The sequence below is a fragment of the Lotus japonicus genome, chromosome 4, assembly GCF_012489685.1.
Source record: "Lotus japonicus ecotype B-129 chromosome 4, LjGifu_v1.2".
Classification (NCBI taxonomy): domain Eukaryota; kingdom Viridiplantae; phylum Streptophyta; class Magnoliopsida; order Fabales; family Fabaceae; genus Lotus; species Lotus japonicus.
This window is the reverse complement of record NC_080044.1, coordinates 53,730,701-53,872,630: the sequence shown is the minus strand read 5'-3', so window position 1 is coordinate 53,872,630 and position 141,930 is coordinate 53,730,701. Positions and strand designations below refer to the sequence as shown.

The window sequence follows — 141,930 nt, the reverse complement described above, 5'->3', positions numbered from 1 at the left end:
GAAAATCACACAGAAAATCGAACTTCTCAGGATCAAATCGCAATTCATGTGGTCCGGGAATCAAAATCTACCGTTCCCCACAGACAGCGCCAAATGTTCTATCCAGGAACATTGAGATAAGGTATAGTACCTAGAGTGTAAGGAACGTGATGCGAGATTCCTAGAGAGAATGAGAGCGTAACCGCTTTAGAGAGAGAAAGTAATTGAATTTCAATCTTGTTATTTCACAAATGAGCCAAGAGTCATTTACAATTGGTATTCATCCCCTATTTATTGATGTGAAGTTGGGCTTGGCGCCTCTATCCATTCCTAATGGGCCGGTTGGGCCTCTGGGAGGAGGCCCAAGTCCCTGATCTGCTCGTCGCCCTAAGCTGGCGCTCCTGGGGTCTCGCATCAATAATTGTTTTTTTTTTTGAATAGATCATCAATAATTGTTAAACATTTATAACTAATTATTTTTCATGCAACAATCTTAACCTTTAAAAATAAAATCTAGGAGGGAGCTGCAAACAATTTCACCGTGTAGAGCATAGATCTATTTATCCAAGAAAAATATGGTAAGTTGGTTCATGACATTATTACTTACTTTATGATGAATACACATATGCTGCTGACAACACAAAAAATTTAATTAGAAGAATGATTAGTTATCATATGAAAATATTTTCTTCACACCTATTTTACCCCATCTTTATGGTGTATATTGATTATAATATTCTAATATACCCTATTATGATCATTAAACACACAAAATCAATTCTAATATATTTTTTCGATGTAAAAAAAAAATTTCTAACATAAGTTGTATGAATGAAATTCACTTAAATTTGTCATTTTATGATAGATGTTTCCAAACATAAATTACGTAACTTTTATTCACGTTTACAATACTCAATTTTATTAGAATCAATTTTGCAAACGCATGTTGATCCAAACACACTAGAGGAGGTTCATTGATTAACATTAATGCGTTAAAAAAGTAGTTCTGAGAAAATTATGCCCATTTTGCCATGAGAGACATGGCACCGGCACCCAAAAAGACTGCAATGTAAGATTTTAGTTGAAGCTTAATGCTCCCCTGCAACCTTGGACTCATAAAATCAGCAGCAAGCAGGTCAACTAATGCCATGTAGACTAAAAGCCCAGCAGATGATGCATTAAGCAATCCTACAATAATGAGTGCACTTGGGCTGTTCTCTTTGTAGCTTGTGGACATTGCCATTCCTAATGCAATTCCAAATGGGGTTGTCACTGAGAAGAAGAACACAAAGATCGCCTTCTTTGCGAAGTTGTACTCTGCCTGCAGTTTCAGAGACAAATTATTTGAGAGATTGAAGAGCTTTATGGGTATCACAACTTAAACTGAAATGAACTGAGAGTAGAAGCATGTTTTGATTAATTGGTGATTTATCATAATTAATTATGAAATCCAGAAACTTCTTGCAAAGCTTCTCCTCGATCAAAACTGATGTTAGTTCCATAATCAATTGCAAAAATGTTTCCATGCGTGCACTATTTATAATGTGGTGTCACCTGGAGAATGCAGCCACCAAGCCCCATGCCTTCAAACATTTGATGGAAGCACATGGCAGCCACTAGTCCTTTTATTGTGCATGTGTTATTTGAGGCTCCCATGGAAAGTCCAATCACCACTGAATGCACAACAATTCCAAGTTCTAATACCTGCGTTTCCATCATATGTATATATTTTATTAGAATATCAAAGAAAGCATATGTTTATGCTATCTATGATGAAGTGAATTAAAACTCCATCTTTATTGCCCAATTATTCTGATATAAAGCTAATTTTAACATAAAATAAGGGGATGTCTGCAATGTTCAGGCAAAAGCCAATTAGGCATTAGGGCTACATGGGTTGAGTTGGATGAATTTTCAGGCTAATCAGGACCCGAACCGATCAAAACTGTTTGGGTTGGGTTGGGTTGGATTTCGTGAATTTTCACCTAAGAACCCGAACCAACCCAATCCGACAATCTTCGGGTTAGTTTGGATGGATTGATTGGATCGCTATATTAAAATAAAAATAAATGTCAAATATTAAAAATTAAGTACTTCAAGTCTCTAACATGCAATTGCATCATAAATTCATAACTACCGTCTACATACATCTATACAACAACACATTAATTAAACTAGTACTTCAAGTCTTTAAATATAACAAGTAATTTCAGACAAATTAGTCTCAAAGTTTCCTAAAAATCACTCAAATAGTAGGACTTCAAGTCTCCATAAATTACATACCCTACTAGTAGGTTAGGTAAAAATTAAAATTATTAAAAATATATATTAAATAATATATCATTATTATACGATTGGATTTCGGGTTGGGTTGGATGGATTATTATGGAATCCGATATCCGATCCAAAGATGATTGGATCGTAATAAAATCCATCTGATTGACCCGTTTGCCCAATCCAACCCGCATTTTTACCATTGAATCGGATTGGGTTAGATGAATTCATTGGGTTGACCCGGCCATGTGCACCCCTATTAGGCATCCAGATAAAGTTTGATCTATAGCTTACGTGATGGATATATATGGTAAAAATATAATATAAATTTAATAGAAAAATAATGTAAAATTATTCATAATTTAATCCAACAACTTAGGATATCTTTGTATATCGATCAATCCACACCAATATAAGCACATATAATCACTCACATGACAGGATAAAAGATGTCATTGGCATAACATTGAGCTAATACAAACAGACACTTAAGTATTTTAGATAATTAGTTTATTTAAACACTATAACATCATCTAAGACTTTAATATAAAATCATTAGTGAGCTTCAACTTAACCGTTCATATCATTCATTATATCTTTTATTTCTCTACTTTAGTGCGGGTGGAAAAGTAGTGTCAACCAAATATACTTAAAAAAACAATACTTTAAGCTTTTGAAGTAGCAATAAAATTTGGAAAAATACGTTCTTCACACCAATTTCACCTCCACTATTTAGAGAAAGATAAAAATAGAAGAGAGAAGTGAAATATATCATAGGTGATGTGTTAAAAAGAAAAGAAAGATAGAAAAAAGAGTAGGTGAAAAATTAGATATAAAAGGAATTAATAAGGGTGTTGATACATCAAAGTCAATAAGGTTTGACTCACACAAAAATAAGGAGATAAATATAGAAAGAAAAGAAAGAGAAAAAAGAGATATAGTGAGTAATCTGATAAAAGAAAATATAAAAATAAAATGCGGGGAAATTAAATGGAAAACAATGTGAGGTATGAATGAATCAAAATCTACAACATATACTATGTACTATATATGTAGCAAAAGTTTATTTGAAAGTAAAAATGATTCTGGTTCGTAATAGTGATAGACACCTAAACCTATAATTTGACGCGGTTAAACTCTGTAATTTATGGTGATTTTCGACACTAAGAATTCAGGTGTCAATGTTTGCCTGTAATCTGTGATACACGAATCAGGTACAGTCAGTGCTATAAAGAGTTAAAACAATCTTACCGTGGCAACCACACGATAACGCATAAGTTGTGAATCTGTGCGATCTGTCTTGGTTTCTTGATGAAAGTGATGGTGACCATGTGAATGCCCAACATTCACAACAGCACCCATCTCTCGATCTTCTCCACCTTCAACATGGTTCTCTGGAATAACTCCAGATTTATTCCTTCTGGTATAAAAGCTAGTAGCCAAAGAGTCTATCATCATGGTGACTAATGCAGAAAACATGGCAACAAATCCAGAAAATGGAAACTCATGCCATGGTTTCTCTTGCAAGCAATCAGACCAGAGCATGTCAAATGAATCAGGAAGAACATGCACGAACCCGGTCCCGAGAATAATACCAGCGGCGAAGCACTTCACGATTATGAAGAGATTGCTTTCGGGGCTAAAAGCAGGGATTGAACGCGTCAACAAGGGTGAGCACACGCCAATGATGCTAGAAACTAAGATGGTGATGATGGCTATGATTTTAAGAGGCTTAGCCTTTTCCTTGTTGACGCAGCTGTCTGCTTTTTCGGTTGCACAATCAGCTGCAGCTTGGGAAGTGAAAAGAGTGATGAGGATGAAGATGACAGAGATCATCTTGATAAGAGTTACTGAAGTGATGGCCATTTTAGTGAACTATAATGGTCAAAATGCTTAGTGATCTGTTTTGCTCTGTTTTTAGATGGAGGCATTAAGCTTTTTTATATAGACGTTTGCCACTTTGGCTTACATGTTATGAATTATTCCATGATGGATACACATACCAACTACATATGCAAAAAAATATACAAATTAATTATTCCAAAAATTTAAATCATTGAGTAAAGGTATAAGAATTATTATATTTCTACTAATAATGCATATATTCAGTAATAAAACATATGAAGGATTATTCCTGAAAATAAGACATGCACCTATTTATCATGCGCCGAAATTTAACATTTTTTATTAGAAGAAATTGGAGCAGTGGGGATTCAACTCTAGACTTTTAAGTCATAGAAACTTTAATATCATATGCATCAAGAACCAATTATTCCAAAAAAACGTATGCCGTTAAGTAAATGACACATACATTAATAATTATGTTTTTTACAGAAAAGAGAATACAACATTTTACAGATAGATGAAGGAATGATTGTCTCATAAATTTATCGTACATATAAGTACTACGGCAAGATTCACGGATTCTTTTTTTGAAATCGATTTCACGAATTCTTAATACCACAGGAACTTGGGATAATGTTTTTAATTTATGTGAAAATGGATTGAAAGTCAGTGGGCATATCACAAAGAGACAGATGAGAGAACTGAGGAGTTCATGATGCATGCCTTAATTTCTATCATCTGCTATTATAGTATTACGTTTGACTATTTCATAATTTATATCCTTCAATAAAAAACCAGAAGTAAACTGATTGACGTAGGAGCGCTTAATTATCTGCAGACATAAACATTGATTAATGCAAATTGACATCTTCATTCTGTCGTACTTCCGTGAATGTGGAAGGGGACATGAACTTGTACGGCTCTAGCCTCTTACTTGTCCTCTAGCATGCTGTTGTACTTGTATGTGTTTGTGTTGGACCTCACTTTGAAGTAAGATAGGAGCTTGGTGGTTGTTTGGAATATCGATGGTAAAAAAGAAAGACAAAATGGTTAAAAGTGAAATCGTTGAACACTTGAACGAGTGAATTGTTGCTGAACCAGTGTGATGAAAACTGAATTAGTCATAATTAACTTGGTGAAGATTGTTTATTTGGTAGTGGAAAATTTTGAATTTTTTCTTCATTCAACCAAAGTCATGATAAACTGGTCTAGATTATTTTTGGTCCATTTTAATTGGGCTGTTACTTGCATATAAGTATATGATCGATAGACCTGCCCGATCGATCATTGACACAGTTCATGATTGGGCCATCTGGTCCAGCTTGATTTTTTAAGCACTGAGAAAAGCAGACCATTGAGCCGCAAGTGGCTTCTTGAAAACCAATTTAATTATTTTTAACATCATTGTTTTGAGGAAAAAGATATAGTTGTGTTGTTTCTGTGACACTTCATTGAGACACATGACATAGTATCAAGTAAAACACTGGTCATATGAGTTTTCATGTACTATATACTTAACTAAACGATATGTGTCTTAGTTTAAATAGAAACTATATATATTGGTTGATTATGTTGGTCTAGGTTTGTGATAACTTAAGTTATGAAAAGCCATTGTTATTAACATAAATGTTTATTGAGAAATTGCTTGTTAGAGATTAAATTCCAATCAAGTGGAAAATGATATTTGAAAGATATCGAGTTTCGAAAAGATAGTTGATTTCATCCAATCATTTTTTAGTACGGAAAATGATGAATCATTTTCGAAAAGGACTCGTCAACTTTGTTCGATCACTTTTTGAGTACAAAAATGAGAGTTTGACTTAGACCAGTCATTTTCAGGAGGACTCGTCGAATTCTTCCAATAATTTCTAAGTACTTATAACTCCTTAATAAGTGTACCAAATCGTTGCACAGTAATAAAATAAAGATTGTATCTTCAAGGATTGTGGTGTTTGGTATTGATTTAGCTAGTATCCTATTGGTTTATCAACTCCTGGCTCGTCCAATTAGCTAGCCAAGCAAAAGTAAAACTAATAGAGTTAGTGGTTCCAAGACCGCTCTTACTACCATCTCAAAAGTTATTTACAATGATAAAGGTTAAACACATTCATTATCACTCATATCAACTCTATAAGTGTAGGTTTGATCATTCTATAAAACAAGCATTGTTCATTTTCTTACATATTGCTCTTTTAAGATTTTGAGACATTCTCTCCAAACTTGAGTTTTAATACTTTTTGCAAGTACATCTGCAACGCGGATGCATATGTTTCCTTTATTGCACTCCCAGCCTCAATGTGATGAATACTAAAATTTTGAATTCGACCAAGTAAAGAAGAGACCCTCAAGAAGAGAGGGGATCCGAGTGATGGTTTTCGAAGGCCATAGAAGTTATATGAATAATTCAAAGGAGAATGAAAAATGTAACCTTGACAGTTCAAGGTTATACTTAGGAAATTACATAATCATGGTTCAAGAAATCTTTGATATGACAAGAGGACGATCGTGGTTCGAAACTTAAATTCATTAATTGAGACAAGACATTGACATGTGGAGTCATTTGAGGGTGTGTTTGAACAAGCCATGAGCAAAGATCAAGATGCACATTCCAGAAGCACTCACCCACGATCAAGCAATTATGCATGATGGAGATCACGAAACCCATATTCTCGATGGTTGCTGAGTTCGAAAGCATGGGGAGCTAGATCAAGGCGGCGCCAAAGAGTTTGAAAACCAAATGTTTAGTTTGAAATTTCGTAGGGGATGTCAGTTTCACTTAGTTTATTATGTCCATAGGAATAATTGTTAGTTACTTTGTAAATACCACAAATCGCTACAAGAAAAACTCAAATTACTACAAGAAAAATTATAAATCACTACGGTAATGATAATTATCGGCGGTCTTCCAACGATTAACAATCCGTTGCTAAAACACTCGTTAGTTGATAATATTAGCCTACAATTTAAAACACTCATCGGTAATATTTACACTTTGGCCTTCGTTCTATGGAAAATAGATGTTATAGTCACCAAACAACTTAGCTTTTCTTTCAAAACCAATCACTACTACAACAAGCTTTCGAAATCAGTCTGAACGTATAATTTCATTGCTTATAAACCATTATAAAACTTAAGTCCTCACACTTAATGACCTTATCCAAATTTCACATTGCTTTGTACATACATTTGGCTATGTATACAATTATCATGCGTAGACACTAGGTCACAATCACAATTCACAATTAAAAGTGGAGGTATTCCTCTCTCAACTTCCCGTAACTTAAGATAGTAATATCTTTCTGGGAAACAAAAATAGCATTCCTAGCGTCTTCGAATGTGCGTTCTGAGACAGCAGCATATGGCACCAGGTCGGTTTGCACCACATACACATCATTAAACAACACGCGTCACAAGTAGAGGAGAAACAAGACAAAAAAACACATACTCATGCTTCTAGTCTTTGTTTAAGATATGGTGATGACACTGACCAGTGAGTACATGATTCACCATGGCAAAGACTGAAATCAGATAAGTTAGGCCAACTGGGCCAAAGGAAGCTGAATGAGTGGTATTGTCTCGTAACAGTGGTTACTTCATTTGGTTCTACCTAGTTGTGTAAAGTCTGGGATCTAAAAAGAAAAGTGAGGTAACAAACATGAAAATGGCAGGTTAGGTTCAGCTTGGCTTTTTGATGCTATATGTTTCAACTTTATTTCAATTATTTGAAACCTGGAGGATACAGGGGCTCACTCTCTTTGCTTGTCATTCAAAAGGATGTCACCCAAGCTCATTCCAGATGTTTCTTGCCGGTGTATAATTTTTTGTGAAATTATGATATTTACTGCCGACAAGAGACAATAGTTATTAATCTACTCATTGCGGATGCTCGCACTAAACAGCTAGTCATAAAGTATGCTAGTAGACAATAGTTATTAATCTACTCTCTTTGTTCTACCTAGTTATTAATTTTTTTTTTGAAAGTGAAATATATTATTGAAGATAAAGTACCGATGAGAACAACCCTCTCATGAAGTGGGAAAGACCCTGGCAGGCCAATAAGCCAAGCCATCCATACTTTGTTGATTTAGACCTAAAAAATGAGCCTCATTAAAACCTTCCTAAAGAAAACCCAGTGGAAAAAACATAGAGAAGGAAAAAGAGTACTCAATCTCAAGAATCAAACAAAGTACACCAAAAAGACCTCTAGTAAGCTACTACTGCCAAGAAAAGCTATCATATAACAGCCCCCATTACAAGCTATTTCCCACGCCTGAGGCAAGCTGCACATGGACATGATAATGTGCTATCCAATCTGCCCACAACCTAGTTATTAATTTTTTCCAGATGTTTCTCGCGAGTGTATTTTTTTACTCATTGTGGATATCTACACACTAAACAGTAGGGTTGGCAACGGGTCCCGTGTGGGTTCGGGTTTAGTCATTCTTACACCCAAACCCGAACTTAACACACAAACCCGAACCCAAATCCAATGTGGGTACAAAGGTTAAACTCAAACCCAAACCCCTGAGTTTTGGGTTACCCAAACCACTACTAGAAAATATAGATTTAACATCAGAGTTTTTACATCGGGGGATCAAACACTTGATGTGAAAGATAAAGCGGTGGCAATATTAAAATTACAGTGAACTTTAATGAGAGATTTCACATCGGTTGATAATATGTCTGATGTGGAAAGTAATTAGTAAACATTTTTTACAACGGTTGATATAAAAACCGATGTGAAAGTTAAATGCGGTAGCATTTTTGAAATTTTAATAAAGTACTTTTCACATCGGGTATAATACAACCGTGGGGAAAAGTCCCTCACACAACACTGAAAACCCAAACACGCACAAACTCAACCATTCACGAAAAAACCTAAGTTTGCTAAGACTCACTGCTGCTCGTTGCTAAGCCTCGCCCTCGCTCCTGCTCGTGACTCGCCGCCGCTCGTGCTTCTCTCAAAACCTAAGTTTGCTAACACTTGGAGGAAGAAGATGGAAGTCGCTTAATTTGGTGGGGTTTTGCGATTCATACAAGGTAATGTAATTTCCGAAATCGGTTTCCAATTAATTCTGGAATTTGGGCTTACATATTCGGTTTCCCAAATATTCTGCAACAGAGGAGATTAGAAATTGATTTCCATCTTAGGGAAATCGGTTTCCAATTATTACTGGAATTTGATTTTTTTTTGTCTTGTTTGTGCAGTATTACTATGAGCCAGGCACTGGAAGGCAGTTTCGCTCTCTGATAGGTGTTCAGAGACATCTAACAGAAGACAATGTGAGTTCTAATTTCTTGTATGTTTCGTTTGCACTTTGCACAAGCATGCCTCTTTAATCAAGTAGCATATGGAATATAGTGGAATCTGTGAAAGACAATGAACATTACCTAATGCTTATTAAGCACATTGAATTGTTTGGAATTTCATTTTTGGATGAGAAAATAGCTTTTAAAAAAGAGACAGATTCAAATTTAAATCCAGGAATGTAATGTGAGAAAATTTTGCTTATATCAAAGTTATGCTTGTATGATTATGTTATTGAGATTCTATGTTCTGACTCCAAGACCAAAGGTGGTCTTTGGGTATACTAGAACAGAAAGTAGTTCCACTTGACTCAGTAAAGAAAAGTGCTTATCAGAGTTGCATTGTAGTTTCAGAATCACTATAAACACCTTATAAGTTTGCTATTTTCTTCCTTTATAATCTGATGTTTTAGGGAAGTTCGTGCCTTTAGTTGGCAAAGATTGGACACAGCCAGAGTGGCAAGGCTTTCTCGCTAATAAGGTATTTGTATTCCTTTTATATTCACATCTAAATTTATGTCAATTGAGATGAAGTAGGGTTGTCAATGTATGTCCTCATTTGACAAGGAAAATGGCAACAGAGGTGTAACACAATTTCCGATTTGATGTTGCTGCCATTTCATTGTGTTTGTGTTACTGCATCCTCAGTCACAGCACCTGCCCCTTAACTTATCTGTTTACACGACTCTCAAATTAGTGGTTTGAATATGTGATAACTGATGAGAGGTTTTTCAGGTTTTAAGACAGGAAATATAAAATCCAGTTACCAAGTAATGACAAGATATGAGCAGTAGAGTAGAAGCATTGGGGTAATGTGTTGCAATAATGACAAGGTTGCTACTAAAATTTGTATGCAGTAACTTGTTTTCCTTGTAACATAACCTCTTGGTTTTTGATATAGATTACAACATTTGAGTTAAAATTGAAAACTTGGAACAAATGAGTAGACCGTCAAAGAAAATAGTGAGCTTTTGACAAATAAAAAACTGAACTGTTGAACATTTTCTTCTTTTGGATAGAATATAGACACTGGCATTCTATGATTTCAGGCAGAGTTATATCACATCATAATTTATCATCACAGTGCATAAAAAATGGAAGTTCTAAAGGTGAGTTGTTGAGTTGAGGCAGGGGAGGAGTGGCTTGTTTTTTCCCTTTTCCTTTCATGTTGTGCTATGGAATCTAGATATACTTGTTTTTTGTATTTGTACACGGTACTGGCTGATAAGTGATAACTAGTTTCTTGTGATTTTCAGAGCAAGAACCCTCGTCTGCCGCTTTGCCTCAGATTTACACCTTCTTCTTCATGAATTCAGCGAACTCTTCCACCCACTCCAGCTCTGGCGAACTCTTCCAGCCACTGCAGAACTCTTCCATCTTGCTGTAAGTTTATTTTCTAAGGTTGTGTTTAGCTTATCATTTGAAAAATGTTGATGAGTTTGGTTCTAGTGTCAATAATGTTAACTTTGGATCTAGCTTAGCACAATAATTTAATTTAATATCTGTTAATTTTCAGAACGTAGCTATGGATCGTAGTTGGATGAGAGCTAATCGATTAAGTCATGAGTTTAATAATGGAGTGACTGAATTTCTAGAATTTGCTGAAAAAAATCTTCCAAATTGTAGTTGGATGAGAGCTAATCGATTAAGTCATGAGTTCTTCATCAAAATGTCACAAACCTTGTATTTGAACCCATTGTACAAATTGTAGGTATTTAATGATCCAACAACATTAAAAGAAGAAGAGTTGTATGATTTGCGAAACAGTTTGGCAACTTGTTTTCTTGTTGAGTTGTTTAGCTGAAATACTGATCATTTCATTAGTTTGTTTATGCTGGATTGATTGAATTGCTGGGAATTTTGCTGATATGGACAGTAGATTGGTGGAGGGATGATTGAATGGATTCATATGAGGCACTTTTTATGCTGAATTGCGTGGCTCAGAATTTCAAGTGGTAGTGAATCTATTTTTGTTGTATTGGTGGTGGATCATCGCGCAAACAAGGAGACCCGTATTCTTTGACAGCAAGGCATATGGTAGCTTTTTGTTATCTGGAAAGTAGGTCTTGGAGGCTTGGTAAAATTTCGACAGTTTCTTGCCTTTGGATTAGTAGCTTTAGAGTTCTTACTATCTTATTGCTTTAGTAGTTTGATGTGCAAAACTGCAAGTGTACAGTTTCGCCCGGGGTTTTAATTTATCGAACCTCAAGGATTGTGATAGTTTACTTCCTAATGTTACCAAATTCTCGCTGTAAGGACGAAAAGCGAAATTAAAAGAGGGTTTAGTTGGTTGATAGAACGAAGTAACAAGAAAACGTGGAAAAGATAATTACTGATTTGAAATCACTTAGAGAAAAGCGCACCGGGGAATTGATTTCGTTTACCCTTGCTATGTTTCTACCCGCTACAATTATATATGAAATTAGTTAAATCTGTTCGTGGTGCTGAGCCTATATGTTTACTTGCTAATCCCTTAGTCAAGCACCCCTTCTAGTTAATTAGTGATAGCTAATTCCTTAGTACCTAATCCTAATTAACTAGAGATTCAATTTCATGTTCAGGCAAACACAAATAAATTGCTACCCTTATCCCTAAGGCGTAGAGATCCTTATTCAATTTCTTCCTAGATCCCTATCATCTACCAATTTCCCAGTGGAAACGATAGCATGAAACCCTTTCGCGATTGGATTCAATAGAAGTAAAGAAGAAATTCATGAACTAAAATAACCATTCATATATAACTGAAACGTATCAAAACATAGTTTAGAGAAAACTACACCATATCCCCAGTACAAGAGAGGATTAGTTCTTCATAGTCATAGGAAATAATTCAAGAAAAAGGTTGCAAAACATCAAAATTACAATAGAAACCTGTAAGGGATTCTAAAGAACTCAGAGCTCTGCCTCCAAAGGTCTCCCCAAATGTTTCAACGTGAAAAGATTCATAAAATAGGTTAAAAACGCACTTAAATAGAGTCTGGCTGTCATTTCGCGCAAATGCGCGAATTCTGTGAAGGACCTCGCGCAAAATTGGCGCAAAATATTTCAGAAGCTAATTCCTTCGCGTAAATGCGCGAGATGCAAGAGGAAATTGGCGCAAAACTAGCGCAAAGAAATCCAGATTGCTCCAGACTTCGAGATTCTTGGCTCTCTCCCTTGATTTGCTCATTGATTCCACATCTTCTCCTAAAATAACAATAATAATAAAGGAAAATAATTAAAAACCAATAATAGAGATTAACTAGAAGATAGAGTAAGATACCGAATTCAAATAACTTGATTAAATCCTAATGAAATCTATAAAAATAACATAAAAAATATAGAAAAATACTAAAACTAAATGAAAACATTAAAATGCCTGAACTAATCCTAAAATGTCCTAAAATGTTCGAAATATCATAAAAACTATATTAAACTACATGCAAATAAACCAGGAAAATAGCCTTAAATCCCGGGTCATCACACCCCTATACTCAACTGCAGCTTGTCCTCAAGCGGAAACTTAGGAAAGCTTGTCCTCAAGCACAGAATAAATCAATTCCAAATCAATTGTCAGCACTTTTAAAACACAAGATACACATCCAACAAATAAAGATCAATTCATGAGCATACTAGTTAAGAGAAATAAGGAATCAAGTCCAGAGAAAATGAAATCAATAGGACAATGAGACTCAGAGTTCACATCAAAACTCACAAATTTAATCATCAATCATCAATTATTTAGTGCATCTGACAGTACAAACACTATGCTTCGGTTCTGATAATCAATCAAATCAAGATCAGACAGTGTCATGCTATGTAACAAGAAAAAGATTCTCACATGTTGTAACTTGGCTAAGGTGTAACTTTAGGTAGGATAAGAAAATGATAATACAAGTTTACACTCACAGATAGTTAAGTGATCTATTTGTTCTTTCGATTCAGAGCATTCATTTAAAGCACTCAAGGTTCTTTCTCTCTACTCTCCTCTTTTTATTTTGCAAATTTTGCTTTTTTTTTTCATTTTTTTTTTCATTCATTTTTTCCAAGCATTTTGCTTCATTTTCATGCACACTAGGAGAGAGAAGGAACCGACACGCTAATATTCTTTTTTATTTGCTCAATTCACAATTGAGATCACTTAACAACTCATGAATATTTCCAAAGTTAGGGACCAAGAAAATTCACATTTAGGCTCAACTTGGGCAACTAAGGAATAACTGAAACAAAGTCTGAAGGCCATCAAGAATGCCTAATAATCTCTTAACAAATCACAAGCATAACACTATCGAACCGATATGCATGTCAAAGCAGAACCAAGCAAGTGCAAGCAAGTCAGGAATCATCAGAGATCACTCATCACTCAGCAGAAAACAAGGGGTAAAGAGATGAACCCCAGTAAACTCCTATCAACACTATCTATTGAAAACATCACTCAGTCCTAAAATTCACTTACTTCTATCAAAATCATGTCATGTCCAATACATTAGCTGCACATGTGTATCACACTTTCCATAAAAACAAGGCATAGATTCAGAATTGAAATCACTTGAGTAGTCAAATACAAAGGTGAAATGACTACGGGATAAAAGCATATGCAGAACTAGTGTGCAATAAAATGTAAATGCATGATCATGAAATTAAATGAGAGATGAGTGGCTGATTAAAACTCCCTGTACTCAATGCAAAGAGTGATAGCACCAACACTCTGTTAGCTGGGCCCTCTAGCTCATATTAATTCCTGTAAATCACTTAGTCCTTGCAAAAATGAGCACACAAATTAAAAATACCACAATTTTAACTCAAATAACTCATGAGAAAACTAAGACTTAATAGAAAATAGAACCTCAAATTAAAAAGGAAAATCTTTTAATTTTTTTTTTTAAAGAAACGAGATCTGGTGATATTTCTTTTAGAATAAAAACGAGATATGTTACCTTTTTTTATGAGTTTAATTTCTATGTACCGACGGTGTAAAGTTTTTTTACACCGTCAACCAATCAGATTTCAAGGATGTGAGAAAATCTCTCATTTTATTTAATTTCATTAATTGACGTGGCACATCTTTGAAATCTAATTTGTTGACGGTGTAAAAAAACTTTACACCGTCGGTGCATCAAACTTTTTCTCTTTTTGAGTTTAATTTCTATGCACCGACGGTGTAAAGTTTTTTTACACTGTCAACCAATCAGATTTCAAGGATGTGAGAAAAACTTTACACCGTCGGTGCATCAAACTTTTTCTCTTTTTTTATTGATGATATATATATATATATATATATATTATTTATTTAAGAAAATAAAATTTTAAAACAAAACCTGTGCAATTGCCCCCACGAGACCATGGAATTTGCATGAGTTTGGTGCAAAAAATTCCAGAGGGGGATACCTTGATGCACATGCACTGTGGATGAAGGGAATTGCACGAGTTCCGTGCAAAACTTGAAATTTTTTTGTTTTTTTGTTTTTTTTAACTAATAATACTAATAATGAACTCATACTAAAATTAAAAAAATGCACTAAAATAAATAAATAAAACTTACTCTACTACGCTAAATTTCTCTTGGGTTGTCTCCCAAGAAGCACAATTTTATAGTCTTTGTTAGACTTTCCCGGACTCAGAAAACTATCCAGGGTCTATTGCAAATTCGATTAAATCATTTTGATCATGCAAATTTTCACATAAGTTCATCATCACAATGCATTCACTCTCAAAGATCATGGCCAAATAAATCAACTTAAAAAATAAGGAGGCTAAGGAAATTCTTATCAATATATTTCCATGGGTGCGTCTTTCCCTTGCCATATTCACCTTTGATCCATAGGTCATTAAGATATAGGCTTAGACTTTGAGGCTTACCTGAATTAATCATCAATTCATCTCCATGCACAAAATTCTCATTGAAGGTTTCTTTTGGTTCATAGTCAATTAATGCTTCTTACGCTTCACCCATTGTCATGTCTTTTTCTAGTTCTTGACAAATTGTGCGTTCTTCTTCAGAAAATTTTTTCTCTTCTTCCTCAATGGCTTGACGAGAGATATTTTCTTCAACTAACTCTCAATTCTCATTTTCTTCAATTGGTTCCTCCTCACATTGCTCCAAGGAATCACTTTCATGACCAATAGGTGATTCATCATGACTTTGATGACCTGCTCGCGTCCGCAGAATGCAAGATACTTTTTCTCGTAGGACATTGGATTGGGCTATCCATTCGTGTTCTTGTCCATGAGATACACTTTCACGAATACACTTCCAATTAGCATAAAATTCTTTCTCCAACTGCAATATAACACGCCTTTTTTGAGCATATTCTGCTTCAAGTTTAACTCGGACTTTTCTCTCGAACTCCTCCTGGGCATTCATAGCTTCAATCTTAGATTGCAGCTCCGCTTCATACTTAGCCCGGATTCTTGCTTCAAACTCCTCTTGTGTTTCAGTCATGGGGTCCGCTTGATTGTACCTTGCATGCACTAGCAAACAATAGTCAGTAGCACCCACACAAGAGTAATTAAATTAAAAAATAAAAGTCCTAACAATTAGATTCAGATAAAATAGAAAATAAACTAAACACAATCCCCGGCAACGGCGCCAAAAACTTGATGTGCAAAACTACAAGTGTACAGTTTCGCCCGGGGTTTTAATTTATCGAACCTCAAGGATTGTGATAGTTTACTTCCTAATGTTACCAAATTCTCGCTGTAAGGACGAAAAGCGAAATTAAAAGAGGGTTTAGTTGGTTGATAGAACGAAGTAACAAGAAAACGTGGAAAAGATAATTACTGATTTGAAATCACTTAGAGAAAAGCGCACCGGGGAATTGATTTCATTTACCCTTGCTATGTTTCTACCCGCTACAATTATATATGAAATTAGTTAAATCTGTTCCTGGTGCTGAGCCTATATGTTTACTTGCTAATCCCTTAGTCAAGCACCCCTTCTAGTTAATTAGTGATAGCTAATTCCTTAGTACCTAATCCTGATTAACCAGAGATTCAATTTCATGTTCAGGCAAACACAAATAAATTGCTACCCTTATCCCTAAGGCGTAGAGACCCTTATTTAATTTCTTCCTAAATCCCTATCATCTACCAATTTCCCAATTGTGCAAACGATAGCATGAAACCCTTTCGCGATTGGATTCAATAGAAGTAAAGAAGAAATTCATGAATTAAAATAACCATTCATATATAACTGAAGGGAGAACCTAATATGCACCATTTTTAGGTAGTGTAATTTTACACCACATACTTTGACTGGGTATAGCAGGTCAACAAATTATGTTTTTTAAGAAAAAACATCATTAAAAATTTGTCATATATTAAATATCTTTAAAAAAAGATGTGTTGACCTGTTATAGTAGGTTAAAAAATGTGGTCTAAAATTAGACCACTTTAAAAGTGGTCCACGTTAGGGGTCACCATAACTGAAACGTATCAAAACATAGTTTAGAGAAAACTACACCATATCCCCAGTACAAGAGAGGATTAGTTCCTCATAGTCATAGGAAACAATTCAAGAAAAAGGTAGCAAAACATCAAAATTACAATAGAAACCTGTAAGGGATTCTAAAGAACTCAGAGCTCTGCCTCCAAAGGTCTCCCCAAATGTTTCAACGTGAAAAGATTCATAAAATAGGTTAAAAACGCACTTAAATAGAGTCTGGCTGTCATTTCGCGCAAATGCGCGAATTCTGTGAAGGACCTCGCGCAAAATTGGCGCAAAATATTTCAGAAGCTAATTCCTTCGCGTAAATGCGCGAGATGCAAGAGGAAATTGGCGCAAAACTAGCGCAAAGAAATCCAGATTGCTCCAGACTTCGAGATTCTTGGCTCTCTCCCTTGATTTGCTCATTGATTCCACATCTTCTCCTAAAATAACAATAATAATAAAGGAAAATAATTAAAAACCAATAATAGAGATTAACTAGAAGATAGAGTAAGATACCGAATTCAAATAACTTGATTAAATCCTAATGAAATCTATAAAAATAACATAAAAAATATAGAAAAATACTAAAACTAAATGAAAACATTAAAATGCATGAACTAAGCCTAAAGTGTCCTAAAATGTTCGAAATATCATAAAAACTATATTAAACTACATGCAAATAAACCAGGAAAATAGCCTTAAATCCCGGCTCATCATAGTTCGAGACCTTACTACCTTAGTCTTTTCTTTAGCTTAGCTAGTTTATCTTTCTTTCTATTGTAGCTTGTTGTTTTGTTTAGCCATCCTTTGTTTTGGCTACTTTGCAGTTACTTTGTATTTCGGCCTTGGACCGTTTCCTATATTTTATATATATATATTTGGTTTTTTTCAAAAAAATATTTGGCAATGCATGATCAGTTTTATTTGGCAATGCATGATCAATTATTACTTATCAATGAATTACTCGTTTTAAAGAAGATTGGTGATGTAAAATTATTCAGCTCAAATTACTGTAAAAAAACTGGAAAAAAAAAGAAAAAAAAAAAGAGATTTCACCTCGGTTAGAATATAAGCTAATGTAAAATATGTAAAAAAAAAAGAAAAGAATTTACATCGGTTTCGAACATAACCGATGTGAAATGTACATTTCACATCGGTTATTTTCTACCAACCGTTGTGAAAAATAACTTTTGACATCGGTTATATGACGCGCCCGATGTACCCGATGTGAAAAGGTGGGGACATACCACATCGCCTTTGCTTACATCGGTTGATAACCGATGTGAAAAGTACTTTTCGCCCGATGTGAAAAGTACTTTTTGTAGTAGTGAACCCAAAACTCGATGTGAGTACCGAACTCGCAAAAAAATCCAAAAATCCAACTCGGAAACAACTTGTGCATAGAGAACAACATGAACATAAGTAGATTAAACTTCATCATCTTTCAAATACAAAGGAAAAATATAGTTCATGAACATAAGCTTATAAACAACATAATTCATAGATTTATAAACATCGCAATTCTAAATGTCTAATTAAAGAAAACCCTACTTATTAGTAACTTTAATCATATATATATGGGCAATTACATGCATAAGGCTTCGGGTTTAGGTTTGGGTTTGGGTGCAGGTTTAATCAATCCCACACCCGAACCCAAATAGGTTTTCTGATTCGGGTGAAACCCAAACCCAACCCACACTCAAAGAAATTGGGTTTCGCCCGAAATTTCGGGTTGGGTTTGGCTCGGGCCCCGCGGGGGTGAGTTTTTCTACCATCTCTATTAAACAGTTAGTCACGAAGTGTATTTCATTATTATAAGTGAAGATTGAACTCTTAACTTAATGGTTAAGATTTTTTTTTATAAAAAACAAATGAACTGAATAAAAGAAGCACAAGGGATGCTCAAACCCTATTATAAGAGGTGCTTGCTGTGGTACCTTAAGCCAGATTAAGGTGTGGTACCCAAAATTAGTTGATTCGATAATAAAGACTCATGTGCCAGTTAAAATTTTGATTTTGTTCTATCGTAGTAATGCAGCGTTCCATTCTTAGGGACGTAAGATTTGCGAGTTGTGTTTTCTGAGTTTTGTTCATCCATTAACCATATTTATTTTACGCGCATCTCCATCACCATCATTTGTTTCCACCACTCATTCATTTTTCATTAAAAAATTGACTTTCATGAGATAAAGTTAATTGATAAGTAAAGTAAAATTTAAATATGTAGTATTTACCTTGAATAACATGATAATAATCTATTAAATTACTTAATACGAGTATCACATCTAAAAAAATTCAGAATACTACAGAATTTACCATTATTAAGAAGTATTGCGAACAATTAAACAAATACAAAAACAACACAGCTATAAAGGCCCACCACCCAATCTGAGATTCAATGAAATACCCAACGTACAGACTATCAGTATAGATCTGAATTTACAGTTAAGAATTGAAATGTGGTCTATTAGTATTGTTTTGATTTATTAATGCTATATCATAATTAATATGATTATTAATATGATTACTAAAGTCTATTCAAAAACAAATCACAAAACGGTTACTATTGCTAAGTTAGTTAAAGATTGTCCACCAAAAATTCGATATGTCGATGGAGGAATGTAGCTATAAATTCAGATCATTGACCTTTGTAATAAAGAGAATATGTGGTGTGGTGCTTGCTCCTAACAGGTCATACATCACATAACGAATTTTAAGCTTATCAAAAAAAAAAAAACATAACGAATTTTAAGCAGGATAGTACATATTGGCATTTGGCATATGATATGGTCATATGATATGGATACAATTCCAATGAACATGGCAGCGTGTCGATAGAATATTGCCTTACATGTTGTAATCAGAAGAATATGAGATAAGAAGGAGTCGACATATAGCCATAGGTTTAATGATATTTGCGGTCATTATTAAATGGGGATTGTACTTTCAGATCCTAGAGAGACCAAAGGTGAAAAAGGGTGAAATAAACAAACGTGTAAATTGTCATTTCCTAGCGACTTGCTTGACTAATATAATGTGCCCAACTTTTCACAACATTTTTGGAAATTGGAAAGTGAGGTTCCTATAAATTTCCTTGTATATGTCACCAATTTATCATCTTCAATTTCATGTGAATATGTGATGGTATATAGGAGTGGAAATAGAAGGAAGTCTCATTCACACTTCTTTAAAAGCGTATATGGAGCGGTGAAAAAAAGCCAAAAAGAAGAAAAGAGAAAAAAAATAAAATTTGATGAATAATATATAATTAAAAGATGAGAAAGATAAATGGAAGAAGATATTATAAGGAGGTGGAGCCATGGCGCTATGACATTTGATGGTCAGAATATATGGTGATTATGAAGATGCAAAGGAAGAAAAGAACTGACCAAAAGTAATTAAAAAAAATTGATTGTCCAAAATTGATATATAAAACTCGGGTTGTCTAAATGACCCATGAGAAAATTTGGGTTAAATAATCCATCATTCAATCACATTGAAGATAAGTGAGTTAAAATTTCAATATTTTATTTATTAATTTATTTCCAACTCACTTATCTCAAATGTAATTGAATGATGAGTTATTTAACCCAAACTTTTTCATGGGTCATTTAGACAACGCTCATAAAGCTCATGTGAACAGTCTTGATCTGACTAGACATATCAGGAGTCGTTGATTGGTATTACTTTTTTTGTGAATATTTTAAATATTCCTAAAGTTCTAGGAAAATAACATTAAGAAAAATAATTTATGCTCACCCCAACTAGACCTGTCCACATTGGCCCGACCGAATCTGCTCCCGAACAAATTGCGGGCTTTTTTGTCCAAACGGGGTGGGTTGAGTCGGATGGCGGGTTGGGCGGATGACAAAAAATAGTTTAATGTGGTTTGAATCGATTAGTTTCGGTATGGGCTCATTTTCGACTGAACTGACCAACCAACGATGGAAATTAAAAGAAAATCTTGGGCCTAACCCATATTCTATGAGTGCAGCCTTTTACTTAACTTAACTCGGCCATCCTTTTCTCATTCTTCTCCTCTTTCTCATTCACCCTCAAAAACCCCTAGAGTTGCTTCTCCCTCTCTGACTTCTCAATCTCAAGTCTCTATGTCATTTCTTATCTCCCTCTACTCTCACTTCACTTACCCTCCCTACTTCACTTTTGGTCTTCCCATCTCCTTCGTCGCAAAGCCATTCACCAAGCCCAACCCCCACCATCTTCACCAACAACACGATCCTCGCCATTTCAAATTTGTGGAAGCTTTTTCTTTATTATATTTGTGGAAGATTCATGTCCTTATCCTCCCTGTTGCAGATTGGAAGAGCAATCTCATCACAACATAGGATATCTTCTGGCATGCCTCAAATTCCAACACCAAGGGTGAGAGGAAAGACAATGAGGGTGAAAACATTGAGGTGACAAACCTAGAAGCCATAGAGCGCACGACGGAGGAGATCTTCTTGCATGCCTTCTTCCACCGTCGCCAAACATCATGATAATGTTGACGGCGTGGCAAAGCGTTGATTGTGCGACGTAGCACAACTTCCACGAATTTGCGATGAAACTTCATTAGCTCTAAATTTGATGTATAACCCTCTATGGTTGGGATTTGTTATCATTTTTCTTCTTTGGTAGGATTTTGTTAAGATTTTTAGTGTTGTGTTTGCGCTGTATGGAATATGATTATGTTACTTTCATCTTCGTTTTAATTTTTTTTCCGATTATTTTCAGAGGCAAATCGTGCAAACCCACCCGGCAAAATCATCACCCGTCATAACCGAACTCGACTAACCCATAGTTAGAGAACAAGAACAGACTGTGGCAGGCCTAGTCGTTTGACATTTTTCACCCGATGAAACAGACGTTGTCTACCCGAAGCTAACCGTAACCGGCTGATGGACAATCCTAACTCCAACTTCGCTTTCTTCAAAAGAGATATTTTAAAAATAAATTAAAAAATAAGTTAGAAATATGATGAGATAGAATAAAAAAAACAAATAGAATAAAAAGGTAGGTGAAAATTAGTTAGAAGAAAACATAAGTGTGAATGTACCAAAATTGTAATCTTAAATCCAATACTCTCTCATTCTCATTGATTAGTTAAAATCATATGAGATCATCACAACCCATTTTTAATTTAATTTAATGGGACACAATCACACAAATCAATTTTAAGAGATAAATGAGAGACAGTTGAAAAGGGACAGTTGTTAAAGTAAACGTCGGTAACACTTCACTGTTAAGAAACATCCTGTGAGGTGTAGTGTCCGCGTGTGCCTTTTCTTAACGGTGTCACAGTCCTGCTCTCCCTATAAATGCCCAAGAAACTCACCACCACAAGGTTTCAAGTGCCAACAACACTTCCAATACCAAAACTCACAAACCGCAATGGAATCTAAACCCATTAAGCTCCTCTGTAGCTACGGCGGCAAGATCCTCCCCCGCCTCACCGACGGCACGCTCCGCTACTCCGGCGGCCACACCAGAGTCATCACCCACCATTCTTCCACCTCTTTCTCAGGTTCGTTTCTATTCTATTTCGCTTATTCAATTAAATTAATGTTTATTGAGACATATGATGATTGATGCGATTGAAAATAAAAAAAAAATGTAAATGAGATGAAAGAGAAGCGTGAATAAATCATTACTCTATGCAATTTCACCTTCATCTTCTTCGCTAGTTTGAACGATTTACTCATCGAGTGTTCACGTTTTTGCAGAGTTGATGGAGAAGCTTGGTGAATTGTGCGGTTCATCGCCGGTGACACTGAAGTGTCAATTGCCGAAAGGAGACTTGGAGACTTTGATTTCGATCACCAGCGACGAGGATCTGGCTAACATAATTGACGAATACGATCGAGCTTCATCATCGTTGGATAGTCCGCTGAAGATCAGAGCCATTCTCTCGCCGCCGAAGAAATTATCATCTCCTCCTCCGTCTTCTTCGTCGTCCTCCGCCTCCTACTCTCCATCCAGTTCCCCTCATGCCTACTCCCCGCCATCTGCGGCGGCGTATCGGCTCAACCGTTGCTCCCGGGTGCCGCTTGGGTACCCGATCGGTGTCCGGAAAGGTTGTTGGTACACGCGGCACGTAGACGGAAGCCTTGCCGGGAGTCCCCGGTTCTGGGGGGCATCACTGCAATAGTTAGTTACTGCTACTGATATGATACAGCAATAGTTTTTAAGTTGATGATGATGATGATGATGATGAAAAATATGAAAACAAGAATCAAAATGGCATATTAGTGAGCTATGATATATGATTCTTTTCTTTAATTTGTTAAATTTTAGTTTAAGCTTGGGCTTGAGGGTTCTGGCGGTGGTTGAGAGTCCTGTTTTGCTGCTAAGACAGACAATTCGGTGACGTTTATATACAGTGTGCCGCTTTATGTGGTTTTTGTTTTATGTAGAGTGCTCTTACTGGGATTTTACTTTTTATCATGATCTCAAATTCTCAATTCTCATCTCAAAGTGTGTCTGGGTTTTTACTTTTTAGAAATATGGAGCTTCCATTAAATTGAATCAGAGGAATAACATGAATCAAAAACCAGAAAATGATAGTCTCGAGGGATCATCCTCAACCCATACATTGCTACGAACCATAGGTGAAATAATGGCAATTATTCATGGTAATTACTCCTTTCATCCGTTACTATTCTCCCCGAATATTCTTCCTATTAAATTAAATAGTCTTCATGATTTTGAACAAAGTCAATCTTGATTTTGAATTCTACAGGTTAGCATTTAAGCTGCTCCATTAAATGGTCAAATTACAGTCGCAAATAATTGCTTTAATGTTGCTTTGACCACGTGAATATCTTTAGCAATTAATATAATTAATATTGGAGGATGGCCCTTTTATTGTATGGATTGCTCTCGCAGAACAAGGGCCGAAAGAAAGATATCAACAAAATACTCATCTTCTCCTCTTTGCACATTCCAGTCATTCTATTTTATTTTCTGGGCAAATTTTGTGAGTGTTTCATTGCTTTCTGTCTCGAGGGCACGGGTTAGAAAATTAATTGTGTTAACCTTGAGGACAAAGTCAGGTTGAGGGATTTACACCAGTGTCTACCAAAAATTTGCTTCAGGGCAGTGACTGAAGCAAAGTTCTGTTTATTCACCTGTTCGTGATGATGCCACTACTAAATAAAAATAGAAAGGCTGAAGCAAACCTCTTGAAAGATAAGTATCTCTCATGAGCCATGTGGTTGGCGTTGAAACAATTGCTGATTTTTTTTTTTTTGGTTACAGGAGGAAGAGTAACAAAATGACAAAACTTACTAAGAGAATCTAAAAACAAAGAATCATAAACGAAGGAAGGTGGTTGCTTCCAAACTTGAACGGGTGAGCCTTGGCGACAAGCCTCCCGGGCTAGTTTATCAGTCGTGTTATTCTTGGCTCGATCAACCTGGAACAAAGTAACATGTTGCATACTCGCCATAACAGCACGAACCCGACATATCTCCTCCTTGTTCCAGTAGCTTGTAATGTTGGTCCCTTCGTGTAGAGCATGGACAACCCTCAAGCAGTCAGACGAGCACGAGACCTCGTTGTAGCCTATCTCCAGAGCATGACGGAGCCCCAGCTCCATAGCAAGAATCTCTGCAAGAAAGGCCGAGCCAGAAGCATAACTAAACAATTGCTGATTTAAATCAATAATTGATAGACATATACTGGTATAGAATGCAAATATGTAAGGGGTATTTTTTTGTTTTGCTAATAGTGATAAGTTGTTTTATGTAGAATATAGGGAGTGTTGTACTTTTTTTTCTTACCTTGGTTTTTATCCCAATGAGTTTTTTTCAATGAAGGTTTTAATTAAACACACTTTTAGAAGATTTCCTATTCTTGAGGGTGTTGTCCTTTCCATTGAATAAAGTTTCTTTTGTTGTCGAAAATAAATATATAAGTATCTCTCAGCTCCATAAAATTATTTTAGTTCTAACACTGTTGAATTTCCGGTACCGGAGAGAATATAGTGAAGCCAAACATGGTTTCTCTCACTGATACAAACCTGATGAGAAATGTTGTTGATTGGGTCATGGACACAGAGCAACAAAACATGTTTGTGCCAATAAAGAATTTTTTCAAGAATTTGAGGACTTGCGGCAATACATGTTCAGGTTGATCCTTTGGAGGACTTGAATTTTCTGAACTCTTAGTTGGGTCCTAGATTTGTTCTTTGTCTTCTAAAGGAGATTTTCCAGTTGTTAGGAGTTGATGAGTAGTGTCAATCTGAACATCTAGTTCTTTTCGACCCACATTTTCGTCAAGATTGATGAAAGCCGATATTTCTTGGTCCTGATCGTCTTGGCGATTAGAAACATCTTGAGTGCCTTTTTCAGTCTGAAAATAAGGTGTAAGAAGAATTGACTAGTAGGAATGTAAAAGAAATTTACCTATATTTCTTCACTATCACTTTATGAAGAGTTTGATCTTATCACTTATCATTTTTTATGGCTAGTGATAGTACTGGAAGAATTGTGTTTTCAAGCCTGAAACAGGTAAAAAGCCAGGAGTTAAAGATATAAGTAAAAAATGATTAAGTATGAAAAATTTGTCTTACATAACCCTTTTGGGAAGTTTCTGCCAGTGGGAAGATTGGATGGGTTCATCTTCATTTTCTTCTTCATCCTCAGTGGTGCTTGCCTTGGGAGGAATTGTTTGACCTGAAAATTTAGAAATGTAATTCAAATTGGTGCATAAGTAAGTAAGAAACGTTATATACAAAATATATTTGTTTTAAATACCTCGTTGTCTCTTTGTTGAAGGCTTGAGCTACATGATGGAAACAACTTTGGTCATTCTTTTAGTACATTCACCATTGATTAAAGAGCTCAGTACAGAAGTATGATAGCTCGAAGTGGCAAGGTGTAAGACTCGGCTTTTTGTTTAATTATTTCTCAAAGTTGGTGTTGATGATTTTGTAATCTATCAGTGAATCGGAGTAGAATATGCCAACTTCTTTGTGATTAAGTGGAGCTACGAATTGGCTTAAGCCGAATTGCCTTGCCAAGAACTGAGGTTGGTAAGCAAAGATGCGTCTTTCTTTTGGAACAACTCCAGCAAGAAACATGGTTTAGTAAGGAATTCAATCCACATAGCGACTGCATTGAATTGCTCTCCAACTGATTCAGCAGGAAAAAGTTTTCTAAACAATTATGGGCCGCATTTTCAACGGCTAAAAGGAGCAAGTTTCTCTTCGAATTCAGTGAGCTCTAGGAAATAAGAAAAGAATTTCCTTGAAGTTTTCTGAGCATATTTCTTTTCACACTTGGGGGGTAAAGTCATTGACGCAAGGTTCTTCAATCTATTTATATAAAATGGTGTTCTTTGAATCAGAAGCTTGAAGTCTGGATTGAAAAATGGCATTAAACCATAGTTGAAGGAGCCAAACAGGACTAGCGTGATTGAAGCTTTTTCGACCTGTAGGTTCAATATGAAAATATAACAATATGTCTCCTAGAAATTGGTATATACCTCCTAAAAGTAATTTGCTAAGGCAAATCTCTATTCCTTCGTGGAGAAATGTGGATAGATCAACAAGATTGAGAGGAATTTGGAGAAATTTGGTGCAAAAGACAAAACCGACAAGCCAGTTGGTCGAAGATCAGTGATAGCAGCAATGTCGAAAAGTGTGGGGAAATCATACCACAAGGAACATGAAACGAATTGGTTGAACGTTCCTAGAAAAAAAAACAGGCACTTAACAACATTGGGGAATTATAAGACAAGTTAAACCTAGAAAGCTGGATCAGGTTGAAAATGCCTATTCTTTTCCATTGTTCAGATTTTTCAGCTTCTACTCTTTTCAGCCAATCAAGGTATTTTTCCTTATCCACTATGGGGGGGGGGATTTGAATACTCTATTGGGGTCAGAGAGGAATAACAACTCATATTATTTCCTAAAAGCTAAAATAATTTCCTCACGTAAAGGACAAGGGAAGAACTTTGAACAACTAGCATACTGGGCACTGTAATAAGGTCCTAAAAACGCATAAGGTTAATTAGCAACCGTAAAGGGGATAAGTACTTGGGTATGAAAATATAACACTATGTCTCCTATAGATTTGTATAAGCCTCCTAAAAGTAATTTTCGGACGCAAATCTCTATTCCTAGATCAACAAGATTGAGAGGAATTTGGAGAGATTTGGTGCAAAAGACAAACTGGCAAGCCTGTAAAGAAGAAAGGCGGTGTGTTCTTGGTCTGTAACTGGTTCACCATCTCTGCCTTTATACTAAACTATGAAAGATTTGAAAGTTTTAAGGGCATCTTTAAAAGAAATTTTGACAGAATGTTTGGTCACCCCTAGCTTTGAAAGTAGTGCCAATTGGTCGAAGATCAGTGATAGCATCAATGTCGAAAAGTGTGGGGGTAATCATACCATAGGGAACATGAAACGAATTGATTGAACGTTCCCAGAAAAAACAGGCACTTAACAACATTGGGGAATTATAAGACAAGTTAAACCTATAAAGCTGGATTAGGTCGAATATGCCCATTCTTTTCCATTGTTTAAATTTTTCAGCTTCTACTATTTTCAGCCAGTCAAGGTATTTTTCCTTATCCATTATGGAGGGATTTGAAATTTGAATACTCTATTAGGGTCAGAGAGGAAGGACAACTTATATTCTTTCCTAAAAACCAAAATATTTTCCTCACGTAAAAGACAATGGAAGAACTTTGAACAACTAGCATATTGGGCTCTGTCATAAATTCCTAAACATACATAAGATTTATCACCAATGGTAAATGGGATAAGTACCTGGATTTTCCAGATTGTGCTTTTTTCTTCTTCATTCGGAGGCTCTGGAACTTATTGGTGATGCCCTACAATTAGTGTGGCGTCAAGAGTAGCAACGACAAGAACAATGGTATATTGGCTTGAGCTGGAAAAAGCCATGGATGTATGATTAGAATAAGAAAAATCTGAACCAAAGTTGAAATTGATGGCCTTGACCCTAAGTTCAAGGAATTTGTGGAAAGAGAATGTGGTTTAATCAAGGTATTCGGTTCTAGAATGTATGTATTTAAGGAGAACATAAAATTGTTGAAGCTAAGACTCAAGTTCTGGAATAGTGAGCAGTTCGGCGATGGATGTGCTAGACAGGAAACTTGAAGATGTGGGCCTTTTAGTAGCTGAACAAAATTAGAGGAAGATCCGACAGGTCGATTACTAGAAAGCTGCTAGATTCAAAGAGTCCCTATTATATCAAAAGTTGAGATGCAAGTGGACTCAAGTTGAGATTTATCAACCATATGTTGTTCTGAGTATTTTTTTAAATGTCAGTCCCTTCAATTTTCTTTGCAGCTTCAAATGTCAATATTCCGCTGAATGATGCGCAGGTGTCGCAACCCGCATTATTCTGATCCTATGCCGGATTTAAAACACCTTTGTCTAGCCAAGTTATGCCTTCATGAGGCAGAAATGCACCCTAAGAAACTCACAATTATCAATTAAACACAGAATTTCTATTTATAGAAAATTTCACATCAAAATGGCATACCCTGGGTTTTTGTTTGAATGCCAACCGCATAACTTCAAATGAAGTTTGAACATAAAGTGAACCCCTAAATTTTTGACACTCAAAATGTAAACAATCAACCTTATGTTGTTCTGAGTATTGTTTTTTAAAATGTCAGTCCCTTCAATTTTCTCTACAGCTTCAAATGTCAATATTCCACTAAATGATGCGCACGTGTCGCAACCTGCAATATTCTGATCCTGTACCGAATTTAAAACTCCTTTGTCGAGCCAAGTTATGTCTTCATGAGGCGGAAAGGTACCCTAAGAAACTCACAATTATCAATTAAACACATAGTTTCTGTTTATAGAAAATTTCAAAACATCAAAATTGCACACCCTGGGTTTTGTTTGAATGCCAACAACATAACTTCAAATGAAGTTTGAACATGTAGAAAACCTCGAATTCAATGATACTGGAGCACAGAATATAACACATCCTAGAATATCAGGAGTTTAAATATAAAATTTTGTATCAGTCAGATACATTCAAAGCAGTCGTTGTAGTATAGTGGTAAGTACTCCCGCGTGTCACATGAGTGACCTAGGTCAAGAAGGAGACTCGCTCCTTTGTAAACTAGAGGAGATAGTTGAACAACTTGGTTGGACTGGAAACTAATGGCAGATGGGAAGAGGATCCAGTGTTGGTAAAGAGTGAGGCTAAGGACTTCTTTGAGAAGAACTTCATGAAGGACAAAGATATTCCTCCAAGGCTAGATGAGGTCCTGTTTAAACAGAAGGTGGAAAAGGTGAACCTTGTGACAAAGCTTGATCCCCAAGAGGTGAAAGATGTTGTATGGGAATGTGGAAATTTTAAAATGTCCAGGGGTATGATGGTATCAATTTCATATTTATTAGATATTTTTGGTACTTATTTTCTAAGGACATACAAAACCTTCTGGATGAGTTTCATGAACGCGGCAGGTGGCCTAGAGGATGAAATTCATCTTTTATTACTTTGATCCCTAAAATGGATTGCCCCCTTAGACTGGATGATTATATACCAATTTCACTTGGTTGATGTGCTTATAAAATAGTATCAAAGATCCTAGCTAATCGAATAAAAATGGTTCTTCCTTCGATGAATGGTGCAAGTCATTTTGTGTTCCTGGAGGGTAGAGGATGACTTGATAGTGTGGTTGTGGCAAACTAATGGGTCCATGAAGCTCGAAGCAGGAAGAAGAGCTCAATGGTATTTAAAGTAGACTTTGAGAAGACATACGACTCAGTCAGGTGATACTCCCTTTACTACATGATGAATATAATGAATTTTCCGGTAAAGTGGATTTCCTGGATTAAGGGATGTATTGAATCAGCTAGAGTTTCGGAGTTGGTTAACGGTAGTCTAAGCAAGGAGTTCTGTATGGGGAAAGGCATTCGACAGGGAGATCCAATTGCACATTTCCTTTTTTAATAGTAGCAGATGACCTTAATGGGCACTTGAATCTAGAGGTAAGACTTAAGAGGCTCACGAGATATGATTTTGGGAATGCAGATGGTGTGGGGGTGGCTATTCTCCAATTCGTCGATGACACCTTTTTTGTGGGAGAGGCTACAAGACAGAATGCATTCACTTTGAAGAGTATATTGAGGTGCTTTGAGTTAGCATCGGGTTTGAAGGTGAATTTTCAAAAGAGTAAATCGGTGGGGTATGTTGTCGATGATAGCGAACTACAGGTATTGACTACAATCCTAAACTGTAAGTTGATGAGCATTATGTTCTTGCATTTGTGCATTCATATTGAGGGAAATCACCGAAGATTGGAGTTTGGGACTTTATCCTTCGAATCAGGTTGTCTAAATGGAGGAGGAAGACCCTTTCTTACGGGGGTAGAATATGTCTGATTAATAGTACCCTCTCTTCTATTCCCTTATTCTACTTGTCTCTCTTCAAAATTCCTGCATGAGTTTTAAGGGAATGTAATAGAATCCCTTATTCTACTTCCTTTGGGGGGATTGGAAGGCGAACAACAAAAAATTGAATGAGTCAGATGGGATATCGTATGCAAGCCTAAGGACTAGGTTGGACTTCATATTAAGGACTAGGGAGCATTCAATAAAGCCTTACTTGGCAAGTGGAGTTGGAGGTTGATGAAATGGAACCAAAATATCTGGGCTCGGGTGATTGAAGCGAAATACAACATCCAGGATGGTGTAGTAGGAAGGACGTAAACCAAAAATGCCTCTGTGTGGTGGAAATATTCTTAAGATGTGCTATGAAACCCCACGAGGGTGTTGGTTTGACAATGCCTTGACTAGATAGATTGGTGAGGGTAATGAGGTTCTTTTATGGCATGATTTATGGGTTGGGATAGCAACTCTGGAAGTTAAATATCACATGTTATACCAATTGTCAACATGGTGTTAGAGTTATATTAAAGATATAAGGCATTGGGCATTGGATAAGTGGAATTGGTGTCTCAGTTGTAGGAGGGAATTGCGGGAAAGGGAGAGGAAATTTATGGATGACCTATTGAGTGATCTTGATATGATTCCTATTAGGCAGGGTGTCAATGATAATTGGATCTGGTGTGGTAATTCAACTGAAGGTTACTCTATCAGCTCTGCTTATTTCAGGATCAGTGGTTTCGAGAATTCAGACTCTGACCAAGTATTTATAAAACTTTGGCATGTCTTGGCCCCTTCTAATGCTAAGGTGTTTGTGTGGAGAGTTCACTGGGATAGGATCCAAACAAAATCAAGCCTCATCAAAAGGGGTATTGTATTGAGTGGTGATGATGCAAAATGTCCTCTGTGTTTGAATTTTGAGTAATCAGTGGAACATCTCTTCATAACTTGTCAACGTTCGTTTTCCTTGTGGTACTCGTGCTATAACTGGTTGGGAATCGAGACTGTCCAGTCTAACGATAGTAGATGTCATTTCTTGCAACATGTTCATGGAGGTTGGAGCATGAAACAGAAATGAGGTGTGTGAACAATTTGGTTTGCAGTGTTGTGGATGATTTGGATATTGCGTAATAAGATTGTGTTCTGCAATGAGGGTCCAGATTTCTCATGCTACTTGGAACTGGTACAGTGGAGAACCTGAAAGTAGATCAACGCATTAGAGAAGGAATTTATTTGTTCAACCTTTGAATGGATCTTTAACCCCCGTGAGAGTTTGTCTCGACTTAAATGATCATTTGCTTGTGCTAGAGGGGTCGTTCTCATCTCTGTGGGATTATGATGGACATAGTTTGTTCATCGTCCATAAGTTGAAATGATGAATGATATCATGTGCTTACAATTTCCTATTCTGGTCTCACTTTGTTAAGCAATTGATTTTCTGTATTTACATTTATAATCAAAATTCTCTTTGTATTGGGTTCTAGCACCTCTTGTGCTAGCATTTAATACATAATCTCTTAAAAAAAAACAATTAGAAGAGGAAAGGGTTAGCTCTGAGAACGATTTGCAGAGAAGTAGAGAGAAAGACTTCAGTTACTTAGTGAAAGAAATCAAGTAAGAAAGAAACTCCTTTTTATAGGAGAAGAAGGTTGGGGAAAGGGACATTGAGGAGACCGAGAATCTACTTGGGAAAGGTGAGTTTGGTTACATTGATATTATGCATCAATCATTAGAGCATCTCCAATGCTAGTTCTTAATTCTTAGTTCTTAGCACTATTCATGTGGGCCCGTACTGCCACATGTGCTTAAGCAACTCTAAAGCAATTTTGCTCCAACCATGAGTTCTTAGTTCTTAGTTCTTAGTTCTTAGCACTATTCATTTGGTCTCACCAACCATATTATTTATACTTTTTATTTTCATAAAGTAATAAAACAAACTCATAAAGTAATAAAGTAATTTGGATGAAAGAGAAAAAATAATTTTTAATTCTAAGAACTCAAAAAGCAAAACTCCTTATATAAGAACCTAGTTCTTATTTTTAAGAACTAAGAACTCCACGTCATCTCCTCCAATGGTTAAGAACTCATTTCTTAGTTCTTAGCTCAAAAATAAGAACTAAGAACATTGCATTAGAGATGCTCTTATTTATATTAAATTATCTATCAAAGCTATATTCTAGGCACGTGTGTTAGCGCATAGGGACATGTTCTCCATCATTGCATTTAAACGTGTGAAAGTGGAGAAGTGGGAAGGTTATGTAACCACCAAGTGGTTATTGTTTGGTTTGAATTTCAAATTATTTCCTATAATATTTATTTATTTGGGAATAAGAGGAAAATATCATGCCTCTCCAGTTTATGATTTATCGAAGCATAATATTTCGAGTGGCATTTGTTAGCTTGAAATCTTAAGTATTTTTTTTTTTCGACTAACGTAGTTATTGGAAGTTTTGAGTTGATCGAAAGTTCAGTTTTTAGTTTTAGGAGAAAATGAGTCAAGTGTTTGAAGATATTTCAACTTAAGATTGCGACGGTTGAAATTTGAAGATATTTCGACTGAGAGTCTACTTGGGAAAAATGAGTTTGGTTACATTGTGATTGTACATCAATCATTATTTATATTAAATTCTCCATTAAAGCTATATTCTAGGCACGTGTGTCAGCGCATAGGGACATGTTCTCCATCATTGCATTTAAATGTGTGAAAATGGAGAAGTGGGAAGGTTATGTAATCGCCAAGACGCCAAGTGGTTATTGGTTGGTTTGAATTTCAAATTAATTCCTAAAAAATTTATTTATTTGGGAATAAGAGGAAAATATCATGCCTCTCCAGTTTATGATTTGTCGAAGCATAGTATTTTGAGGGGCATCTGTTAGCTTGGAATTTTAAATTTTTTTTAACTAACGTAGTTATTGGAAGTTTTGAGTTGATCGAAAGTTCAGTTTTTTGTTTTAAGAGAAAATCAGTCAAGAGTTTGAAGATATTTCAACTTAAGATTGCGACGGTTGGAATTTTAAGATATTTCGACTAAGGAGATCGAGAGTCTACTTGGAAAAAGTGAGTTTGGTTACATTGGGATTGTGCATCAATCATTATTTATATTGAATTCTCCATCAAAGCTATATTCTAGGCATGTGTGTCAGCGCATATGGGCATGTTCTCCGTCATTGCATTTAAACGTGTGAAAGTGGGGAAGTGGGAAGGTTATGTAACCTTCAAGGGTTTATTGGTTGGTTTGAATTTCAAATTAATTCCTATAAAATTTATTTATATGGGAATAAGAGGAAAATATCAGGCATCTCCAGTGTTAAGTTCAAACGTCTAATCATATAGTTTGTTATGTTTTGTACGATAACAATTTTAAGGGCATAAGTGGTATACTAAAATTTTCATATTTCAGGAACACTTTCATCTATCGTCTATGCCTAAGACGAGCTGTCTAAGTCTATACGTCTTATACAAAACGATAGATCAAGATCGTCTATCAGAAGAAGATTGTTTGAAGAAAGAAGCACTAGAAACTTAGAGAAGAAGTTTCAAGAGAAGAAGAGCACGTGATCTGTCAAAGCTCAAAGTACAACGTTGTCACAATCAAGTTGTCATATTTGCTCTTCAACCGTCTCCGCAATTTCCTCGGTGAATGGTTGGAAATCCACCACTGTCTCCGCCATTCTTCGTTCGCCCTCTCTCTGATCTCGAACCTGGTTGAGTTTAGCAATCTGAGTCTGTAACTGCTAATTGTGATTGCGGAGGCCATTTAGATCCGCCAAGATCTGTTGCAAAACATCGAGAGAAGTATTGTCCGGGATGACATTACTCCTCTCGCCATTTTCCCCAGATCGAGTAACCATCGTGAAAGCTGGAAACCCAGGAAAAGTTTTTTTCGAGGCCCCACGATGGGCGTCTATGTTCCGGTATAGAACTACCAACAAGCTTCAGAGAGAGAGAGAGAACAAGAGAAATGCAAAGTTTGTGTCGAAAAATGTGACCCTTGTCCCTACCAAACGGGTCTTTTATGTATACTTGAGTTTTGACCCGTTTGGATTAGGGGTGTTAATAACCGAACCAATCCAATATAAACCGAAAAACCGATAAAAAAGACTCAAATCCAATCAAATCAAAAACCGAACGGATCCAAAATCGAGAAAACCGAAAGTTTTTATTGGACTGCCCGTGAGGGTATTACGGAGAGGAACGCTAAGGTTTGGTCCAGACATATATATTCGCATTCAAAGTGAGATTCTCTCTATCGGACATAGCTAAAGCAGGCTAATAAAAAAAAAAGATTCTCTCTATCTAACAATCGCAAAAAAAAAAAAAGACTATATTTTGTGAATGGAAATGAATGAATTAATATAACTTTTTGTTTGTCCTTAGTTGATTAGCCCATACAAAAATGCATGACTCATTCCTAATGTCTCGTTTCATTGCATGGTTGTTATACTTTATCGCTCGCACCTACTTAACATCAACGCTATCATATCTTCAAATTTCCATTTTGTTTCACACCTCAACAATCTAACTAACTAATCAATCAACCACCATTCTCACCGGTGATCCATAACCGTAAAACTAACTTCGCCGCCGCACTCACCACCGTTCACCGCCATGGATCCCAACCCAGGAACCTTCCCCATTCTCTCCTACGTCATGTCCCGCCTCCCTTCCTTCAGCCCCAGCACCACCACCACCACCACTTCCACTTCCAATTCCCAATCCGACGTCGAACAACCGCTATCACCACCCTCAGACCCTTCGTCCTCTTCCTCAATCATCGGCCAAATGCCGAATCTGACAGACCCGAAGCTTCTGGCGGCAATGACCCGCGCAATCTCCGACGTCTCGCAGGCCAGAGCCGTCCTGAAACTGATCGGCGAGCGGCCAACCCACGAGGAGGTCGACGACTCCAGGGCCAAACTGGCGGACCTCGACGCCCATCTTTCCCGCCAGATGGAAGAGATCGTCGGCCTCCCCAAGCCGCCCGAGGTAAACGACGACCAATGGCGGGTTCACCTCGCCGAGAGGGAGACGCAGTGCAGGGATTCCGTGGAGAAGGATAGGCGCGTGTTCAAGTCGCTGTTGCAGCTGGAGGAGATGCATGACGCTTACGCGAAGCTTCTCAAGGACGCGGAAAAGCGGCTTGTGAAGATTTACGAGGGCGGCGAGGATGAGAACGACGGCGACAATGATGGTGGCGCTGCGGCGGTGGCTGTGGAAGAGGAACAGGTTGCGGGGATGCTGCAGGAGGCTTGTGGGAAAGGGGTGGAGCATGTGGATCTTTCCGGGCAGCACCTGAGGAAGCTTCCTGAAGCATTTGGCCGCATTATCCCTTCCTTGGTGGTGCTCAATCTCTCCACCAATCAGCTTTCGGTAACCTGATCACTCTACCTGCATTTGATGCGTATGATTAGTTTTTGATTGATTCTATTCATGGTAGATTAATTAAGATTAATTGGTTCTTTTGTTGATTGATTGCGTGTTTGAAAATCCTTCTACAATGGATTCTGAAATCAAAATCAATTTTGGTGAGGAGCTACAGTGATTAGCTTCTCTATGCCAGAATTGATTCTGATGAAGGAAAAACTGATCTAAACATGTTGTTATAAGCTTGATTGATAAGAGATTTATTGGGAATTGTTTTTATGTGATTTATTTGTTTATACATATGAGATCAATTCATTGCTGAATATATAATAGGTGATTCCTGACTCAATAAGTGGATTGCAAAATCTTGAGGAGCTTAATGTGTCTACAAATGTTTTGGAATCACTGCCAGATTCAATTGGCTTGTTACAGAAGTTGAAAATCCTCAATGTCTCTGGAAATAAGCTGAGTGCCCTTCCTGATTCAATCAGTCAGTGCAGGTATGTGCCTGGAAAACTCTTCTATAGAAGAATTCTTAAGAGCAGCACTTTCTATTATTGTCAGTGCTTGTCAATTTGGGGAAAAACTGTGGTTTGACATCCTTATAGAATACTAACATTAGGATTAGTTTAAAGAAGATGGTTAACTTTGTAACTACATCAGAATAGGGAGTCTCATACATGTCTGTTTTGAAACTCAGACTTAAGATTAGTGAAACTATGTAAGTGGGAAAAAATTGTACAATTGCATAACCAGATGAGCAAAGCTGTTTGTGTTTAAAATTTGTTGAGTCTCAACAAAATTCATAGATATCTACATCATTTAAGAATAATTTAATCCTACATCTTGCAAAATATACCTTGAAGGTGTCCAAATATTTGAAATAATATCTTACTGACCATTTCAAACTTATTTTATTTCTGCACATACATCCAAGCTATGAATGATTAAAATATAATTGATGGAACCACCCATGTATTAAATGATCAGGTCTTTGGTGGAGCTAGATGCTAGCTTTAACAGTCTGCAATATTTGCCAACAAACATTGGATTTGAGTTACAGAGTTTAAAGAAGCTCTTGATTCAGCTAAACAAGATACGATCCCTTCCCTCATCTATTTGTGAGATGAAGTCCCTCCGCTATCTGGATGCTCACTTCAATGAGCTACATGGGCTTCCTAATGCCATTGGGAAATTGAGTCATCTTGAAGTTCTTAACCTGAGCAGCAACTTCAGTGATCTTCAAGAACTTCCAGAAACATTTGGTGATCTGAGTAGCCTCAGGGAATTGGATCTCAGCAACAATCAAATTCATGCACTTCCTGATACATTTGGCCGCCTTGATAATTTGACCAAGCTGAACTTGGAGCAGAACCCTCTTGAAGTGCCACCTATGGAGATTGTAAATCATGGTGTCCAAGCCATAAAGTCATTCATGGCCAAGAGGTGGATTGAAATATTGGCAGAGGAAGATAGGAAACACACACAGGAATTTCCAGAAGAAGGGCAGAATGGGTGGCTAACTCGAAGTACCTCCTGGTTAAAGAATGTTTCTGTAAATGTAACTGAGTATCTCGAAACTACCGTTATGTCCCCCAAAGCTCCCAGAACTCCCAGAGATGCTTATCTTAATCAGCAGCTATGAGCCTATGAAGTGGTGATCCATAAAATATTGCGGATTGTGTTGACTCAAAAGATCAGCAACATGGACCATCTGCAACTATTTTCTCTGCAGCTCCCTGCCGCAAATTCTAAGTCATTGATTCTTAGATAGTATCTGGCCCTGCCTCTCCTTTTTTGCTACTTGTTACTGCATATTACCTAACAGATTCTACCTAAAGGAGGGTCGGAGGTAACACAATTTCATTTTTGCTAATAAGTGTGGCAGTTATGTTTACAGGTGATAGGTAAATGAGACAAGATTTAATTACTATTTGTTTTTACTAATTGTTTCCTTCTACCATCGGGTTGTTGTATACAATTTAATTCAAAGTAAGAACTAAGATAGGGATGGCAATGGGTCCAATACCCATTGGGTACCCGCAAAAAATACCCACAATGGGTAGGGTAAAAACCCGTTAGATGGGTATGGGGTTGGGTATGGATAAATACCCGTAAAAATAAATGGGTACGGGTGCGGGTATGGGCACTATAGTACCCAACCCGCCTCATACCCGCACACATATTATACATATACATACACATAATTAGTAGTATATTTTAATAAACTTAAAGTATAACTTTCTAACTTCTTTTAAAAAATATGTAAGTGAAGTCTTAATATTATATATACAGTTCATAATTATTCTCACTTATTTTTAAAATAAATTATTAACCGACAACTTTAGGAGTTTATTAATAATCTAAATTTATAAATTTAAAGCTTCAACTCTCGCTTATTTTTTTAGATAAAATTTATACCTATTCCAATGATTTTACTTCTTAAACATTCGGATGATCGTTTGTATTTTTAATTTATGCTTTTTATTTTATAATAAAATTTATATTTTGATTTTTTAATGAAGAAAGTTAAATTTTCGCTAGCTAAATTGTGGGTAACGGGTACGGGTACGGGCATATAGGTACCCACATGGTACGGAGACGGGCATTCGGGTTGCTACCCACGCGGGCATGGGGACGGGTACGAGTACTTTTTGAAAACGTGGGTATGGGGATGGGTACTTTAGTACCCTACCCGAACTCTACCCATTGCCATTCTTAGTTATTAAGAAGATAAGATGATAACAATGTTTCAGAATTGTGTCCTTCAAAGTAAGAAAATAAGATGATAACAATGTATCAAAATCAGTATTATTGAATGAATGAATTTTACACGGGGAACATACATTTATAGCTAGGTGTAAGAAGCCTCTTATGTTAACTTCAGTGGCGGATCCACCACCAGGCTTGGTGGGTCCATTGCCCTAGCTCAAACAAAAAAAAAAAGAAAATATTTCTTTGGATCACGTAAGTTTTTGGGCCAAAAAAAAAGAAAAAAGACAAAATTTACTAGGTAAGACAAAATTTGGGGACTCAATAATAAATTTGCCCCAGCTTCCCAGATTTTCTGGTTCCGCCACCGGTTAACTTCACTAACAAACTACTCCAACCGCTTATAACTAAACAATTCAATAACTAACATTTAACAACTGTTGACTGCATCATTATGCTGGACAAGGGGGATAACTGTCAACCATTCTCAGCTTGGAGAACAAGGTTTTAAATGGGAGCCTTGTGAAGATTTTAAATTTAACTGTTGGTAATGGCGAATTTTTTGATCATGTATAAGTTTTCGGTAAGTGTATAATTCGCTTATTAGTATTTTTCTGTAGATTTGATTTTAGGTTATTGAAATTGATTTAGTTTTCGTTAAAACCATCATTAATTTATTGACGAGTAGTTGTCGGTGAATGTGAATTCGCAACCTCGGTTTTGGGCGGTATTTCACATTACCGACTGCTCCAACTGTCGGTAACATGGCATCATATTACTGACATGTCTTTGTTTTGGCTTACTGACAAACAAAGTCGTCGCGAAAATGCAATTACTCCAACAAAAAATTCCCTCTCTTTGATTTGTTATTGTTGTATTGAGAGCTATTGTTGCGATAGTTGGACGGGTAGTGGCGCGGACTAGATGAAGTGCACGTGGTTCGAGCATAGTTGGTTGTGGTAATTAGACTGAGTGTGGGTGCCTCTACACACTTGAGATAGTCTTCATGAGAGAGAAACAAGTCATGAAGTTCTCCAAAGGAGAGGGGTTCTCCCGAGCACAGATTGGAGCATCGATCTCCTTGTACGCTGCATCCAACCCAGCCAGGACATATAATGTGATGTCATCATCTTACATGTGCTAGTCAATTACAACCAACTCATCTTTCTTGGCCTTGATGAGTTGTAAGAAAGCACCAATAGATTGGGTGTTGAGGGTTGCGAGTGCAAGATCCTCCTTCAGCTGCATAACACACATTTGAGGCTTTTTGGACACAAATGCAATTTGATCGATCATACCTTGTGTGAGGTTTCAGCCAAGGCCATCATGAGCATAGCTTCGACGGAGAGAAAGCCAAGAAGAATCAAGATTGTCAAGAGCTTCCATGTCTAAAGACCTAAATCAATATCACGGTCGCTCCCCTCTCAAGACCACCCTACGCTAACCACATGATCATAGCAACATACTCATTGCCATCAATGCCCACCAACGAATTCCCCTAGCCCTCTAAGTTACAAATTCCCCTCACCTTTTTGTTTCCCTCTTTAATGGTTTCAATATGCTCTGAGCTATGAACGGAATAGAATTTTGAATTGTATAATTGATATTTTCTATTAATAAAAGTATATATATTTATAGTAGGATTAGCAAATTATTTCCTTAATTAGATTGCACTATTTTAGCTAATAAATAATAAATTACAAAAATATAATCTGTAACTATTAATGAGATTGATGTCGGAAAAAAACTATTAATGAGATATATGATGATACTAAGTGAGATTTGATGCAAATATGTTTCCCGATTTAAAAAGCATTTGATGTAATAAAATTTCCAATTTAATGTTATCAAATCAAATCTTCTTGACCGTCAAAAAAGAAAAATCAAATCTTCTTAAATTTCCTAACAATTCCACAAATTTCTCTCCCTTCCTCAGAGTTTCTTCCATCAAAGATCATGTAATTAACGCGGTTATATACTCCAGATGTTGGACTGCAAGAATCTCAAATTGTAGCAGAAAGATACAATACTAATATTCGATTGGGACCGGAGACCGCATTATACGTTTTATTACCTTTTCCAGCCCTTCATTATAGACACCAATCTTGAGCCGTAGACATCAACACCAATCTTGATCACTCCATGTGCTAGCTGCTGCACATGCCTGCCACCATATAATATACTCCACCACTCACGATATATTAAAAGTATAAGATAGTTGGTAGCATTCTTTCATATATAATCACCAATTTGGTATCATTATTAGTAGTGTCTTCCTCGGCTTCAAAGTTCAAAGTATGAAGAACAAGATTGCCATTATTACAACGTTGTTGGTCGCCGCCTTTGCTGTCCCCTGTTTTGTCTCTCTGTTATCTGATTGGAAAGTTGAAGGGTTGTTCTATTTGGCGGCGGCGGTGCTAATACCTCTTCTTTGCGTGGCCGGCATGATCTTGGCTTTCCGGGCCACCATGGTGACATGGGTCACGGTGTTGGTGCTTCTGGCGTTCGCAGGGAACCGTCGCAAGGTTTTGGTTCAGCGAGGTTGGGGAATTACCATTGATGTGGCATGGTACTTGGCTAGCGTTGTGTTCAGATCACATAAGAGTCTCTTTGCCCTCGCTTGTGCCACCGTCTTCAGCTTTTTGGCGACCTATCGATGAATGAAGTAAGGAGAATGCTTGATTTTACGAAGCAATTGTTCATAGGAAGCAAAACAAAGTGATTTGACTTGTTAATCATCTCTGAAAATTTAGCAATTTCACAACAATTTTTGTATATTTACACTCTTTTTTCGTTAAATTGCTCTTACAATTTCGACTCAGATGTGATAAATGTTTAAAGTAGTGTAGGTCCTTATTAACCACAATTTTCACTTTTTATCATCCTCAATTTTTTCTATTATCTAACAATATCGTATCTTTCCATTCTTTGTCTTCTATTCCTATTTCTAAATATAGAGATAAAATAGGCGTGATTTTCTTCCCCTCCATTTCACAATGTATCATGCAAAAGGTAAATGAATCACTAAAACCATATTTGGTAAGACATTTCAACTAACTAAAAGCTAAAGGTTATTTGATTAGTTTAAAAGTTTATTTAGGTAATGTTTAACCCGATTTATTTTTGACTTTTAAGTTACTTTTAAAAAAAGTTAGGTCAAACACACTTGATTAGGGGTGGCAAAATGGGCTAGGCCCGCTGGGCCAGCCCGTTTGGCCCACCTTTTTTGACGGGTTGGGTTGGGATTTTGAACCCAAATTTAAAAGTAGGTCAACCCAATTCAACCCGTATTTTGGCGGGTTAATGACGAGTTGGGTTGGGTTAGCCCGCCAACCCATTTTTCACTTTTTTTTTTTAATTTTTGATTTTTTTTTCTATTTTTATTCTTTAAGTAGATTATTGTAACGTGCACATGGATTTAACATAATATGATAAACCTAAACTAAAAAAAAAACTATTTTGAAAACTAGTCAATGACCTTCTATGGATTCACCTATATAAGTTGCAGCTCTTATTCGTAGGTTATATTTTGTCTAAAACTTTCATGCCTACACGACATTATATTTTATAATTGTTGGTCGACTATTATTAGCTAAAGTAAACTCTTGTTGATGATTGTAAAACACATTTAGTGATGTTAAGTAATATTAAATGAGTGTGTATCAAAGAAAAATGACATTTATCAATGATTTGATGAAGGTTATTGAAACTTACACTTGATAGTTGCTAGTGAGGTTATAGTTTTACAACTTTTAATAACCATACATGATAAATATTTTTTTGGTATTGCTATTGGTGAGACTTTCTAGTTGAACTCATAACATTTAAAGATAAAGAACAAGTATAATTCTACTTTTTTCATGTGTCAACATATAAAATGTGAAAGATTGCTTAAAATTTCTCATTGCACATCTTTTTTTATTTCACCAAATTTTCTAAGTGGGCTAGCCCGCCAACCCGTTTTCCTGCCAAAATATGGGTTGGGTTGAGACTTTGAACCCAAATACCAAAAGTGGGCTAGCCCAACCCAACCCGCATTTCGGCGGGTTAGTGGCGGGTTGGGCCCAGCCCGGCCCGCCAACCCATATTGCCACCCCTACACTTGATAATAAGCTCTTTTATAGAGAAAATAAAAAAAAGATTTTTTGATATAAAATTAAATGAGGGAGTTTTTTCAAATAAGTTGTAGAAACATCACATCTACCACTACCACAACCACAACCACCACTTCTACCATCACCTCCACCACAACCGTCCGCCACCACCATTGTTGTCACTATCACGACCACCACCACCATTGCAACCACCTTCATTACCACCACCACCATCACATCCATTACTACTGCCACCCTCGACCTCCACCACCACCACCTCTACCATCACCTCCACCACAATCGTTCACCACCACCACAATTGTTCACCATCACCATCGTTGCCACCTCCACGACCATCGTCATCACAACCGCCACCACCTCCATTGCCACCACCACCTCCACCACCATCACCCCCATTGTTCTTCCACCCTCCACCACCATCAGCACATCTACCATCACCATCTCTACCATCACCTCCACCACAATTGTTCACCACCACAATCGTTGCCGCCACTACCACCTTCCACCACCGCCACCACTTCATTACCACCACCACCACCACCTCCCCGCTACCGCCACCTTCCACCACCACCACCATCTCTACCATCACCTCCACCACAATTGTTCACCACAACCATTGTTACCGCCACGACTACCATCACCACCACCGCCACCCCCTCCATTGTCACCAACACCACCACTTTCATTGCAACAACCACCATCACCTCCATTGCTACCACCACCCTCCACCTTCCACCACCACCTCTACCATCAACCTCCACCACAACTTTCACTGCTACCATCGTTGCTATCCGCCACGACCAACGCCACCGCCACCACTGTCGCCTCCGGAACCACCACCACTGTTATTGTTGTCAACTCTTCCTTCATACCCCCACTAACATCACCTCTACAGCACAACCACTGCCATCATCCCCACCACCGTCACCGCAACCACTACCAATAGGTATAACCGACCTCCAACACCAATGCTAGCTGACCCTCTATCATCATGTGCTTCAACCGCCCAATGTTGTGAATTTACTAACTAACATATAGCTTTTAAATTAGAAGTATCTTTTAAGTTAAAAAAATAAAAATAAAAGCTGACAAACAAATTTTACTTTTTTCTAAAAGCTCTTATGTTTCACTTTTAATTTAAAGTAACTTTAAGACAAAAAAAAAAGTCGGACCAAACACTACTAGAGCGTTGGCAATAGAGCTTATTTTAGTAGCTTGTAGTTTTTTTTTATAAGCTACTTGAGGTAATTTTTAGGATTAAATGTGTTTTTGTTCCTTAAAATATAGCTAATGTTGATTTTAGTCATTCAAAAAATATTTCTTAGTTTTTAATCCCTTCAAATATACATTTTATCTTTGTTAGGCATTGTTGTTAAATTTTGCTTACGGAGACTCACAAAATGATGACTCGCTCTTCTTACTTTGTGTTTTTATCTGAATTGACACTGTGAGACTTACTCATTTACACAACTCAATTATTGTTGTTAAGTAGTTTTTCTTACGTTCCTCATGTGTGCAAAGTCTAAGTGGCATTAAATCGTGTTAATGAGTTAGTCAAACTGTGTCAAATCAGGTAAATAAAACACCAAGAAATGTGAGTTATCATTATGTGATTCTTCGTAAGTAAGACTTTGTCAAGGACTAAAGCATGTAACAATGTATATTTCTAAGGATTAAAAACTATGAAATATTTTTCCAGGGATTAAAATTGTTTATTATATATCCAAGGACCAAAAACATGTTTAAGCTTTGAATTTATTCTCTATCCTTATCATTTTACTAAGATTTCATTGGCCTTTTATATTTTAAAAATTACCAAACAATAAATATGATATTCGTCTCTTATGAAATTGTCAACGCTGCACTTGTCTTAAATATTTAATTAGTTTAGGTAAATATAAATTTATTTATTAATTAAAATATAATGTTATCTTATTAATGTAATAAAGATGATATTATATTTTTTAAGTTAAAAATATTTAAAATTATAATCATTTAAAAATGAATTGATATTAATGTGTAAGGAAAGTGTTTTTTAATCTAAATATATTTTTTAGTATTTCATCGCTAATTTTGTCAATTAGGCTTTTTCAATCAACTAACATTTCCACATTCAACTATCTGCTATTAACTAAATAATAAATTTTCAACTAACTTAGCAGCTAGACGTGCCAAATATAGCCTAAGAAGCGCGTACATATTCTTGCAATTTTTAAGATTGTTGAGTAATAAGTAAAAGATTACCAACATGGTAGCTAGGAACACCATCAATCAAAACTTTCAACTCATTAGCATGAATGATGGGAAAAGATGTATATATCTCTTCTATCCCACTGTTTTACATGTCTGTGTTCAAAATGCCGGTGGGGGTTCCGAAGGAATGCAGGAAAATAGTGAGGAACTTTCTTTGGGGAAGCCAAGATGGCGGCCGGAAGGTGGCGTGGGTTAAGTGGGATGTTATTTGCAAGGCTAAAGAGGATGGAGGTCTAGGGGTGAAGGATTGGGGGAGATTCAATACTGCACTTTTGGGAAAATGGAGGTGGAAACTTCTCCATGATTCCCATAGTCTTTGGGCCAGAGCCATAAGAGCCAAGTATGATTTACCTGGGAGAGGTGGTCATGCGGTGATTCTGAGGAAGGCTTCTTCGTGGTGGAAGGACATTCTGAAAGTATGCTTCAGTAATGGGGAGGTATGCTGGTTTGATGCCTCGTGTTGCCGGCAGGTTGGGGAAGGAACTGATATAAAGTTTTGGAGTGAAGCATGGGTTGGGGAGGTTCCTTTTGAGCAGAAATTCTGGAGACTTTGTGGTATTATGACCCAATTGAAATACCGTGTTAGCGATATGGGAACTTGGGTCGGCGAGGTTTGGAATTGGGGTTTTGAGTGGGGGAGAGAATTGCGAGGTAAGGAAGCAGAGGAACTTACTGAATTTCACAGGGTGCTGCAGGGTGTGGCTCTAAGGAGGGGATTTTTGGATAAATGGGTATGGAAGGCTGATATTGCGGGAATGTACTCTGTTAAGTCTGTGTATGAGCTCTTGTCGAAGGATGTCGCTTTGGAAGCGGAATCCCAGCCCTGCTTCGCACAGCTATGGAAAGTCTTTATGCCTTCAAACATCAAAGCATTTGTATGGAGGGTTCTATTGGATCGTATTCAAACTAGACAAGATTTGAAGAGGAGGGGAATTCTGAGCATGGATGAGGATGTGACATGCCCGCTTTGCAACCAGGAGGAGGAATCAATGGATTATTTACTGTTCACATGCGTTTTTTCTTCATCTGTGTGGAATGCATGTTATATGTAAGGACTAGGTTTCTCATTATTTAATAATTATATATATATATATAGTTGGCCTTTTTTTTATAATATATATATATATATATTTTTCACAAGTGCACTTGCACACATAAAATCTTTAAGTGACTACTAGAGTTATATTATACATCAACATCAGAGTTACATACGTCTATCAGAACGTAACCCTTACTACAAAGAGTTACATACATACAACACTCAGGCTAGGTTGTTAGGCTATTTTACGAGGTTAGCTTCTACAACACATACTCATAGGTTGGGTTATGCTATTATACAAAGCTACTAGGGTAACAGTAACATTTATGCAGCTACATTATACATAGGTAGTAGAGTTTATGATAGTACAAGTCAAGGGTCAAAGGTGTCTGTTGGCAGATGGTGGGGAAATAGATCCGCTCACAGAAATAGGGGATGGTGGTAATGGTGGCAGATCCATATAAACACCTGGTGGCATGACAAAAGAAATCATGGCAGGAAGAGTCAGCGGATAGTATGGTAGCTCCATATCAGGTCTGGTGAAGTTGATTCCCACTATTCCATAAAACAAAAATTGACGATTTATTTCATTATAATCTCATACCCCTTCTATGTAGTCAAAGTCTAAGTGCACTCTGATGATCGGGACGTCCATCCTTAAAAAAAGCAGTGTAAGGGTGGGATAAATATACAAGAGATTAATAAGAATTTAGAAAAGAATATTTTACCTTAACGCAATAAATTAAATTATTAGGTAAGTTTAAATTTTACAAGTTATGATGTAATTATGCTATGAGATGCATGATGTGTATGCAAGAAATTTACCTCCGTCCTACTCCAGAATTGTAGTGTACAATGTGTCTCATACCACACTATGCGCTACTAATACTGGACTTCATCTCTTCCTTCTTCAAACTAATGCATGCAATGAATGTGGGCCCAATCACACAAATTTAGGAAGCTTAAGTCACACATCATAATATATCAAACATTAAAGAACAATCTCGTTCCGGAAATTTAGCATTGGAACACATCATCAACTTATATCATTCCAAATATCAAATAATAATATCGTTCCGGAATTCAACATCGGAACCCACTAATATCAAATAAGCTTCCTTACCAATAGACACCTTCAATGATGCATGCTCAATTTTAGTCCTCCTTATTACTTCAAAACACGTATAAAGTATGACTAAAAATTAACCACATATAAATGACATTTAGTATTACTTTTTTACCGTGCTTACCAATACATTTTTGCATTCTGCATTTACCAATCCATTTCACTCCAATTACGAAATGACAGTGTTTTAGGATCTCAAAGATTTTCCTTTATATATAGTCTAATTTATTTTTTTCTTTTCTTTATTAAATTCTTAGTTCGTAACAGTGACATTATTATAATTTCAAATATATATATATATATATATTGAAAATTATGATCACCTACGAACATAGTTTTGTAGTCTAATATACTGTATTCGAATTTTAACTTACTTATATGAAAAAAACTAATCATCAAGCACGTATAATAATGTTGAAATCTTTTAAATTCTACTAGTAACTACAATTAAAGTTCTTCTTATGTAAGTTATTATTATTACTCACATTCTTATTAACTACTTGAAATTTATCCCCCCTTACCTCTCAAAAAACTTGGGCGTGACTTGGATATCCCCTTGAAGCCTCCTCTCCTTGGTACTTCACTACAAGTGAATTTGCTAACACTTTATTAAGAGTATGAAGACTAGTGAAGGTGTGTGTGTTTGAGAAGAAGAGTGGATTGAAGTGTGTGTGGTGTGGAGAAGTGAAGAGGGAGGAGCTATTTATACTTGAGGTCCCTAGGAATGGATGGCTATGATTTAATCTTCATGTGGCACACTTGGAGGGCTAGGATTGCATTATGGGATGGATGATCAAGATGAAGCCAACAAATGACACACTTGGATGGTCAAGATTAATTTCTAGAATCTTGTAGAAAATTTTAAGAATGAAGGGCCATGATTTGGCCATCAAAATGGCCACTTGGATGGCCAAAATTGAGCACAATAATCATGTGCTAAAAAAGAAACTAATAAACTATTCCTATTTATTATTATTATTATTATTATTATTATTATTATTTATATATATATATATAATCCCTACGTATAACTTTCTTTCTAGTTTTTTTTTATATATATATTTATATATGTATATACTTATTAATTTTACTAGTGTAAAAAATTTTCTAATCTAAATAGTAAAATGTGGAATGTTACATTATAGATGGTTGGGGCCTTGTTTGGCTGTACCAAAGGACAGCAAAGGTCATTTTATGCAGCAGGAATTTTTGGGGAGGAATACAAAAAGCAAAAACGCATGTGGTGGGCTAATTGGGGGGGGGGGTAGTGGTTTGGCAATTCTGGTGTCATCGTAATGCTGTGGTGTTTAGGAATGCAGACTCAGATTGCAGTGATATTATTGATAAAGTCCAGGTGAAATCGTGGCAGTGGTTCAATGCTATGCTGACAGATTTCCATTGCTCCCTATTTGAGTGGATCAACACCCCATTGCACTGCATAGGCCATATCACATGATTTGAGGGTGTTTTTTGTACTTACTCCGGAATTGATTGTGTCTTTCTTGGGAGCTTTTTGACTTTAGTCTTTTTTCTTTTCTTCTTCCTTCTTGTATCCTTTTATCTTTGTATTGGGTTTAAAGTACCCCTTGTACTTCTCTTTCAATGTATCATTGCTTTTAAAAAAAAATCAACTAAAATACAAGCTACATCAAAGCGCTTCCCAGCAGCAGAATCATCATCAAGATTCAAGACAAACCAATATTCCCTTGATGCTAGCTACTTGGGAAAAAAGTTCATAGTTCCAAACAACTAGAGGCACCTTCCAAAGCTTCACCCAAACTAAGGACCTTTTAGCCACAATATGGATGGATACGGTTTAACTAAATCAAATTTCTCACTCAAAAATTCTTCCTTTTCTAAGAATTTCAACCATATTCATATGGCTTACAAATTCCAGATCACTTCTTGAGCCCCAAAGGGTTTGAGAGAAATAGAATTCAAACCGCTTTTGTTGAAGAACCCCTGAACCACTGCAATATTCTGTATATCTCTTCTGTTGAACTGGAAGTGCATCACTTTCCTCCTCTAAACTTTAACAGGAGACTTCATAGTTTTCTCCTTCTCCCTCCAAACCATCTCAAAGGTTTGGCATTCCCTTTTGTCCACCAACTAGGCTTCGGGTCCCTGTCTCCCTACTCCCGATTAGTAAAAGCCCCATGGTTATTAAAAGAGGACCTAGCCAACTTCACAATTAAAACATCTTCGTTCATCCTTGATCCATTCAAATTTCCGACTTGCTCCTCTGAAGCATAATATCTCCTTCCTTACCTCCTCTACCTTTGAACGAAAATACTTCCAATTTACACATATTGTATAAAGCACTTTCTGACTTGATCATAGTCAATTTAGTCGCCAAAACCATCGCCAAGCAGAGTGGTGCATTGATTCGCCACCACACATGAGAACTCAACCTTCTAATGTAATTCGAAGACCTCTGAACCTTCACAATGTCGCCCTTCTCCTTCTCCTTCTCTTGGGAAGTGTCTCCATCTTCCTCGCTACCCTTTCAATCTTTAGCATCCAATATATCTATTTTCCCTCTTCTTTTGATACATCAGAAAGATAAATTAAACCCTCAAGGGATTGAACCCTGGACTTCTCACACCCAACTCATATGTCCCCTAGCTCTACCACTTGAGCTATCATTCGGGGACATCTCCCCTCTCCTTATAGGCCTAAAAATTACAATAAGGAAAAAAATTACTTACCCAAATCTTCAAATTCATGTTGGATGTTAGTGCATATTTTTCTCTTGAAATAAATAGTGAACTGAACTACATTAATCAAGAAGAAAGATGTATAGAAGTGTTTTTTAAAAGGTATGTATAGAAGTTAATACATCAATGTGCATAAAAAAAAGAACCCTTGAGGAACTTCCTCCACCAAAACTATCAATATATGTAGAAGTATTTCTATCTAGAAAATCTTCAACGCGTTATCAACATGGTGAACAAAAAAAAAGTTCAACATAATAAAAATAGAAAAAAACAAAGAAAATCACGAACAATAGAAACTAAATAAAATCCACAATCTGATGGCTTCTTCTAACGCTAAAACAATTGAAGACAGTTCATCTCAAAGCAAATCCTATAAGGAAACCAAACTGAGATGACCATCATCCAACAGAAGGCTAAAGCTTCTATTTACGTATTAGATGTGAACACATATTCAATAAACCCTGACCTTGTTGGATCATAAGTTCACTATACATCTATGTTTATATGTGAACACATATTCAATGGTATATGGATAAATATCCATTTCTGGGGGCCCACAGATAACTTTGCAATGAAGTATTACAATTTAGAAAATAAATAAAAAAATAAAGAAAATTTCTTGTTCGCAAAGCCACCAACAGAGTATAAATAAAACACTTCCGCTTGAGGGGAGCTTGTATAGCGGGTACACACTGAAACTACCGACTCTTTCTCCCTCTGATTTCTCATCCAAACAACAACAACAACACCCTTCTCCGATTAGGGTTAGGGTTTCCATCGCTTCCCTTCGTCGTTCGTCGCTTCCGTTCTCAGAGCTATGGAGTCTTCACTCGTGATTAAGGTTTCTCATCTCAATTTCCCTTGTCCCTTCCTATTTTCGTTGATTACTCGGCATCGAATCAGTTTCTATTAGGGTTGCGTGATCTGCTATGTTTGTTTAATCGATTAGGGTTTTGCATGGAAGATATGAAATTAATCGTTCTTGGTTTGTCATTTACTGTGATCAAATTGATTTTCAATTCGTAATTGAAATTTGTTATAACTGTGTGTATCCATTCTATTATCGCCTTTTGCATTTGTGTTTCGATAATCGGAACACGGTGTTGTAATTTAAGCCCCTTCACATGCAGCGAGTATTCAGAAGACGAATGGAACTGAAACCCTAAACAATGCATTTTGTCAAATTTCATCAACAATTATATTGTGTTGCTGTTACTGTATAATTTTTGACATAAAATGGCTTAACATGATTTTGGTTGAGTCTTGATTAGTGGTATTGTAATTTTGTAAGAGTTTTCTCATTGCATTACTTGTTCTTGTACAGGTGAAATATGGTGATACACTTCGGCGGTTTAATGCGCCTGTGGCTGAGAATAATAGGTTGGATCTTAACATGGCTGGGCTGAGGGCCAAGATATGTTCTATTTTCGATTTCGCTGCTGATGCGAAGCTGATTTTGACATACGTTGATGAAGATGGTGACTCGGTGACTCTTGTGGATGATGAGGACTTGCTTGATGTGATGAGGCAGAAATTGAAATTCTTGAAAATTGATGTGAAAATGGTTAATGACAATGTTGGTAATTCAAATTTTGGGTCTAGTGGAAGTTCCACCCCTTTAAGATCTCCTCCTGTCTCAAACCCATTTGCTGGTGGAGATTTTGGTAAAGCTGATGTTTTTGATGCTTTGCCAGAGCCATTACGTGAGGCTCTTTGCTCATCACTTTCAAAAGCTGCCTCTTCAAGTCCAGTGCTGGCTACTCTTGCTGATTCAATTACCAAAATTGGACAGTCTATTCTAAATTCGCATCCCCAGCCTCATGTTGCAACTGGTACAGGCTCAGCAAATAGTGTTCCTGAAGCCTCTGCCACTTCTGAAAAAACTCCTCAGCCTCCACATGTGGCCTCCGCTTCCAATGCAAGTGTCCATGCTAGTTCAAGTGGAAGTGCCACTCCGTTAAGCTCTCCTGTCCCAGTGACTCGTCCTAAAATTGCCCTTAGTATGCAATCACCTAATAGGCAATCTCAACATGACATTTCAAGTCGACTGCGTGTTCTGGCTGACTTACATGCCAAGAACTCTTCTGTGGCCAGTCAACAGGCGAGTGCACTTAATTTGCAAGGTCAAGCTCAAGTGCCTGCTAATCTCGCTGGCTTACTAAACAAGAACTCTTCTATTGCCGGGCAACAGGCGGGGGCTGGTAATGCACTTAATTTGCAAGCTCAAGCTGCAGCTTCAAATCAAGCGCGTGCTAATCTCGTTGACTTATTTACCAAGAACTCTTCTATTGCCCGTAAACTGGCGGGGGCTGGAAATGCAATTAGAGGTGGAGTGGCAGGAGTTGTAGGCCGGCCTTCGTTGTTGGACTTGGCTTCTAGTAGCCTACCTAGACATGTAGCGGTTGTCCCTGGCCCTGCCCCTGCCCCTGTTGATCTCAATACCCACCCATGTTTTCCTTCTTCATCTCATTCAACCAATGTAAATAGTGCACCACTTTCGCCAGCTGGCTGTGGATGTAAAATGTGTACTGATGATAGTTTTGCTGGTAAAGGTGAATGTTGTGGGACATCCACAAGTTCTGGAGCTCCTAGAAACAGCTCAACCCAGACTACTGCGAATTGGTTTGGTCCTCCCATCCAATTTCCATTTTCTGGGACAAATACTTTTCATTCAGGGGCATCTCCTATAGGAAACTGTCCAGTTTCTTCCCTTCCTTCCTTTAAAAGGAGCCATAGTCACAATCAGGCTATGAGGGGTATGTTCCACAAGGGAGTCCGCTGTGATGGCTGTGGAGTCTATCCAATAACTGGGTCTCGTTTCAAATCCAAAGTGTAAGTACTTTATTTTATTTGGATACTAAGAAACAGCATCCAGAGGTATTTGGATCACATTTTCTGTATCTTTTTATGCAGGAAAGAAAATTATGACCTCTGCATCATTTGCTTCAACGAAATGGGTAATAAGGCTGATTATATCAGAATGGACCGTCCTGAATCTGCTTTGGCTGGCCCACGACGCACAAATGAACATACAAAAAAAATTGTAACCTTCTTTGAACACTATCATCTCTTTTCTTCCTTTGTGACTTGACGTGCATTTACACCCTTGTCTTTCATTGTGCAGCAAACTATTCCACCATGTCTTAATAGACGTGCACGGCCAAAGCTAGACAGTCGGTTCATTTTGGATGTTAATATCATAGATGGTACAATGATGGCTCCATCTACTGCATTTACAAAGATCTGGCGTATGCGAAACAATGGCACTTCAGTGTGGCCCAAGGGAACTGAACTTGTTTGGATTGGAGGAGATGAGTTTTGTGATTCTACTGCAGTTAAATTAGAGGTTTGCTAAATATTTGTGTTGTAATGTAATCATTTATTTAAATTCATTAGGCATACTTTGGTTGTTCTTGAATCTGTAGTACACTAGTCAAGCTAGCGCTCCATATAATATTTTGATTAAACATCACAGGCTCCTGAGGATGGCGTACCTGTGGGGAATGAGATTGATATTGCAGTTGATTTTAGAGCACCTCAGTTACCTGGTCGATATATATCACACTGGAGGATGGCATCCCCCTCCGGCCATGAATTTGGCCAGTGTGTTTGGGTCCTTATACAGGTAAAATGAGTGTTTTAGGTTTCCCTCCCTTGCACATTGGGCGTGGACACTCGCATTAATAATAATGGTTTAGTAACATTCTTACTCTCTCTTGCAATATCATACTTGCAGGTTGATGCTTCTGTCATGGACACAACTTCTGATAGCTCTCAAAACCTGAACTTGAATATTCCTCTTGATGTCAGCAGCTCCAAAGGGCCTCAGAGTATAGATATCAATGCTCAACCTATTGAAGATGATGCTTCTTTTCAACAATACAATCCTAGTGCTCCCACTGAACCTGCTGAACCTGTGAATCAAATGGCTGATGTGAATCAAATGGTTGATGAGGAACCAAGGCAGGAGAAGTCAGTAGACGAATTCGCTGAAAATGTAGACGCATTTGTTGACCCTGCTGCCTCACCTCCTGCAACTTCTGCAGTACCTTCATATCTTCCCTATCCGAATGTTGATATTGACATGGCTGAAACAGTGTCCCTGCCTGGTCCTATTCAGCAAACCTCAGCCGCGGATGCCCCGTCTTCATCTATTGGGATTGGTGGAAATAATCCTGTGGAAGAGGCTCTTCTCAAAGAGCTAGATGAAATGGGGTTTAAGCAGGTTGATTTGAACAAAGAGATTTTAAGGAACAATGGCTACAATCTGGAGCAGGCAATAGTTGATCTCTGCGATGAATCTGGATGGGATCCTATCCTTGAAGAGTTAAAGGAGATGGTATATTGTTTCTGCACTGGATTGTTTTTTTATTATTATTTGGTTTGGTTGATGATGTATTTTTTTAATCAATTTGTTTTTATTGTTGGATTGAATGCAGGGTTTCGGAGATGATGACAAAAATAAGAAGCTGCTGATGAAAAACAATGGAAGCATCATGGGTGTTGTTATGGATTTAATAAGCAAGGAGTAGGATTGGTTATAATGTTTATGTTGGTGAAACATGTTCTGAGGATGCAAAATATATTCGCCTAGTACTCTAGATAATTGTCTAATTTCCTTTCTCGATCTTGTATTGATCGATGTTATGTTGGATTTTAATTATGATTCGAAACTGCCTACACTACAATACTACATATATGTACATTATTATGTTTTATATTGCTGCAACGTTGTGGTTTATAAGTTTTGGCCTTATTTTTAATTTAACGTAACAAGCCTTTTTGGCCTTATCATGATATGCATTAGTACTTGAAGAGTTGAGGTACATAAATGAGCTGTTTACAAATCAATGAGTGGAGTCTGACAATAATGTTGAAGAAATTAACATTTGATAGTTCGCGCCACATTCTTGAAACATAATTGAAAGTCCTGAGATGCCTGAATTTTATTGATGGTAAGCAAGAGTGAAGGGCATTGGGCAACAAGTTACAACTGGTTAATAATTTGTCGCTCATTTAGACTTTTTTCTTCTTTAGATTGATGATTTTTCGTAACTGTTCTTCATTTTCTAAATTAATACTACTACCTTCCTCTTTGTCATATTCCTGCATCTAGGCAAATCCCACTTTGTTATTTCTTTATTCCAAAACGTCATTTTAATTGTCTAAAATGAAACAAATCACCAAAGACCTAAAAGCCAAAAAGAAAGAATTTCTGAAATTGGGAAGGCATTTTCTTTGTCTCCACTTGATAATGGAGCCATATTCCCCAAGAGCACTAAAGTCCTTCCAAAGTAACATCCACCATATATTCTCCCAAGTTATTCCTACTCCCGAGTCATATATATGGTTTTGTAAGCACATGGAAAAAATACACAAGCACATGGAAAAAATCCAACAAGCGCATAGACTGACATGTCTCGGCTTCGAGTCCCTATAAATACATTTGCGTTAAATACTTGATAAGAAGAATTTTACTGCCTATAGTGGCTTGCCAACTCGAACAAGATTTGCATCATTGATTAAATATAAAAAAAAAACATTTAAGTAAATTTGGTGGTGGTTGTGGTGAATCCATCCTAGCCTTTTACTTATCAATGTTGTTTGATGCTATTGGTTTAGCAAACCTTAAGAGGGATACACGTCAGTTAAAAGTGCAAACTTTTTGTGGCTATGTCAACCAGATGGAGTTATGCTGAAAGTTGAAAGCATAATATATCAAGGCTATGTCAACCGGTTTTGGGTCAAATCATATCCTGAGTTGTGTTGTGTCTGCTGTGTACCTAAACAACAAGAGTTCCTTATGCCAGTGAGGCGCCTATCACTACAGTTTTTGCTTGTTGCACTCTGGGCCTTTGCTAGAATTCTTTGATGCTCTTGGATGGCATCATGATACTGTTACAAAAATTCGACACGAGAATTTAAATATAATGTGAGACAATCGGATTTAGTATCTGTTTCTTAGGTAGCATTTGGTAGACAGGTGGGAAGGGAACGGAACAGGACACATGGGTTCCGTTCTGTGTTTGTCATGTTTTTAAGATGGAACGGAACGGGACAAAAGGCTCCAGAAACGGGACACTTTGGTTCCCTGGAAAATAGTGGAACGGAAGGGAACAGAACACTCTCTTAAAACTTTTGCATGGTAAAAAATACCCCTAATTTATATTTGAAATTTTATGTATCTAAAAAGTTTAAAATCACTTCTAAAATTGAAAGCACTTATTATATTTGTAGACAAGGTTAAATGAAAATCTACTTTTTTAAAAAAATCGCTTAAAATAAAATCATTTTTTTTCAAAAGTAAAATCACGATTTGTAAGCAATGATAAACGAGCCAATTAGAGTGAGTTTGATTCAAATTATTTTGGAAAAATCACTTCTTAATCAAAAAATCACTTTTAAAATTAAAAAATCACTTTTTAAATCAAAAAACACTTTTTGTGTTTGTTTCAGCTGAAGCTGAAAACAGATTATTTGAAACAGTTACTTTAACTTATCATAAAAATCTATGATAATAGATGAGAGGAGATAAAAAAAAAGTGATTTTAATTACAGTAGTCAAACACGAATCAACTTAATTAAAATAAAATCAATTAATTTTTTAAAAGTAAAACCACTTTTTGTAAGCAATGATAAACGAGTCAATTAGAGTGCGTTTGATTCAACTTATTTTGGAAAAATCACTTTTTAATCAAAAAAATTACTTTTAAAATTAAAAAATCACTTTGAGTTTGTTTCAGCTGAAGCTGAAAACAGATTATTTGAAACAATTACTTTAGTTTATCATGAAAATCACGAATCAACTTATGTTTTTTTCAAAATTTCTAAAAAAAATTATAGTTAAAAATCATTATTTTTTAATCTAAATAAACACACTTAAAATCGCTTAAATAAATAATTAGGTTTCTGCTTTTTTCAATAGCATATTGAAACAACTCAAACAATATATAAGTGATTATTTTAAAGAAATAAGTGATTATTTCATGAAGTAAGCAATAACAAACGGTTTCTATGCAAAATGTTGAATTAAGTTCAATTTGTTTTCCTCAATCAAATATTAAACATGTAGGGTTATATACGTAATTAAAATCATGGTTCTGTTCTAATGACTTTGAGTTACCAAACACAACACAGAGAACATTATTGTCCTGTTCCATCATGTTCTGTCTCGTTCCGTTCTGTTCCATCACCAAACGCTACCTTAAGGTTCATTAGAAATTAATTGGAATTAAAGTTTATAAGGTGAAAATTGCAGAAGGTTTCAAGTGGAATGGAATGGAAAATTTGGCAATAGGAGAAATAGAATGGAAATAGACATAATGTGTTAAATTAAAGGATTTTCTCCATCTCAACACAACTTTGTTTGGCCTAAAGAAAACTGTCTTTCTAATCTGCAGCTGTTTTCAGCTATTCACATGTCTATTATGGTCATATATCAGAATTATGATATATTCTCTTTCTCATTGCATAGACATATATTATTAACTTTCTACTTACTAATTACTATGGTACAAATTAACTCCAACATTTTAATCTGCCTCTTCCTACCCTTTTTCCTCTGTTTTGGCATTTGGCTTACCTTGCCAAGGAACCAGATTCCTTTCCCACAAATGTTGAGAAATGGAATCAAAATTACCCTTTGACTACACATTTTGATTCGACAAAATGCCATAGAATTAGATCCAATCCAATCAATTTGAGCATAAAACAAAGCATGTAAATCTGCCTATAAAGGCCAACTTGTGCTAACAGAAACAATTACCAGTGTGCTTGTGCTTATACCAGAAATTGTGAGCACAAAACCACCAAAAAATGGTACGTTCCCAAGACTACCTCACCCACATTTCAAAAGTGCAGAGGACACCTAGTATTCTCACTGATGTCCCTCGTTACCCAAGTGCTCACCTTGCCTTCAGAAACAAGAAGGTTGTTTATGAGCAGACCACCAGTCTTGAGAATGGGGTTGAAGTTGTCTACGTGGAAAATGAGGATGCTGAAACCAATCAGTACTATCCAATGAAGAACAAGCAGGGTGTCGTTGAATTGCAAAAGTGGAAACCTTTAGGCCTTAACAAGCATATGTCCATGAATCTTGTTAGCTATGCAAGCAATTCAACAATTTGAAATAAAAAATATGTATGAAATAAATGCATGCTTGGCCATTATGTAGTTTGCTCAACCTTGGATTGGTATATTTTTTTTATATATACACTCAATTTTTCCATGTATGAACTATCAATGAAGCATATGCACTTATGCAGAATTACATCTGACTTATTTTAGTAAGTATGCTATGGCCTATTGATTTCTTTTTCAAATTTACCTGTTATGCTTTGTGAGTATCAACATCTCAAACTTCCTTCAAATACCAAAATCAAGCTTAATGCTATTTGATAGAGGGGTTAAAATCTTCTGTATCCAAATACTGTCACATACCACCAAAAAGGTACCTATGTAAGTTAATGATCACCTCACCTATGTTTTTTTAACTTACATGACAAGCCTTAATTGAATTAGGATCCTGCAATCAAAGAAGGGACCGATTGACCGATTGATCTTGATTGGACAACTCTGATTTAAATAGGCTGATTTCATGTGTACAATATCCTCTTTAGATCAGAGCCGTCTCATTAAGAACGAACGATCACGGACCCTGACTTCAGTAAACGCAGCAGAGAATCCGAGTCCACTATTGTTGATGGAACAGGAAAATAAGACAGAAAATTTGCATCCTAGACAGAGAAACAAAGGGCCAGTAAGCCATAATATCAGTTATCATATTGAGTAAAATTAAGCGTTGTTCTTTAATAAAAGATGAAACTCATGTATCATTTTCCTTTGCAATTTTGGAGGCAATAAACCTCCTAGAATGTTTGAGCAGACTCCTGAGGCTATTCTTACTCTCCAGCTTACCCCTTGGTTGTTGGATTCTCGGTGAGCAACACAAAAATTCATCAAATGAATTATCTAAGGCTAATCCTGTTTCTATCCTTCTGGACACAGTCACAAGCTCATAAGGGTCCCAAAGTGATTGCTTGAAATCCCAGTAACTACCATGGCTTGTTGCTGTGACCATGGTTGTTATTGATGATGATGATGATGATGGCTTGTTCAGTGCTTCGAGCTTAAACCTTGAAGGCTTGCCTTTGAAGTTTCCTCGGCGCACGTCGAAAAGTAGATTCTGTGGTGAGTGTAGGGAAAACCAAGACATTTGACTTTCAACTCAGTTTGAATCATGAGTTGAACCATTCTTCATTGGCAAAATTGTAGTTATTTGAACAGAGATGAGATGCATAATGACAAGGAAAATTTCTAGGTATCAAGAAGAAGCGATGCTATTCTCTACTGAAGCAAAGAGGTCACAGATTTCTTTACGCCTCCTTATACGAGAACGGCACTTGGACAGTAGATCTTTGGCCTCAGAGAGTCTATCTTCTCCGATCAAAGATCTAAAAACATGAAGATAGGCTGAATGGGACATGCAACTTTCCTTGCTCCATGCCTTGAGAAATTTTGCAGCATCCTCCACCGTCCCAAACTTCGAAATATACTGCACAACAGGCTGGATGAATGGAGGGTGTTTGTGTTTCCTCATCAAGCAAACCAGATCAAGTGCCTCATCAAACTTCTTGATTCCTAATAGGTTCTCAATTAGTTTCCTATATGTACAATGCCATGGAGATGTATCGTGATAACTAACCATCTCTACAAGCAACTTGTATGCATCCCCTATTTTCTTTTGACAGACAAAACAGTCAACCAGAACGCCTATTGCAGCAGCATCTGGAACGCAGCCCTTTTTAACCATATCACGCAAAAAAACTAATGCCTTATCTACTTCATTGGCAGCACAATGTCCTTGGATCAAGACGGACCAAGTATTGCTGTCAGGGATGCAGCCACAAGATTCCATCTCCTCCAGCACCTTATATGCTTCTTCAAGCCTCCTCATCTTACAAAGTCCAATTACCACTTGACTATAGATGACGTTATCAGGCTCATAGCCGGCATTTCTCATAATCTTAACAAAATTTTCAGCTTCATCAAATCTTCCAGCAGCTGTCAAAGACCTGTGGATTCCATCATAGATTCCCTTGGAGAGAGTATTCCCAGTGGATTCATATTTCTCGCCTACCCTGACAACTAGATCCAAATTTGGTGAATCACTTTCAGAGATGCTGTTTAGAAGTATACTGCAATCTTGAGCTGATGGCTGATATGAACCATCAACCATAAGCTCATAAAGTTTGACCGCATCCTCCAGCATCTTAACGTTTTCAAGCTTCCTTGATATCTTCACGTACATATAAATGTCCAAATCATGACCCAGACTCTTCATCTCCTCAATAACACTCCAAAACTCCTCAATCGATCCAGGCCTCGCAAGAACTCTCGCAACTTCATTGTAAGTCACCGTGCTATGCTCATAACCAGATTGCTCCCCAACCCAATGAAAGAATTTGTAAGCCTTTAAAGGACAAATTCGAAGCTCTTTCAAAACCAGTCCCACAAGATTATCTGACAGTTGAATTTTGAGCTTTGCCAGCTTCTTCTTAACCTCATCACCCCACTCAGACCCCGATATGATCCGAACCACCTTGGTGACAACTCTTTGCATCCCATTTTCGCGAAGCATCCGATCATAGAACTTTTTCAGACCATTTGAATCCTTCCACATCTCTGCCTTCTTAAAACCAGCTAAAATAGGCTTATAAGTCTCTCCATCAAGATAAAACCCTTTTGTCTTCATCATCTTCAGAGTAACCCAAAATTGCTTTATCGTCTCCTTATTCGCCAAAATCGTAACAATTAAGCTAAACACTGAAGAACTAGGCCTAAACCACTCTTTCTCACTAACCCAGTTGAAAAACGACAAAGCTTTTTCTGGGTTTTCATCCAATCGCTTCAAAACGTATAGAACAGTTTCATGGCTCAAAGAGGGGCAACACTTTTCTAACTCGTGCTCTACCCCTTGGGACCAATCGTTGGTGAGAACAAGCTCCAAAATGGAGGTGGGTTTGGAAGAGAAGTAGATTCTATGGTGAGTGTAGGGAAAACGCAAATCGTGGGTGCGACCCAAATGGAGCAGTGGAGTGTAGAGAGAAGAGTGAGTCACCTGGTTCCGAGTTGTGAGGACTCGGGTGGCGAGTGACGAGTGTAGGAATCGGAGGGAAGAGGCTACTGCTATTGCCTTCACGGCGCGGTTCATCGCTGCGAACGGAAACGATGGAGAAGAGGAAAATCGCTGCGCATCGAAGAGGGATTTTGGGAGGGTTTTACGACTGGTTTTGCGGGTATACCACAACCCGACTTGTTGACCCGATCGAATTATTGTGGTAGTTTCATGCCCAATTCATCAACAAATTTAACTACTTTTAAATTTTTAATGGTAGAGTGTTTTTTATTTATGGAATTGACCATCTTCAATGCAAGGTTCTTAGTTCTTATTTTTTAGCTAAGAACTGAGTTCTTAACCATTAGAGGGGATGACGTGAAGTTCTTAGTTCTTAAAAATAAGAACTAAGGTTCTTGTATAAGAAGTTTTGCTTTTTGAGCTCTTAGCATTAACAATTATTTTTTTTTCTCTCATCCAAATTACTTTATTACTTTATGAGTTTGTTTTATCACTTTATGAAAATAAAAAGTATAAATAATGTGGTTGGTGAGACCAATTGAATAGTGCTAAGAACTAAGAACTCATGGTTGGAGCAAAATTGCTTGAGAGTTGCTTAAGCACATGTGGCACTATGAGTTCACATAAATAGTGCTAAGAATTAAGAACTAGCATTGATGGTTGGTTTCTTTTGGGTGGGTACTTTATCACTATTTTTTGTTTGAAGGAGAGAAAGATGAAGGAAAGAAAACATTGAAGCCGAGAAATGAATTTGGACTAAAGTGTAGTTGTCCAAATTCATTTCTCGACACATTTCTCTCCTTCAAACCAAGCAAAGCCGAAATGTCACATAAGATATAAAAAACATCATAAGCAACTTATGCACATACTGCTCTAATAGTAGTTCGTATCTTATTTAACGTTTGATTGGACCCTACAATACTCTATATATTTATATTTTTTACTCTAATGCACATTTTGATTGGATCTCACATTTTGCTCAAGTGTACATTTTGGTTGAAGCATGAAAAAGAGAAAAAAAAATTATTTTTATTTAAACTCATGTTTGGGAGGATGGCTTGCTAGATATACGAGGTTTAAATTTAAGGCAACAACAACTCCAACGCAGTCATCTCCAATAGTTAGTTATCTTAAAATATAGATTTTAAGCTAAGAACGGGTGCAGTGTTTTTGCATTGGAGATAATCTAAGGTTGATTATCCATTAGATCAGATCATTGTACTATGCATGATATCTTACAACCATAGAAATGGATATTCGGTCAAGATACTATATTTGGCAGTGGTTGTGGTGAATCCAACCTAGCCTTTTACTTATCAATTGTTAGAAATTTGGGTATGATAATCCTAGATAACTTCGAAGAATCGTGTTCGTACACTTTCCGAACAAAGTATTTCGACTCTATTCTTGCCTGGGTTCACGAAATCCTTGTTGGGATAATTCTTGAAGAACAATCTGTTTCTGGCAATAGAAAACAGATCAGGAATGTAAAGAGAATGTATCGTTTCTGTTTTTTTTTAAATCTGAGGTCAAATGACTCCTCAACCAGGGGCTCCGCCCCTTGGAACCCCGCATTCTAATCGCGGTCAATTATGCGTTGGCTCAACAAGCGTGCACTCTGCACTGTCCTAACTCGATTCCGAGCTTAACGCGTAATCGCATCGGCCTACAATAAATCACATTACTACTAAAATTCATTGATGATACTAAAATCACCAACATCAATGTTATTTGATGCTATTGGTTTAGCAAACCTTAAGAGGGACACACATAAGTTCAAAGTGCAAACTTTTTGTGGCTAGGTCAACTGGATGGAGTTGTGCAGTTGTGGTGAAAGTTGAAAGCATGCATAATATATCATGGCTATGTGACTATGTCAACCAGTTTTGTCTGCTGTTTACATAAACAAGAGTTCTTTATGACCTATCACTACAGTTTTTGCTTTTTGGACTCTGGGCCTTGCTAGAACTCTTTGATGCTCTTGGATGGCATCATGGTGTACTGTTACGAAAATTCAACACATGAATTTTAATAGAATGTGTGAGACAACCAGATTTAGTATCTGTTTCTTAAGGTTCATTAAAAATTAAGTGGAATTGAAGTTTATAAGGTGAAAAATGTAGAAGGTTTTAAATGGAATTGAATGGTAAATTGGGCAATAGGAGAAATAGTATGGAAATAGACATGCTATTAGGGTGTTTAAGTAAAGGAATTTGTCCATCTCAACACAACTTTGTTTGGCCTAAGCAAAATTGTCTTTTTAATGTGCTTCTCTTTTAAGCTATTCACATGACTATTAGGGCCATATATCAGAATTTTGTCTAATGTGCCTCTGTTTTGGCATTTTACATACCTTGCCAAGGAACCAGATTCCCTTCCCCATAAATATTGAAGAATGGAATCAAAATTACCCTTTTACTAAACATTTAGATTCGACAAAATGCCACAGAATTAGATCCAATCCCATCAATTTGAGCATAAAACAAAGCATGAAAATCTGCCTATAAATGCCAACTTGTGCTAACAGAGTTAATTACCAGTGTGCTTGTGCTTATACCTGGAATTGTGAGCACAAAACCACCAAAATGGTACGTTCCCAGGACTACCTCACCCACATTTCAAAAGTGCAGAGGACACCTAGTATTCTCACTGATGTCCCTCGTTACCCAAGTGCTCACCTTGCCTTCAGAAACAAGCAGGTTGTTTATGAGCAAACCACCAGTCTTGAGAATGGGGTTGAAGTTGTCTACGTGGAAAACGAGAATGCTGAAACCAATCAGTACTATCCAATGAAGAACAAGCAGGGTCTCGTTGAAATGCATAAGTGGAAACCTTTAGGCCTTAACGAGCTTATGTCCATGAACCTTGTTAGCTATGCAGGCAATTCAACACTTCAAAATCAGCAATACGTTTGATTGAAATAAATGCATGCTTGGCCAGCTATTATGTTTTCTTAACCTTGGATTGGTATATTTTATATTTATACACTCAATTTTTATATGTATCATTATGATCTATCAATGAAGCATATGCACTTATGCAGAATTACATCCTGACATATTTTAGTTAGCAAGTATGCTATGGCCTATTGTTTTCTTTTTCAACTTTACCTGTTATGCTTTGTGAGTCTCAACATCCTCAAACCTCCTTCAGAAACCAAAATCAAACTAAATGCTACTTGAGAGAGGGATTAGAATCTTCTGTCATGTCCCACCAATGAAATTTTCACTTTTAGTGAAAAACACCTATTTTAGTTAATAATCACCTCACATATGTTAATGAATCCTGAATTCACTGAAGTCATGAACCATAACCGATTGATCTTGACCAAGCGGCTCTAATATAAATAAATTTATTTTATGTGTACAACATCCTCTTTGGATCAGAGCCGTCTGATAAAGGTCACCGGATCACAGAACCATGACTTCAGTGAATGCAGGATTTTCTGACCGCATGGAATCCGAGTCCAAATTAATTGATGGAACAGGAAAATGAAACTGAAAATGGGACAAAGATAAGATTTGCATCCTAGACAGAGAAACAAAGGGTCAGTAAGCCATAATATCAGTGATCATATTGAGAAAAATGAAGAGTAAAATTCACATTTGTTCTTTCAATAAAAGAAGATGAAACTCATGTATCATTCATTTTCCTTAGAAATTTTGGAGGCAATAAACCTCTTAGAATGTTTGAACAGACTCCTGAGGCTATTCTTACTCTCCAGCTTACCCCTTGGTTGTTGGATTCTCGGTGAGCAACACAAAAATTCATCAAATGGGCTATCTAAGGCTAATCCTGTTTCTATCCTTCTGGACACAGTCACAAGCTCATAAGGATCCCAAAGTGATTGCTTGAAATCCCAACAACTACTATGGCTTGTTGTGACCATGGTTGTTATTGATGATGATGATGATGATGGCTTGTTGAGTGCTTCGAGCTTGAACCTTGAAGGCTTGCCTTTGAAGTTTCCTCGAGGCGCGTCGAATTCACTCATAGGCCTTGAACTGCCTGAGTGGCTGTACCAGGCTTGTGCAACTGCTTTCATCACTTCCAAGTCTTGGTCATGGTGTTGCTGTTCAAGCTCTGGCCTCTTCTTCATGGTGACTTCCCGGAGAAAGGTTTGTCTTCATGGACGGAGCTATGTTGTGGTCATGGTAGGTTCGAGGAAATAACAGCCTCAAGAGGAAAGGGATAATCTGAGGTAGAAAGAGCTTCTCTGTTTTTCTGGTTAACAGGAAAGCAGTTTTGTCCTTGTTATCTTAATTTCATTTTTGTGACTATGAGGTGCAAAATTAATTTAAGTGGCTAGTGGCAATGCATTGTTGAATTGTTGAAGAACCAGTCCAACTCAATCTGAATTGTAAAATTTGTAATAAATATTAATAAAAGAAACTAAAAATTGAGAATTAAAAAAATTGGATTGAATTGATTTTTAAATTCATCCTTGAAAATCAATTCAAAAAAATTTAAACTAAATTATATACAGATTTTTTCCCTTTGGTATCAATTTGATTAAATTTGCACAACCATTATGAGTTTAGCAGAATAAGTACATCTCAAGTGCTAAAGAGCTAAAAGACATGCAGGTGCAAGGATCGATCTTTGGCGATAAAAAAACATCGCATAACCATTGAGTGTGCTGTGTCTCCTATTTCTCTTTATTTTTGTTAATTCTTATTTTCTCTTTATAAGAACCATAAGGCAGTCCAAATAGCCAAGAAGACTAGCATAGTGTTTGGTTGGAAGAGAATAAGGAGAAAAGTTTATTTAAACTTATTTTGTTTGATTCAATTTTTAAGAGGGGACGAGAATGAACAGACTAAAACACCTCCTAACGCAATTTTGATTCCCCGCAAAAAATGGGAGGATCGGAGGAGAAATATTTCATTGACAAGAATATTCTGCATTATGTTTTTTTTTTGTGTAGAATTATTCTCAACCCGGGTGTGGTGAAGGTCAAAGATCTCCCCAAGAGTGCGGCTCCCATGAATCAAACTCTCGACCTTGGGGTTCAAACAACCATTTTTACCACTGTGATCGGCACTCATTGGCATTCTCCATTATGTTGAGTTTCTCAAGAGAAGTAAGAGCAATAATGTACATGTTTTAAAAAAAAACCTCCCTCCTAATTAGTTATTTGACTTATTTCTCCTCCCTACCCCCCTCATTCTCTTAACCAAAACATGAAAAGATTGAAAATTCCTCCCCTGATCCCTCCCTTCTCCTTCCCTTTCCTCCCCTTCCCCTTCCCCTTCCCTCCATTAAATTTCTGCCCTTCACTCCCCTCCTTTGAACCAAACATACCCTAAGCTAGTAAGCTCTTGTTTTTGACATTGACCCCTGTGGGAACGATATTGTAGATTTAAAATACTCATCTCTGTAGCCAACGAATTTTTTTTATCATTGTTGGGATTAGGGTTCTAATATTTGGAAACCTTAATTATAGTTACTTTAGGCACATTCGTTCTTTTTCCTGTGACTCACATACAAGCTCGAACTCAACTAATGACCCAGTTTGCAAGACCTGTTCAACAAGTTTAGCATGTCGGTTACCCCATATTTGCTGTTAAGACCTTCATGCGTATCATAATCAAAATGTATATAGATCACCCCAAATCCAATGGAGTGTCCAGGCTTCATGCAAGATAGGCATAAATAACCTTCTCTCGAGGAGACAAACAAAGATGAACTATATTCAGACATAGAGGGTTCAACAACATTCCAAGTTGAATCAACTGACTTTGTTGCAGTACATCCATGATCCAACAATCAGAGGAGAGATTCAAAAACATAGTCTCAACTCAGCCAATTTACAATCCTCAGCAAAAGAATACAAGGAACATCGCCAACCAACCTACACAATTCCTAAGGAGCAAGTTGAAGCTACCCCAAAAAAGTAAAAAAGATGCACTGTTCTTAGATAGCAAAAATAATGGAGTTCCTATTGAAGGGTACATAACATATGCCAGGAAAGATGAAGCTCCAAATTCAGGAAAACATAATGAAAAATGAAAAAGGGAACTTGTACTTGGGATTTGCAGCGTACAGGTATGTCATGAATTGTCAAGCATGAACATCCATCATCTCCTTTGGAAAAATATAAAAGCTGGAATGTGTAAATCTTTTAAAAACATAAATATGAATGGTAACATTACTAGTCACACACGAAAATTTCTTACACTTTCAAGAATGAAGCTTAACTTACCATAATACCTTATGTCCAATTGTTTTTCAAACGGGCAAAGACCAAATCCACCTAACAGTTGATAACATTAATCATTTGAAGAAAGATGAAAAACATGCTACTGATGACAAGGCTAAAAAAGAAAAATTCCAGGGGTCAAGTAGCGGCGATGCCACTCTCAGGTGAACCAAAAAGTTCACAGATTTTACTATGATTGCGTATATGGTGAGGACACTTGTATAATAGATCTTTGGCCTCAGATAATCTACCTTCTTGGAAGAAGGCTTCAAAAACCTGAAGGTACGATGAAAGAGATGGGTAATTTTTCACACTTAATGCCTTCAGGAACTCTGCAGTGTCATCCACGCTCCCGAACTTTGAAACATATGACACAAAAGGTTCATGGTATGGAGGGAAGTTGTGGCTCTTCATCATGCGAAGAAGGTCAAGTCCCTCCTCAAACTTTCTGATTCCTAAAAGCCTTTCAATTATTTTCTTATACGTAGCTTGCCACGGAGATATACGACAGTTATTACTTATCTCAACCATTAACTTGTATGCACCATCTATTCTCTGTTGATTGAGAAACCCTTCAACCAGAACATCCAACAGATCAGCATCTGCATCACAGCCCTTTTCAATCATCTTAGTAAAATAAACCAATGCCTGATCTACTTCATTTGCATCACAGTGCCCTTTGATCAAGATGGTCCAAGTCTTGATATCAGGGATACATCCACAAGATTCCATCTCCTCCAGCACCTCACATGCTTCTTCAAGCCTTCCCGCCTTACAAAGTCCAAAAACCACTTGACTGTAGGTGATGTTATCAGGCTCATAGCCAGCATTTCTCATAGTGTTAACAATATTTTCAGCTTCATCAAATTTCCCAGAACGTGTCAAAGACCTGTGGATCCCATCATAGATTGCCTTGGAGAGAGTATGCCCTGCCGACTCGTATTTCTTAGCGACCCTGAAAACTAAATCCAAATTTGGCTTATCATCGCCAGAAATGTTCTTTAAAAGCATATAGCAATCCTGAACAGATGGCTTATATGAACCATCCATCATAAGCTCATAAAGCTTGACAGCATCCTCCATCATCCTAAATTTCTGAAGCTGCCTCGATACCTTTATGTAGGTATCAATGTCCAATTCATGACCCAGCCCCTTCATCTCCTCAATAACACTCCAAAACTCCTCAATCGAATCAGACCTCGCAAGAACTCTCGCAATCGCATTGAAAGTCACTGTATTATGCTCATAATCAGATTGCTCCCCAACCCACTTAAAGAATGTGTAAGCCTTTAAAGGGCTTCTTCGAAGCTCTTTCATAACCCTGATCACAAAATTATCAGACAGTTGAATCTCGAGCTTCGCCAACTCATTCTTAACCTCACCATCATCACCCCCCTCAGACCCTGACACAATACCAACCACCTTGGTGACAACACTTTGTGTAGTATTATCCTCAAGCATCCTATTGTAGAAATGAGTAAGAGCTGCAGAATCACTGTTCATCTTTGCCCTCTTAAACCCAACTGAAATTGTATAATACGTCTCTTCATCGAGGTAAAACCCTTTCTCCTTCATCATCCTCAGAGTAACCCAAAACTGCTTCATCGTCTCCTTATTCGCCAAGATCCTAGCAATCAAACTATACACAGTAGAACTTGCCCTGAACCACTCTTTCTCACTGACCCAGTTGAAAAACGACGAAGCTTTTTCTGGGTTTTTGTCCAATCGCTTCAAAACGAAGAGAACAGTTTCATGGGTCAAAGACGGTGAACACTTTTCTAACTCTTGCTCAACCCCTTGGGACCAATCGTTGGTGAGAACAAGCTCCAAAATGGAGGTGGGTTTGGAAGAGAAGTAGATTCTATGGTGAGTGTAGGGAAAACGCAAATCGTGAGAGCGACCCAGAAGGGGTTGTGGAGTGTAGGAAGAGAAGTGAGTCACCTGGTTCCGAGTTGCGAGGACTCGGGTGGCGAGTGACGAGTTGAGGAATCGGAGGGAGGTGGCTACTGCTATTGCCTTCACGCGGATCATCGCTGCGCGGCGGAGACGGTGGAGTATTGGAAGAGAAGAGGAAAATCGCTGCGCAACGAAGATGTAGATTTTGGAAGGGTTTAACGACTGGTTTTGCGGGTATGGATCTAGAGTGCGGGTATTCCATAACCCGACTGGATGACCCGATTGAAGTATTGTGGTAGTTTCATTTCATGCCCATCATCAACAAATTTTAGTACTTTTAATGGTAGAATATTTCTTAATTATTATGAATTATAAAGGGTGTCGTATAAGACCATACCTTATCAACATTTTTGTGGGCTTGATCATAGGATATAGGGTATTTATGAGCAATCGATGCACATTTTGCTCAAACGGACGTTAGTATCTTATTTAACTTTTGATTGGACCCTACAGTACTTCATATATTTATATTTTTTTACTTCAATACACATTTTGATTGGATCTCACATTTTGCTCAAATGTACACTTTGGTTGAGGCATGAGAGAGAAAAATTAAGGCACCAACAAATCCAGTTGAGCCTTCTTCAATGGAGGGTATCTTATAATATAAGATACAATCATACAGGTCTTAAACTAAGAACTAGTGCAAGGTTCATTCTCCATTAGATCTGATCATTGCACTAGTGCATGATGTCTTACAACCATAGAAATGAATATTCGGCCAAGATACTATATCTATAACCGGTTAGACTAGTAATTTTATGTTTCTAAATGATTGTAATTTCATTTATGTTTTGACCGTAAAGCCCCTCCTCTTCGACCAGTCCTCACAACACTCATCAGAATCGTCTTCTTTCTCATTTCCCTAGCAATCGCCTTCTTCCTCTCATTTCTCCAATAAACACCCAAAACCCTCACCGTCACAAAGAGGTAATGCAACGCTATAAAGTCTTCATTAAACACCATCATGTATATGGGATAGAGTTTTGGCATTGAAGGGCTCAAGTATCTGGGTTGGGATTATTCTTATAGTTAACGGTGAGTCTTGCATTTGATGTTTCCTGGGAGTGCATAGACTTGCAAGCACATAATAGTGGATCTAGTAGTTCTGAAGTTACAGGGGTATCACAATCCACACCTGCAGTACAGTTGCCAATTAATGAAGACAGAGTTGATATAATCCCATAAGTACTTCCTAGTGATGTGCAGGCAGAAGAATCAATTCCAGAAGTAGCTCATAGTGATCCTCAGGCAGAGAAATCATTTTCTTCTCAGATTGAAAGTCCAAATTCACATCATGCCACTGATCATTCTGTGACTGAAGAAAATTATGACATTCCAAGGACATCTAGTAGACAAGTCAAGAGGCCATAATATCTACAAAATTTTCAATATGGATCTTTACCTACTAGAACTAGTACAACACACAGGATTACACATTACTACTCTCATAACAAGCTTTCTCCTACACATCAGTCATATGTGCTTAACATTTCTACAGATAAAGAGCCAACTACATTTGCTGAGGCAAACAAATATCCACATTGGCAAGAAGCAATGAAGGCAGAGATATCAACTTTGGAGAGAAATGGAACCTGGAAATTAATGGATTTACCACAAGGTGTCAAGCCCATAGGTTGCAAATGGGTCTATAGAGTAAAGAGAAATGCAGATGGTACCCTGGCTCGTTACAAAGCAAGATTAGTAGCTAAGGGCTACAATCAAGTAGAGGGACTAGATTATTTTGACACTTTTTCTCCAGTTGCCAAACTTACTACTGTCAGAGTTGTTTTAGCTCTTGTTGCTGCAAAGAATTGGCATTTACACCAACTCGATGTAGATAATGCTTTTCTACATGGTTCTCTAAATGAAGATGTGTATATGAGTATACCAGCTGGGGTCCCAACTGAGAAGCCTAATCAAGTGTGCAAACTTCAAAAATCACTTTATGGTTTGAATCAAGCAAGTAGGAAATGGTATGAAAAACTCTCTTCTCATCTCATAGATTTGGGCTATACACAAACAACTTCAGATTATTCCTTGTTTGTCAAATTTGGTGATAATAAGTTCACAGGGTTATTAGTCTATGTAGATGATGTCATTTTATTTAGAGATAACCTGACTGAATTTCAAAAGGTTAAAGACTCTCTACATTATGCTTTTGGTATTAAAGATCTGGGAATCTTAAAATACTTTCTTGGTCTTGAGGTGGCACATTCCACTACTGGAATTTCTCTTTGTCAGAGGAAATACTGTTTAGACTTACTTGAAGAAACAAGCACTCTTGGCAACAAACCCGTCTCAACACCTTTAGATCCAGCAGCCAAATTGAGTCTTGATCAAGGTGAACCTTGTGCATATGTTTCAGCATACAGAAGATTAATGGGCAGATTGTTATATCTGACTCATACAAGGCCTGATATTTCCTTTGCTACACAACAGTTGAGTCAGTTCATGAGTAATCCTACTGATATGCATTACAAAGCAGCTCTCAGAGTTTTGAAGTTCTTAAAAGCCTCTCCAGGATTAGGTTTATTCTTTCCTAGAAACTCTTCAATTAATATTCAGGGTTACTCGGATGCAGATTAGGCTGGTTGTATAGATACAAGACGATCTATTTCAGGATATTGTTTCTATCTTTGCCATTCACTTATATCCTGGAAAGCTAAGAAGCAAGTCACAGTCTCAAGGTCATCTAGTGAGGCAGAATATCGAGCTTTAGCCTATGCAACTTGTGAGTTGTAGTGGCTTCTTTATTGTTGCAGGATTTGAAGATTACTCGTCCTAAGACACCTGTTCTGTTTTGTGACAACCAAAGCGCTTTGCACATTGCTGCCAATCCAGTATTTCATGAGCGGACCAAGCACTTAGAGATTGATTGTCATGTAGTCCGTGAGAAGTTGCAAGCTGGTGTTCTCAAGCTTTTGCCCATCTTAACAGCTCTTCAGGTTGCAGACATGTTCACTAAAGCTCTTCATCCTAGATTCTTTAAAGGGTTTGTTTCTAAGCTTGGTCTGGTCAATATCTTTCCATCTCCAGCTTGTGGGAGGGTGTGGAAATACAAGAATCTCATACGACCATTTACTGAACAGAAGTGAAGTATAGGGACTTACTTGTAAACACTAATAGTTAGTGTTCATAGCTGAGCTGGCAAGTAGTTAGTGTTAGTTAAAAGTGATTAGCAGTTAGTTACAAGTTTGTTACTCTGTTTTAGTATGATTAAGCATTTTTCTTCTTCTTCATTGTAACGAAAATCATTTCAATCAATAGAACTCAGATTTCAACTTCTTCTTCAAGCTTCTTCTACAAGCTTGTTCTCTATTTTCTTTGACTAGTTGTTTGTTCTTGCTTTTTCTTCCTCATGTAAAAAAAAAGTAAGTATTATAAGGGAATACACAAAAAAAAAAAAAAAAACTAACCACTACATAGACAATCTCATCCTCTATGTAGGGGTGACTGCATAATAGTACTCTTTTCCATGATTTATGCATTTAATTGGCTCGCGACCTATCACTTTTTTTATTAGAAAAGACTTTCATATGTCTACAACGATGTAACTGTCATAACTACATAGCACTGAAAAATCATACGGACCTCCTGGAAAGACACATATTGTAACACCCCGATTTCGGTGGCGTCACTTTAGTAACCAAAAAGAAATTAATGCGGAAAAAACGTGAATATTTTTTTTTCGATAATAGACTTATAAACTGAAAGAAATAAAACTCAACAATAAACGATAATCAGAACTAATATACAATATAAATTACAGCCCCCGCTGTAAGTAGCAACCTCGTCACGAGTAACCTCCAGTGACGGAAAGTAGAAAGTGTAGCGCCCGTAGGCAAAAGGTACAAACCAGAAGAAAGGTCAAGTGTCCGCAACACAAACCCTCAAAATGCGAATAAGTCAGCCCAGATGGCCTAAAACAGGACCTCCTAGCCCAACCAACTCTCTGTAATTCCAGTAGAGGAACCACACAAAAAGCTATAGGCGGGAAACTACCCTGTCCCCAAAGAAACAAATGATGTTCAGAGCTAAAACTCTACTCCTACACTAATCCCATCTCGAGGAGCTCACACCAGCACTAAAACCTACATGCTAGCATGATCGTCGTCTGAATCTGAATCCAGAACGACCAAGTCTATGTACACCATCCGTCCTCCTCTCGCAACCGCGATGTGCTCCTGTTCCAGCATCTCAACCCTAGTTCCCCCCGAAGGGTGAACCGTCGTGAACCAGCCCGCCGAAGACATCTGACAAAGGGCGTAGTCCGCCAAAGCACACACAGAAGACGCGAGGGTCAACTCCAAAGAATTATGTAAGTAATATCACCAATAGATACAGATAAGAGAATAGCCACTTAGGCTTATAGTTATAGATAACATCCTAGGGTTGCATGTTCCACAATGAGTATAAACGACAGTAATGACAGATAGCATGCATCAAGTAGGATTAACAAATATCAAACACACTCAGCAACTAAGTCAGTATGCATGTTGCATGAAATGCAAATGACGGTTAACCCAGTTAACCAAATGCATTCCGGAAAAAGGATGGGCATCAACGGATCAGCCCTAACACCAGCCACGGTGGGACCATTTCGGCCCGCGTGCCTCTTACACCACACAAAGGTAGCCAGATCAGCAGTGAACCCGAAGGTCTGCCATTTCGGTCTGCTACTAAGAGTCGCCTAATAGCGCTCTTACGCGGAAATCCGGGTCTTATGACCATTTTGGAATCCACCGAGGTCCGAAGTTCGTCTCGTGTTAATACCTCAAAATGTATGCATGAATGCAAAGTGATTAGCCAAACAACGTCTCCGACCTCACTCGACACGTCGCCACGTGTTCTAGCTAACTTATTGTCTCTAAAAGCATACCCTAAGGTAATAGTCGATTCTGCGACAAAATACAATTAATCATAAAATGACTGCAACCACTCACGATAACTCTTCGAGTCATCAATGCTCCCACGAAGTCTCACGCTTCAGTGGAGTCTTATACAATCACGAAGTCTCACGCTTCAGTGAAGTTCCATGCTATTCACGAGGTCTCACGCCTCAGTGAAGATCCATGCTTTCCACGAGGTCTCACGCCTCAGTGAAGATTCTCGCTTTCACAAGGTCTCACGCCTCAGTGAAGCTTCTCGGCACATCCCTTGGATGGCTAAACAACTGCTCAAAGAGCGAAGGAGTATCAACATACTCAGAACTTATCAATTCTCTCAACACTTGGATCCGACGACACTTCTCGTTTTTCACAACTAAAATTTGAATCCTAAGCTTCCTTTCAAGTTTGTTATCATTATTTGAAGATTTAGAGGTTGTTTAATGTCTTATGAGTTTTCTTTACAAAATAATATCCTTTTAGTCTTATCGCAAATCTTATGAGTTTTCAACATCCCACAATCCCAATAAACTCCCCGAGAATGTCTCGATCCATCATGACCATAACAAGGCCCGAATCTCATTCGTCCTATCAAACTTTCCCCAAAATCTCAAAATAAAATCGGCATGACCTGCCCGCTATTCTCACTACTCAGAATCACATATATCATTGAAAAGACATAAGTAAATCAGCACAGTCAACAAACATGTCATATATCAACACATCCTAGAATAATCACGTAGCACTTAGCATATAAAGCATGCATCACACATCCTAGATTACCCACTTAGCACGTACCATGTTATTCAATCTCAAAAACATTCAGTAGATGAATCATCTACATTGTCAGCCGAAGCCTCAGAAAATATTTTTCCAATCAAGCACAAACAAGTGCATAAACAGTAAATCAATGTCGAAAGCATCGACCCTAAGCATTAACTAAGGATTCAGTGAAAAGCCCTCACCTGTAGATTCTCCAGGTGATCTTCGAAAGTCCCTTCACAATCAATGCCTTGCTCTTCAGGAAATTCCTCAAAAGCACCTTTAGAGCAAAACCACAGAAATCAATCACAATGAGTCAGAAACTCAGCAAACAATACTCACTAAGGTTACACGAAGTAGTATATACTCCGAGGTACGATAATCTAGCGCGAAAGGACAAGTTTTCAAAAAAGGAATTTTCCTCCCTCCCCCCTAGGGTGCTCGGCCACTATTGGTAATTAGGTGGCTCGATTTTTCTTCGATCAAACTTGGTTCCTATGCTATCATTAGTCGTAACTAAGGGTATTCTAAACTCGGAAAAATTATCGGATCGAAAACTGTCACAGGGGTATTTTGGTCATTATTTTTAGCTCAGAAATTCAAAACTGAAATTTCAAAAAGTAAATTGGATGGGGACGTCACCAACGACATTTATGACAACTAATCCTACTAGCACTAAGCTAAGGCGATAGTTTTCAGCCCAAAGGACGAAGCTTTGCCCCAAAATGGGTATTTTAAGCAGAATTGAAACTCGACGGTAGTTTTTCGAGAATCGGCGCAGTATTATTAGCTAAACATGCTCTTGGTCACGTAGGGAAGATGTTTAGAATCAAAAATGAAGTTATCATGATAGTTTTGCAAAAACCTCAAAACTATGAGCACAGAAAGACATAGAAAAAAGCTATGGAAAAGACGATCAGAGGTAAGGATTAGCGACTATACCTCGATACCTTCAAGTAGCAACTGTTGAATCAACGATCAAGCAAGAAATGAAGAAAATCTCTTCTTCCTCCTCCTTCAATGAAGCTCGTGGCCTTGGGAGAGAAAATGGTGAAGTTTTGCCATTTTTTCTCCTTTTCTTGCTATATATAGAGGTTGGCAAAACGCGGGAAAATGAAAGTTTCGCGAATCTGATTTTTCCGGCTTCATTCTCCGTGAATTCTAAGATAGGTTTTGGCAACATAAATCCAAAACTCAAGAGAGGTTTTCTGGTATTTTAGGTGACTAATGCAAAGTCGGTGTAAAACTATTTTATCCGATAAGTTACTTTTTGCATCGAATGTCGGAATAGAAAGCTTCCTTCTGAAGAAAGATTGAAATCATCAAGAGAAATGGGTGTACGCGTGTAGAATCTTCATTTGAAGCTCCGAATAGAAAAAGTCTTCATCGTCGGTTGATTCTAGGGTTTTGAACTATCAGGGTTTTAGTTTCGGCAAACTTCCGAGGATTGGAATCGGACGTTCGTAGATCCTAGGGTTTCGCCTCGAAACGATTGTCGTATAAGGAATAAGAGAAGTTCTAACATTTCTCTGAAGATTTTTTTTGGAATTAATTTCCATCGTGACTTTAAGTGAAAACTAGCTATATACTAGGGTTTCTGACCTAGGTTTAAGCGTATATCGATCGTGCTATACCTTTTATCGATTTTGATACAATCCTTAGACTTTTCCTGAACTTTCTCCTTCATAAATTTATTCCATTCGATAAACTCTTGTTCAGGTTTTTCCTTCACGATACGTCAAGCCTAATCATAAATGGAAATCTCTTCCACTTATTCTAAGCTTAAAAACTTGGGTCTTACACATATTCTTCCTCCTCCTCATTATGTTCATCCTCCTGATTCCCATCATCATCATTTATAACATCCACGAGTACTCATCCTCCTTCTGCTCCACCTGTGGTATTGTGTCAGATCCTCTTCTTGCTCCTCGTGAATAACGTGCACATCTTCTACGTTCCAAGGCGGTCGGTGGAGGATGATGTGAGCTATGACCCCGTGTTCTCTTTACATGTATTATTGTAGAAGCCTCATTAGGTTTCCGAAGAAATATATTTGGATTACATGAAGTACACATACGGAAGAGATGCTTACAAGTCTTCAACAAAGGCATTCAACTCTAAGAGTTGTATATGATATAGCTGATAGATCCAAGATGCTCTCAATCGTAATCTCTATGACTTATGACTTGATCAACGTGGAGAGAAGACATTGAAGTATTATGATCATAGTCACTTTTTGTCCTTCTCTATAAGACTTAGAACTTGTATCTTTTCATTTGAGTCTTTTCTTTCTTCTTTTTCACTCTTGCTTTTTCTAGCAAAGGATTAGATCTTGTATCTTTTCGATTGGGCCTTACTTCTCTTCTAATCTTAAAAATTTATTTAGGATATTGGTTGAGAGGGTGGCTTGCTGGAAATATGAGGCTTAAATTTTATGCACCAGTAACTCTAGCTCTACCTTATCCAATGGTTGGTATCTTATAAGATACGAATCTTAAGCTAAAAACTGATATAATGTCTCTACATTAAGTTGCTCTAAGGTTCATTGTCCATTAGATTATATCCTGCACTAGTGCACGGTGTCTTACAACCACGAAAACGGAATATTCGGTCAATATATTATATCTATAACCGGCTAGACCAATAATTTTAAAAAATAATTCATTGTAATTTTCATTTATATGTTTTAACAGTAAAGCCTCAATTCGACCACTCTTCACAGCACCCATCAAAATCGTCTTCTTTCTTATTTCCCTAGCAATCGTCTTCTTCCTCTTGTTTCTCTAACAAACTCCCAAAACCCTCACCTAATCGACCATCATTTACAGTAGCCACCGGAAAACACCCAAACCCCTCATCTAATCGACCACAATGGCCACGCCTTCTCTTGTGCCATCAACGCTTTGTCTTCTCCGTCGACGCTTCATCTTTTTTGCTATAGCAAAGAGGTGAACGCAACGTTGAGTAATCTTCATTAAACACCATCACCCACATGGATAGAGTTTTGGTGTTAAGGGCTCAAATATCTGGGTTGGGGTTATTCCCATTGTCAACACCGAGCCTTGCATCTGATGTGAAGAAATTGGACGAACCCGAAGCGAAATTTTCTACCCGAAAACGCTGCACAAAGATCTTCCCCAGCTTTCCAATTTGAACGAAAAACTCCTTAATTTGAGAATAGCCCACCAGATTCGTAATACCATCGATGAACATGGTAGGACTCTCTGAAAACGACGACCCCACGATGCGATGCAACCTCATCTTCCCCTTCAGCATTGTCTTCCTCAACCTCAGCTACCCCTTGCGATGAAAAACAGCCTCCCTTTAAACTACCAAGCTTGGTAGTTGACGGCGCAAAGGTGATGTTCCCTGGAACCCTAACAAATGAAAGAACATGGTTCAAGAACACTTAATATTACTACCTCTAATCTATATTATTAGTATTATCCAACTTCCTGGTAACGAAAATAATAAATGAACATGCACATTTAACGACTACCTTTCGACATACTTACTGTTTCGATTTTTAACAGCCATTCACGTGGTAAAAAATCACCACTAAACTAAAGTATATGGCGGTTGGACATCAAATGAAAATCAAATGTCTATATATCACTACTCCCCTAATAAATAATAATAATTTCATAGAATGTTAATCAAGGTAGGTCTGGTGTGGTGTGTTCATGCTTTGACTAATGACTAGTATTTTCTTTGTCTTTTTGTGGTTGGTTACAAGTGGTGTGTTATTAAATTGCCAGTAATTATGAACAAGAAAATAAACATTAAAATAATGGCAAGTGTCAGCCATCAGGGTTGATCTTTTTGTGTGTCGGAAAAGCATCCACTGTAAAGAAACCAAACATGACTCGGCGAAACTTCATAGTGCCACAAAGCTGAAAGGAAAGCAAACTTTTCTTCTCCTTTTTCTTTCAGTTTAGACTCCAAAACCTTTACTTACCACTTTCTCATCACCACCACCGCCTCAAGAAAATTCACCACTTTCTGAAGAAGCTGCTGAGATCATGGACTTCGATTACAGGGCTAGAATTCATTCTGCCAAGCACCTCTCTGCGGCCCAAGCTGCTCGATTTCACTCTGGTAACATGTTTTGCCACTTGCTATTTCCCTTTGTGATCTTTACTTGGTTTGTTTGAGCACCCATTTTTTTGTTTTCTTATTTGTGTTCTTCTGGGGTTTTAGCTATGGTTTTCTCTGAGTTTTTTGGTATTGATGAACCCCACCTGCTATTCTATTTGCCTTATGATGTGGATTCTTAAAGTTTTGTGTTTTATTTTCCTGTTTAGCGGGTGGAACTAAGGGAGAGCATTTGGGTTGTATTGCATAGCCTAAATTTGGTGTGTGTGGAACTTTCTGATTAAGGAAGCGTTTGGTAATGGAACGGAATAGGACAGAACAGGATGAAACATGACATAACAGGACAGAACAGAACAATAATGTTATGTGCTTTGTGTTTGGTAAACATAACGCATAACAGAACAAAACCATAGTGTTAATTACAAATATACCATTTTAATTAGAACAGAGGGATTATGAGAAACTAGACAATGACCCTAATCCATTATTCCTTTTGTTTTCTGAGTAAGAGATGCCAATAAGCCTCAACAAGGTCTTACGGTGGTACTTATGAATGACATACCATTGAAAAACCACAATCAGATATCAAACTCAACATTTGCGTCATTGCAGTTTGATCTTGGTTGCTTTATTTGGTCAGCATAACTCCTTGGGTTTGTGGACTAAGCCTTCCCGCCCATGACCTGCAGTTAGTGCAGCCCCTTAGGCTAAATGCGGCTTCGACAATCCATAAATAAATATAGCTGCTCTCTTGCTATAAGTTGTTATAGCTTTTAATCAAGTGGCAAGTGGATGATCTTACAGCTGATATTAGAGCAAGGTTATCAGTTTGAACCCTTTCGATAAGCACTTGATCTCACATATCTTATCAGACGAACCAACTTAGTTGGATTGACATGGTTAATAGTACATTAGTTGCATTTGTAATATAGATAGAAGCCTTTTTTTCAGCTTAGTTAGTATATTGGAGCAAAGGATAAAATGTCCATACCTTGGAAATAAATCCAAATTTATCCGAAATTGCATTTCAGACTTGATCTATCAATTTTTATTTGATTATCGGGCAAAGTGTTTAATTTAGCTCAAGGTTGCCCCAGGTTTGACATCTACCCAGGAAATTTCTAAAGAGCATCAGTGATGAGTAGCATTATCATATCCTTGTTGTTGGTATTTAGTTGTGATTTTTTGTAGCCCTTCATTTTTCTCATTTCTTCTATCATTTGAGAAATTATGATGCTTCTTTAATGCCATGCACTATGGACTTATTGTACCTGTGCTAGAAATAGCTTGCTGACCCTGATCCCTTTTAAACTACAGATAATTATTCAGGGATTCATTACATAGATGTGGATAATGATGGCCGCTCTGATTTCAGATGTCCCTTCTGTGACTTTGAAATCGAAGTTCCTGAGCTCTGCAGCAATTTGGAAGAGGAGCATTGCTTTGCCCTAAAAAATATGGTATAACCTCTCTGTTTCTTATTTTTTTTGTTTGGCAGACGATATTGCTAAGTGATAGTTTATTTATGGTTTTGTTATAATCTTGTTTCCTTATACCTTTTTTCCTTGATTGTCTGGTAATTATCCAGTTGCTTCGCTATAGATTATAGTTCCTTGCATACATGTTAATTTATGTGTCTGCTTGATATGGTGCACTTTCCTATCTGGATAAGGAAGAGAAAGGATCCAACAAGCATTGTAGCTATAAAAACAAGGAAAAATTAAATGGGACATTTCCATACATTTTATGCAGCTATATAAACAATGGTTTGAATCTCTGCTTAAATTTTCATATGTCAGGTTTGTCCTGTGTGTGAAGAAAATTTAGGGAAGGATGCAAATAATGCAATCACACAATTTACACATTCAAGCTCACGGAGGGTATGTTCTCCTGACCTCAAAATTTGGGTATTAAAATTAATGTAGCACATGTTTGACTTTGTTTATTGTGTAACTAAACTCATTATATTGATATTTGATCTAAAGTGGGCGTGGAAGACGGAGAAATCTAGCAACTGGTCTGGTAATTCAGAAATGCTTAGGAAGAAACTGGCTGCCAGGGGAAACAAACAAGAATCAATGGCTGATCCGCTGTTGTCACCATTTATCTGCAACGTGCCCATTCCAAATCCTAACAATATCCATCCTGGTGAAAACTCCACCCCCAGAAACAAGGATATAGACATTCATAATTCTAAAAGGTATGGTTATTTTTCCATCGAGATTTTGTAGTGGTGGTAGGTTAGAATAACAACAGAAAACTTTGAGAAACTATATTGCTGAATGCCATACAAACAGATCTTCTTTCCTTTTCTCCTTTGCTGTATTTGCAGTTTCCTGTTCTAGACAATTATATGCAGAAGTATAACTGACTTAACTAATGTCAATTAAAAGAGTACTGTCTGAATTTACTATCATTGGAGTGTATTCATTATTCCTACTAAGGATGCTTCATGTATCAAAAGGAAAGAGTAATCTTACTCGTACATGACTTTTCCATACACCACCCTTGAGACCTTTCTCTCCCTTTTTCCCATAACAGAAAGATGTCGGGGTGGTGTATGGAAAAGTGAGAATGAATAACATTACACAGAGAAATCATATAGCTGTTAGTGTTACCTTAGTCGCCAAGTTATTGCATGTGCATTGTATATTTCTAAATTATCTGTCGCACTACAAGATGTTATACTTGAAATTTATTCATTGGTAGGTTATCAACAATCTGCATTCAATTTGAAAAGGAGCTAGAAAGAAGTAAATTAATTAGTTGTAATGTATATGAAATAAATGGATCTTCAATGTTCCATGATGTAATATGACATACATATGAAACAAGACAAATATGTTCTGATGCGGGGATATGTTCTCTAATATCCTTTCAGTTTGAAGGATAATTTGAAAGTTAAAAGGGAAGTTTGTGGATAAAATGACATATATCGTGTTTTGATACGGACTAAAGAGCACTTATTGGAGCTTATGTACTAGAAAAAACATTGGATAAGCTCCAACAATAAGTGCTTTTGGTCTGAATCCAAACAGGCTCTCGCGCTCTGGTTTGCCCCGTTAAGCATGATGTGATGTGGTTGATGGTAGTGGAGGTAAAGGTAGAGGAAAGTAAAAGAATCTGTTTAAGCACTTTCATTATCAAAATATAATGGAATCATGATTTGACTAATACAGGAACTAAGACAATGACTGGTGGTGACTGTAAAGTCATTAACCCGAACATTTCATGAGCTGATGAACATGGGTGTCATAGGCTCATAGCTATCACTGTCAGGACTAGATAGAGGAATTTCCAGGTGTTAACGAGGCATAGAAAATTAAAAGGGGGAAAAGGAAGAAAAAGAGCATGGCTTTGCATTGAGGCTAACCTGTTCAAATTACTTTTAACAATTTTGTGGGTATAAACATGAAGCAACCGAAATGATTTTAATCATTCTTCAGCTAGTCCTTTCCCCCCTATTAGGCTAATACTATGTAAGTATGTATCAAAAGCAAATGTCCGAAATCAACATGTGTTGGTATCAATAGAAGAGATGTAGGTCCTTTAAGCACGTGGTTGTATGAATTAAAGGGGCTTAGGTAGGTCCCTTAAACATGCGGTCTTATGATCAATCCTGGTCTTTATAACACTAGCCAGGCTCCCTTTTGTTTCATGTAGTATAAACTAAATGTCCCTGATTTTTATGGTCTCACTTGACCTATAGCTTATCTTCTAAAACAAAATTTGCTAGTAGAACTTAGTAAAGATGTGATATCAACAGAAGCAGCTCAGTTTACCCTTTTAAACTTATATCAAGTTTTTTATAAGTTTTAAGTATTTTGCTACGAGTGGAGATTTGAAGCACTACTGAAGTCTAATGCGTAAGTATACAAACTAAACTTGATTAAGCTAGTCACAGTCTCCAGGCACGGTATGCCAATATGCACATGTACATCTTGTATTTGTTATGAGGTATATGATTTTAATGGTTTATCTGAATCTTTGCCTCTAACTATATATATTGTCCTCCTACTCATTAGTAATTACTGTGTCTTGAGTGTTTTAGATTCTTCCGTGCATTTTTGTTATCTATACCAAAACTTGAAAGCAAATTTGAAGGTTATAAATCAAGTATTCATATTTTATGACATTATGCCCTATAAGCTTAGTAATAGTAACAATCTTGTATCCTGGTTTAAGAAAAGAGACAGAATGAAGACTTATGAAAAGTTTTCCTTAAATCCAATACTAAATAGTTGCTGGTGGTTTGTTTCTGCAGATCTGGGACTGATGCACCAGATGTGGGTGTTGAGCAGGATCAACAAGAGAGGAAGCTAAGGGCAGCTTTTGCTCAACAGTTGGTATTATCAACTATATTTGAGTAAATATTTTCGTATAATCTATACAGTCGCAAGTCATGAACTGGTAGCAGCTCCTTACATATTCACATAGCCTACGATGCTGATTTAGGACTCAGGAGGCGCTTGATTTTATTGAGGTGCATGAGCATAGAATGTGAAGTAGTTTAAGCAACGGTTATGTTGGTTCATGTGTATTTAACTACAATTCAGACCTCTCTATTAAAGTTTAACTAGATATAAAACCCGTGCGTTGCACGGGTATTGTTTTTAGAATATTTATCAACATTATATAAAAATTATGATAGTTTAAATAAAAATAAGAAATAGATATTAAATATTTTTTACTTATAAACTATAATAAAATAAAATAATTGTGTTAAAACATTTTATAATGAGTATTATAGTTTTCTTTGTGTAACTAATTAATACTATTCAAATTTAATAATTAGCATTGAAATGATTTTAACAATTTAGAAATGTATATATTTAATCATACAATAAATTATGAAGTGAATTTAAAATATTTTAAATTAATTAATAAGTTTTAATATCACCAAATAAATGATAAGAACATTTTCTTATTGTCACCAAAAAATAAATGATAAGAACATTTTCTTATACGTTTTATCAACAATTAATTAACTTTAACTTTGATAATTACAATAAATTAAAGTCTTAATAGTCGAAAATATTATTTAGTAAAATTTTTTTATCCGTAATTTTTTTTCTCCGTTATGCTTCTTTAAGTTGATCTTTTTTACTAATATATAATAGATCAAAAATTATATTTAAATAAATTTCTTTAAAAAATACACACACGTCATACTTAATAATGTTAATTTTAAAAAATTATAAATTATTTATTAATAAATTATAGCAGCATTTTTGAATTTTAAAACTATTTTTCTAAATTTTTTATTAATAAAATTAATTAATTTTAAGTATAAATAAAGGTTTCCATATAAAAATTTTATTTAATTTTATTCTAAAAATATAATCTTGTGTATACTCTATACACTTTTAATGTATATAAAAGATTATTCTAAATGACTTAAATAATTATCCTATATAAATTTTTTATGTATGTAAATTTATTTTATAAAATAAAACAAAACAACACATGTAACTATTAAAAATAATTCTAAGTATATCTTTACGAAAAGAATTTAATTATTTACTAATTATGATATTTCATATATTTATTTTATATAAAATATATTACTCTATATAAATTTAATTATTTTCTCAACTTGAGGTCAATAATTAATATTTTAACTACATATAGAAATTTATTTTAGCTTTTAATTAAATGTATAGGAAATGAAGATAAAAATGAAGATAAATAAGTTTATAAATATATTATTTAATGTTGATAGTTCAATAGTTTTTGACATTACAATTTATTCAGTTTTAATTTTATTATTTAATATATTTATTGCAAATGAAATTCTTTTTTTTAATGTATTTTAATATAGAGGAAGGAATTACTTGATGTATTTAATGCAAAAAAGCTCAAGTCTCCTTTACATACATATATATATATAGATAGATTATTCGGTATAGTTCATTTTTAGTAACTACATTTCATTATTCACGAATCATACCAAAGCACATCAAAAGGGTGTGAGGCAATGGTGACCAACAAACACAAGCATCTCATTTTAGTGATCTTCATAAGAATATAAGAGACAGGTGAATGAGATATGGAGTAAAACATTATAGAAAAGTATTAGCTTGAATACTCTTCGATGAACGTTGCCTAAAATTGAAAACAAATAAGTTCTTTCATTTTGTTTTCATTTTAAAAATCACTACATTTGAATTTTTATCATAACGACTTCAGTAGGTGGCAACGTCCTTCATATTCATGTTTTAACATTGCATTAGTTATGCGCAGCATGGAAAACTGTTAAATACTGGGAGCGAGAAATGCTTGTGGAAAATAGCATAGTACAAACGCAAATGATCCCGCTTTTAATTATGATTCAAGATAAAAGTGAGCACAATTATTTTCATGAATCAGGATAAAAGTTCATCCACGTCGCACTTAACTGATATTTAAAGACACTAATTGCGCATCTTGTTACCAGAAAACACTTAAGGAAAATTGATGGCATTTAACAGAGGTGTTCCTACAATATGAAAGATACTAGATTCATACATATAAAAATCCAACTGAAGTATCTAGCTTCTGTATCTGCTCCCCATGGAAATGGCATATTTGCATTAACAGAACTAAAAGAGGAAAGGGGCTATATAAAACCCTACTAAACACACACAACACAGACACTCACGCACAAAGATAAAGAACTGCAACAGAACTGGCTATGTATATCCCTACAATTTTGTCATGAATATGTTTGATTAATATGACAAGGAAACATCTTCTATGACTCTGGATATGAATGAGGGCCTCTTATCTGGATGTACCAGGAAACATGTTTTCATAGCCCAGTCAAATATAGCCCTACTAAGATAAGCAATTGATTGGTCTATTGCATATTTCTTTGAAAGAAAGACTTGTACATCCAAAATCAAATTTCAGTAAGACTTCTACCACACAAAATGAAGTGTGATGAACACCAACTGTCTCAGAATATTGAAGACCAACTATATTATTTCTACATGCCTTAAAAGGTAGGGGAGGGGGTCTTAGAGAGGCAGAGAGGAGCAACCACAATATTGTAAAGTCGCATCATTGCAAACTAAAAGGCAGTGCTATGCTTGCATATTATAAGAGAATGGTAGGTGAAAATGAGCCAACCCCTCAAACTCCCAAAATTCATCCAACATTGAATTTCTTAAGTATTACAATTACAGTTTTCCTATGTTCTCTCAGTTCACCTCAGCTTGAGTGCGTGTTGTGTAAATTAACCTATGTAGGTAGCCTGAACTTGCACAGTGGAAATATGCTCAGTGTCATGGGTAGTTAGCAAGCTCTCATTACAGTTGGGAATTTAGACTTGTCAGCTGAGTTAAGCCATCCTGATGGGGCTATTGTAATAGAATGTGGTTACCAAGAGTCCAAGGTGCACCACAGCTCAGCTATGAATATGGGTGTAGCTTATAGAATTCGACATAGAAAACTCTCAATCATTTTCAGAACTCAGATTGAGTTCTTCCCTCTCTCTGCTTTTCTGTTTGTAATAATATTCAGGGGTAAATAGGGAGGGAAGTTGCAGTTCATTCAATTTAACTTCAAAAGAAAAACATCACTTTATTTTAAGTTCAGCTTTAACTCCTAAGCAAGGAGAGAAAAGTCCCTTCTACATTCAAACTGAAGAGAAAAGATCTCATAATTCCAGGCAAAATCTAGCTCAAGTACTTGACAGATGAATTGACACAATATAAGAGAAGTCAAACAAAGCATTGAAAATTCATTATCCAACTTGATTAACCATCATCTAAAATCCTACAAAACATTAGAAAACAGATATGACAGAAGCTATGTAAAATGGCAAAAAGAAACAATTGCACAAACCGATAACAGTGATTCTGTCCAACATGTAAGACTTATGTAAATTGGACGCCAATCTCACAATTCACTCAATGATCGATTGGATAACACCAGCTCCAACAGTTTTGCCTCCTTCTCTAATAGCAAACCTCATTCCCTGTTCACAAGCCACTGGAACAATAAGCTCAACCACCATCTTAACACGGTCTCCGGGCATCACCATCTTGGACTCCTCATCCTTATCATTCATAATGGCCGTGACTTTGCCAGTGACATCAGTAGTCCTCATGTAGAACTGTGGCCTGTAACCAGCAAAGAAAGGCGAGTGCCTCCCACCTTCTTCCTTCTTCAACACGTACACAATCGCAGAAAACTTGGTGTGTGGTGTAATAGTTCCAGGCTTAGCCAAAACCATCCCTCTCTGAATATCAACCTTCTGAATACCCCTAAGCAACAACCCCACATTGTCCCCAGCCATGGCATCATCCAGAATCTTCTGAAACATCTCCACCCCAGTCACAGTAGTGGTCCTAGTTTCCCTAACACCAACAATCTCAACCGTGTCACCAACCTTAACCAACCCCCTCTCAATACGCCCGGTGGCCACGGTTCCACGACCCGTGATGGAAAACACATCTTCAATGGCACACAAAAACGGAAGATCGGTTTGGCGCTGAGGGATAGGAATGTAGCTATCCACATTATCCATAAGCTCATAAATCTTATCCACCCACTGATTCTCACCACGTTTGATAGCAGGGTTCGCCATTAGAGCTTCAAGAGCCAAAAGGGCAGAACCAGAAACAATGGGAACATCATCCCCAGGGAACTCGTAAGACGATAGAAGCTCCCGAACCTCCAATTCAACGAGTTGCAGAAGCTCCTCATCATCAACCTGGTCCTGCTTGTTGAGGAAAACCACCATGTTAGGTACACCAACCTGCTTCGCCAAGAGGATGTGCTCTTTGGTCTGCGGCATAGGGCCGTCGGCGCCGGAGACAACAAGAATAGCGCCGTCCATCTGGGCGGCACCGGTAATCATGTTCTTGACGTAATCAGCGTGGCCGGGGCAGTCAACGTGAGCATAGTGGCGATTCTCGGTCTCGTACTCGACGGTGGCGGTGTTGATGGTGATACCGCGAGCGCGCTCTTCAGGGGCGGCGTCGATTTCGTCGTATTTCTTGGGGGCGCTGTTTCCGAGGGAAGCGAGGGCCATGGTGAGGGCGGCGGTGAGGGTGGTTTTGCCGTGGTCGACGTGGCCGATGGTGCCGATGTTGACATGGGGTTTCTTGCGCTCGAACTTGCCGCGAGCGGCGCGGACGGTGAGGGAGGAGGAGCGGCGGTGGAAGGGGGCGGAGGGTTGTTGCGGCGGCGCGTTGAGGAGGATTGTGGAAGGATTGAAGGAGGAGGAGAGGTGGGTGGTGGGTAATTGGGGTCTGAGGAAGAGGCAGGGGGAAGAGGAGTGAGAGTGAGAGGAAGAAGGAGAAGGGTGTGGGTGGAGGAATTTGGAGGAAGAAGAAGTTGCAGAAGCTGCTGAAATTGCCATTGTTGGTTGGATTGAAGGGGAGGTTTTGGAATGGGAATGGATTAGGAAGGAGAAGAGAAGAAGATAGAAGGAGGGTTTGGAAATGGGTGTGTTGTGTTATCTTGTGTGGTGAGTGAAAGAGGGCCTCATGTTAAGTTCTATCCAATTCTGCCACAAAGGATTCACTTCACTTGGCACTCTTCACTCAAATGGGGTGATTTTAGGGATTTGGATTCTTGGATAATAACTGTTTTTTTTAGCAAATCATTTGTCAACTATAAGCTATTGCCAATAAAAGAACTGGTGTGAAATTTTTACACTTCAGTCATTACATTTCTAATCTTTAATTTAATATGAATATACTAATGAGTTGGAGTTGTTGACTCAAGTGGTATATGATTGATTTTTTCAAGTAAGATCACGAGTTTGAATTTTGTTGATGGATAAAAACTAGCGCTAGAATAGTGTTATTGGCTCAAACATAATTGTCTCTCGTGAAGGACATTTGATAGAGCTAAGCTTGAATTTTCTAAATTGTGAATTAAGTTGTTCTTTAAATATTTATGTCTTCTGATAAGTGTGAAACCTAGAACTTAAATCTTAACATCAAAGCCCTAAACTTGGATTTAAAGAGATTATAGTGATAAAGGGTAATAATTTGCTATTTTATAAATTTTCTTACAAATTCTTCTACTGGTACTGTATAAAGAATATAATTAATGGGAAAAATAAGTGCATTTGGTTTCTTAATAATATAAAAAATAACAGTAATAATTATTTTTTATTTAACGGATGTCGTGACTTATTTAGGTAATGAATGTATATTCCTTTTAACTAATATATTTCCAAGTTATTTTCTCTACTTAGTACATAAGTATTTACTTGCTTTATTTTCCATATGGGTTATGTTGTGACTTACTTGCTTTCCAACAATATCTCATGTTGGGCTCTTCCTTCCGAGACCCATATTCACTCATGGTCAGTTATATGTACCTCTCTCTAGAGTACGCTCAAGAAAGAGTCTTAACTTTGTATACTTGATGAGTCAGACAAACAACAGACCATTATTGTAAATGAGGAAGTTTTTGGAAATGTTTGATGTATACATCACAATTTCATTTATTTAATCTATTTTTCTCTCATATATTATTACACAGTTGACCTATACACGATTGACTTAATAATAATTTAAAAATTACATATATATGAAAAGTAATTTTTTTATTAGAAAATTTCAACATAAAATTTCGTGCAGCGCACAGGTTATTGCACTAGTAAGATTTATAAGAGAATTTAGTATTAATCCAAATTAAGCTGCTAAAAGATAATGTTCATTAACAATTTTGGATGCTAAGCACGGGGAATATGATGCTAGTCTTGAAAATTATTTGGTTGACGCATGCAATAAAAACTCTTTAATTTGGTGAAAGAACTTATGCAATATGGGAAAGTACAAATTTGTACATCATTTCTGTTTTTTTGTTGTAAATCATTGGTTATGCACTTCTTTAAGAAGAAACCAGTGGAATGGTCCTAAGAGGAACTATGGATCATGAGTCCGTTGTTTGTTGGGCCTAACTTTTTACCCATAAACAAAAGGCTTGCTCTTATTTTTTAACAATAAATCATATTGTCGTTGTCCCCCCCAAAATATATTTCATCTTCAAAGTAATGATTGGGTAGTGTTTAGCCTAACTTTTTGGCTGAGTTATTTTGACGTTAAAATTTGATCAAGCACAATTTGTTAGAAACAAGCTTTTAAAAAATAAGTTAATTTTTTTATAAATAAATATATAAATAAAGTAACAAGAGGAAAATTAACAGCATTCAGATACAAGGACGCAAAAACAAAGGACGGGGGTTGCCTCCAGACTTGTTGATGAGCACTTACCACACTCGCATGACACGTCAGACAATCCATTGTGTTATTTCTGTCACGCTGAATGTGCAGGATCTGCACATGCAAGAACCTCGGCATCATATCTCTAATAGGCTGAAGGACATCACAGGCCCAGAAAGTTCTGATGTCAGCATCTCCCCGAAGAGTAGTAACCACATAGACAATCTAAAAAGAAAACCACATTATGGTAGCCCAAATCAAGAGCATGTTGTAAGCCAATTTCTACAGCCAATGCTTCAGTCATGAATGCACTGTTAGTCCAGCTCATAGCAATCCCTGAAATCCACTCACCATCCTTGTTGCTAACCATTTCCGCATAACCCATATGGCCAAGCGTTGGGTTCCAGCTCCCATCCACCTCTACCACCATTCACTACACGTTCTCATAACCTCTTGCTCAGGTTTACAAAATTGCGCTCAATCCATTGCTCTCCTCAATTGTTCTCTTCTCTGCTCAGGTTTGTTTTTTTCTTTTCTTTTCCTCTCCTCCTTCCTGGTTTCCTCATGCTTCTCTCTCAATCTAAATTCACCATTCAACCATACAAGAAAATTGAACAATGCCATCTTTCTGATTTTTGTTTTCATTTTGTACTTTATACTGAGTTTAAATGTTTGGTTGATGAGAAAACTCTAAAAAATTGAAAACTCATAACTTAATATATATATATAAAAGGCTTAAAATACATTTTTGGTCTATGTAGTTTGAGGAATGCGTGATTTTGGTCTCTATAGTTCAACTGCTTGAATTAAGCCTCTTTACTTTCAAAATTAAATAATTTTTGTCCGAATGTTGATTTCTCATTCAATTACTAATGAAAAAAGTTTGATGTTCATCATAACTTTTTTGTGAATGATACTTCACACGTTAGAATTTGTGATATATATCCAATTTTTCATTAGACGATATAATGAAGGTAAATTCTGTGGTACCCTGAAATTCTTTTGGGTACGATACCCCAACTAGATGAAATTGTGAAATTGAAGGACAAAGAAAGAGAGAAGATTAGACCTTTTAACTTTTGTTGGAATCTTAGACATCATGTCCGTTGTTCCAGCTCTTTTTAAGTCAGAATTTAGTGGTGGAAGTGGAAATGTATGCGATGTAAGAACAAGAGAGTTATTGACCATAATAAGGGTGAGATATGGAAATTGGTGTCTGGCGAACAACAAGATAATGGAATAATCTACTAAAATGCTCATGAATGATGGGCTAGAGGCTTTTAGAAGTTAAAAAAATTGGAGATAAAGTGGTTTTACAACATTTAAGGTACCGTACCCTCATTTAAATTAAGGTACTATAGCAAGCTCCTATAATAAAATATTTGGACTAAAATTGTTCAATTTTGAAAGTAGAAGTATTTAATTTGAGCAATTCAAACTATAAAGACCAACATTGTGTATTCTCAAAACAAACAGGACAAAAAATATATTTAAGCCTAACATCAATTTAAATTTTTGATTACCAAAATCTTACTAATATTGTATGACAACTCTATGAATATGATACTCATATAAAAAGTGGAAGAGTTTCATTTTTGCTTCAATTTGTTCATGATTTATCCAAATAAAGCTTTACGATATAATCCTTTATGTTAGAGATAAATAGGCGTAATATCCTACATATTTTTTCATTTATTTATTGACTTATTTTGTAATATGCCTCAGAATATTCCTAGCATATTCTGTACTTTTATTATTATAAATAACATTGTCAACCTCACACACAATTTGTGGTGAGAGTATCCAATCTTACATGGTTTCAGGTTTAGGTTGAAACCCTAGCCTCCAAACTCTCCCTGTGCCGCCACCTACCATCCTCTTCTTTCCCTTTTTCTTTTTCTAATCGTCATCAAATTCAGTGCCCTTGGTGTTGATTTCGGTGGAGTTGTCCCTTTCCGCGCCGCTGACGTCATCATCCACACAGCCCTCCGCGCCGTTGACGTCCTTTCTTTGCGCTCTTGTCAAGCCGCACCTGTCTTGGGTTTCCACGTTCAAGCCATCTTGTGCTCCGTATTGTCTCCTTTGTGTCGTCTTCTCCACCATTTTTTTCGTGCGTTGTCCCCTGCATAGCCGACCGCACCTTCTGCCACAATCAGCAGCTTTTAGTGCCGCGCCTTGTGCTTCGAGCCGCCAGGAGACAGCCCCCTTGCTTCCACGCGCCGTCTTTTTCAGCATCAAATTCCGTGCCAATGATGCCAGCTCTAGTCAGCGTTTGACCAGACCTTAGTTTATTATTTTTCCGGTCTCATTTCTTTTTTAGTTCTGTTCGGCTTGACTCTTTTGGTAGTGGTTGATTTTTTTCTTGACAAATTGATTTTTCTCACATGGCTTCCGATGCTACTCCTCCGACTTTTTCCATGAACACTTTGGTGCATATGCTTACGGTGAAACTTAAACCAGATAACTTTCTTCTCTAGCGTAAACAGGTTACTGCTCTTCTTCAGAATCAGAACTTGTATGATATTGTTACCCTATCGTCGATCCTCCGCCAGAATTTACTCAACATAAATTTGCATAAACTGTTGCTCAACCACAACGTAATGGTGCTCCTTCTCCAAACCCTCTTTATGTTGAGTGACATGCTCGAGATCGTAATGTCAACAGTCTGCTTCTTTCCTCCCTCACTGAGGAGGCTTTATCTGAGACTCTAAGTGCAACCACTGCTCGTGATGTCTGGGTTGCTTTACACTCTGTTTACGCCTCACGCAGCAAGGCATGTGAACTACGTCTCCATGATGAACTCTAATGGTGGATCTCACCAGCATCGCAATAATGGTGTCTCTGGTCGTCGTGGCTCTTACACTCCGCACTGTCAAATTTGTCGTGAGCAGGGTCCCTATGCTGATAAGTGTCCGGTTCGCTGGGATCGTTCTTCCGAGTCTGCCAATTTGGCACAATCATTTGCTGCGGGTTGTTCGTTGGACAACTAAAACCGTTCCGACTGGTACATGGATACATGTGCCATTTCTCATATGACTTCTTCTCTATCTCAGCTGACGGACTCTCAGGACTACTCTGGTAATGATCGTGTTCTTGTTGGTAATGGAGCTGGTTTACATATTACTCATATTGGTTTTCGTTCTGTTTCACATTATGTTCTTTATCTAATGTTTTGGTTGTGCCTCGATTAACTAAAAATCTTGTCTCTGTTAGCAAATTGACTCGTAACCATAATGCTAAAGCTATTTTTCTGGATGATTTTTTTGTTATTCAGAATCGACAGACATGCGCCGTTCTAGGAAGGGGCCGATGTGATAAAGGACTTTATGTGCTTGACCAAGGATAGCATGCGCTGCTTACTACCAGTTCTCCATTACCTCATGGTTCTTTTGAATTGTGGCACTCCCGATTAGGACATGTTAATTTTGACATTATTCAACAATTGCATAAACTTGGTTGTTTCAATGTTTACCCCATTTTGCCTAAGCCTATCTGTTGTACTTCTTGTCAGATGGCTAAGAGTAAACGTCTAGTCTTTTATGATAATAATAAAATAGCTCCTGCAGTTTTAGACCTTATCCATTGTGATTTGTGGGGACCATCTCCTGTTGCTTCTGTTGATGATTTTTCGTGCTTTGTTATTTTTGTGGATGATTTTTCCCGGTTTACTTGGTTTTATCCATTGAAGCGCAAGTCTAATTTTTATGATGTTCTTGTCCGCTTCAAAGCGTTTGTGGAAAATCAATTCTCTCGGTCGATTAAAGTTTTTCAAAGTGATAATGGCACCGAGTTCACTAATAACAAAGTATAGACTTTATTTGCTTCCTCATGTGTGCTTCATCGGTTTTCGTGCCCTCATACTCAGGCACAGAATGGACGGGTTGAACGAAAACACAGACAATGTTCTTGAGCTTGGTCTTGCTATGTTGTATCACTCACATGTCCCTACTAGCTACTGGGTTGATGCTTTCAGTACTGTAGTATATATTATTAACCGTGTCCCTTCTAAGGTGCTCTCTAATCAGATTCCATTTCAGCTCCTGTTTCATGTTGCGCCTACGTATGCTAATTTTCATCCTTTTGAATGTCGGGTGTTCCTCTGCTTGCGTCCATACATGAACAATAAATCTAGCCCTCAGAGTACCCCTTGCATATTTTTTGGATATAGCAGTCACCACAAAATATTTAAATGCTTTGATCCGGCTATTTCTCTGACTTATGTGTCCCGTCATGCTCAATTTGATGAATTTTGCTTCCCTTTTCAGGTTCTCACTCTTCACCTAATGACTTGGTGGTCTCTACGTTTTATGAACCGGCTGCAGGTTCTCCTCCATCTCCACAACCTGTTCTTCCTGTCGTTTCGGCGAGTTCATCGCCTAGTGGTTCTCTGTCTTGTCCATCTTGTGATGACTCAGATGCCCTACCTGCTCAGCTGATTCCTCCTGACTATGCACCACCTTCGCCGGCTCCTACTTCCCCAGCACAACCGACCACCCCTCCTGTTGGGACTCAAGCTCCGCCTGCTTCACCGCCAGCTACTCCCCCTGTTGTGGCTCCGGTTCCACTTGCTCCTATTGTTGCTCGTGCGCGAACTCGTTCTCAGAATGGTATTTTTAAGTCGAATCCGTGTTATGCCTTGGTTCATGCTCAACCTACTGGTCTTCTCACTGCTTTTCATACCGTTACTGAGCCTAAGGGATTCAAATCTGTTATGAAGCATCCTCAGTGGTTGGCAGCCATGGAAGATGATCTTTCTGCCCTTCACAAAAATTGTACTTGGACTTTGGTCCTCGCCCTTCCACTACCAATGTTGTTGGAAGTAAATGGGGTTTTCGCACTAAATTTTATAGTGACGACACTGTTGAGCGCTTAAAAGCGCGTTTGGTGGCTCAGGGTTTCACGCAGATTCCAGGGTTCGATTACTCTCTTACTTTCAGTCCTGTTGTCAAAGCTACTACTGTACGCCTTATTTTATCTCTTGTTGTGCTTAATGATTGACAGCTTCACCAGTTGGATGTCAAAAATGCTTTCCTTCATGTTCATCTCACTAAAACTGTTTATATGGAGCAGCCTCCTGGATTTGTTGATCCTCGTTTCCCGACTCATGTATGTCGGCTAAACAAGGCCCTTTACGGCCTCAAACAGGCGCCTCGTGCTTGGTTTCAACGTTTGAGCTATTTTCTCCTGCATTATGGTTTTTCGTGTAGTCGGGCTGATCCATCTTTGTTCTTTTTCTACAGATGACATATTACTCTTTATCTTCTTGTGTATGTGGAGTTTATTGCTCGCCTTAATGCCGAGTTCGCCATTAAATATCTGGGTAAGCTTGGCTACTTCCTTGGTCTTGAGATCACTTATACTGCTGATGGTTTGTTCTTGGGACAGGCCAAATATGCACATGATTTGCTTTCTCGTGCTATGACGCTTGAGGCCAGTCATGTTTCGACGCCCTTGGCTGCTGATTCTCATCTTGTCAGTTCTAGTGAGACTTACTCACATCCTACGCATTATCGCTCTTTAGTTGGGGCCTTGCAATACTTGACTATTACTCGCCCTGATCTGTCATATGTTGTTAACACGGTTAGTCAGTTCCTTCAGGCTCCGACAGTGGATCATTTTCAGTTTGTCAAACGAATTCTTCGTTATGTTTGTGGCACGCAACACTTCGCCGTACCTCTTCCCCGCTGTCCTTGGCTATAATGATGCTGATTGGGCTCGCTGCACGGACACGCGCCGCTCAACTGGTTATGCTCTCTTTCTTGGTGATAATCTCTTGTCTTGGAGTGCCAAGAAACAGCCTACTATTGCTCGCTCTAGTTGTGAATCTGAGTACCGAGCTATGGCTAATACTGCTTCTGAGCTAGTTTGGTTGCTTAATCTTCTTCATGAGCTTCGTGTTCAGTTATCTGCAACTCCTCTTCTCCTTAGTGACAACCAGAGTGCTTTGTTTATGTCTCAGAATCCCATCGCTCATAAGCATGCCAAACACATTGACTTGGATTGTCATTTCGTTCGTGAGCTGGTTTCCTCTGGTCGATTAGTTGTTCGCCATGTGCCCACCTCTCTCCAGCTTGCTGATATTTTCACTAAGACATTGCCTCATCCGTTGTTTGACCTTTTTAGATCCAAGCTTCGAGTTGGTCTTAATCCAACGCTAAGCATGATGAGGGGTGTTAGAGATAAATAAGCGTAATATCCTACGCGATATTTCTTCATTTATTTATTGACTTATTTTGTAATATGCCTCAAAATATTCCTAGCATATTCTGTACTTTTATTATTATAAATAACATTGTTTACCTCACACATAATTTGTGGTGAGATTATCCAATCTTATACTTTAAATTCTAAATAATGGGCTAAGGTTCTAAACTCTCATTTTAACACGATGCTAGAGGAACACCCATAACGCACGTATATTGTATTGTAGAATTTTTGGGAGACGAAGCACAGTGTGTGTTTCTATACCCAATACAGGATGTGTTGTCAAGCATGTGTGCTTTTTAAACCGGTTTCAAAGAATATTGGCCTGAGCCCTGAGCAGACCAGGCTGGACATGCAAATTCGAGCCATGCAGCATGGCCCATAACACTAGTGGACCATTCATGGCTGTCAACCTAACTTTACAATTTACATTGTTGTAGGAAAATTGCAAAGGGAAATCACAATCATTCCTCAAATACTGAGTCAGTACGTTGCCTATAGTTACTGTTATTGTTTGTTTGTTTTTTACTTTTCAAAAGAGTATATTAAATTATTAATACACTTCTCTTCGTGAAATTGGATTTGTCGGTTGTCACCTATGACTTGTGATATTATAAAAATGGTATTTGCATTTACATTTTTTTAATAGTCAAATCGTTACCTGTTAGTATATTAGTATAAATTATCCCTCCTCAGATTCGAACTCTGACCCCACCTGCATTTACATCTCATGAGGTTTGTTATTAGTGCACCGACTTCTCATCTAATTTGTAAAATGCACTACCCTTTCATATTTTATATAATATTTAGAAGGAGTTGTTGGATTTATTAATCCAGCGTCACCCTTAGGATTCGATGGGCTTAACATCCCACCCTTGCAAAACCTGTTTTATTCATAATTGTTCGATGTTTACATCATAATTCTTTCCATCATACATTATTCCCTATATCTAGAATGGAGGATCCTTCCTCATTCTTCTGCATTCTTGGCGCTGCTCCACTCTTTCCTTCTCCAGACGATCCAATGCATACTCTATGTTGCCAAGTTTGATGCTCAGATCATCTTTTTCTAGACTATCTTCTGTCGTCTTGAGTCTCTTTTCCACAGTCTCCTTCTCTTCCAGCAGATTCAGCTCCCGCTGGCAAAGCTCCTGAATCTCTTCCACGAAGCAGAGGAACTCCTTCAGATCTTTCTCCATCTCTGGACCAAGATCTTCTTCAAGCAGTGTCTTCGTCAGCTCTTGTATGGTCTTTGTACCATCGGGATGCCTAATATTGAGGAACATATCTTCCTCAAACGCCTTCCTTCTGAGCTCTTCTAATGCCATTCTGTATGATGCCATTTTTTTACTGAAAATTATTCGAGATGTGAAGCTTACCTTTCTCTCCAACGTTTTTATAGGCTTCACTTTCTCTCTGAAAGTTAATGCTCTTACAGTTTCTCGAGGTCTTTAAACTTATTGGATCAAGCGCTTACCACTACGCCAAAAGCAATTGCTGTTAGTGAGGGCGCAACTTTATTTCCTTATAGCACAGAGTCCTCAAGGGGCTGCGATGTTAAGCGCCATGGGGTGGGATGTTAAGCCCATCGAATCCTAAGGGTGACGCTGGATTAATAAATCCAACAGGAGTTGTCTAAATGACCCATGATAAAGTTTGGGTTAAATAACTCATCATCCAATCACATTGGAGATAAGTGAGTTGAAATTTCTATATTTTATTTATTAATTTATTTCCAACTCATTTATCTCTAATGTGATCGGATGACGAGTTATTTAACCCAAATTTTATCATGAGTCATTTAGACAACCCCTATTTAGAAAGATAAAAGAGTTGTTGAGTGTAATAATGATAAATCTTATGGGACTGGGAGGTTGGTGTAATGTTCTCAATAAAGTAATAGTGGTTAGGGTTTTATTAAATAATAGAGCATATGCAATGCAATAATTATAAATCTCAAGGGAGGCCATTACAATTTCCAAAAAAATAGTTGGGCTACTAAACTGGTTCATCGGCTGGTGAAAAAAAATTAGACTGGAATTTTCGAGGATACTTTTTACACATTATTCAAATGTTAATTGTACATCAAAAATATATATTTTTTTGCCTAAAATTCCCTTAAGTGACTTCAATCAATTTTGAAAGTTCAACTCCTGGAAGCTAAATTATTGTGCCCTAAAAGTAGTTCAACTTCCAAAATTGTATTTGTTTCGCACTTCCAAAAATTCAACTTTGGGAACATGAAAATTTACATTCCTGAAATTTAAGTTTGGAAGTGCAAATCAAACCCACTTTTAAAAGTTCAATTTATGAAAGTTAATTTTTTTGTGTGTTGGGAAGTTCATCTTTCAAAAGTGTATTATTTTACACTTTCAAAACCCTGAAATTTCGGAGCACAAAAAATTATCTTCTAAAAGTTCAAGTTATGGCTAAGAAAAAATTTGACGAGTTCTTTTCAACAATAACTTGTGATTAAGGAAAATAAGGGCCTGTTTGATTCTGTTTTTGTTTTTGAAAACTGTTTTGTAAATCAAATTTTAAAAACCATTTTTAAGAACTAAACAAAGAAAAAATCTGTTTGATAACTCTGTTTTGAAAATGGATTTTAAAATGAGAAAATACAAAAAAACTAGCTTAGTAAATAGATGCAAGTTTTCCGAATTTGTTCGTCTAAATTAAAGAGCACGAAGTGAACTTAAACCTGATATCAGAGCCTTGCCTTCACACTTCCACCAATTTCACCCAATTCACATGCGGCCCCAACAACAGCACCATAATATGCAACAAACTCGGATAAGGTCGCCATTTATACACTTGTTGGAGGTCTCACCGACTCCTTCACCATCTCCTTCGCGTCTGCAGGCATCGCCTTCTTCATGATCCTGCTCATGTTTGCTATCAACGGGAACCAGCCCTGCTCCCATGGCGACAATAGCTAAGCTAGGTCGTCGCCGTTCCCTCCCAAGTCTAACTCGTTGTTCGATTCCGCCACAGATACGAGCCTGAAAGCAAAATCACCACCGCCAGCCCCTTCTTCAATCCTTCAAATTTCCAATCCTTGGTGCTGTCTGGTGTGGCTGTGGGGTTCTGACTCAGTCCGTTGATTGCTTAGCAGCCTCTGTTTCTTGACTGGTTCTGCAGCCAAACAGATTTTATTGTTTTTAAAAACAGTAATCAAACAGAGGCCTAACATTTTCCACAGATAATCAAACAATGACTTAAGAAAAAATTCAGAAGTGTTAGGTTGTGAATAGAAACCCAACTATGGTGGAGAGACTAAAAATTATTAGATAGAATGAAAAGATAGAGCTTTTTTTTGATAAATAATGAACACATGTATAAATAGTACTGTAGTAATTTTATTAAAAGATCTCAATAATGATGTGTAAGTTTTAGAATTGTAAAAATTTAAAAATAATCAACCTCATATATTTGTTTAATCTTTTTTTTCTGAAAGATAAATTAGGTTAATCAAGCTATACATAAGTTTGACTACTTTGACACATTTGCACGCTAGTCCAGTTTCAGTTTGAATGAAAAGTCTTACTTTCATATTATTTGAGGGTTGCTTACTAGAAAACCATCAAAGCCTCTTGGTTTAGAAGCAAAATACTGTAAACTTTAAGACCAGATCTGAAACTGCTAATCTGCAACAATAGATTCCTTACACTTTTTCTGCTGCTATCACTCCTTAGATTCCTCTCACCTTCTTCTTTGCTGTGAAAAGGTCCTATAAAAGCTTTAAAAAATTTGCTAACTTCACAAGCTTTGTAATAGAAAAAACTCAACCCTGATGAAGGTTATTGGATTTTATATAAACTTTATAATTTAAACATATTAATCTGATCTTAAGTAAAATTGAAAATAAGCTCTAATTACATAAATAAATATTGGAGAAACATGAAAAGGAGAATACATATATAGCATAATAGCAAAGAATATTTGCAATAGTATTTGGAATATACTTTTCAAACAAGGAAGAAATATGATGACATCTTGTATTGGAAAGCTAAAACTTTCAACTACAGTTGTTCTTTTTCTCTAACAGTTTTGACCAGTTAATTTTGACCATATCATAGTCCCATATCATGTGATGTTATGAATAGATGACTCTGATGATTGTGAAAACCCATAACACCAAATCTGATGAAAAATGGCTTCTGTGCATCTAACCATACCTGGAAGTAAGCACTTTTGAATATAGTAGAATTAAAACAACCTTGGATTCGAAAAAGTCAGTATATTAAAGGTTGAACTTAAAAGGTTAAATTTAACCAAACAAATATATATTAAAGGAGGTGACAAGAGGGATATTAGAGATTGGTGTAGAATATAAAATGAGTGTAACAACACCAAACACGTAGATTAACTAGCGTGAGATTCTTCCGACTTAACTATATGTCTTGTTTTGAGTCTTTTTTTCAATACAATTGCGTTAAATATTTTGTAGGAAAAGTTTTACCGGCTATACCTATTATATCTGTCTCGAACATTATTGCCTCACTAGTATTAAGAGAGTTATGATATATACACATCTTTTCACTCCTTTTCCACATTCATTTTCTATTTATTTATCTTTTTTCTATCAATCAAATCGAATAATGTTTCATTTACACCTCTCTTTGAGGTGGAGAGAGCTGGAATGAAGAGAGATATGAAGAAAAGAAAAAGTAAGAGAGAGAAAGTATGAGATGTGATAGATGATAAGATGAGAGAGATATAAATAAAAATATGTGAAAATGAAGTGTTTAGAAAATGAGGTGTGTATATATCATTATTGAATCAAATCACCTATCACATCTTTACTTTTCTCTTCTTTCTTCCTATCTCTCTCTTCCTCCACCTCTCCGCTGAGGTGTGAAGATATAATTATTCTTGAGATGATATAGTTTCAAAAAAATAAATTATATATAAAGAGGGTTATTGCTCTTTCACTCACACTCACTCACTGCCAGTCCATATGCCAGTTTGGAAATATTTTTTATTTAAAATCCAATTAATGCTGCCAAGAACACCTCTGGCAGCATCTGCATTTTATTCAGCTTGTGAGTTGTGACTAAGATCTCTCAAACTCTCACACCATTCACAAGTTTATATATTAAAACTTCTCCCAATCCATCCATTCTTCTCTTACTTTCATCTTCTAATCTCTATGCTCTAATCAACTCTAGCCTCTAACTTCTTCACCTATTTAAAAGTTCATGATCAAGAATATGCAGGACTCAATTGGGATTCCTGCTTGCTTTTCTTCTGCTGAAAAGCTCAGTGAAGAACATGGAGGAGCTGTGACCCGTTCAGGCCAGAGTGTCTACATGTCTGTGTACAGAACAAAGGTTGCTGATCACTGCCGTTTGATCACCATCACATGGTGCAAAAATCTGCTACTTCATGGCCTATCAGTATCAGTAGAAGGCCCAGAAGGAGAATCACAGTACAATTGCAAGGTTGAGCTGAAGCCATGGTACTTTTGGAGGAAACAAGGTTCCAAGCGATTCATAATAGATGGTACTAAAGCTGTTGATGTTTTCTGGGACCTTAAAGGTGCAAAGTTCAACGGAGAAACAGAGCCAATCTCAGAGTACTATGTAGCAGTGGTTTGTGATGAAGAGGTTGTGCTTCTTCTTGGTGATCTGAAGAAAGAGGCTTACAGAAGAACAGGGTGCAGGCCAGCACTGATTGATCCCATTTTGGTTTCTAAAAAGGAACACATTTTTGGGAAGAAGAGGTTCAGCACTAGAGCTAAGTTTCATGAGAAGGGTAGGTGGCATGAGATCTCAATCGAGTGCAAGAGCAGGGGAAGAAGCTTCAGCAATGGCGATTCTGGGGTTCAGCCAGAGATGGAGATAAGGATTGATGGGCATTTGGTGATTCATGTGAAGCACTTGCAATGGAAGTTCAGAGGGAATGAGTCAATTCGTCTCAGCAAGATGAGAGTGGAGGTATATTGGGATGTTCATGATTGGCTTTTTAGTCCTGGTTTAAAGCATGCTTTGTTTATTTTTAAGCCTGTTTTGTCATCCACATCATCCCTGCCATCTTGTTCATCACCTTTATCATCAGTATCTTCTCCATTATCTGCTCAGACAATGAGTTCTGAATCAGTGGAAGGCTTTAGTGTTAGTGGGTCTTCAGAGTTTTGTTTGTTTCTTTATGCTTGGAAGGTTGAATGAAATGATCATCATGTTAGTATATTTCTATCAACTTATTTTTCTCCTGAATCAATTTTGGCACTAAAAAACTTCATCTAAATTGATTTTGGTGTTCAAATTAATTGTATAAGAATTTCTAAACACTCAACAATTAAGTTTCCAAGTTATGGAACAGAGAGTGGATTGAGAGAAAGCAAGAGGTGGGTTTGGACTTGTGAGCCTCCTGTTTAGTAGGCTGCGAGTATTTACATCCATTTTTTATTTTTTCTCTTATTATTTCATCCTAGTGGGTAAGTCATTTTGGTGTACACCTAACATTGGAAGTTGGAACTTTGGATTGAAAAAGGTAGTGGGGCCAAATAGGGTTTGGTAGTTACATACAGCTGGGGTTGAGCAAATGAGCATAATTGGACAATACAGATTGTATTATCATGATCACCCACATGCCCAATAATTGACCATCTAGAGGCATCTACGTCTACATTTTACCAACATTGGAAATGCTTTTTTCTTGATCTGGTCTTGGTAAGAGAGCTATAAATGTTTCTTTTAAACTCTATGTAGTATCAACTTTGAATCTAAATTTTGGATCACGGAAATATAGACGGTGGATCACTACACTGAATGTCTGTATTTTGCCTATGAAATGTACATGCATGTGGCGGAAAATTGTGTCCCGGGAAGAGAGGAGGGTGTTTGATGATGATGTAATGTAAAAATTATTGTCCAATAATGATAATCCATGTATCTGCATCTCAAGCATATATCTATACAATACAGATTTTTCTCTATCCCTAGTTAGATTATCTGTATCGTTGTCAACATTATTGCTTAGCTGTCTGAGTCCATTATTAATCTATTATTCATTAGTATTGTTGAGATATCAAGTGTGAATAAGTTACACATTGAAAGAAAATGAGTGTGTTGAGCTTCAAGAATGTGCCAGGGCTACTAACACACACTAAATAACAAAGTAATGAAAGATTCAAAAATACAGGGGCGAAGGGGCCAGGGCTGATTTACCAAAGAACAATAATTGGTAGGGCGCCATGTTATTTCTAAGCACAAAGTTTAAGTGAATGACAAGAACATTTTCCAGCCAAAATAAAAAGAAGACAAGAACATTTTAAATTTACATGTACACTCGGTAGCTAGAGACTTATCTTCAAGAATGTGCCAAGCATCAAGGGGAAAAAAATACAATATCTCCATTTCATTCTTTTTCTTATCTTCTGTATTAAATTTTGCAAAATTAAGTTGCCATTGGCATACAAATTAATAGGAGATTAGTTCATTTTGAACCAAAACCAAACCACCTTGCCAAGAAGAACGTGTTTTTCCCACGAGAGTTTTCCCTTTCTGCAGCATTTGCTGGTACTGGTGCTGGTGCTGGACTAGGAGATTGAATAGGTGGCGTAATAAGCTTAACTGCAAAGATCAAGGTGTTATCACCACATTTACATGTAGTTGGTACAAGGTGAAAAAATATTCTTCTTAGAATATCCATTTATTCATAAATCATGAGTTCAAAATATACCTTTTGTGTCTATGGAGCTTGTTTTTGAACTTGACATGATGATGTCACGCTCAGATGTAGAGCTTGACCTTCTCTTATGCTGTCCTTCACTGTTTTGGTCACCTGTAATTCACAAGAATAAATACTCAAACTTTCAATACAAGATTGTGAAATATCAATAACATGAATGAAGTAATGGGATTGTATTTGGCAACAATATGTATGGATACTTACTTTCCTCATGAGGCCTCCCATAGTTATGGTTCAATGCTTCAACAAAAGAAGTACCTTTTTGGTCTTGCATCACTTCAAGAAACAGAAAACAACTTCATAAGTTGGATTTGATGATCAGTAAATTCACTATATATAAGTCATTTAAATTTGGAGAAGCATGAATCATACATTGATCATATAAAGCATATCTGTAGTTTGGGGGTGAGCCAACTAATAGCAATTGAACTGCCTCTGCATCTCTTGTCATGGATATTGTTGCAGAAGCTCTTAGATTCTGTGTGTCTAGCAGAATACCAGCAAGCTGGAAAATAATACATAAGCAGAGAATAATCTAATTAGTCCTAGATATAAAATCTTTCACCTGCCTTCACCTACATTTTTAGCTCTAGTGCCTCATCACAAGATTGTCACGAAGCTAAGTAAAAATTTTACCAATAATTTCTTCAGGACAGGGTTGTCAAGTAGATCATAGGCATCCTCACAGTAATTATCGGTTAGAATGGTGCATTGAGATCCAACCTGGTAGAACAAAGTAAGACATTACATTAATTTTAATATTCAAACCCATTATTTAGTCCTAATGGTGCACATTTCCTTGGGATCAATCTTGTTAATTTTAATAATTGATTTTCAGATTCATCAATAATTCATATGAGCAAACCTCGCTAGTGGTGCTTAAGACATCTTGTCCAACCACGAGGACACTCAGTTGGCCAGTCACCAAAAGGCTTTCCATGTCAACCTGCAAGAATTTGAAGTATCAATAAGCAGTCAATGAGTCAACTTTGTCAAAATATTACCAACAAGTTGTTTGTGTAGTGTGAAACAAGCTAATCCTCCTTGCTCTCCTTAAACTCCGAGAGTACTAAGCTCAAAGGTTAAAGTCCAACCTTAGGTCTTGGATTAGTGTTAGAGTGAATATGTCTTTTCTTTGACTCTTAGTGTCTTATTATAAGCCCTCTTCTCATCTCTTGGGTTGCTAGGGGCGTAAGATCATTTATGCACATTATTTACTTGTTGATTATAACAACAAATGACTTTATTGCCCTGAATTATAACGGCTCCTGTCATTATTTTGAATTTATCGTCTCTATCCTTTTGAATTCTATCTATCCCTTATGGACCGCTTTGGAGGTTAGGGTCTTCAGGGGGGAAATTCTCGAGTAAGAGTCTCTCATCAAGTCACGTCCGCTCGTAGACTTAGTCATCTTAGTGTGAAGTCTAACAAGACCCATTAAGTATGAGAACACAAATTTGATTTTCACGAACGCGGTTCATTAAGAGTGTACGTTAACTACAGTTTTCTGAACGTCATAAAAAACTACAAAAAAAATAATAATTTAAAGGGGTTGTCTTCAATAAGTTACCTCATCAGAAAAAAGCAATGCAGTGGCATCAACACCAGCATGGTGAAAGAGCCATGCAGCCTGTCTTAGCTTCAACATTGAGCCTCGCTTCACATTCATCACAGGCACCACCACCACCACGCCGTCACCTGTACCACCGTCGTTCTCTCTCTGTCTGTAAGCCAACAGCCACGCGTGGCAAATAGCAGCCACCATCGACGCCGTACCTGCACAGCACAAACTCAATCATCATCACTTCCCAACACTCACACAAAAATCACTTGGAAGTTGTTGTAATTCACTAACTGTTGGAAGTCCCAGAGAGCACGATTTTGGCATGGGCACGAAGCTCTCTGTTGGAGATTTTCTGGAGCAAACTCCTCTGCTCTTTGAGGAATCCATTGAGGCTCTGCTCTCGTGTTACTTCCTCTCCTTTCCCAACATGCCTAGTAGGCGCGATCTTCTCCCGCGAGCACGTGGAAGAAGATAAAGTTCTCCGGTGAGCGGATTCCACTAGATTCCTCGGCGGTGACAGGGGAAGAGAACCGGGACGGTTCGCATTCTCTGCCGTCGGCGACAGCGGCACAGAACTCTTGAACGTCCGCCGCGAAACAGGAGCTGGAATCCCCAGTTTGTGAGGTGAAGCAGCAGCTGGGGGCTCAGATTGGAAGCGGGACTTCCGAGAAAACGGTTGCCGCGGAGGGAGAAAATCGGGAGAAGGCGGTGTTTGTGGTAGTGGTTGTGGCGGCGGGCTGTTGTTGTTGCTATTGGGAGGAGGTTTGAGGATGTTGGAGAACCATTTGTGCACCGCCGTTGCCGGGGATCCATCCCCTTCCGGCGAACGTTCAGCGAACGTCTCTGATTTGTTACGGCTGTGTTTTGTTGTCTTGGAGAGTATCTCATCACTCACACCTTCCACTGCTCTGTACCTGCTTCACATAATCAAATATATTATGACCAATGATTGATAAAACATGTTTTAGTTAGAACTGATTTCACTTCTCTAATCTAACATGTTACCGCAAATTTACATGACAGCAGACTGAGTGTGTGGGAAGAGCTCTCAGGTTGGATCTCACACAATACACTCTAAGTGAGGGATGGTGAGCCTTAACTGTGAGTCTATGACTAAATCCCGAATTTAGCGGCATCCAAAGAGGGACCGGTTACCGGATGCAAATACCAAAAGTTTACATGACAACAACCTTACTCTTACGCCGATGCTCTATTTTAGTTAATTCATTAGTTATTTTCGTCCGACCTAGTCCTAGAGAGGCTTCTAAAAGGGCAAATCAAGCTCTTGCTATACAAGAGTTTGATTACCTAGCTCGAACTGCAAATGCGCGAGGATCGTCTTCTAACATGTTTTAGTTTGTTAGAATATGATATAAAACCATTCATGTGACTTATCTAACAACTTAAACTTTTAGGATAATTGGTTACTTGATGGTATTGATTGATTAGAATGTTACCTTCGGGCTGACCTAGTCCTAGACATTTCATCTCTTCGATCCAAGGAATGGAGGGGTGACCCTGCAGATTGTGCGGCTGCGAACCTTGGGGACCCTGAAAGGCGTCCTGGAGATTCGCAGCGTGAAGGAGAGGAAGCTACGACGCGTCGAGCCTCTTGCAACCACTCTTGTGTCAACCTTGCGCTGTTACTTCTAGTGCTGTCATCGAAACCGGCTTCGTTGTCATCATCGTCATTCATACCTCGGACACTACCTGTGAGGTCATAAGTTTTTCTCTCCATGTCTGCTGCACCAAAGAACATGTCGTTCATGAAATCGGTGAGGTCCGGTGGCGGTAATTCTTCCTTGCGCTTTGTCTCCGCCACTTTCTTTTGTAGGCTCACAGGCCTTTTGCTTTCTCTGCTAAACCTTCGCTCCATTGGAACACTCTGCTCTCTGTAATCTGTATCTCTCTGTATCTATTATTGTAGATGCATATGAGGAGGATAAAAGGTTTGGTACTGTGGGATGTTAAAAAATCAGAATTGGTAGGGCATTGTAAGATACATAGGAAGTGTCAATTTGACTGTGTATGTATGTAGAATTGGCCGGCGTTGGCTGCTGTCTTATTCTCGGGCTGTTTGTCTTTCTATTTGGCATAGATTGCATCAGAATTCTGTTATCTATTTTGTATTATTTTTATGGTTAGAAGACATTGTCATGAAGATACAGCTGCACTTCAAATTTAGCTTCTTATGGTGAATTCTACTGTACACCATAGCATTTGTGGGAGGCCTTGAAGATCCTCTTCCGAGGTTGAAACTCAAAACGCTGGATCATCAGGAAATGGAAGGGTCTAAAGTGATAGACCAGAGCAACATTCAAAAGTATAATTAAGCCAAAATGATAGTCACACATTTGGTTTTTGTAACATTTAACCGACATACACATTAGCAATAGTTTTTAAATGTTGCAAATGTTTGCGGCCCTCAATTCTTTGTTAAAACGGGTCTCGATTGGATCATTGGTCGTCTGACTTGCATTTTTTTTTTCTTGAAAAATAGTATTATTTTGTTAAAAAGATTAGATTAATGTCACAAATGTGGTCAAATGACACTAAATCATACATACATATGACCGAGCAATACAACAATATTATGGAATTAAACACCACAATGCAAAGATGCTTGTTCACAAATGCACAAGCCAACAACAAGTAAAATAAACCCTAAACATATCCCCTTCGTTAAATTTGCCATGTACTCGACCACAATGAGTTAGTTGTTGTTTGCATCAGTGAAATAGTTAATGAGGTGACTCAATGATTCGAAACCTGGGTGAAAATGTTAAACTCCTTTACGACGAGAGTAGTGGGCTAGTGGCAACGAGGGTTCTTTGTATCCAGACTATGACAACTTATGCATATCATGACTAGGGGACATTATCCAAATGAGGACTAAACTCCTGTTAAAAATTTTAAGGAAAAATTCTCCCTGTATCTTTCTTTTGATTTGTCACGATGACCAAGAATTTTGGCCAATGATGTCAGTGGTGGAGTCGTGGAGAGTGCCAAAGGCAGCGACATAGCGACGTAGAGGATGGCGTGTGACAATGGCATTCAAGGGGAATTAAGTTTTCTTCACGTACACTCTCAAATATGTTCAATGAAGTAGAGATAAGAGAGATAAGAAGAAAGAGAAAGAAAATAAAATGTGTGATGGGTTATGTGATTGAAAGATAACAGAGATATATATAACTAATGAAGGTGTAAAAAAGTGAGAGTGTGAATGAATCATAGCTCCATTCAAGGGTGTCTGGCAGTGACAATGATATGTGTCTGGTGGGCTTAGGTTTGCCTCAACTGTGGACCTCACTATTTTTGTTTTTGTTATAACATATGGTTTTTGCTAAATCCATTTGCAAACAAACAATAAGGCTTGTTCTTGTTTTTTTGTTGTCAAGGCTCATTCAATATAGATGAAAGGGACCAAGGCCCAATAGAGGGAAAGAGCCCATTCAAGGTTCATATATTTTGTTTCAATTTGTCATGGCGACCAAGACTTTGGGCCCTTAAAAAGAGTACCAAAAAGGAATTTACAATTAGCAATGTTTAGAAAACCGGACCAAAGAATGTTGTTCATTTGGGGGGTTTAGAGGCTTTTGTACGGGTTTTAGGGTTTTACATCATGGTTTCAGCTGGTTGTTTCAGCTCTGTTTGAGTGCGCATACTTGTTCTTAATTTGTTTGTGCGTGTGTATTGTGTATCACTCTTTGAGATTTACTCTCATATGTTGTAAGTACCGTTTGGTAACCCTTGCCTTTTATTCAAAGCATCTTTGACCAAAAAAATAATAATAAATAAAACCGGACCGGTCATTGAACCGGTGAAGGCTTTGGTTCATGGTTTAAAGGTTCAACTGGGATCAAACCGGTTCAACCGATAATGATTAAATATTTTTTTTTGTCTTAAATTGTTTTTATGATATTATATATTTTAATACACAATAATATTAATTTTTTTATCACTTAGAATAAAACAAAATGATATAATAATATGTATTTTAATATTTATAGTGTACTTATTTCTCATTATATCCAAATAAAAATAAACTAATATATAGTTAACATGTATATTTTGTTGAAAAGGTGGTAATATCTTTGTTACACGTGCAAGCACAAGGGTAGGAAGTTCATTTTGGTGGGCAGCGTTTGTTAAATCATATACTAAATATATTTCTCTGCAATCATAATTGGCTTAGTGGCAAATGCCCCACTTATTGGCACCTACGCATTGCGAGTTTCTCGCTGGTGCCTTTTTTCAATTTTTTCTTCCAAATTATAAACTGTTTGGTTTCACCGGTTCTTCAGCCTGACTTCCCGTTCTTAAATAAACGGTTTAATATGCAAACCAAACCGATTATAAGTCCAGGTCCTGGTTGAATTTGTTAGACCAACCGGTCCAGTCCGGTTTTCAGAACCCTGACAATAAATAATAATCTAGATTGATCAAATTGCAACATTTTTAAAAGAGTTGAGGTGAGCTTATAGACACCTACCCTGGTGTATTTGACTTTGTGATATATCATATTTTCCTATTCGATCGACATAAAGCCCACATATACCTTATCATCCGTTCATTAATATGACATCAGAATTTCTCTTGAACATTTGAACAAAATGGTACGTATTACGTAACATGATTGGAACTTATCGTTTTGTTATTCATGTTAGGTGATGAATCAAGATGAAGAGGCCAAGTTGTGATCGAGTAATGCAAAGTGTCAACCTGCTTTGATTTGATTTAATAATGGAAAAGGCAACAATAATGTTTGTGTTTAGAGGAAGGAAACCCTCTGAGCGTTGGATTAGATATTATTAGACAGCGTTGCCTTTTCCGTAACTCACGTACGTGGCATTCTCAATCCGTACTCTTCTTGTTTGTATGCCCTTTCCAAAACATAAGGGGACAAAACTAGTATCAGATTCAGATATGAACTTTAATCTCATTCACTTGGGAAGGGGGGAATAGGAATTCAGATATAATAATATTTAACAAACACTTGGGAAGAACGATGAAATTTGAGGCTTTTTCTTTCTTCTCCTTCTATTATGCATTTCTAGAGTTAATAATTAAGTATTTAACTTATTAAAGGGTAAATTAATCCCTCCTCTTCTAAAATAAACTTGAATTACATTCCACCGAATTATGAAGGTTTGATTCATTCTTTTTTTTTTTTTCTCCTTTGGCCACCAGTCTCCACGGGGAAAGGGGTCCCACGTGACTAATCTGGCTCGGGATACGGTAGTGATGTCCCTGGCCACAAAGGTTTTTATTTTTGACCTCAGAGGGGATCGAACCCGGGCCAGAAACCTAGGTGAAATCCCTTAAGGAAATGCACATTCACCACTTGTGCCACCCCTTGTGGTTTGGTTCATTCTAATATACTTGTCAATTTAGCCGTTTGATTTCTTTTAAATAACATTTCCTCTCATCTTAATTTTCAAAACTTACATCTTCTTTCCGAAGAGATAAATATATTACATGTTAATTGTACTTAATTTTAAATAAATATTGGGGTAAATAATTGTGAACTTCCTTTCAAAAAAAAACTGTGAACTAGTCTCCAAACAATTTTTTTATACTATCAATATCATGACTAACTAACTTTAAACACAAATTTAAGCCACGATAGTTGAACCGTGAATCGAATCGGGAATTAAAAGACCTATTTTCTGACTCAATGTAGAGGGTGAATGATTTGAAAATCATATGAGCCTTTCTTAAGGTTAAAATGCGAGGCAAAAATGCAGAAAAACGAAACCGACTTTTGCAATCCAACCCGTTTCTGCGCCTGTGTGAATCGACCGATTCAACACTGAGTTGTGATTCATCAGATTCAAAGCGATTCACCTCTGATTCAGAGTACAATTCGATACATCAACCGATTCGTATCACCCAAAGCAAGAAAAAAGAATCGAATCACAATACGAATCATTGTATCGTACGATTTTTACTATCATGGTTTAAGCTTCTCTAAATGAAAGGGTGTCGTTTTCTCATAAAGAAAGAATGAAGTGCAATTTATGTTTTTCTTAGGGAAGAGAAGAATTATTAAATCAACATCGATTTATACACCACTACTTTTTAAAAGATATCCTGACACCTACAATTTGTGGTAGTTTCTGATCGTCACAAATTACAAGTATGAAACCATCACAAATTACAGGTGTTAAGGGATTTTTCAATTCACAAATCATTTTTTTATGAAATTATTTTTCATAGCTAATGCATAAAGTATCCTTGTATGTCCATCAAATACTCCGAGTACAAGCCTACAAGGGGAAAGAAAAAGATAGAAAGACAATAACAAGGTCAACCAATTAAAAATAAGATGATACAAAAGTCTGCAAATTGCCAAATACACCCGTCCTAATGGAAATAGGATATACTGATATAGCCCTTCAACATGTTCAAGGGACATCTCTACCACTTGCTTCTTCTTCCTGATAATATTTTCCTCCTCTATTCAATACATTTTTTTCCAATGTCTTCAAAACATTTAGATTAAACAACTTGGGCCTTTCTACTTGTCATGGCTGTCATTGCTCGTCCTCAACACTCAAGTTGTTAATTTTTGTCAACAAAAGAAAAAGAAATAATTCTTTTATTTCCAAATATTTTATAGGATTGAGCTTTGTATAAAAGGCTTTAAAGTCATTGCATCCCCACTCAGAATCTAAGTACATCACTTCCAATTTGTTGGCTGTTCTCTCAAGTCTTCCCTTTTCTCCCACTTTGACTTTTCTTTAGAAGAGCTTATTGGTGGCATAGAAACTATGGCAGCACACAGAGTTATCATCATAGCATCACTTCTCTTCTGTTTAGCCGGAACTTGTTATGGGAAAGTTCTCTTCTCTTCCTTGAAGAAAACCCTTGATGTCACTGCTTCCCCCAAACATGGACAAGGTAAGAAATATCAACCTTCCTTGTCTGATATCAACCGGTACCATGTGCTTAAATTCAATTTTTAATCAGAAGAGTTCGGGGCGGCACAGATCAAACTCTAGACCACTTAATCATTGAAGCTCTTATACCATATCATGCGACAAATTATCTCAAAAACTTAAGTTGTTGACTATATTCTAATAGTTCTATTTATAACTTTGCAGTTGTGGAAGCTGGATTGGACACTATCACTGTGACATGGGCTCTGAACAAGACCTTACCAGCTGGAACAGATTCTTCCTACAAAACCATAAAGGTGAAGCTGTGCTACGCGCCGATAAGTCAACAAGACCGCGCGTGGAGAAAGACAGAGGACGAGCTCTCCAGGGACAAGACATGCCAGCACAAGATTGTGGCCAAGCCCTACGATGCATCCAACAAAACAGTGCACACCTTCGAGTGGTTGATTGAGAGGGACGTGCCTGAAGCCACGTACTTCGTACGCGCCTATGCTCTTGACTCCAACGACGTGCAAGTGGGTTATGGTCAAACCAGTGATGCTAAGAAGACAAGTAACTTGTTCAAGATCCAGGCAATCACCGGGCGACACCTGTCGCTTGATATATGCTCTGCTTGTTTCAGTGCCTTCTCAGTGGTGTCCCTGATTTTCTTCTTCTATATTGAGAAGAGAAAGAAACATTAAGTCTTCTTCATGATCACAGCAGTGATTGAATGACAAAGGAGCTTCATGGCAGATTTTTACTAATGCTTTTATTACATGGTATATTGGTATTTAATAAGTGTGTGTTTAGATTTCTGCTCAACTTAAAAAATTTACTTAGCTACTTGTGCCTTAGGATGTATGGCTTCCTGTTTGTTTGTATCAGGCAAATGGGAAACCAAACATACACTAAATCAAGAGGATTTGCTTTGGCTCTCAATGATCTATGATGTATTTCAAGTCAATATAAATGTATAACTAAATTTCACACACTATTTCTGTCATATTATTTCACTTACTTTCTCATCTCACTTTTCCCGTTTTCAATCATCATATTTTTCACTTTGCTCTCTTTTATTCATATATCTCACTTTATTAAGTGAGTGTCAACACTCAACATAGTTTACTTCCATATTTAATGACAAAATAATAGAGTATCTGTGATGAGGATGGATGGGAATGTCAAATCATAATTGTTTGTATCACATGATCCCCGAGCCAGCTTTCAGCTACAATCCTGGTTTTTAAACACTCCAAAGTATCGATGCCGTATCGATATCCAACTTTTCTCTCTGTCTCTTTTCTCCGATCACATCTATCATTTCTCTTTTGTTTTCCTTTCACTCTTTTGTAATTTGGGTATAGCCATCCGATTGCAGGGTCTTAACAAAAACTATTCACCTAGAAATGAGCAAAAACCTGGAACCTGCCAATTAGGCTGAGAAGTCACTTAGAAAGCAATCAAATTTGCAGTTTCATCATAAAAAAAGGTACTAAACTACTAAGAAACTGCACTAACACGTAAGTACATGCACTTGGTCACCATCACAATTCACAGCAACTTTTTTAATAACAGATATCTTTAGAAAAGCATCCTGGCAATTTTACAAAGCAATCAAATTTCACAAGCAAATCCATTTCAGAGGAAACTTCATGTGATGTAAATGCATGTTGCATATATGTCTTTCCCTGAAGCAAGAGGAAAAGTCAATCAGAAAGTGGCTGATTCATGGAATTGCAAGTTGCTCAACTTAATTAAGTATTCCATCTTCTATTAAAAGGCAATTCACTGTAGGTAGCATAAAAGTTTGAATAAACTTGTATCTCAAAACTTTTATATGGCATTTTGCTTAACTCGCAAAACCGAATTCATGTCTTAAAAGATCAATGAATTCTCTAGTATCAATAAACCAATAAGTGTGAAAAACATCAACATATCCTAGTCATGACAATTCGACTTTAGGATTAAAATACATGTCTGTACTCCGCATTCTGTCTGTGCCATAAAGTGACATTCTGTCATCATAAACATCAACATAACCAAATGCATCAGTACCAGGAGGACATTCCAAAGCAGCTTCAAGAACTCTATGGTGTACACCATGTGAATCAATGGAGTATCCACCTTTGTGATCATGTCCAGAAAAACACACCTTCACACAATTGTATCTATGTATCAAACTCATCACCTCATCATAATTCCACAACAATGCCTCCTTTGATGATGCACCAGGATCCAGAGGCAAGTGGCAACACACCACAACTTTCTGTTTCAATTTTGTTGCTTCTTGAAGAACACCATTCAACCATTCCATTTGTTCCTTTCCAACAGCTCCATTGAACTTGAGAAACCTTCTTTCAAGTCCCACCAAACCTGCTGGACAGTTCTTATCTTCATTTGGATTCTTCTCCTGGAGGAATTTCGTAGCAACCAATGTTCTTGGATGATCCTGAGGCCAACCAATTGCACTTATGTCATATCCATCGAGAACTACAAATCTGTATTGAGGCACTGGTGAAAAATCATAGTAAGCATGGCCTTTAAGACTCTTGATCTTCAATAGTGGAAGTAACTCTCTGCGAGGCAGATTGTACAGACAGTGATTGCCAATCAAATGATACAGTGGTCCCTTGAAAGCCTCAAATTCATCCACAATTTTCTTGACAGTGTTAAGAGATTGATCTTTTGGGCAAAAGCCATCAACAATATCTCCAAAGTTTATGACAAATCTATGCCTATGATGATGAGTGTTCCATTTTTGGACTGCTCTCTGTAACACATAAACGCTATGCCTATAGTACCGCGGAACACCGAGGAATGAACGACCATCAGGAATGTCACTGTATTGGACATCAGATATCAATCCAAACGAAAAGAGAGGTTGTTTCCCTTTCTCAATTTCGAGTCCATTAGCAGAACCCATGGCTTTTCTCTCTGCTCTCCACAAGCTCCTATGGGACAATACAACATTCATAATGTCACCAAAATAGGACTTGCACATGTAAAACATGTTATGACATCTAAAAGATACAAAAGTTCATTTCAGTTACAAATTATAAAACTTGTTTGGAATGATATCAATTGATCAACTTCAATATTCATTTACAAATCACTTTGTGTGTCATAGTGCATGTTTGGATACACAGTAAAAAACCACATGTATTAAGCTAGAATGACGGTGGACAAAAAGTCAGAAACAACTCCATTCGTCTTTTCTGACTATTTATCCAACGTCATTTTGGATTCACCGTTTTCTACCGTACATAAAAAAATGGACTAATTAAAAACCTGTGAATCCTACCCACTTACGGCATGATTTGCAAATCACTTCATTCCAGAGGAAAATTCTATGAAATCCTATCAAGTGTTGAAAACAGGGGATTACAAAGGGAAATAATCTTAACTTGTGTGAGCAAACTGATCTATTATAAAGTTTGAAATATTCTTTGTATTAGCAATGATCCAAATCAGACAAAAAGCATATTCATATCTATGAGGTTAGCTATCTATCTAGTACCGAGTTTCAGGTCCAGAAACCAAACCCTCTAAAATCATATGATATCATTCCGATTGTATAAAACAGCATATAGATCAAAATATTGAAAGAAGAGATGTACAAATTGGTCTAAGCCAAGGTTGCATATGAAACACATTAGGATAAAATAAAATAAATACACATCTAACGTACCTGTGAATGATGATGATGATAACGTGAAACTGAAACAGAGAAATTGTGAAAGTTATTGAATCGTGGTTGGGAACCTAATAAGTCTGTGCAGACAGAGACAGAGACAGAGTTGGGAATGGAATTGCTACGTGGAGATGGAAATGGGAATTCATTTAAAGGAAACAAATTGTCGTTTTTTTCATAGTAAATAAAATTGTCGTTTTGAGTTGTCAGAAACACGGGACTGCCACTGTTTGCATTAACAAGGAAGGAACTCCTCTCCTTGTGTCTCTGTCACGTTTCCTTTAACGCCACATGTCCTCCTAACCACACGTTGACAACGTTAGCGTCTCACCCAAACAGATCTCTACTCTTTTCTCACCATCTCCAATGCTAGTTAGTATCTTCCTACTTTTTTAATTTTTTGTTTCATAATGCCCACATAAAGTTAAAAATTAAGATATCTATCAGGTACGATGATGGAAAATTTGCTCTAAAGATTAATATTTTATTTTACTCTTGGTTGGACCTCATATATTTATATTTATCATACCTCATATGTATGATGGTGAAAAAATGATTATTTTATTTTAATATCCCACTTTTAAAGGTTCCAAAGTTAAGGCACGGATCTTATTTTTGTGCTCCAAGCCTCCAACTCATGTCATGTCATCCTTCTTCAAAGTCAAAGAGTTACAAACACAAGTTATCTAAGTAATAACTTCAAAGATTAACGCTCCGATAAACACCGATTCAGACGTGAAAATGTGAATAAGAACTTAAATGACTAACACTTGAGTCTGAGTGTTAATTTATACACATGAATGATAAAAGAACTTGAAGTAGAAGTATAGGTGTGATTAAATTGCATTGAAGTACAAGTTTTTTTCCGTTCAATCTAAGAATGTATATCATGAATGTAAGAGTGAACATATATCTTGAGATTTAAAGAATTCTCCATGTCCTTGTATCCATGTTGTGTCGTATCAAGTATCAGGCTTTATAGCTGATTAGTAATCCTATCTAAATATTCAATATAAGGAGCTCCCTGACCCTATGGGAAGGGAAACTACCATACAACAAAATCTGGCTGTAGCAACGATTGCCATTTGTTGCAACTTCTTGGAATTGCTCACAAGACAGCAGCAAAAATCTGTCTGCAATAACATTATTTCTCAAGTTGATCACATCGACCTTCCACTTTATTTGGCATGAAGGATCTGATCAACCAGCTTCTCTGGAAGCTTTTTACTAGCCTGTACATGTATCCAAAGGTGAATCCAAAGCACATGATGCTCATCATGTCAACAATATAGAAAAGTAATACCGAGAAACTAACCTGGAAGTTCCTCATGTGCAGAATTGGTTCACATCCGACATCTGCCACTGATTTTCCATTTGGAGTCCGCACCTGAAATCGCTCTGCCTTGTACGCAGAAAGGTTATTTTCTTTATCCGGTAGCTGTCGGCAAACTTTCAACAGTGAGCTGAGAGAATTCATCTGAAAGGTTTGAAGAAACAATCAGGTGACAGCAGCTTCAAAGAATAGAATTGAAGAGGACTTCTAATCCAGCTAAGCAAAAACAAAAAATCAGGTATTCAACGGGTAACAGGTATCCACAAATAACATAATTTATGTTTGTATACCCATTATTACCAATGCAAACAGAAGTTAGCAGTGACTTGAAGACAAAAAAGGAATGGAACTCTTCTTATAGATTGAGATGAAAAATCTGTTCATGTAGCACTCAACTGGTATCTAAACACATGCATAATTAAAGTCTTTTATCACATCTTAATTCTTACCAATAACCTACCATGCACTTAATGACTTAGAGTGTGAAATTATTGATCCAACTGCAGTTTAAGATTATTTTGATCTGAGACTGTGAGCAGATGTTAAGTTGATTATAAACTGAGCTAACACCATATCCAAATTAGATGATGGATCCTATTCCTACCTTCATGTATGGACAAGATGCGCAGCCACCATGAATGGAACAACCTTCTCCGCTAGCTGTTCCTGGTAAAACAGGAAGTATGATATCACCCATTCCAGCAGGATTGAGACTTGAGGTTGTTGTTGTTGAGATTGATTCAGATGAAACTGGAAAGACTATTTCAACTGTAACTTTTGCTCCTTGAGGAGAGGATTTTGCAGGCTCCAACAAACTTCGAACTGCTGCCACAATTGAAGTCACCATCCCTGATTCTGTTCCTAAAATGAACTGGAGATGGTCATTGATGTTTCTATCCAAAGCTTCCTGAACTCTATCTTTAATGAAATCCAAAATATTCTGTGTGGAGCCTACTACGCCCATTCCCCTTCTCTTTGCTTCCATTGCCAATGAAAACATCTCTCCAGGTACCTCAAGATGGGCAGTAAGGAATGCATCACAATACATTTCTTTTATCTTCTCCACAACTTCATTGCCAAATAGATGATGAACAATGCATGTCCCATCCTGTGACAGTGTGGCAAAAGTATATAATCATGAAATGAACAATATACGATACAAACATGAAGATCAAGGCAAACTAACAAAAGCCATATTTTATACCCGGAAAACTAAACCAATAACAAATTTCAAACCAGAGAAAGACTACAAAAGCATAAGTGCAGGCATTGACAAGTTTCTCTCCAAGTCTCACATTGCATAAACCAAGGACAGAAACAAAAGGAGGGAGAAAAGAAAAAATTATATTAACAAAGCCCATACCAACTTACGAGAGAGAGGGAAAGAGGATAACAAAAATGAAAAATCATACTAAATTTATCATTGTCGCACATAATATATTTTAGAAAAAAAGAACTACAAAGAGTAATATATATGCTGCACATCCAATTGGAAATAAAAATCAAAATGTACCAAAATCATACCTGAAAATAGTGAAGTCGTGGTAGCAATGATCTAATTGAGTCAACACTGTGCTCAGGATGTAAGGCAGTAACCTCTTCATCAGTCATTTTTGTCATTTGTCGGAACAATTCTACGACATTTGCACCCATGTAAGAATCAGGCCCATACCATACGTTTAAATCTGGCACTTGAGCAAATGCCTGCATAAAAGGATATATCCTTTTCAGAAAACACTGAACTAGCCTGGTCATGGTCATCATTTGATGCATCCATGTGAACACGGGTCTTCTCAGGTTTGTTTGGTTTGGATCAAGTTAAAAAGAAATCCAAACCAATTATTTTTCTTCAATTGGATTGGTTTGGTTCAGTTTATTAAAAAAAATTAAGCTAATATTGTTACCTAAAATGCAATATAAAATTAGAAAATAAACATAACCAAAGACAATTAGTAGTATTCCAATTAAACTTAAATGAATTACAAAAGATATAAATATATGATAATTTTAAGTATTAAAGTTTAAAATACATAAATGTAAAAGTTAGATGGGTGATCGGGTTGGTTCAGGTTGAAGAAAAAAAAATATGAGAAGCAAACCGGTTGTAATTGATTTAATTTGAGTTTGAAATAAAATGAACCGATTGCACAAACCAAATCTGAACCAACTTATTGGCTTGGATTGGATTATCGGGTAAACCTGATCCGATAAACACCCCTAGCCAGGCCACTCCAAAGCCAAAGAGAAATATGAAAAGGTTTGTGTCAAACCAACCTGTAGAATAGTCTGGACAACATTTGATGAAGTACAAGTTATTGTTGGAACAATCTCATGAGCATATGCCTTTGTCTCTAACGTAGTGTTAATGTACGTGACATGCAAAGAAGTAGACCTAGAAGCTCCTTCAAGATACTCCATATAAGTCGGAGTAGCTGCAGCATCAGCCAGAGAACAGCCAATTAGATCATTGGACATCCGATACACACCGACCTGCAAAACATTATCAGAAGAAAAAGGACTAAGGATTAATATGTAGGACAAAAACTTAATTTTGCTAATCTATCTGACAGCAGAAAATGTGACTTGCTTCATACAAGCCATATGCCAATGCTATATATGGGATTTGTAGAAAATTTTATAGGATCGGTCTTCTAGAGAGGTTTGACTTGACATCTTCACATATCATATACTTTGCCTGCTGATGCCTGCCTTCAAAACTGAGAAAGACATACCTCATTAAAACCAGCTTGATCAAGGATGGCGCGCACGTTTTCTGACATAAAATCCACACCTAGCACTGTTATGAATTGGCATCCAGCTTTTGCCATCTTGACTGCTGAATCTGCCATGACCAGTGAATCAGATATATGGATATGTGGCCACAGCTTCTGAGCAGCAGTTAAAATGCCTTGGACTTCAGGATCCATGTAAAAGTGCGCAACAACACCAATTTTCTTCTCCTTCAGCACACTGACTAGCTCATTAACTTTTGACTCATTAGGGAACAGGTATTTTGCCTGCAGGACAGCTAGAAGAAGATTAGAAGTTTAACACTGTCAGGTCAATATTCCATGAAATAATACCATTTGTGGGCATAAGCCATCCATCATGATGTGAACTAAACATTTTCTTAAGAGAAAAAACTACTTGCAGAGATAATGTAATTACAGGGCATGATGTTTTAAATTTAAGTTAGCCCAAGATAAACAGAGAACAAGAAAATTGCAGAAAGATCAATGCCACATGGGGAAGAGCTTGTCTGAGCTCATCTTATGACATAGGTGCTTATGCAAGTTTTTGGGTGAGCTTATGACCAACTTGTAAACTGTTTTGAACTTATTTTCATAAGCTGCTTAGACTGCCTTTTGCACATGTGCTTATATACCGACCTATAAGCTATTTTGAGCTTAAGTTAGCATATAATTATGCACTTATTGCGAAGCTGTTTACCCAAACACACTCTTATGAGACATGTACAATGTGCTAATATGTGTGCGCAATATTTTTATCAACCTCAAGTAATATGGGATCTTCCTTGTGAAAATAAATATGGGGCCTAGAACTCTTTAAACTGTAATACCAGCCAAAAATGTCTTGCTTTTGAGGGACAAGGAGCTTTCAGTAAATACAGAATTGTAATGTACAACATAAGCATGTCTTACAAAGTCAGCAGTGATACAACATAAGCTTTAATAGCATCTTTGTATCAACTCTCTCGTCTAGAAGTTACTCGGATAAGCTTCTCCCAGAATAGATTATAGCTTTAGAATTAAATGTAGAAAAAATTTCAAACACACTAAAATGTCTTTTCAATAGGGAATAATATGGAAGTAAAAGCACTAAAGGGGAATGCCGCCACACTAAAAGTCAGCATCCAAACAGTCATGACTCATGAGAGAACAGAAAAAACAAAAGCATCATATTCTTGCAAGTTGGAACAGAAAGGGACACTACCCAGATGCATTTCATTCCACAATTTTCATTCTTTTTTCTCTTTGTCAATGGTGTCAAAAGATTCTGTAATAACAACTCCCACACAAAAAAGAAAAGACCAGACATGATTGTGATTGAAACAGCAAGATAGTGCTAACCTGTGCTTCAGCGTAGCTGCCCTTTGGAAGAACCCCATCAACAGAAACAACCAATGAAGGAAAAGCCTCAAACGGCACCTTCCCTTCTCTCTCAGCCACCAACTGCTTCACCCTCTTCTGCATGGTAACCAGAACGTTATGCCATGTATTCACCCTTGAACGACTCGTACTCGGAAACCCAACATTCAAAGCCAACAAATCATCCGTTTTCACCTCCAGAACCTCCTCCGGCTCCGACCCATCAAGCACTGAAACCAAACACGCGCAGAACCCCCTCGTGATCTCGGAGTCACTATCCGCCGCCAGCCTCACCTTCCCTTCCGCGTCAATCCTCACCTCCACCCACACCCGCGCCGTGCACCCCATGACCCGGTTCGCGTCGACCCGGGTTACCTCCTCCATCGGCGCCATCAGCCCCGCGTAGTGCAGCAGCCGCTTCACCCGCTCCACCGGCTCCGGCAGGGAGCGAAACTCCTCCGCCAGGCGCCGGAGCTTGGACGGGACAGCGAGCTCGGCGGTCTCGGAAGCGAGAGCGTGGCACGAAAATGGGTTGGGCTTGTAAGGAGTTTGATGATGGGTTCGGATGCATTTGAGGTGTTTGATGAAAGGTATGTGACAGGGTTTGAACGGTGTGAGGTTTGGAATTGGAACGGGATTCGGGTTCGGTGAGAATGAAAAGATGGAGGAAGAAGCAGACACGGCCATGGCGGCGGCGGAAGAAGAGTGGTGGGAATGTGAAGGGAGGTTGTGTCAACAAGTGCAAGAGTGGGAGGGTTGTTGAGAAGAAGCAAGATCATATAGAAAGTAGAAACTGCACTTTCCTCAAAGTGGCAAGGAATCAGTGGAAGGACCCAAGTTGAAGATCTTGGTCCCCAATGGCAATGTCTTCCTTTTTTTTCCATATTCTATTCCCATCTATATGACCTTTCTCAGTGGGAAATGGGACAATGACCCTTATTCATGGGACATCTTTTTTTATCATTAAATGAAATTTTCAGATACTATTGTTAAATACCTCAATCAATCATGTCTTTATTAGTAAAGATAATGTTAATCAACATTTCTATTAAAATAATGTTTACACATTGGTTCAGTACTTCATTCATTAACGATGTGTTTGATAGTTGAATTTTTAACTTTAATGAATGTAAAAAATTCATTGAACAATCTTCTAGTACGCCTTTTAATATGCTAATTATTGAACTAAGAATTAGTCTCACAACTGATATAGAGATACCTTGCTTAATTGCTTAAATAAAATGACATTTCTATTTTATATTATATAAATAAAGACTGTGTGCTAAGTCTATCTAAAAAGTAAAAAGATAAGATTGTTTGTTAAAATTGGCATTACTCCGATGATAAACAAGAAATTGGCATTTTATAAAATATGGAAAGAATAGAAGTTTGATTCCCGTGATGCTTTTGACTTCATCTAATTAATTGATAATCACATTCGAACTTTGGAAATTTACATCGAAAAACTCAAATCAACTTTGAACACACTCAATCTTCTGTCACTGCATACGTTTGGCACGATGTTGTCCATTAGGGGATTAAGTTGAATAATGCCAACTTAGAGGTGATAAAGTGGGTTAACAATAAACAGGAACCAAGACTCGGGATCGGGGTTCAAAATTTTTAAATGAACACATCGATTAAAATAAAATTAAAAACAACTTTAATATGTTTATACATAAAAATTTATACAAGTAGATCGATAGCGCCGTGAAGATCAACGGCGCGGAGCGTGCGAGCGGCAGGGTACATCGCGCGGTGGGTTGGTGTTGGTGAATCACACCCTGTTCATGGATGTATCTATCTCCTGATGAAGATCTAGTAGATTATCAATCAATGATAGTGAAAAAAAGTAGTAATTTTTCTTATCTCTTGTATGATCAAAGTGGTCTTGTCCTCAAATCTCTATAAAACTATCAATTCAAGCAACCAAAAAAAGGAAAAAGAAAACATCAATAATAATTTTCAATCGATTTGAAAATGCTCAAATCCCTATTGGTTTCTACGGTTCAAAATATTCCAAACGAAACTGTATCATTTTTTTGTTTTCTAATTACATTATATAAACCAAACATTGCAGAATCGAGAAAATGATAGAGAAAACAAACTTGATTCAGCTTCTACTACACGAAGAAAATAAAATTCGAGTGATTTTCAGGGTTTTTCGAAATTGAAATGCGGTTTGAAAAACGAAGAAGAAGAAGAAGAAGAGAAGGGTTTTTGAGAGCAAAGGGACTTGGTGGCTTGGTGGGTGCTTGGGTGAGACTTAGAGTAAACACGAGAGAAACTAGGAAAGAGAGTGATTGAGTGAGGTTTTTCACTTTTGTCCCTCACTAACTTATGTTTTTTATTTTTGCCCAGACCAATTATTTTCCTGGGCCAATAACTAGCTCCTAGCCCAAAGTTTTTTGGTGCCAATAGGTGCAAAACTTAGTCTACTAGTATAATTTAAAAAGGGGCTCAAAAAATATATATATAGGGGGTAAGTGCAATTTTTTTTTTCTAGGGGTTCATCTGAACTCCCTCAACATAAGGCAGGTTCGCCTATGACAATAAACAATGAGTAATGATACATACACACCTCACTTTCTCTTCATCTCATTTTCACCCATTTTTCTTCTTATCTCTCTCTGTATTTCATGACACATCATAAATCATATCACTCATTCCTCTCTCATTATTACTTTTATGTCATAAGGTGGAGGTGGAATTAGTTTATCAACTAAACATTATTCATTAACAATTCACGTCAACTATCCTTAAGTGGGGCAGAATGAGTTGAACTAGTAAGAAAAGTGGTCGGAATCGTGTTTTTCTTGAATTGAGATTAATCAAATCTCTTTGTTTTTTTTTGTGGTGGTGTGCGACATTGGAAGGCTTATCTGGCACGACGAGAGTGAAAGTAAAGAAAGAATCTTAAAATATAAGAACTCAGTTTTCATAATGAAAAATGCTATGTGAATGAGCGACTAACTTGTATTTATAGGCTCAATAATTGTTCTATCAATGACTTGAGATCTTCGAAAAGTCTCCAGGAAGGTCTTTCCAAATCATGGTTACCTCAAAGTAACCTTGCAACATATCATCAAATGTGTCGGAACGATTTGCTTGGCTGATCGTTTGGATATGATGTTCTGTAATTAGGTCATCTCGACTGCCTCTATGGTCTCACTTAGTTGCAAGACATTTTGGCTCGACTAAGATGTTATTGGGTCATTTGCTCATTTGGGCCAGTCAGAACAGGAACTCCTCGTTTGGTATGTAATATAATAAAATCTCAAGTTATATTAGATTGACCGGATACCAATTGTTTGAGATCTTTTTAACCGAAACAAGTTTATGGTACCCTTGAATACTTTTGGTTGACCACCGGTTACTTAGATTCCGCTCAGAACTTTGACTTTTGAGGTACTTCTAACTCATCTCGACCAAATTGAACTTAAAACATTGCAATTAATGAAAATGCATGCTCCAACAGTTATGTCTTTAATCGTGATTACTTATCATAAAGATGCGACTTTCAATACAACTGCTTTCCCAAATTTCGTATATTCTTCTAATTTTCAAATTGGCGAGGTTCCAAATACTCACTTACGAAACCATCTATAAATCTTAATTCATCATATCTCTTGTGAGAAATTTTGCATGGTGGTACAATTGTTGACCATCCTCATTTCAAAATATAGATTCCATTTTCCTCAAGTACATTTCTTCCTCTTCTATTCCCTTTCCCTTTTTTCACAAATGGATATTATCCGTTTTTTAAGGAAAGGTGGGAGTGAGGAGACCTTTCGCATCTCGACTCTATCCTTATTCTTGTAAATTTCCGCCTTATTGGTTGCTAACAATGTGAGCAAATACTTGAGATTCATGGTTCGATGAAGGACAATGTCTAAATGACCAGGAAGTTTGAGGAAGCAAGTGTAATTTTCCGCTCAATTTGGAAGTTACTGTGAAGAAATATATAGGTCCAATCTTTGAGGGGGAATCATCCAGTAAATGTTCCATTTCAGTCTCGGAGACCACACACGAGCATGTTTGGGGTGTACTGAAGGGTTCTTCATCTACAATTATATTTTTTCATAACTCAAACCCAATATCCTTTTTAACGTATTTGAGTTCTTCGTCGCTGCTTATTCCAACACTTGGGCCCTTTTTATAGCATATGAAAATGTATTCAGCCATTTTTCTATCTTGGCTCTTGAGATACTCTTCTTCCTCATCTTCAACATCTCTTTAATAGGTGAGAGCTATATTACCCTTCGAAGCCACCCAAAGAGAAAGTTTATCGAAGGTTACATACTTACATATAAAAAGACCTCATTTCTCAACCCCTTTCACTTAATCCACAAATCTGGGACTTGCTTAGTCCTTTTCCATGCTTTTACTCCCACCACCAAAATCTCATGACCATCATATTACACTAAAGTCAAACTCACCTCATTGTTCATTCAAACTTTACTGTGTTACCCTCATTCCAAAAAGGAATCATGACATACTTATCTAGAGTCATAATATACTTTTCTTGGGTGGAGGAGCTTGGTTTCAGTTATATTATAGATTTGAAACTAATTGCTTGGCTGTTTTTAGTCTTTGGAAGCACGGTGCTAATAATGTTACATATTTTGGAGGTCTTCTCAAGAATTATCATGATTTAACTTCGTTTTTGATATTTGTGAAGAGTAGTGGGAATGCTGAGATTGATTCATCACTTGCCAAAGTTGAATTTTCTTTTCTTATAATTGTTCTTGGTTTGAAGTCCTCATGGCCTTGATCCTATTTTACCGTCTGATGTACCAAACTATGTTTCTTTGATTTCTGAATGAATTACTTGAGCAGTTTTTTTTTGTCCAATAAGAGTCTTGTTTATGGAATCAACACACAACACATTCTTGGGTGAAAAGTACCAACAATTGATTAAACTGTATAAATAATATTAAATTCAATGAACAAACATATAATCATAATTAAATTCATCATACATATGATCTGAAATTTATTAATCTATGAACATGGTGAGCAACACTTCAATAGTTACTATTATACATAGCATAACACACCACACAAAGTGTAGATATAACTTACATCACTAATATCACTCTGAGCACAAACCAATACATTAAAGAAGCAGATGAAAGTGAAAAAGCTATTGGTTTAACATGAAGTGGTACTTTCCTTGAGACAACAAGTCCAAATACCTCACTCATATCAATGTCTTGTGTATGTCCATTATCTGCTTCAGGAAGCTTCCAATCAAACCAATAAAGAAGATTAGCAAGCAAATACTCAACAGAAACTACTCCAAAATTCATTCCAGGACACCCCCTTCTCCCAAAACCAAATGTAAGAAAGTGAAAGTCTTGAATATTAATATCAATTTCGGTGTTCTGATCAAATCTCTCAGGTATGAATTCTTCTGGGTTTTCCCAAAATTCAGGATCCCTTTGAATCGCCCAGCCATTGATATAGACCATTGTTTTTGCAGGAATGTCATATCCTTTCAGTTTCACTTGAGATATTGTTTCTCTAGGAGCCAAAAGAGGAGTAGGTGGATGAAACCTCAAAGTCTCTTTGAGTACACACTTTAAATAGTGCAATTGATTAACATCATTTTCTTCTATTTTTGATTTTGGGCCTACAACTTTTCTGACTTCTTCCTGAGCTTTCTTCATTATGTTTGGATGTCTCACTAGCTCTGACATAGCCCATTCTAATGCTGCTGCGGTTGTGTCAATAGCTCCAACAAACATATCCTGAAATTGGAAAAATAAAGCATTTAATATTAAAAATACTTTTTTTAAGTTAATATTAAAAATACTTAATAGGCTTAGTAATGAGTGATATGTTACTTAATAGGCCATAGAAAGCTGAAGTCATCCTTAAGAAATTACAAGAATCTAAAATATATAATGTAGATTTGAATCCAAAATATGTTACTGAATTCAAAGGTTGAACACGCTATTAGGTAGGCATAAGAAGGCTCCGTGGTCGAATAGCTAGCGATTTCCATCTTTTAAAATGAATTAGGTATATGACTTCGATCAGTTTTAATTTTATATTTTATATGCTATCTATGTAATCATGTGGGGGTAAGTTAGATAAACCCACTTTTTTAATATCAAGTAGGCTTAAATAAGTTTTTGGTCCCTAACCTTTATCAAATACTTGATTTTCGTCCCTCACTGGAGTAAAGGTGAGTTTTAGTCCCTAACCTTTGTCAAAATGTTTGGTTTTGGTCCATTCGGAGCTCTGGGTCAACGCCGGAGCTCCGGTGACCCATATGGCATGGCCACGCCACATGGGCCACTGGAGCTCCGGCGTTGACCCAGAGCTCCGGAGGAACCAAAATCAAACCTTTTGACAAAAGTTAGGGACTAAAACCCATCTTTGCTCCGGCGAGGAACGAAAACCAAGCATTTAGTAAACGTTAGGGACCAAAAACTTATTTAAGCCTATCAAGTAATATGACTTTTGTTATAAGTTGAATTATTCAGTCATTATATGCGTGCAAGTTTGAGCTAAGAAAAGTAAACATGGGACGGACCGACGGAACCACCAAGAAGGACGGTCCTTTCACTCCCATAAGTATATGTCGATACTAAAAAAGTAGTTATGGACTTATGATCCCCTTTATATACTAAAATATATGGGTTTGGATTTTATCAACACTTCAACTTTTATTTTATTTTTCATTTCATTGTCATCTTTTATTTCTTTTTCATTTGTTAATGTTTCTCTAGTGTGACTGTAAATCGAGTGTTTAAACAAAATCTTTTTCATTTAGCAAAAATTTGGTTGACACTCCCAAATGCACCCACACTTAAATGGATAGGAATAGGAGAGATTATATAAGAGAGATAATAGGAAAATAAGAGACTTATTAAAAGGAAAATGTCTGAAAATGAAGAAAGAAAAAAATAAGATGTGTGTGAACCAATATGATTAGTTATAGAAAATAAAGAAATGAATTATGAATTTTCTAACTCAAGTATCTTAAATGTCATTAATTCATCTATGATGAGATTAAGTTACCCTCACCAATGATTAAACAACTTATTTTCGACACTTTATTTTTAATTAAGTAATTTTAGTTATACAAAGTGAAAAATGTGATCCCTTCTCTTCATTTGTCTTATCGATTAAATGATAACGAGTCATTTAAGTCATTTAAAAACTGCATATCTAAAGTTATAATTGTCAAACTCATGTGTATATGACACAAATTTATTGGTATCACAAAGAAAAACACATTATTTTGTTATAGAGGATTTCCATCCAAACCGTGCAAACACCTTATTCTTTACTTTATATCCGTCTTTTCACTTTCATTATTTTTCTAGAATGAGAGGTGGACATATGTTTTTAACCAACATACACTTTTTTGCAAGTTAAATGATGGTTTTTAATCGTCACATTGCTTACAAGGTTAAAAATTGCGACTAATAGACGTTGAATATATATGCTCATCAAGATCTATCTAATATCTATAGATATCATAACCTATTATTTTCTCTCTTACTCCCGATGTTTATCAGGTGTCTGAGCCATGTGATGTGGGAAATCATTTTTGTTTGCTTTTGATGACTTAGACACTCAGACCATGTGGCTGTGAGTGAATGTGTATATGAAACAGAAAGACAGTTTTTTTTATAGGCAAATGTTAGTTGTTATAAATGTTAGTAAATTAGTTCCTCATCCGGGTTCGAACCCGAGACCGTTCACCCTTCAACCCACTCAATCCTTATGCCCCTAATTCTTACCACTTGAGCTATTTGGGACACAAAAAGAAAGACAGTGATAAGGAAAGAAAAATACCAACCATTAGAAGCGATTTGAGGTCAGTTTTGGTGAACTCAAACTGATCAAGCACACTCTCCTCTTGAATTTTGAGTAGAATATCCACAAAGTCTTTTCCCAGTTTTTCCCGTTTCTCTGTCAAATGCTCTGCAATTACTTGATCAAACAACCCATCCAATTCTGCAAAAGTTTCCTTGTATTCCCGAATTTTCCCTCTGAGAACATCAACCCAACCAAACAAAGGAAAGTAATCACCCACAGTGAAAGACATAATATGAATCATAACATGCCTTGCTAACACGTTCACCCTGCTTTCTTCTCCTGTGTATTTCCTTCCCAGAGTACACTGACAAACGATGTTGCCCAATGTTGAAATTATCATCTCACTCAGATTCACAGTTGCATCTTTCAAGCTCGCTTCACGAAGCTTACTCACCAATTCTCCAGCTTCTTCTTCTCTAATGGCATGAAGTGAAGCTACCCTTTTCGGGCTCAGAAGTTCACTCACGCAAATTCTCCTTTTCTGTCTCCAATCCTCTCCATAGTGTCCAAAACCAACATCTTTGCAACCATAGAGTAAGATTTTCGCAGGTGTCATCTGGGGTCGGTTTGATAACGCCAAGTCATGATTCTTCATCATTTCCATGACCACATCTGCAGATGAAACCACCAAGGTTGGTGTTTTCCTCTGCCCCAGCTGCAACATCATCATGTCGCCGTATTTGCGTGAGAGTTTTCTGAAAGAGTGGTGGGGGAGTTCGCCTAGCTGATGGAGATTGCCGATGATTGGTAGCTTTGGTGGAGATGGAGGGAGATTTAGACGGGTTTTGGTTCTTTTTGCAAGCTTCAACATGAACAGAACAGTGGTAAAGAAGAACAGAGACAGATAGAAAGGAGAAAAGAACACAGATTTTATTTGCTCATCATAATATGGCCATTGTTTGAGAGCCATTTTTATTTCAGTTTTCACAACCTCATCTGGTAAGGAGAGAGTCCACAAACATATATATAGCATGTTAAGACTCACTGTAGCAAGCTTTTTTTTTAAAGGAAATTAATTCATGGGAGAAACATATTCATGAGAGTTTTTGTAATTAATTCCATGGCAGTCGATTGTAGGTACTTAAAAAGAAATTCATTCATTAAGAAGAAAATTTCGATACAAAGACGGTTAGATAAAGCTGAAGAAGCAAAATAGTTCCCACAAAGCTTCCTCCATCCAAACAAAATGAATATAAGTAAAAGAGGATTTAGCCAAATATAATTCGCAATACTATTACTAGATTTATGAACAAAGGAAGGGGCTGTGTAAATGACCCATGAGAAAGTTTGGTTAAATAACTCATCATCTAATCACATTGAAAAGTAATAAGATCCTGATAATCACAAACTATTGAAGTAAAGTATGAGATCTATGTGAGGAAAATGTTTGTTTAACACCCAAAAAGATACACGTAAAAATTTTAAAACCTTAGGGAAAAGCAATAATTCCTAAATGGAAGAGGCACTATAAAAATTTGATGTAGGCAAAATCGACATTTCAATACTTTTCTATTAAGAATAAAAATATTTTTCTCTTAGGAAAGCTAAATATATTATATTTTTTTGAAACATAAAATATTGTATTATATATATATATATATATTTTTCTTCGGAAAACTATTTTATATATATATATATATATATTAACTGTGGACTATATTTAAAGATATGCTAATAATATATTTATCATTTTTACGTGAAATAGATTTAATTTTAATCATAATTTTAAACGAAATCAAGTTTTTTTTTTAAATCATAAAATTAAGATCTATAAAAAAAATCAACATATCAAACTAATAGGTGAATGAAAAAAATTATTGATAAGTTCTCTACTGTTTAGTGTGTTGATTGATTGATCTCACAGCTATCTACTGTGAGATACATTAATAAAAGGAAAAAATTTCAACCCTTCCAACCAATTATAATCTCCAATGTTTAGAAAACCGGACCGGTCACTAAACCGGTCGATGCACAGGTTTAAGGTTTAAAGGTTCAACTGAGGTTCAACCGTGGTCTAACCGGTAGTAGAATAATATGAATATATAAATATAGAAATGTGATAATTAGAAATAAATGACATTAAATATGCATAAAAATATCAAATATTTTTGAAGCAAGTTTAACTTTTCAAGACTCATCAAAATATGCAGGTTAATTTTTGTTGACATTTTTTTAACGTTTGTTGACATTAAATATACATTAATTAAGTTATGAATACTTTCACGTTAATGGTCCAATACACATTTTCATGTTTTTTTTTTGGTACACTTTTTCACGTTTAAAGCAATATTAAGGATATTTTTTCCTTTTTATGAAAATTACCCACCTCTTTCCAGGCCTTGTTTTGAGGCCCATATAACACTATTACATAAACCCTAATACCACACACCTTCTTTCATATTAAGGCTGCCGCAAGTGGTTCAAAGAAAAGAAAAGGCAGCCGCAAGTTACTGTACTTCTCACATTAACCTTTTTTCATCTTCTTCCAACTTTGGCTTCACATGTTCATTGTGTCCTGAGTCTGCACTGCGTGCATCAAGCACAGAACATGTCTTACAACTGTTTGATGGTGTTTGCTTTGGACGGTAACGATTAGCAAACTGGTTGCAGAGTAATACGAAGGAGTATACAGTGAATAACGGTTCGACCCTTTAAACCGCCGGTTCATACCGGTTTTACCGGTCTTTGACCGATTTCACCGGTTATTGACCGGTTCGATAGGTGCCCGGTTTTTATGACGTTCCGGACCGGCCATTACTACGGTTCCCGGTTGAACCGGTCGGTCCGGTCCGATTTTCAGAACACTGATAATCTCTATAGATTAGCAACATAAGAGCATCTCTAATAAGATTGCTTAAACCAGTTGGCACACTTAAGCAACGTTGCTTATTTTGGAGCACCAATGGAGCAACATTACATGACAGTTGGGTTGCTTAAATTTAAGCAACAGTTGCTTATATATTCTCTTTCTTGTTGCTTTTTGATTAAAAATTATATTTTCTCTTTCATTCATGAACTTGAATAGTGTCATGACCTTAAAATAATATAAATATATGAGGTATAGTCTGACCCAAACAAAAGTAAAATAATCAACCGTGGTTGGAGCGAATTATGTTTGAGTTAAATCCTATGTGGCAGTCTGGGTCTACCAGAATAGTGTTTAAGCAACCCAACTAACAATCTTGCATTGGAGATGCTCTAAGAAAGATCGTAACGAAACAAGTTGAAAGTGAAAGAGCCTAATGAGAGAGGAGAAAATGTTGACGTTACGATGTTTTGTGAATTATGTATAAAAACAAAAATGAAAGTCTTGTCCAATACAGTTGTAGAGCTAATAAATTTTGATTCATTCTCATCACACATTTTTCATTTTATTTCTAATTTATCTCTTTTTTATCTTTTAATTCCATAGTTCACGATAGACTCATTATTGCTATTTTCTTCACATTATTGCATGGAAAATTGACATGTAACTATTCACCCTTCATTTTCCTTCCCTCTCCATTATCATGTCTCATTGAAACATCTTTAGATACTGTTTTCCTCTTATTTTCTGCCCACCAACTTTCTTCCTTCATAATTTCCTTGAAACAAACAGACCACTATGGTGGCTCAGCCAGGTATTTTTTTCACATTCATTTTCTTTTCTTTTGAAAATGATATTTAAGAGTAATTTAATTGATAAAATATATTTTAATAGGATAAAGATAACTTCAACTATAAAAAATTTTGAGATTTGAAATTTAATTTTTAGTTCAAAAAAAATTATTTAGTTAAATATTATTTAAACCATGATTTGTATGTACGTTGCATTAATTGCTTTTTAAAATTAAATAAATCAAAAATAAAGAATTAATATACACGACAAAAATTATATGAAGTATTGTTGTGCATGTGAATGCATCGTATTTTGACTCGTACATTTAAAAAAAAAAAAAAAAACCAAAGATTACAATGCATATAAGATAGCACAAGGATGCTAAAATTCATAACCTAAGCATATAAGCATGCCGCATGCGTACACTACAAATAAAAGTTTGACAATGACGTGAATGAATTAGTTGTAGATTGATTATATGGAAAGAAATGAGTATGCTTTGTGTGGTGGTGATTGACATTGTGGATAACGCGATCTTGGGGATAGACTTTCGATCAGGATAATTACGTGTGCTCAACTCTCTAATGGCCAGGGTTCAAGACTTTGAGGCTTAGGAAAGGTTACCATTTGGCATGCATTATCTCAACGTCAACGTGAACATAGAAGTATGTAAGCACTAAGCACCAAATACTCTTTTAAACAAATATTTTAATGCATTTTCATGTGATTCATTTATTTATTTTTTAAAGTTAAACGTATTTGCCTCACTTTTTAAAAATATATGTTAATATTTTACAAGCCGATCATTTACCAGCTGCTCCTGTAAATTTGAATTTCCTCCCATAAATTTGATTGAGATGGTTGACGTGATATTGAAGTTTTTATACATTTACAAAAACTTTTTGTTTCATTTTATTTTTATCAAACCATTTTTATACATTTACACAAACTTTTTGTTTCATATATCTTTCGTGTATCTCTATTTATTTCCTATCACATCATATTTCTTTTTCTTTTTTTCTTTCTTATATTCTTACTATTTAAGGTGCATGTACGATTTGTCTGTGAAAAGACAAGTATGCAGCTAATTAGATTTGGATGTATGACGAATATTGGTTTGTGTTACAATGACCCGCAAGCGCAACAGCCAAGCCAAATTGGGCTTGTACTTCTCACCATTAGCTCCCTCTCATGCATGACAAGAGCTAAGAGATTTCTTTTCAAGGATAGCATAGAAACACACAAAGATATGTCAACTTCGCACGGTAAGGACTTGATTTGTACCGGTTTACATGACTGACATACAATCATCCAAGGTCGATAACGTCATTAAATATAAACTTCTCACCACATGATTATTAACTATAAAAAAAATCTATACATTGAATCCAGATTTTGAGTCGGTATATCACATTCAAAACTTCTAAAATACAGAACGTGCCAGGGCGTTGGAGTAGGGTCAGTAACTGGAAAACCATTGTTATGATTTTCACATAACTTCCCCGTTCAGTTAGCATTTAGCAACACTCGCTGCTTTCCCAACACAGTATCACATAAATTGAATTGTCAATGAATGTTATCTCCGAAGATTATCTCTCATGAAGAAAGAATGATTCAGAGCTTCCTTAGCTGTAAGTCTCTCAGAGGGGTCATATCTAAGTAACCCTTGCAAGAGATGTATGAGATCACCAGCTGAATGATCAACATGCTGCATTATAAGGTTCTGTTTGACAAAAATTACAAAGAAAAGTCAATAAAAACCATTTAACTTGTTTTATGCTGTAAATCAAGAAGCAAAAAGTAACTAAACAAACCTGTAGCCTGGGAAGCTTTGTTACAGCTTTAATACTATCCCTTGAGGTCGCGCCCTCAGGCCAGTCTAATCTACCCCTTCTAACATATTTCTCAGAATGTCGGCTGAACATGCACAAGCAAATACATACTCATTTGTCATGTTTGAAAATCAACAAATTGATACAAGTTCCAATCGTAAGTTACTCACTCGACTCTCTTCAACATGTGCTGCGGTAATGGACCAAGTACCCTCTCCATCATGGCAAGGTGCTCTAAATTCTCATGAGTCTGAAACAAAGCTTCGCCCTACAACAGATGCTCACAGGTCAGAACTTCAAAAGTTGGATGAGTGTGCTGAGACAAGGTTTTCTAAGAGTAAAAAATACCGTGCATAGTTCAACCAGTATACATCCCACGCTCCATGTATCACATGGATAACTCCAGCCAAGTCCTACACAACCATTGCCAAAATCAACAATACAGTTGATATTTCCAGTATCATATAATTCATCATGAAACTAGAATGTAGCTTTTCTTTCCATAGAATTTGTATATACCAAGGATGACTTCAGGTGCTCTATAATGACGAGTTGATACAATGTAACTTTGATCTTCTCGCTTATAAGTGGTACTGCCAAAGTCAATAACCTTTATAGCACTTGACTTGGGCACTCTCTTGAAATAGGAATTTGGTGATCTAGATGAATTCTGTTCAACAAGAAAATGAATGTCAGAAACTGAATCAATAAATGCCTTCGAAAAAAAAAGGAGCAATGCTACATATTGGTTTAATTTTTACTTCTCACATCAAAACAAACTAAAAAATAAAGGACACAAACATGATCCTAAGTGTGTTCTGCGAATAAGAAAAAAGGAGACAATGGTCATAAAAAAAACTACCAACAACCACTGATAACAGAAACTTTTATTTCAAATTAGTATTTTATATAGTGCAGTTTGAATGTCAATTACATTCTCTTAACAGACATAAAACAGACATGTGTCTAGAATTTAAGATTTTTCTCTTCTCACCTGTATCACAGGTGCACCATGAGTAGGAAAAATTATAAAAACAAAGAGTGCACGAGTCTATAAAACAAATAGCCACATGTGCAAACAGGAAACATACCTTGTAGTCAGGAACTTTGACATAATCTGGTGAAACTAGCAGTATGTTCTCAGGCTTCAGGTCAGTATGGATCATGCACAAGTCATGCATGACTGCAGATTTACAAATGAAGAAAACAATTAGAAGCTACCCCAGTGACAAAAACAACACATGCTGATGATTTTATTATATCAAAACTAACTCCTAAAGATGTGATGCAAATGAGATGGTGTGCAATATTATCAGCTTATGATAGCATAATTTACATGATATAAAGTGAAATATATAGAAGAAATGGCTTAAAGGAAACTAGTTCAAGTAATACTACACACATGCAATACATTCCAATAGTTGTCTGCCAATCTCACGGACAAGATCAATGGGAAATGAGCGATAATTGTTTTTCCGAAGAAAATCGTATAAGCTTGGTCCAAGTTTCTCAAACACCTGTTAAAACCATTTAAATTCACCGATACTTTAACCCCCACGTTATTTGTATATTGGGGAAATCAATCCATCTCAAATCAATCAAATACTTACAATACAGATATGATTACGATAGTCAAACCAGTTCCGTATTTGAACACAACTGCAAGGAATAAGCAAATTTAACCAATGCAATGGAAATAAAAGTTTTTTACATAGTACTAGTAAAATAAAGCTAAAACTTCTCTTACCGGCTGCCTCCTTTGTCATGTTTCCCAAGCTGTTGCAACATCTCAATTTCTATCATGGCGGCCTCTCGATATTTCTTTATACCACGAACAATTTTAATGGCAACCATTTCCTTCCTTTCTCTGTCCCAGCATTCTAAGACCTGTCCAAAGGTTCCTTCACCCATTTTGCAATGGATCTTATCTGCAACATTATAAAGAACACGTGTAAGCAATGCAAGCCTTGCCAATATCCAAATGATTTTATACCTATGGACACATAAAATAAGCTTCTGTAATAAAATTCCTACAACTGAGATGGATCACTTAATGTGTTACACCCAAATTAACAAAATTAAGCGAGTGAAGATGCATGAGTTTTGCAAGCAAATAATTGCAGGTTTATCAGGAAAGAATAAACCAGTGTTTGGCCATAACATATAAGAATATAAATATCTCAATGATGGTAAAGTGTAATTACAGCGAGATGTTAAATTTTCTCCAACTGCAAACATGTAATGCCCATCTTTGTCATCATCTCGCCAAGGGGGAGAACCATTTCGAGCAACTCCCTTAGCAAATAGAGAACTATTGGTATGTTCGGATGGACCCCTTGAAGGAGCATAGCCAGAAATATTCCCAACCTCTTGTCCACAAAACAATCCTACCTGAGCCTACACACAGCCATATCCATTCATGCACCACTCGGTTAAAAATAAAAAACAATATTCTACCCCACTATCATGAGCCCTACCAAGGCCCTCTCTACCATCTCAATTTGTTACAAACTTACAATTAATAAAAGCACATGAGTGCAATGAATAAGCATATTCTAGCACACACAAAATTAATCATCAAGAACATACACACAAAATTTGAGTTAAAAAACAATTATACATAACATAATTAACATAAAAATAGCAGAGACAGATAATTCATTCTTTAAATTCAATTAAGATGATATCTCAGAAATTATATCTTGTGTAACAACTCATCAATTTTACAGATGATAACATCAAAACGTTTGATATTAATATTGATATATCAAGCTTTATCATACATGAAAAATTCACAAAGAAATTAGAGATAAAACTGCATAAGAATATACCACCAAGACGAAATCATACAAAAAATATAAAAATTGTCAAGTACCAAAAATCAGATCGAGTAATTGACGCATACCCAGATGAATATTATTGATTAAAAACACCAAAACCTAACAAATCGACAAAAATTCATCACAAAAATCCTGGGAAACAAAAGAACAACGTTACCTGAACCAAACATACCTAATTTACATAATTTCCACCAGATCTACAACCAGAAAAAATAAAAACCAACGAAAAACAAAGGAAAAATGTCAGATCTGAGATTTCAAGAGGCGGAGAAGAGTTTTACCTTGGGGGCCTCAGCGACGTCCCAGCCTAACCTCGCTCTCTTTCTGGGGCGGCGATCCATGTGAGTGTGGGGGAATTCGATGACGCGTTCCATCTCCATGATTCAGAGAACAACGAACGAAGACTTCAACGGAGGAAAATTGAGATTCGGATAGTGGAAAGATATGATATTTTTGAAGAAAGACAGCACGGTTTGGTTGGAGAACCCTAATTTTATTGTTGGCCGAATGTGGAGGCTTTTTGAGATGAAATCTCACCGTACACGTGTCAGGGTAAGGGAGCATCTTGCTTGGGGATATTCTCTTGTCAACTTTGGATTGTGGTTAAATCTGGGCCAGCCTTGTAACCATGGTTAGGTTAGATTTTGTGGAGCTGGAATTAAGCAATTTTTTTGACGAAAAAAAAAAACCAATTATTTTTTTAGTATCATATTAGTCCTTCACTTTGGACGTGAATTCAATTTTCCTCCTCCGCCACTGTTCTGCCGCCTCTCTCCTATGGTTGATTAGGGTTTGGAGACTCAGGCTAGGGTTTCGCTGAACCTTTTTCTCATGGGCTCACTGTCTTGGGCCTAACTCCTCTTGGGTCTTTTCAAGTAGTTTATTTTTATCTCCCTTAGACTTTGTTTGGTAGAGAAGAGAGAGATAGAGAAGAGAGAGTAGAGAAGAAAGAAGTTGAGTAGAGAGAAATATGTGAGAAATAGAGTAGATTTAGAGGTTGTTTGGTATGACAAAAAGAGAAGAGAGATAGAGAAGAGAGAATGAGGTGGAGGAGAGAGAAGAAGTTACTTTTTATATAAAATAATAATTTTATTCATTTGGACTATTTTTCTGGCGGTTTTGATGACATTTTTGGTACTGTGGGACTGCCATAAATGTTGAAATAAATGAAAAAATAATCTGATTTGGGAACCACACGGTTACTGTTCAAATTCTCTCCAATTTGAGAAGAGGAAAAAAAGGGAGTGGGACCCACGTTTTTATCTGTCTCTCCCCTCACTCATGTCAAACCAAACAATGTTGCATTCATCATCTCTCCCCTAACTCTCTCTTCTATCTTTCTCTCTTCTCTAACTCTCTCCTGACAAACAACCCCTTAGTCTAAGTTTAGGTGGACTATAGATTCACAAGCTTATTTGAACTTTATTTATGTAAAACAGCTAGGCAGGGTCCAATACCCCCATTTAATGTCTGTTGTGTTTTTTGAAGGTATGAAAAACGGTAGAAAGGGGGAGGGGTTTGAATAGCGTTTTCAGAATAAAACTTCCACCTTAAGATTTTAACAAATCTTTCGAGACACAAGTAAAGTGCTTAAGATAAGAGATGAGAAAAACACACAAGGATTTTATCCTGGTTCACTTGATGAATCACTCAAGCTAGTCCAGTCCACCTGTGAAGGTGATTTCTTCCTTCTTAGAATGAAGGCAATCCACTAATCAGAGAATTGTTACAACTGCACTTGAAACCTACAAGTGACTAACAATACACTGACTTAGCTCACACTAAGATTCACTCTCTTAGTCTTCTTTAGGATCCGATCAACCTTGATCTCCTAGAGATAAACTAAACAACTGTTTAAGAAATATTGTTTACAAAGAAATTGCTTTTGAAAAGCTTGTAGTAAACACAATGAATTCAATGAAGAAAGAATGCTTAGAAGATTTGAATATAGCTTGCACGTATGAGTTTCTTCCAACCTCATCTTTCAGTCTTCAGCCTCTATATATACTCCAAGGATTAGGGTTTGAACATTGCATGAGAATGCTACCGTTGGAGGGCAGATCTGGGATTTCCAGCTTCTGCTGTGGCTGAGAATGTTAGGTTAGGTTGTCAGGATAGTACATTTGCTTTTGTACTTTGGATAGTGACTTGACCTTAAACCTTGTAGACTTCTGATCAGAGGAATGCTTCGTGTTGGAACTTGTGAAGCTTGTTGATCAGAGTCAGAGGGAAGCATGGATCCTCTGACCGTTGTACCTTCTGATTCTAAACTCAGAGGAGAAGTACTTGGTCTTCAGAGCCATTTTGCTTCTGGACTTCAGAGTCTTCACTTTTCAGCTTCTGGATCTTCAGAGTCTTCTACACCATCAGAACTTCTGAGCCTTCAGAGTGTATGGGTTATCAGAACGTCTGGATCTTCAGAACTTAAAGTGATTTGAGTCCACATCAGAGCTTGATTAACTTCTGAACTTCTGAAGCCTTTCTACTGTTCAGATTGAACATATATATTGCGAAAGCGTTGCTGGGGTCACTCTTTAAGCAAAGTGCTTCTGATTTGTGTGAGATTATGTTAAGGTCAGAGCCTGTTAAGAGCACACTCAGAAAACACGTTAGAGTACCATAATTGTTCATAGTAAAATGTTAACTTGTAATCATCAAAACATAGAGTTGTACTACTAGATCAAAACTTGATCTTACAATCTCCCCCTTTTTGATGATGACAAAACCAAGTATTTTGATGAACAATTCTTAAACAATAAACTGAATTCACTTAGAGTTTAGAGAAATAGAATTAGACTTATCCTGATGTGAATGGTTTATTTTGCTCATTCTGAATCCAAGTCACAGCTTGATTTTGAGCTTAGCTCCCCCTGAATCTAAGACTTAATGAAAACGTTAGTGATATCTAGATTCTGAGCTAAATAATATAAGAGTTCAGAGTGAAAACACATGACATAGATGAAATGAAATAATCAGAGCGCATAAGTATTCAGAGTCACGAATAGGGTATCAAAGTTAACCAATATCACTTCAGAAGAAGTGAAATGTATTCCTTGTATTTGCCCAGTGATACATCTATGGTCATAAAAGTGGAACTCTTAAATTCTCCAAAGAAACAACAATCACACTAATCAGCGTATACATCAAAAACCGGGTTATACTCCCCCTTTTTGTCATAAGCAAAAAGCTTGGGGTGTGAAAAACTTAGCTTGAAGTACAAGGTACTCCCCCTTTAAGAAGGACTAAGTTCAAAAAGATGGAGAAATAATTAATGATGAAAAAGATATTAGCGAAATTAAAGAAAGGAATTAATGCATATGTTGAACGTTTACTACTGGCCACGGGAGTAAAGAGAAGCTTCAGTTACCCAAGACTAATCCTCGAGAAACTGCAAGAGCAATAACATCCGGAGAGTGAGGGATGCTTATATAAAGCGATTAGGAACACAGTAAGCTTCACAACAAGATTACTTTCGAATCACAAATGACATCATACATGGTTGCATTGGAAGAGCTCAGAAAGAAGGCCTTTGATGAAGATTTGTTCATCAATGTTAGGCACCTAGAGGGTTCGAGAACAATACATGAGCTGACCACAACGCTGCTGGAAAAGGATCTTAGTCCAGAATTGGAGAAAGATCTGAAGGAGTTCCTCTGCTTCGTGGAGGAGATTCAGGAGCTGTGCAAGCTGGAGCTGAATCTGCTGGAAGAAAAAGAAGCAATGGAGAAGGATCTGGAGACGATGGAAGAGAGTCTGGAGAGGGATGAGCTGAGCAAAAGGCTCGGCAACATAGAGTACACACTCGATCGTCTGGAGAAAGAGAGAGTGGAGCAACGCCAAGAGTGTAGGAGAAATATGTACTCTATGTTGCCGAGCCTTTTGGCGTTGGTAGTGCAGAAATATGATGATGTAATTTGTAATGCTTGGTTATATATATAAAAGAAAAAAATTCCAGAAATATGTTGTGTTAAATGCAAGAAGAAACATGAAATAAATAATCACATAAGGCAATAATTAGACATAGTATATAGAAGCAAATAACTAAAAGCAAAGAAAAACAGATAACATAAAGTTTTTCAAACAAAGAAGAAAACGAGAGAGATCCTAAAAACTAAGGTTTTGCAGTGCGGAGAAGGAGCTCTTGAATAGCTTCATTCATGCTGAACAGGAGAGTCTCATGAGTGTTAAGACGTTGTTCCAAAATAGCAAGTCTGGAAGAACTTGGCTGAGTAGAAGTGGATGGAACATCCTGAGCAGAGTGAGGAGTTTGAGTGGAGTGTGAAGCAGCACTTGTGAAAGGCACTGGTGCAAGAACTTGACCTCTGAGAGCATCAGCTTCAGCCTGTAGCCTTTCAGCTTCTTTCAGAGCTTCTAACTTTGCATTCTCAATTTGTTCAGCTTCTAGACGTGCAGCTTCTTCTGCTTGTTCTTTCTTCTTTCTTGCTTCCTCAATAGCTTCAAGTAACTCAACCCTTAGTTGTTGTTCATGCATAGCCACCCTTCTGTTGAAACGCTGTCTGCCAGCTTCAATCCTCTGATCCCTTTCAGCTGTGAGATGACTCATCATAATAGGAATTTGAGCAATCATCCAATCACACAGATGATCCCATT

General features: G+C 37.0%; 16 protein-coding genes and 1 long non-coding RNA gene across 21 annotated transcripts; 7 read left to right on the top strand and 10 right to left on the bottom strand.

The window, feature by feature from the left end:
- Positions 1 to 847: 847 nt before the first annotated feature.
- LOC130714606 (fe(2+) transport protein 1-like) lies at positions 848 to 4,178 on the bottom strand. The gene is made up of 3 exons (XM_057564511.1): positions 3,505 to 4,178; positions 1,534 to 1,683; positions 848 to 1,300 (listed from the first exon to the last, which is right to left on the bottom strand). The coding sequence occupies exons 1-3, from the start codon at positions 4,117 to 4,119 to the stop codon at positions 995 to 997; spliced, it is 1,071 nt and encodes a 356-aa protein (XP_057420494.1). The 5' UTR covers positions 4,120 to 4,178; the 3' UTR covers positions 848 to 994.
- A 4,762-nt stretch (positions 4,179 to 8,940) lies between these two features.
- LOC130715098 (uncharacterized) lies at positions 8,941 to 12,033 on the top strand. Its single transcript, XR_009011552.1, has 5 exons — positions 8,941 to 9,138; positions 9,307 to 9,381; positions 9,819 to 9,886; positions 10,662 to 10,788; positions 11,282 to 12,033. It is a non-coding gene; the product is annotated as an uncharacterized LOC130715098 (long non-coding RNA).
- Positions 12,034 to 22,149: 10,116 nt separating this feature from the next.
- LOC130715967 (protein PAL OF QUIRKY-like) lies at positions 22,150 to 23,280 on the top strand. The gene is made up of 2 exons (XM_057566131.1): positions 22,150 to 22,337; positions 22,537 to 23,280. The coding sequence occupies exons 1-2, from the start codon at positions 22,205 to 22,207 to the stop codon at positions 22,959 to 22,961; spliced, it is 558 nt and encodes a 185-aa protein (XP_057422114.1). The 5' UTR covers positions 22,150 to 22,204; the 3' UTR covers positions 22,962 to 23,280.
- An 11,340-nt stretch (positions 23,281 to 34,620) lies between these two features.
- LOC130715106 (plant intracellular Ras-group-related LRR protein 9-like) lies at positions 34,621 to 37,505 on the top strand. The gene is made up of 3 exons (XM_057565149.1): positions 34,621 to 35,564; positions 35,892 to 36,058; positions 36,549 to 37,505. Exons 1-3 carry the CDS (start codon positions 34,803 to 34,805, stop codon positions 37,201 to 37,203), a joined length of 1,584 nt encoding a protein of 527 aa, XP_057421132.1. The 5' UTR covers positions 34,621 to 34,802; the 3' UTR covers positions 37,204 to 37,505.
- Positions 37,506 to 50,180: 12,675 nt separating this feature from the next.
- On the top strand, positions 50,181 to 54,264 carry LOC130710184 (protein JOKA2). Its single transcript, XM_057559365.1, has 7 exons — positions 50,181 to 50,361; positions 50,845 to 52,352; positions 52,434 to 52,563; positions 52,645 to 52,866; positions 52,996 to 53,145; positions 53,257 to 53,859; positions 53,960 to 54,264. The coding sequence occupies exons 1-7, from the start codon at positions 50,338 to 50,340 to the stop codon at positions 54,050 to 54,052; spliced, it is 2,730 nt and encodes a 909-aa protein (XP_057415348.1). The 5' UTR covers positions 50,181 to 50,337; the 3' UTR covers positions 54,053 to 54,264.
- Positions 54,265 to 58,690: 4,426 nt separating this feature from the next.
- Positions 58,691 to 60,869, bottom strand: LOC130714121 (pentatricopeptide repeat-containing protein At3g48250, chloroplastic-like). Its single transcript, XM_057564009.1, has one exon. It carries the CDS (start codon positions 60,730 to 60,732, stop codon positions 58,843 to 58,845), a length of 1,890 nt encoding a protein of 629 aa, XP_057419992.1. The 5' UTR covers positions 60,733 to 60,869; the 3' UTR covers positions 58,691 to 58,842.
- A 3,405-nt stretch (positions 60,870 to 64,274) lies between these two features.
- LOC130715499 (uncharacterized) lies at positions 64,275 to 64,976 on the bottom strand. Its single transcript, XM_057565608.1, has one exon. It carries the CDS (start codon positions 64,754 to 64,756, stop codon positions 64,298 to 64,300), a length of 459 nt encoding a protein of 152 aa, XP_057421591.1. The 5' UTR covers positions 64,757 to 64,976; the 3' UTR covers positions 64,275 to 64,297.
- Positions 64,977 to 66,844: 1,868 nt separating this feature from the next.
- On the bottom strand, positions 66,845 to 69,023 carry LOC130714451 (pentatricopeptide repeat-containing protein At3g48250, chloroplastic-like). Its single transcript, XM_057564348.1, has one exon. It carries the CDS (start codon positions 68,888 to 68,890, stop codon positions 66,998 to 67,000), a length of 1,893 nt encoding a protein of 630 aa, XP_057420331.1. The 5' UTR covers positions 68,891 to 69,023; the 3' UTR covers positions 66,845 to 66,997.
- A 9,278-nt stretch (positions 69,024 to 78,301) lies between these two features.
- LOC130714620 (protein DEHYDRATION-INDUCED 19 homolog 5-like) lies at positions 78,302 to 83,182 on the top strand. Its single transcript, XM_057564531.1, has 5 exons — positions 78,302 to 78,564; positions 79,879 to 80,021; positions 80,361 to 80,441; positions 80,547 to 80,761; positions 82,826 to 83,182. Exons 1-5 carry the CDS (start codon positions 78,489 to 78,491, stop codon positions 82,929 to 82,931), a joined length of 621 nt encoding a protein of 206 aa, XP_057420514.1. The 5' UTR covers positions 78,302 to 78,488; the 3' UTR covers positions 82,932 to 83,182.
- A 3,078-nt stretch (positions 83,183 to 86,260) lies between these two features.
- LOC130710963 (elongation factor Tu, chloroplastic-like) lies at positions 86,261 to 88,045 on the bottom strand. Its single transcript, XM_057560372.1, has one exon. The coding sequence runs from the start codon at positions 87,908 to 87,910 to the stop codon at positions 86,450 to 86,452; it is 1,461 nt and encodes a 486-aa protein (XP_057416355.1). The 5' UTR covers positions 87,911 to 88,045; the 3' UTR covers positions 86,261 to 86,449.
- A 12,843-nt stretch (positions 88,046 to 100,888) lies between these two features.
- Positions 100,889 to 102,873, top strand: LOC130714676 (uncharacterized). Its single transcript, XM_057564599.1, has one exon. It carries the CDS (start codon positions 101,135 to 101,137, stop codon positions 102,101 to 102,103), a length of 969 nt encoding a protein of 322 aa, XP_057420582.1. The 5' UTR covers positions 100,889 to 101,134; the 3' UTR covers positions 102,104 to 102,873.
- Positions 102,874 to 103,187: 314 nt separating this feature from the next.
- LOC130714675 (uncharacterized) lies at positions 103,188 to 107,171 on the bottom strand. The gene is made up of 9 exons (XM_057564598.1): positions 106,651 to 107,171; positions 105,485 to 106,107; positions 105,200 to 105,405; positions 104,494 to 104,574; positions 104,265 to 104,351; positions 104,001 to 104,133; positions 103,833 to 103,904; positions 103,620 to 103,721; positions 103,188 to 103,510 (listed from the first exon to the last, which is right to left on the bottom strand). Exons 1-9 carry the CDS (start codon positions 107,067 to 107,069, stop codon positions 103,374 to 103,376), a joined length of 1,860 nt encoding a protein of 619 aa, XP_057420581.1. The 5' UTR covers positions 107,070 to 107,171; the 3' UTR covers positions 103,188 to 103,373.
- A 4,677-nt stretch (positions 107,172 to 111,848) lies between these two features.
- LOC130715202 (high-affinity nitrate transporter 3.1) lies at positions 111,849 to 113,068 on the top strand. Its single transcript, XM_057565279.1, has 2 exons — positions 111,849 to 112,096; positions 112,300 to 113,068. The coding sequence occupies exons 1-2, from the start codon at positions 111,967 to 111,969 to the stop codon at positions 112,776 to 112,778; spliced, it is 609 nt and encodes a 202-aa protein (XP_057421262.1). The 5' UTR covers positions 111,849 to 111,966; the 3' UTR covers positions 112,779 to 113,068.
- Positions 113,069 to 113,627: 559 nt separating this feature from the next.
- LOC130715201 (manganese-dependent ADP-ribose/CDP-alcohol diphosphatase) lies at positions 113,628 to 116,097 on the bottom strand. Of its 3 annotated transcripts, none has more exons than XM_057565278.1 (2): positions 115,766 to 116,097; positions 113,628 to 115,028 (listed from the first exon to the last, which is right to left on the bottom strand). In XM_057565278.1, the coding sequence occupies exon 2, from the start codon at positions 114,998 to 115,000 to the stop codon at positions 114,020 to 114,022; it is 981 nt and encodes a 326-aa protein (XP_057421261.1). In that variant the 5' UTR covers positions 115,001 to 115,028; positions 115,766 to 116,097; the 3' UTR covers positions 113,628 to 114,019. The 3 variants fall into 3 exon arrangements, with proteins under 3 accessions (XP_057421261.1, XP_057421259.1, XP_057421260.1); XM_057565276.1 differs by lacking the exon at positions 115,766 to 116,097 and adding an exon at positions 115,595 to 115,756; XM_057565277.1 differs by lacking the exon at positions 115,766 to 116,097 and adding an exon at positions 115,387 to 115,740.
- Positions 116,098 to 116,496: 399 nt separating this feature from the next.
- Positions 116,497 to 122,166, bottom strand: LOC130715200 (quinolinate synthase, chloroplastic). The gene is made up of 7 exons (XM_057565275.1): positions 121,193 to 122,166; positions 119,834 to 120,118; positions 119,376 to 119,591; positions 118,626 to 118,805; positions 117,706 to 118,209; positions 117,084 to 117,245; positions 116,497 to 117,000 (listed from the first exon to the last, which is right to left on the bottom strand). Exons 1-7 carry the CDS (start codon positions 121,895 to 121,897, stop codon positions 116,947 to 116,949), a joined length of 2,106 nt encoding a protein of 701 aa, XP_057421258.1. The 5' UTR covers positions 121,898 to 122,166; the 3' UTR covers positions 116,497 to 116,946.
- A 3,985-nt stretch (positions 122,167 to 126,151) lies between these two features.
- LOC130710023 (cytochrome P450 71A1-like) lies at positions 126,152 to 130,080 on the bottom strand. The gene is made up of 2 exons (XM_057559175.1): positions 129,030 to 130,080; positions 126,152 to 126,963 (listed from the first exon to the last, which is right to left on the bottom strand). The coding sequence occupies exons 1-2, from the start codon at positions 130,020 to 130,022 to the stop codon at positions 126,292 to 126,294; spliced, it is 1,665 nt and encodes a 554-aa protein (XP_057415158.1). The 5' UTR covers positions 130,023 to 130,080; the 3' UTR covers positions 126,152 to 126,291.
- A 3,896-nt stretch (positions 130,081 to 133,976) lies between these two features.
- Positions 133,977 to 137,798, bottom strand: LOC130710024 (serine/threonine-protein kinase AFC2). 3 transcript variants are annotated; one of them, XM_057559176.1, is made up of 11 exons: positions 137,601 to 137,798; positions 136,684 to 136,876; positions 136,227 to 136,407; positions 136,090 to 136,138; positions 135,882 to 135,996; positions 135,571 to 135,662; positions 134,999 to 135,149; positions 134,828 to 134,892; positions 134,650 to 134,747; positions 134,462 to 134,564; positions 133,977 to 134,370 (listed from the first exon to the last, which is right to left on the bottom strand). In XM_057559176.1, the coding sequence occupies exons 1-11, from the start codon at positions 137,697 to 137,699 to the stop codon at positions 134,224 to 134,226; spliced, it is 1,293 nt and encodes a 430-aa protein (XP_057415159.1). In that variant the 5' UTR covers positions 137,700 to 137,798; the 3' UTR covers positions 133,977 to 134,223. The 3 variants fall into 3 exon arrangements, with proteins under 3 accessions (XP_057415159.1, XP_057415160.1, XP_057415161.1); XM_057559177.1 differs by lacking the exon at positions 136,684 to 136,876 and having other exon boundaries at positions 137,601 to 137,757; XM_057559178.1 differs by lacking the exons at positions 135,882 to 135,996; positions 136,090 to 136,138; positions 136,684 to 136,876; positions 137,601 to 137,798 and having other exon boundaries at positions 136,227 to 136,393.
- Between the last annotated feature and the right edge of the window lie 4,132 nt (positions 137,799 to 141,930).

Coding starts and splice junctions, on each gene's coding strand:
- LOC130715201 (XM_057565276.1), bottom strand. CDS start 115,632: ATGATTTTAGAGGGTTTGGTTTCTGGACCTGAAACTCG. Junction 115,029..115,594: donor GTTTCTGGACCTGAAACTCG/GTACTAGATAGA, acceptor ATTGTCCCATAG/GAGCTTGTGGAGAGCAGAGA.
- LOC130710024 (XM_057559176.1), bottom strand. CDS start 137,699: ATGGAGATGGAACGCGTCATCGAATTCCCCCACACTCACATGGATCGC. Junction 136,139..136,226: donor CATGACAAAGGAGGCAGCCG/GTAAGAGAAGTT, acceptor TATTCCTTGCAG/TTGTGTTCAAATACGGAACT. Junction 135,150..135,570: donor TCAAAGTTCCTGACTACAAG/GTATGTTTCCTG, acceptor CTTGTTGAACAG/AATTCATCTAGATCACCAAA.
- LOC130715106 (XM_057565149.1), top strand. CDS start 34,803: ATGGATCCCAACCCAGGAACCTTCCCCATTCTCTCCTACGTCATGTCC. Junction 35,565..35,891: donor TCTCCACCAATCAGCTTTCG/GTAACCTGATCA, acceptor AATATATAATAG/GTGATTCCTGACTCAATAAG. Junction 36,059..36,548: donor GATTCAATCAGTCAGTGCAG/GTATGTGCCTGG, acceptor TTAAATGATCAG/GTCTTTGGTGGAGCTAGATG.
- LOC130714620 (XM_057564531.1), top strand. CDS start 78,489: ATGGACTTCGATTACAGGGCTAGAATTCATTCTGCCAAGCACCTCTCT. Junction 80,022..80,360: donor GCTTTGCCCTAAAAAATATG/GTATAACCTCTC, acceptor TTCATATGTCAG/GTTTGTCCTGTGTGTGAAGA. Junction 80,442..80,546: donor CACATTCAAGCTCACGGAGG/GTATGTTCTCCT, acceptor TTTGATCTAAAG/TGGGCGTGGAAGACGGAGAA.
- LOC130714606 (XM_057564511.1), bottom strand. CDS start 4,119: ATGGCCATCACTTCAGTAACTCTTATCAAGATGATCTCTGTCATCTTC. Junction 1,684..3,504: donor GTTATCGTGTGGTTGCCACG/GTAAGATTGTTT, acceptor ATGGAAACGCAG/GTATTAGAACTTGGAATTGT. Junction 1,301..1,533: donor TTGGTGGCTGCATTCTCCAG/GTGACACCACAT, acceptor CTGAAACTGCAG/GCAGAGTACAACTTCGCAAA.
- LOC130714121 (XM_057564009.1), bottom strand. CDS start 60,732: ATGAACCGCGCCGTGAAGGCAATAGCAGTAGCCTCTTCCCTCCGATTC.
- LOC130710023 (XM_057559175.1), bottom strand. CDS start 130,022: ATGCTATATATATGTTTGTGGACTCTCTCCTTACCAGATGAGGTTGTG. Junction 126,964..129,029: donor ACCTCAAATCGCTTCTAATG/GTTGGTATTTTT, acceptor TTCCAATTTCAG/GATATGTTTGTTGGAGCTAT.
- LOC130714675 (XM_057564598.1), bottom strand. CDS start 107,069: ATGGAGCGAAGGTTTAGCAGAGAAAGCAAAAGGCCTGTGAGCCTACAA. Junction 104,575..105,199: donor CATTGCTTTTTTCTGATGAG/GTAACTTATTGA, acceptor AAATTCTTGCAG/GTTGACATGGAAAGCCTTTT. Junction 103,511..103,619: donor AAGCTCCATAGACACAAAAG/GTATATTTTGAA, acceptor TGATCTTTGCAG/TTAAGCTTATTACGCCACCT.
- LOC130714451 (XM_057564348.1), bottom strand. CDS start 68,890: ATGATCCGCGTGAAGGCAATAGCAGTAGCCACCTCCCTCCGATTCCTC.
- LOC130714676 (XM_057564599.1), top strand. CDS start 101,135: ATGATCAAGAATATGCAGGACTCAATTGGGATTCCTGCTTGCTTTTCT.
- LOC130715967 (XM_057566131.1), top strand. CDS start 22,205: ATGGAATCTAAACCCATTAAGCTCCTCTGTAGCTACGGCGGCAAGATC. Junction 22,338..22,536: donor TTCTTCCACCTCTTTCTCAG/GTTCGTTTCTAT, acceptor ACGTTTTTGCAG/AGTTGATGGAGAAGCTTGGT.
- LOC130715200 (XM_057565275.1), bottom strand. CDS start 121,897: ATGGCCGTGTCTGCTTCTTCCTCCATCTTTTCATTCTCACCGAACCCG. Junction 120,119..121,192: donor GCAGCTACGCTGAAGCACAG/GTTAGCACTATC, acceptor GCTGTCCTGCAG/GCAAAATACCTGTTCCCTAA. Junction 117,246..117,705: donor CATCTTGTCCATACATGAAG/GTAGGAATAGGA, acceptor CAAACCTTTCAG/ATGAATTCTCTCAGCTCACT.
- LOC130710184 (XM_057559365.1), top strand. CDS start 50,338: ATGGAGTCTTCACTCGTGATTAAG. Junction 52,353..52,433: donor TCTCGTTTCAAATCCAAAGT/GTAAGTACTTTA, acceptor CTTTTTATGCAG/GAAAGAAAATTATGACCTCT. Junction 53,860..53,959: donor TTGAAGAGTTAAAGGAGATG/GTATATTGTTTC, acceptor GATTGAATGCAG/GGTTTCGGAGATGATGACAA.
- LOC130715499 (XM_057565608.1), bottom strand. CDS start 64,756: ATGAAGAAGAGGCCAGAGCTTGAACAGCAACACCATGACCAAGACTTG.
- LOC130715202 (XM_057565279.1), top strand. CDS start 111,967: ATGGCAGCACACAGAGTTATCATCATAGCATCACTTCTCTTCTGTTTA. Junction 112,097..112,299: donor TTCCCCCAAACATGGACAAG/GTAAGAAATATC, acceptor ATAACTTTGCAG/TTGTGGAAGCTGGATTGGAC.
- LOC130710963 (XM_057560372.1), bottom strand. CDS start 87,910: ATGGCAATTTCAGCAGCTTCTGCAACTTCTTCTTCCTCCAAATTCCTC.